This window comes from Ranitomeya imitator, chromosome 2, assembly GCF_032444005.1.
Source record: "Ranitomeya imitator isolate aRanImi1 chromosome 2, aRanImi1.pri, whole genome shotgun sequence".
NCBI lineage: Eukaryota > Metazoa > Chordata > Amphibia > Anura > Dendrobatidae > Ranitomeya > Ranitomeya imitator.
In genome coordinates this window covers 355,881,867-356,025,559 of record NC_091283.1, presented here as the reverse complement: position 1 = coordinate 356,025,559, position 143,693 = coordinate 355,881,867, and the positions used below count along the sequence as shown (strand labels likewise).

The window sequence follows — 143,693 nt, the reverse complement described above, 5'->3', positions numbered from 1 at the left end:
AGCTGCTGGCAACGGAGCAGGAAGCTGCAAAGGAGCGCTGGGAAGGTAAGTGTAATGTTTTTTTTTAAATGTTTTCAGATGGGTCCATGCATACCAGGACCCGGATGGGGGCCAATCATACCAGAATAGGGATGGGGCCATGCATACTAGTACAAAATGGGGGCCCTTCATACCAAGATAGTGATGGGGGCATGCATACCGGCATAAGGATGGGGCTATGCATACTAAGATGAGATGTGGGCCCTGCATACCAGGATAAGGATGAGGCCATGCATGTTAGTATAGGGATGAGGGCAATCATTCCTGCCAGGATGAGGAGGCCATGCACACCAGGATAAGGATGTGGGGGACCATTTCTACCAGGGTGGGGTTGAGGGACAATGTGTCTCAGGATGGGGATGAGGGGACCATATATACCAGGATAGGGGATATTAACTACAGAGTAGACCACATTTTTGCATTCATTTTTTTCCTAATTTCCTCCTCTAAAACCTTGGTGGGTCTTCTGGCCTGGTCCATCTTAAAGTCTGGGAAATATGATATTTTATACCGAAGAATAGTACTATTTCCATAGTTCTCTATACAAGGACATATAGATCATACAAGGTTCTTATATTTAGTAATTTTCTATTCTTACATGCTCTTTATATGAACAAGATCAGAGTCTCCTTTTATCAAGTAGAGAAGCTCCAGGGACAAATACCCCATCTCGTATTAACACACTGGAGGCCAGGCCTGAAGTATCCAGCCTCGGGGCCCGGATTCTATCATTTTTGGCTCTAGATTTTCTTGTAGAATAAATCACTTTCTCATACAGTCCTGTAGTAATGATTTTATCTGAATCCTTATAAATGTTATCAATTTATGGGCATGAAACAATAAATGTCCTACCACAGTTTTACCATGTGTGTCCAGTGTCAGTTCTTCTACATTTCCTGATAAAATATCTTGGTGTCTCCGACCAAACCAGCTGATTATGATTATACAATTGTAATAGAATGTAGAATGTAGTCTGTAAGGACTGGGTCCTATCCCCTCTGTACCAGTCTGTCACTGTAAGTTTGTTTACTGTAAATGATATCTATAACCCTGTACGTAACCCCTTTTCTCATGTACAGCACCATGGAATTAATGGTGCTATATAAATAAATAATGCTTTAATATAAATACTTTAATAAAATTATTTATAATTCCACAATATAAGATCAGCAGCTTCCGCTAAGCACTTTGGACCTTTGGCCCTATGTTGTTCGACCTTGTGGAGAAACAAAGGGGTCATATACACATGCTTCTCACAAAATAAGAAATATAATCAAAACGTTAATTTATTCAGTTCTTCAATACAACATGTGAAATTCATTATACAGAGTCATCACAAACAGAGTAATGTATTTCAAGTGTTAATTTCTGCTAATCTTGATGATTATGGCTTACATCCAATGAAAACCCAAAAGTCATTATCTCAGTAAATTAGAATAATTAACAAAAAACACCGGCAACGGCTTCCTAAGCTTTTAAAAATGTCCCTTAGTCTGTTTCAGTAGTCTCCACAATCATGGGTCCTAATACTCCACAAAGAACCACAGTCCGTAAATCCCATAAAATATACCTTTATTAAATATACAAAATTATAAAATTGAACAACGGATAAGATACATTGGGACAAATGGGGGCTAGTGAGAAAAACTGTACGGCAGTAAAATACAGGGCTACAGAGTACTCCCCACTATGTCAGCACAACATGTGACATAATATATACTCCAATGAGTGATGTAAACAAGTACACACAATAGAGCACTGATAGATAATACTGAGGCCAGGGACAGTATATTAACAATTTAGGTGCAAGTGCACATATGGCAAAGAGATTTCACTGCATGCCGGCCACATATCAGTATAGAATATAGAAAAGTGTATACCTGATGCTTGCTTATACCACATAATTATGTCACATAATATATACTCCAATGAGTGATGTAAACAAGTCCACACAGTAGAGCACTGATAGATAACACTAAGGCCAGGGACAGTATATTGACAATAAGGTGCAAGTGCACATATGGCAAAGAAATTAAACTGCATGCCGGCCACATATCAGCATAGAATATAGGAAGGTGTATACCTGATGCTTGCTGGCCGGTGAGGGACCTGAGCCGACCCCAACGCGCGTTTCGGAGCCCACACGCGGCTCCTTCCTCAGGGGGTGTGCCTGATAGATGCCGCAACGTCTATATAAGTGTACAGGTACCGGAACTCACCCTAATTGTGAGGCATCCCGCCCGCCCATGCCGCCAGCCGGCGCACCGCTGCCATCCGGAACCGGAAACACGCGGGCCCCACGTGATCCGGCACCACATGACACGGACGCCGGCATAAGCAAAGCACAAGAGGGCGCATGCGCAGGAGTGAGCGGCGGGCGCCATTTAAAGTATGGGCGAGAAAAAGGGCAAGTAACCTCTGCAGATAACCGCCTATTCACATAGTTCATCCGGTACCATAGACGAAAACGAAAGAGGGGGAGGGGACCAAACAAAGAGAGGCGGAGGGGAAGAAAAAGGAAAATAAAACAAAACCTATAAGGAAGGACTAATATAACACAAACATATGTGGTACAGCTGCCCCGTAAAACAACACCCACTATAAAGTCGGCACACAACAAAAATGCGTTATGCCCCCAGAGTAGATGCCAGCAAGTAGGGACAGCAGCAGCACAGCACCACATATACAAGTGAACATATACATACAGATAAATAATAAAAAAAAATAATAAAAAAATGAAAAAAACATAGACATAACGAGCCGACCAAAGCATAATACAATAACAATAAAACATATATCCATATTACAACAAAACAAAATATAGCCGACACATAAATGCATATATATAAGAACACAACACCCACCATATACATATCATCAAAATACAAATATACAAAAAGCCTAATACTTCCCTAAGAGGAAGATATACCCTCACACACATAACAAATGGAGTATCTACCAACGATAAATATATAAATATATATATATATATATATATATATATATATATATAATACATTGCAAGGCCCGAGCAGGAAACAAGACTTGACACGAATGCCAGGACCGTCAGTGCGATGTTCCTAAACTCCATGAAGATAGATAATCAACACATTGTAGCGTGCACCTACCTATAAAATAATAAAACAAAATTAAAACCATAATACATGCCAACAGATCATCTCAATTTTGTTTTATTATTTTATAGGTAGGTGCACGCTACAATTATTTATCGTTGGTAGATACTCCATTTGTTATGTGTGTGAGGGTATATCTTCCTCTTAGGGAAGTATTAGGCTTTTTGTATATTTGTATTTTGATGATATGTATATGGTGGGTGTTGTGTTCTTATATGCATTTATGTGTCGGCTATATTTTGTTTTGTTGTAATATGGATATGTTTTATTGTTATTGTATTATGCTTTGGTCGGCTCGTTATGTCTATGTTTTTTTCATTTTTTTCATTTTTTTATTATTTTTTTTATTATTTATCTGTATGTATATGTTCACTTGTATATGTGGTGCTGTGCTGCTGCTGTCCCTACTTGCTGGCATCTACTCTGGGGGCATAACGCATTTTTGTTGTGTGCCGACTTTATAGTGGGTGTTGTTTTACGGGGCAGCTGTACCACATATGTTTGTGTTATATTAGTCCTTCCTTATAGGTTTTGTTTTATTTTCCTTTTTCTTCCCCTCCTCCTCTCTTTGTTTGGTCCCCTCCCCCACTTTCGTTTTCGTCTATGGTACCGGATGAACTATGTGAATAGGCGGTTATCTGCAGAGGTTATTTGCCCTTTTTCTCGCCCATACCTTAAATGGCGCCCGCCGCTCACTCCTGCGCATGCGCCCTCTTGTGCTTTGCTTATGCCGGCGTCCGTGTCATGTGGTGCCGGATCACGTGGGGCCCGCGTGTTTCCGGTTCCGGATGGCAGCGGTGCGCCGGCTGGCGGCATGGGCGGGCGGGATGCCTCACAATTAGGGTGAGTTCCGGTACCTGTACACTGATATAGACGTTGCGGCATCTATCAGGCACACCCCCTGAGGAAGGAGCCGCGTGTGGACTCCGAAACGCGCGTTGGGGTCGGCTCAGGTCCCTCACCGGCCAGCAAGCATCAGGTATACACCTTCCTATATTCTATGCTGATATGTGGCCGGCATGCAGTTTAATTTCTTTGCCATATGTGCACTTGCACCTTATTGTCAATATACTGTCCCTGGCCTTAGTGTTATCTATCAGTGCTCTACTGTGTGGACTTGTTTACATCACTCATTGGAGTATATATTATGTGACATAATTATGTGGTATAAGCAAGCATCAGGTATACACTTTTCTATATTCTATACTGATATGTGGCCGGCATGCAGTGAAATCTCTTTGCCATATGTGCACTTGCACCTAAATTGTTAATATACTGTCCCTGGCCTCAGTATTATCTATCAGTGCTCTATTGTGTGTACTTGTTTACATCACTCATTGGAGTATATATTATGTGACATGTTGTGCTGACATGGTGGGGAGTACTCTGTAGCCCTGTATTTTACTGCCGTACAGTTTTTCTCACTAGCCCCCATTTGTCCCAATGTATCTTATCCGTTGTTCAATTTTATAATTTTGTATATTTAATAAAGGTATATTTTATGGGATTTACGGACTGTGGTTCTTTGTGGAGTATTAGGATTTCTGTTTACAGTTGTCCCTTTAGTTTAGTCCGAGTATACACACATGATATATTTCTTACAATATTGGTACTTGTTTACGTATAATCTGTGTGTATTATGTGTGTCACAACTTTATTATATCCACAATCATGGGGAAGACTACATAGTAACATAGTTATTAAGGTTGAAGGAAGACTTTAAGTCCAGCTAGTTCAACCCATAGCCTAACCTAACATTCCCTAACATGTTGATCCAGAGGAAGGCAAAAAAAACCCATGTGGCAAATAGTAAGCTCCACTTTGGGGAAAAAAATTCCTTCCCGACTCCACAAACGGCAATCAGACTAGTTCCCTGGATCAACGCCCTATCAAGGAATCAAGTACATATACCCTGTAACATTATACTTTTCAAGAAAGGTATCCAATCCCCTCTTAAATTTAAGTAATGAATCACTCATTACAACATCATACGGCAGAGAGTTCCTTAGTCTCACTGCTCTTACAGTAAAGAACCTGCATCTGTTGTTATGTTAAACCTTTCCTCCAGACGTAGAGGATGCCCCCTTGTCCCTGTCTCAGGTCTATGATTAAAAAGATCATCAAAAAGGTCTTTGTACTGTCCCCTCATATATATATATATATATATACATTAAAATAAGATCACCCCTTAGTCTTCGTTTTTCCAAACTAAATAGCCCCAAGTGTAATAACCTATCTTGGTATTGCAGACCCCCCAGTCCTCTAATAACCTTGGTCGCTCTTCTCTGCACCTGCTCTAGTTCAGCTATGTCTTTCTTATACACCGGAGACCAGAACTGTGCACAGTATTCTAAGTGTGGTCGGACTAGTGACTTGTATACAGGTAAAATTATGTTCTCATGTGCATCTATGCCTCTTTTAATGCATCCCATTATTTTATTTGCCTTTGTAGCAGCTGCCTGACACTGGCCACTGAACATGAGTTTGTCATCCACCCATACACCCAGGTCTTTTTCATTGACGTTTTATCCAGAGTTTTAGAATTAAGTGCATAGTTATATATCTTATTACTTCTACCCAAGTGCATGACCTTATATTTATCCCCATTAAAGCTCATTTGCCATTTATCAGCCCAAGCTTCTAGTTTACATAAATCATCCTGTAATATGAAATTGTCCTCCTCTGTATTGATTACCCTGCAGAGTTTAGTGTCATCTGCAAATATTGAAATTCTGCTCTGAATGCCCCCTACAAGGTCATTAATAAATATGTTAAAAAGAAGAGGGCCCAATACTGACCCCTGTGGTACCCCACTGCTAACCGCGACCCAGTCGAGTGTGCTCCATTAATAACCACCCTTTGTTTCCTATCCCTGAGCCAGCTCTTAACCAACTTACACATATTTTCCCCTATCCCCAATATTCTCATTTTATGTATCAACCTTTTGTGTGGTACCGTATCAAAAGCTTTTGAAAAGTCCATATACACTACATCCACTGGGTTCCCTTGGTCCAGTCCGGAACTTACCTCTTCATAGAAGCTGATCAGATTAGTCTGACATGAACAGTCCCTAGTAAACCCGTGCTGATACTGGGTCATGAGGTTATTCCTCTTCAGATACTCCAGCATAGCATCCCTTAGAATGCCCTCCAGGATTTTACACACGGTAGAGGTTAAGCTTACTGGCCTATAATTACAGAATTCAGTTTTTGTTCCCTTTTTGAATATTGGCACCACATTTGCTATAAGCCAGTCCTGTGGTACAGACCCTGTTATTATGGAGTCTTTAAAGATGAAAAATAATGGTCTATCAATGACTGTACCTAATTCCTGCAGTACTCGGGGGTGTATCCCATCCGGGCCCGGAGATTTGTCAATTTTAGTGATTTTTAGACGCCGACGTACTTCCTGCTGGGTTAAGCAGGTGACATTTAATGGGGAATTTTTATCACTAGTCATTTTGTCTGCCATGGGATTTTCTTGTGTAAATACTGATGAAAAAATGTCATTTAGCATATTGGCTTTTTCCTCATCCTCATCCACCATTTCACCCAGACTATTTTTAAGGGGGCCAACACTATCATTTTTTAGTTTCTTACTATTTACATAGATACTCTCTCTGGCTGTATTTATTTAATGCCTCATCACTACTCACTTCCTTTAATTCTCTAAATGCTTTCTTTTTGTCACTTATTGCGCCCCTTACAGATCTATTTAGCCATATTGGTTTCCTCCTATTTCGAATATGTTTATTCCCATACGGTATATACTGTGCACAGGTCCTATCCAGGATGCTAATACATGTCTCCCATTTTCTTTGTGTATTTTTATGCCTCAGGATATCGTCCCAGTTAATTGCACCAAGATCCTCTCTCATCTGTTGGAAATTTGCCCTCCTGAAGTTTAGTGTCCTTGTAACCCCTCTACTACACATCTTATTAAAGGATACATGAAAACTTATTATTTTGTGATCACTATTCCCCAAGTGACCTCCAACCCTTATATTTGATATGCATTCTGGCCTGTTAGTTAATATTAAGTCTAGCAGTGCCCTCCTTCTTGTTGGGTCCTGAACCAGGTGTGAAAGGTAATTGGCTCTCATAGGTGTCAAAAACTGATTACCTTTGCTGGAACTGCAGGTTTCTGTTCCCCAATCTATTTCAGGGTAGTTGAAGTCTCCCATAATAATGACTTCTTGAGTCGCAGCTTCATCTATTTGCTTTACTAGGATATTCTCGGTTGCATCCATTATTTTTGGAGATTTATAAAAAACCCCTATCAGTAATTTATTATTTTTTCCAGTTCTCCACCTGACAGCACCATTAGAGGACGTCCTTCTTACCCTCAGTGGGACAGGAACAACAAGCGGTTAAAAGGACCCTCCCCACTCCACCCACCAGTGTTTTCCTGTCCCACTGCGGATAGGAACGGCAAGCGTATCTTCCGACGGTGCTGTGCAGATGGTGGTGATCGGGGGGTCCAGCCTTTCCCTTCCCTGCCGCAAGACATCTGCGGCTGATACCTGCTATGGGGGGTCCCTCAGCCTCCCCAGTGTAGCGCCACTCCTGGGGTCGGGTCTGCTTCCTCCATATAGGGGGCTCTCAGTCCGGGTGCCTGTCTGTCGGGGAGTAAGTTCGGTGGTCGCTTCTATCATGCGACCAGTTCCAGCGTGCGGCCGCAGCTTCACCAAGAGACTGCTTCCAAGCGGCCACTTCCGGGTCTAGGGGCCGCGTTACTTACAGAAGCGACGGCCGCGTCACTTCCGGTTGCAGCCAGCGAGGGAGAATGGCGCTGGCAGCAGTGGCGGCCTCGGTGAGGCAGTTCAGCGCGGTCAACTGCAGCGGCAGTAAGGAGGGCAGGATCGACCAGGTAAATCCTATATAAACTTACTAAGGGGGTCTTTATGCCGCCGGCCATCCTGACAAAGGAGCACTCGGCTATACGGCAAGAATTATCCTCACTATGGAGGAGACAGCCAGACCTGAGGGGACTGACCAGCTTCAGGGGCACGTGAGTGGGCTATATTAAGCCATACCACAATGCTCACCCCTCCCCCTGCTTCCCTATCTACGAAGTATTCCATATGTATCTCTATCTATCCTAAGCAGAGCCTCCCATCCCCGCATCCGAAAGTAAAAAATCAGGGAAGAGTAAATGCCCATTATGTGCCACTAAGTTTCAGGAAAATTGGCGAAAGCCGCTATGCAAATCATGTTTCAGATTCCGTTTGCCTTATAATCCAGAGGACATTAAAGTGTGGGATGAAGTTCCCAAGATTGATGTTCCGTTGGCAAAAGTGGCGAAGAAGACCTCAATCCCATTTGAGGATTCCTCCGCCTTGAAGGATCCTATGGATCGCAAAGCAGATGGACTGCTCAGGAGAACTTGGGAGTCCTCCGCAGCAATAATACGGGCCAATATAGCTGCAACATCGGTAGCCCGGTCAATACATCTATGGATAGACGATTTGGAGGAACATCTCAAAGCTAAGACTTCCAGAGATGTTATTCTCAAATCCCTGCCGTTACTTAAGCTTGCAACAGGCTTTATGGCAGACGCTTCTGCTGAATCTGTACACTTCGCTGCCAGAAGCGAGTCCTTATCCAACGCGGCCAGAAGAGCCATCTGGCTAAAGACCTGGTTGAAGGATATCCAGTCAAAAAATAAACTGTGCAGAATCCCATTCTCAGGGAATAAAGTATTTGGGCCTATTCTGTATGACATTCTAGAAAAGGCCTCAGATAAAAAGAAGGGGTTCCCTGAGGAAAATGCAAAAAAGTACCAGCCCTTTCGTAGATCCCGACCTAGTCAGAAGACAGACTACAGGGGAAAAGGGAAGACTGGGAGGTGGTCTTATCCCAAGGGTGGAAATGATAGAGACTCCATCTTCCCAAGTGCAGGTACAGGAAAGCCAAATAAATTACATCAAGGTGGGTGGTCGGTTACAAAAATTTCTAGGGGGTTGGCAGAAAGTATCCCAAAATCCTTGGATTCTGCAGGTAATTGCTCAGGGTACAAACTAGAGTTCTCCAGCAGTCCCCCAGAAAGATTTGTTGTAACCCGACCCTGTCCGCTCTCAGACTCCTCTATGTGGACAAACATCCAGGAGTTGATAGAGTTAGATGCGATAATTCCAGTACCCATCTCAGAAAAAGGCAAGGGCCATTACTCCCATTTATTTTCAATAAAAAAACCGTCGGGGGACTCCCGAACGATCATAAATTTAAAACCCCTAAACAGATGGGTCCGGTACAAAAGATTCAGGATGGAACGCCTCTCATAGACAAGGACATGGTGATGTGCACCTTAGATTTAAGCAATGCATACTACCATGTCCCAATAAACGCTTCCTACCAAACATTTCTGAGATTTGTCCTAATGAACAAGGGAATATTGTATCACTTCCAGTTCAGATGTCTCCCCTTTGGGCTTGCTTCGGCGCCCAGGATATTCACCAAACTGATGTCAGAAGTTGTGGCCTATCTAAGAAACCAGAATGTGACCATAGTACCATATCTGGATGACTTTCTGATAATGGCGAGATCAGAGAAACTTCTCAGAATAGACTGCAGCTTCACACTTTCCATCCTACAGGATCTGGGGTGGATTGTGAATTGGAAGAAATCTTGCCTGGTCCCAGATTCCAGAATGAAATTTATGGGGGTCATATTAGACTCCAATGTCAGAACATCTTTCTTACCAGAAGACAGACAGGAGGCCTTGATTAGGTACATATATCAATTCAGGAGAAGTACCCCCTCCATAAGAGAGGCTATGAGGATTCTGGGCTTTATGACAGCATGCATACCCTGTGTGAAATGGAGCCAATTCCAATCACGGGGATTACAGAGAGAGATCTTGAGATCTTGGAACAGGAAAAAGAGTTCCCTAGACAAGAAGATTATTGTGTTTCCGTCAGTAAAGAGATCCCTAACCTGGTGGACCACACCGGAAAACTTAAAAGAGGGAGTTCCATGGATCCTCGATCCCTGTGTTACGGTTACCACAGACGCCAGTCAATTTGGATGGGGCGGTCATATAGAAAGGACATACTACCAGGGAGAATGGACTCCTCAGATTGCCGCAAGATCATCAAATTTCAGGGAGCTGTATGCGATCTGGAAGGTGTTATACCAGGCCCAGTCACAGGTCAGGGGCAGACACGTAAGGATACTGTCCGACCATGTCACAAAACAAGCCCAAGTTGAAAAATACGCTTCCAAAATTCTCCACCATGCTCACAACCCCAGTGGGGGAGCTTACTGAGGAGAAATATCTCTCACAAATACATATAGAATACATATAGAATACACATACATATAGAACACTCCCACAATTGATTTCATAAAGAAGAAAATGGAGTATATGTCCATAAAAACATTACAAGTTTATTGATTACAAAAATTACAACAATCAATATTTCTTAACAAATATAGTCCAACAACAAGTTATTGCAAGCAAAGAGAAGGTGAAGGTAGCACATATCGAAAACACAGCGTGGAAAAACATGATGCCATTATTGTCATTCTAAAGTGCATAGTGCAAAGAGTAAACAGGTATAGGACCAAAGTATATAGGGTCTGTATAGATTATAAAGGGTCCGTATGGTAAGGTCCCTGAGCCCTGCGCACAGGCTCCGATCAATAACTAAGTAGGCAGTCAGAAAAGAAACCCACCCCAAGTCCTTACCCATATACTGGCAACAGAGGAGATCCACACCCACCGACAATGTCACAGCAGTGGCATTTCTAAGACACCAAGGAGGTCCGAAGCATCCACCACTGCAACACCTAGCAGACCAGATTTTCAGATGGGCAGAGAAATCTGTCAAATCCATCTCGGCAGTTCACCTGGAAGGCGCCAAGAATCAAGTAGCAGACTTCTTGAGCAGAACGTCTGTACATCCCGGAGAATGGGAACTGAACCCAGAAGTATTCAGCAGTCTGTGCCAGAAATGGGGAACACTTCAGATGGATCTTTTCGCCACCAGGTCAAATACAAAGACCAGAGCATTTTTTTTCGCTCAATCCTTTAGACGGAGCCACTGCAGTAGACGCCTTGTCTCAGTATTGGGGGGGAAGGTCTCCTGTACGCATTCCCGCCTCTTCCTCTGATACCAAAGACACTCAGGAAGATACGAGACGAGAGAGCAACCGTAATCCTGGTGGTTCCTTTTTGGTCAAAAAGGAGCTGGTTCTCTCTACTATCCAGAATGTCAACAGAGAGACCAATCTTATTACCGAACAGGCAGGACCATCTACTACAGGGGCCGGTGTTCCACAAGGACCCAGACTCTCTTCACCTATCTGCTTGGATCCTGAACGGCAAACCTTAAGATCCAGAGGCCTGTCAGAAGATGTCATTACCACACTCCAGGCAAGCAGAAAGTCGGTGACCTCTGCGATTTACAACAAAATCTGGAAGCGGTATTGTTCCTTTCTGGGAGAGGTTTCTGTGGATACTTCAAAACCATACATTCCCAGAATCCTCGACTTCCTGCAACTCGAATTTGAGAAGGGCCTAGTACTTTAAAATTACAGATTGCAGCGCTTAGTGTCTTTTTTGATACGTCACTAGCCTCCCATCCTTGGATAGCAAGATTTCCCAGGGCCACGCAGAGAATGAGACCACTTGTGAGAAAATCAACGCCTCCTTGGGACCTAAACCTGGTCCTTTAATACCCTGTGTAAAACCCCGTACTTGTTATCAGAAGATATGAGCATAGCCAATCTCTCCTTTAAAACTGCCTTCCTGATTGCCATCACATCAGCTAAAAGGCTGGGGGAGATGCAGGCTCTTTCCACTCAGAACCCATATCTTCAGATCTTTGATGACAGGATAGTCTTAAGATTTAACCCAGCCTTCCTCCCCAAGGTAGTGTCCTCAACAAATATAAATCGGGAGATAATCCTTCCCTCATTCTGCCAACACCCTAGAAACACGAAGGAAGGGGTCTACCATAACCTTGACGTTAGGGAGACTGTTCTAAAATACCTGGGGGCGACGGAAAGTTGGAGACAGGACACTAACTTGTTCATACAGTACGGTGGCCCAAATAGAGGTTGTAAGGCAGCAAAATCAACCATTGCTAGGTGGATCAAAACCATGATAAACCTAGCGTATACAGACCAAGGGAAAGATCCCCCGGATACTCTTAGGGCCCATTCAACCCGAGCTATCTCTACATCATGGGCGGAGAAGGGGGGAGCCTCAGCTGAGCAAATCAGGGTGGCGACTTGGACCAGTCTTTCTACCTTTGCTAGACACTATAAATTAGATGTCGCATCAGATCAGTTAGCTTTTGGTAGAAAAGTATTACATGCAGTAGTCCCACCCTAGTTAAACATCCTTTGGTATTTCTCCAATGGTGCTGTCAGGTGGTGAACTGGAAAACTAATTAGTTCTTACCGGTAATTGTATTTCCAGGAATCCACCTGACAGCACTACTAGTTCCCTCCCACTGTAAGTTTATAATATTGACTAATGTGATGTAACATTGGTGTATGACTGTTAATAAACTCTCTTTTTGCATCCATCCAGATGTGGTACTTAGAAAATCACTGTTGGGTGGAGTGGGGAGGGTCCTTTTAACCGCTTGTTGTTCCTGTCCCACTGAGGGTAAGAAGGACGTCCTCCAATGGTGCTGTCAGGTGGATTCCTGGAAATACCATTACCGGTAAGAACTAATTACCGTTTACCCCCTCCCCTTATCTCCACCCACAGGGACTCTACATTTTCATTAGATTCACCTATATTATCACGCCGGATGGGTTTTAAGGACGATTTTACATATAGACACACCCCTCCCCCTCGCCTATCCATTCGGTCATTTCTGAACAGACTATAACCCTGCAAGTTAACAGCCCAGTGATGGCTCTCATCCAGCCACGTTTCAGATATCCTCACCATCTGATGACTTGACAGATGTCCAGAAGGCAGTCAATGACACACTCCACAAGGAGTAAGTCACAAAAGCTCATTGCTAAAGAAGCTGGCTGTTCACGGAGTGCTGTATCCAAGAATATTAATGGAAAGTTGAGTGGAAGGAAATAGTGTGGTAGAAAGCAACCGGGATAACCGCAGCCTTGAAAGGATTGTTAAGAAAAGGTCATTCAAAAATTTGGAGGAAATTTACAAGGAGTGGACAGCTACTGGAGTCATTACTTCAAGAGCCACCACACACAGACATATCCAGGACATGGGATACAAGTATCACATACCTTGTGTCAAGCCACTCATGACCAATAGATAAGGCCAGAAGCATCTTACCTGGGCCAAGGAGAAAAAGATCTGGACTGTTGCTCAGTGGTCCAAGGTGTTGTTTTCAGATGAAAGTAAATTTTGAATTTATTTTGGAAATCATGGTCCCAGAGTATGGAGGAAGAGTTGAGAGGCACACAATCCAAGCTGCTTGAGGTCTAGTGTGAAGTTTCCACAATCAGTGATGGTTTGGGGAGCCATGTCATCTGCTGGTGTAGGTCCACTGTGTTTTAGCAAAGCCAACGTCAACGCAGCAGTCTACCAGGAAATTTTAGAGCACTGTATGCTTCCCTCTGCCGACAAGCCTTTTGAAGATGGAAATTTCATTCTCCAGCAGGACTTGGCACGGCACCTGTCCACACTGCCAAAAGTACCAATACCTATTTTTATAAAGAGTATCACTGTGCTTGGTTAGCTGGCAAACTCACCTGACCTTAACCCTCATAGAGAATCTATGGGGTATTGTCAAAAGGAAGATGAGACACCAGACCCAACAATGCAGATGAGCTGAAGGATACTATCAAAGCAACCTGGGCTTCCATAACACCTCAGCAGTGCCACAGGCTGATCGCCTCCATGCCGCGCCGCATTGATGCAGTAATTGATGCAAAGTACTAAGTGCATTTACTGAACATACATTTCAGTAGGCCAACATTTCAGATTCTAAAATAATTTTTCAAGCTGATATTCTAATTTACTGAGATAATGACTTTTGGGTTTTCATTGGCTGTAAGCCATAATAATCAACATTAATATAAATAAACACTTGAAATAGATCACTCTGTAATTACTCTACATAATGAGTTTCACTTTTTGTAGTGAAGAACTGAAATTCATTAACTTTTTGATGATATTCTAATTTAGTGAGAACACCTGTATCTCGAAAATCTGATCCTCAGAAGATTTCCCCTTTAGTTGTGAAGGAAAATATTGAAGTCGCAAAATAAAGGATCTAGTAGGTCATGTAGTAGCAATACTAAGTTTAGTGATGCATATACAAATGGCCCTGGGACATAGCACCAACATCCTAGGTCAGTTTCCCAAGTGTGGAAATAAGTATCTGGGACAACCGGCAGATCTGCTATATGATGGGTTGTTATATTTGCCTCTTTCAGTGTATCTCAAATAAAATGGATGCACCGCACTCTCTCTCATTACCACAGATAGATTGTACAATGTAGTGTCTATGAAAACAGCTGCTGAATCAGTCAGAAAATACCATTAATGTATCAGGAGGCAGGAAACTGAAGAGCGTGGTCAGGGACAAGCAAACTCTTTACCATCATCCACAACAGAGAAGTAGCTGTGCCCACAATGGAAATCACAAATATGTAATGCTGATCCCATAGAACCTTATATAGCAGGCGACTAAGACTTTAAAGGAAACCTGTCATGTAAATTAATGCTATCAACCTGAAGAAATGGGGTTAGCATGCAGCACCCGCCCTGAGAGCCCCACTACCGTTGCTGCTGTACTTTATTTTCCTCGGTAGCTTTGCTCTTTCAGTCAAAGGGGAGACGCCGACGTCAATTCAATCTAGAGAGTGGTGGCTGTAACTGTGATACTTACAATGACTGACAGCTGACTCATTAGGGCCGGTTGTCAGGGGCGCAGTTGGATCACCATGACACAGAAGTTATTGGATAAGATGGATAACGAAGTCAAAAAATGGAGTTTGTTCTCTCACAACGGAAATATAATGGACTTGGTCTCCTGGCTTTGCTCAGATAATTTTACTAACATTCCCCTCTCAAAATTTGTCACCTAAGACTTCTCCTTCACACTTCTCAAACATAAATCTACAGTAGTGATGAGCAAGTGTACTCGCCACTACTCAATCGGGCTTTGGGTTGATTGGATAAGCTTGTTACTTGATCGAGTACCGCGAGTGCTGGAGCGCCATGCTTGAGTCACCGTCCCGCATGTTTTGCACCTGTTACCCAATAAACATGCAGGAATTTTCTGCCATACATGGCAACCAGTAGCCACGTTCGCTACTGGCATTACTGCGATTGGCTGCATGGCATCTTAGATAAGATGATAGCTGTGATATGTCATAAAATACAGCTGCCACCAACCCCTGGGGTTAGTAATGGAGAGTAGTTAGGAGCGAGTATACTTGTTTCTTGAGATTTCCCGAGTATTTCGATGTGCTCGGAGATTTAGTTTGTGTCGCCGTAGCTGCATGATTTGCGACTGCTAGCCAGCCTGAGTACATGTGAGGAATGCCTGTTTGTGAGGGAATCCCCACATGTATTCAGGCTGTGTAGCAACCGCAAACCATGCAGCTACGGCGACACAAACTAAATCTCCGAGCACATCCAAATACTCGGAGATCACCTGAGCATGCTGGGGAAATCTTGAGGAACAAGTATACTCGCTCATCACTAATGGAGAGGTGTCTATCAGACACCCCATTAATAACCCAATAACAAAAACACACACGCACAAAATTAATTTAAATAAAGACTCCATACACTCCCTCGCTCACCAATTTATTAAAAATAAATAAATTCCATGCAGGTCCAAAGTAATCCAACAAATCCAAAGTAGTCCAGAAATGGATACCTGAAAGACAGAAAAAGACAGAAATAAAGAAGACAGTTTCTCTTTCACCAATTTATTGCCCAAAACATTGCCATGCAGGTTCGATGTAGTCCATATTCCTTGATTCTGTCTCCTGCGTCTCTGAATAGCAGTAAAGTTCCTGATATTAACATAATACATTTATTTATTAAGTTAATCCATGTACAGCAAACCACACACACGGTACTATTTCTATATCTTGCAGATATCTATCAATATCTCTATCCATTTACCCCATATCAATCTAACCTCTATGTATTTACCCCATATCTATCTAACCTCTATGTATTTACCCCATATCTATCTACCCTCTATGTATTTACCCCATATCTATCTACCCTCTATGTATTTACTCCATATCTATCTACCCTCTATGTATTTACCCCATATCTACCCTCTATGTATTTACCCCATATCTATCTACCCTCTATGTATTTACCCCATATCTATAAACCCTCTATGTATTTACCCCATATCTATCTACCTTCTATATATTTACCCCATATCTATCTACCCTCTTTGTATTTACCCCATATCTATCTACCCTCTTTGTATTTACCCCATATCTATCTACCCTCTATGTATTTACCCCATATCTATCTAACCTCTATGTATTTACCCCATATCTACCCTCTATGTATTTACCCCATATCTATCTACCTTCTATATATTTACCCCATATCTATCCACCCTCTGTTTATTTATCCATAAGCAAGAAAAGAAAGTGGTTCCAGCTTCAATAAAATAATGAAAACTTTAATCCAACTTTTTAAAATGGAGAAAGAACTCCTGGGACAACAGCATAGCACATGCGAGGTAAGCTTACCTCGCATGTGCTATGGTGTTGTCCCAGGAGTTCTTTCTCCATTTTAAAAAGTTGGATTAAAGTTTTCATTATTTTATTGAAGCTGGAACCACTTTCTTTTCTTGTTTATGGATCCCCATTGCGTCTCGTCAGGACGAAGTTCCGGGCTTCTCATATGATCGGTGAGCTGGCTTCTTCTGTGTTTTTTGTTTATATCCTATATTGACTGCCGTGCACCCGATCTCAACTCCTTATTTGGGACTCACTGCACTTAACATTTATCGAGGTTTTGATCTACTTTTGTCACAACATACAATTTTTAACTGCATGATAACGGACCTGGCAAAAAAACGTATGCAAAAAGCTGCCAAGGTTTTTTCGGGCTCACCTGATGGGACTGATTTAACCCCTGATGTCTCTAATATGTGTACTCAGTTGCCAAAAATCATGACTCAAGAAACTAAGGTGTGGTGGGATCTCACCACCCTTCAGAATTATGTTTCTAAAGTTATGATTCCAAGAGGTCTACGGCTAAAGAAAAAAGCCACCACTGATTTTGGACAATTATTTTCTGATGAATGGAATAAAATTCTTAGCACTTGCTCATTAAACCTTATGCGCCTTATTATAAAATATGAAGAAACAAAGCTCTCGGACATACAAAAGGAAATTGAAAACACAAAGGAAGCCTTGAAATCTATGAATATTACCGTTGAAGATAGCGACTTTCACAAAAAAATCCAAGAGGATATAACAACATTGGAGGACGAAATTATACAAAGAAAAAAGCGCAAATTTCAACGACTTATATGATTACACGTCCAATAAAGTCTACAATTGGAATGAAGGGGAAAATTCACTCAGAACCCCAAGATCTATCTTGAGATATTCCAACTTTAAAAGACGGCACAACAAACGATATGTAAGTTTCAGCTCATGGGAAGGGGACTCTGTTGACAATGGTCTCAGTGCTTCTGATATTTCTCTTAATGAGTCCGCAAGCTGTAGCTCTGTCAAGCAACTTACTAAATCAAAAAATGCAAAAGGCGCGGCGGGAGGAAGCACAGAAAACAACTTTGGCATGCAGACCCGCCGCAAGAAAGGCATGATGAGATAAGTGCTAATGTGATTAATTTATCGTCAACATTTTTTTCACAGGATCAACTTCAGCTACTGACTTATGGACTTAATTTTGTACCTGATCAGAACTTTGATTTATTTTCAACCATATTAGACGTTAATAAATTTATCCGCAATCTAACATTGAAAAAACATTTTTGGTCAGATGACCATGCTGATTATTTGGAAAATGGAAATACAGTTGCAAATATGGTAGATAATGAGTTCCATGCATTAGATTTCCACGGACAGGTCTCTCTGATAACCTTACAAGAATTGCAGGGACGTGATATTGATAATAGCAAATGTATTGACCAATTGGATAAATTTAAGACAAAAACGTTTTTCTATCCCATCCAATCACGTGCGGATTGCATGAATAAGTTCCAGGAGGTGGTAGAACGCGAACTCAAAATTCTCAAGAACAACATTTCATCTAGCAATCTTAATACCAATATATCGAAAAAGCATAGACAGGCTATTAAAGACATCAAAGATATGAACGATATAGTTATTAAGAATAGTGACAAAGGGGGGGTGATTGTCATCATGAACTCTCTAGACTACAAAAATGAAATCACCGGGGGCGTGGCTATGTAGCCGGAGAAGAAGGACGCACTGAGTAAGAGCTCCATACATCCTGATTCAATCCTGCCACATATATCTCATCCCCGCAAACAGAACCGACAGGGGCTGAGACCCCACACTTAGAGGAACCTTGTGAGCCCTCCGGACGGCTGCCATAGTGATCTGAGGCGGCGGGAGCTGCAGGGACAGAGAGGCCGGGAGGATCCACGTGCAGTGGCGGCCATCTTCGGTGCGCGCGCTCCAGGACACAGGACGCGGCGCCGTCTCCTGCTGAAGCCGGGCTCTCTTCTCGTCGGGGCGAACGGAAGCAGGATCGCAGCGGTGAGAGCTGTGCTTGTGCACGGAGGTTGGGAGACCTGAGGGGGACAGCGGTGCCCACGGGAGTGGCGGACATTAGCATAGCACGCTCCCTAACAGCAAAGGGAGCAGTGCCTCATATACCTGCGGTGCTGCTTGGAAGGAGAACACGCAAATAAGGAACTGGGGGGGTGGTGCGGTGTGTGCCCTGAAATATTGGGCCCTGTGCCTCCCCTGTCATACAGCCGCTTCGTTTAGCAGCACCATAAAACTGGGAATTAACCCCCTTCCTGCTGACCTCCCTGTGTGCGGACTGAGAGCCCGTTCAGTTATATAGGGCCTGAGTAAACATCTGAACGACCACCCTGTGACCCTCATTATTACTGTCTGCCAGCCCTGTGACCCCCTTTGACGTACAGTCTAATATTATACAGGACCTGAAGCTAGAGCTTGGTTTATCTGCAATCACAATCAGGATTACTTTGTGGAGTTCCTCTGCTTGCCCACCATGCAACACCCTAGGGGAGCAGGGGCGGCTGATAAACTGAGGAAATTTGCCAGAGATGATTCCTCGGACAATGTGCGCACTCTCAGAAATAATCCTGCACTTACCCAGCGTAAGGGCCGTCCTTCTGATAGTAACGAGGAGGGAGAACAAGACGAACTGACTCTTAAACAAGCATCCGAGCAGTTAATGCAGGCTATCTCCCTCACTAGATCATCTCTTACGGAAAAAATAGAGAATGTGCATACTGAGGTGGGTCGTTTGCGACATGACATGCAAGCTATGAGAGGGCGTATTTCGGAGGTGGAAACAAGAGTGTCACATATAGAAGATACTATTACTCCCATGGAAGCTAAACTGACAAAAGCTGCTGGCTCCGTAAACGCATGGAAACAAAAGGCGGATGATTTGGAAAACAGACTGCGTCGCAATAATATTCGAATTATTGGTCTCCCGGAGCGATCGGAGGGTCAGCAGCCTGAGCAATTCCTGGAAGACTGGCTTAAGTCCACCCTGGGAGATGGATTCTCCTCAACATTCTCAGTGGAAAGAGCCCATAGGGTCCCAACGAGACCTCTGCCCCCTGGAACTCCACCTCGACCGTTTCTGGCACGCCTCCTTAATTGCAGAGATAGAGATGCTATTCTTCGCTTGGCAAGGCAGAAGGGCCCCATTAAACTCAACAATACCATCATATCGATTTTTCCGGATTTCTCCATGGAGCTCCAGAAACAGCGGGCACGATTTATGGAAGTCAAAAAGCTACTTCGAGACAAGAATATAATTTATTCCATGCTCTATCCAGCCCGGCTCCGCATTGTCCATGATGGATCCTCTTTATTTTTTACAGACCCAGCAGAAGTGGCCGAATGGTTGCGGTCTCACGGAGGGTCCAAAGCCCAAAAAAACTCCTAATTTGGGTTCTTTATCAAATGGCAATATAAATAGAGCTCTTTACATAGGTGCGAAAGAAGTCAACAATACCGGACACTGAATTCAGTGAGGGTATCCCCGTTTCTATTTGACTGTGGGAGTATGGAAGCATGCTCCTCTATTGTTCAAGTTATGTTGGGTTTGAGTTTATGCACTAGTTCTGACTATTTGATGTATATGGTTGCCGCCAATATTGATTTTTTTTTGCTCTGTGGGGTGTCTCTGGATCACGCCCGTATAATATTGTTGACATATATTATTTTTCTCTTTTTATATAAATATGGGATCTGAAATTATATATATGACCTGGAACATACGGGGTATTAAGACTCCTCGGAAGAAAGTTAAAGTATTTTCACAGATCAAAAAACACAATCCTCATGTCGTGGCATTGATGGAGACACACCTGACTAGGGATACGGTTCGATGTATACAAAAGCCATGGGTACAGTGGTCGCTCCATGCATTCCATACTAGCTACTCAAGAGGGGTCTCCTTATTGATACACAGGGGGGTTAGGTGGGAGGCGAGGGAGGCACGGCGGGATCCGGAGGGCCGCTTTGTTTTTGTACATGCAATTCTCAATTCATGTGAATATGTGATACTTTGTGTTTATAACCCTCCCCCTGCTAATATGTCGGTTCTCCGTATGGCATTGGGTTTCTCCTTAAAATATCCAGATGCCAATGTTATCTGCATGGGTGACTTCAACCTAGTAATGGACCATTCTAAGGACAGAGTGAGGTTGGATAACACAGTATCCGGGGAGTCTTTGCCTCAATCGCCCTCCCAGCTGGCGCTGTTTATGGATGGCAGCGGTTGGTTGGACTTGTGGAGAATGAGTCATCCGGAGGATAGAGGGTATACCTGCCACTCATCCACTAAACAATCTTTATCTCGTATAGATTATATATTTGGATCTAGTGGCGTGGCACTGCAGGTGGATAATATTGAACATGGTAACAGGGGGATCTCGGACCACAGTCCAGTAATTCTTAAACTTAAATATGGTCAATCCAATAACAATAGATCCTGGAAATTAAACCCTTTCTGGTTGAAATTGATAGATTCAAGTGACAGGACAGTCGAACAATTAAATAGTTTTATTTTAGCACATCCAGAACCCCAGAATCTTGGTTTATTTTGGGACACTCTGAAGGCATATTTAAGGGGATGCTTGTCCTCTACAATCTCTTACATTAAAAGGGTGACGGCGGGGGAGGATGACGAGATGGAGCAACGATTAAAGGATTCAGAGGCTACATATATAGCAAATCAGACCAGCAGTAACAGGGCTGAGTGGCTCACCTCCCAGAGATTGCATGCCCAACATATAGACGTTAAATCGAAACGTAAATTATTCTTTACCCGCCAGTCCTATTTTGAGCTGGGGAACCAGGCCAGTACGCTCTTGGCTTTCTTAGTGCGCCAACACAATACATCCAACACAATATTACAAATCCGTATGCCTGATGGCACATTAGTATCCTCTACTGATGAGGTACTTCAAGGTTTTCACGATTATTATAATTTGTTATATAAATCTGGTAGCGGTTTTGATACTAATGAATGTTTGGATTATTTATCGGATATAACGTTTCCCTCGTTGAGCCCATCCCAACAGGCCTTTATGGATGCGGAGTTTACTTTGGAGGAAGTGGAGCAGGCTATAGCGGACATGGCTACAGGGAAGGCCCCGGGTCCTGATGGGTTCCCCATTGAGCTATATAGGAAATACAGGGACAAGTTGGCACCACTTCTATTGAAGGTACTCGGGGGAATATGGAGGGGAGAGTCTGTCCCTGAAACGTTTTATGATGCCAATATTATAGTACGCAGGAAAGAGGGGAAGGATCCTCTCGATTGTGGATCGTACCGACCTATATCCCTGGTGAACGTAGATTACAAGATTTTTACTAAAATTCTGGCTACCAGACTGAATACGATTATATTAGATCTCATACACCCGGATCAAACAGGCTTTATGCCTGGGAAAAGTACTTCCATCAATATTAGACGGGTCCAATCGGTTATTCAATATAGCTCTTTGGAGCCAGATAATAAGTGGGCATTGGCATCGCTGGATGCAGCCAAAGCTTTTGACTCCCTCGAGTGGTCCTTTCTGTTTGCATGTTTGCGGAAGTATGGTTTTGGGGACAGATTTCTGAAAGGGATAGGAACATTATATACAAAACCTAGGGCGCGTATGATAGTGAATGGCTCAATATCCGAGCCTTTTTCTTTACATAGAGGGACTCGCCAGGGGTGCCCTCTCTCCCCTGCTCTATTTGCATTGGCAATAGAGGCTCTGGCAATACAGATGAGATCCTCCAGCGACATCAAGGGGATACGCATTGCAGATCGGGTAGATATTATTGGCCTCTATGCTGATGATATGGTGGTATTTATGGATCAAACAGAGGATACGCTACCAAAAGTAATAACAATTATAGACAAATTTAGCAAATTCTCTGGTCTTTATATAAATTGGGATAAGTCTGCCCTGATGCCTCTTTCTCATGTCCCAATGTTGCGTCTCGGGACTCTCTCGGCGTTACCCATTGTCTCTAATTTCAAATATCTAGGAATACATATGTCTCAACATAGTAGATTTGATTTACAATTTAACATTTACCCATTAATTGATCTGGTAAAATCTAAATTTAATACTTGGGATAAACTCCCTCTCTCTGTGGCTGGCCGCATTAATTTGATCAAAATGATACTGCTTCCCAAGTTAAACTACTACCTTCAACATAGTGCTGTCCCAATACCTAAATCCCTCTTTGCGACTCTAAATTCCCTAACCACGTCCTTTATATGGGGGAAAAGTAGGCCTAAACTTAGGTTATCTACTTTACAGAGACCGAGACGGGGGGGAGGAGCGGCTTTGCCAGACTTCTACTTATATTATCTAGCCGGGCAGGTTAAAATGATAAATAAGTGGATGCCCAATAATTCTAATCCTCTTCCTAATTCAGAGAGTCATCTGCTTTACTCTGCTAGGATCGATTGTCCACTGGGGTTTTTGGAGATGGAGAGGGTCGGTGTTCCCCGTTTGCTTCCTTTGCTTCGGTTGGCAAGATCAATATAGAGTCAAATAAAAAAAATAACCAAATTTGTTGATATAGTGGCTGAAATGCCACTGTGGAATAACAGTTATTTCCCGGGATTATTAGGCCACCCATCCACGGAATTTTGGATATCACACGGTGTTCTCTCAGTATGAAATGTACACAACCAGGGTTTTTTTACCTCCTTTGAACAATTACAAAATACTTATAACATCCCAAGATCCCAGTTTTTCCGCTATCTGCAGTTGAGATCAGCCTTTCAATCACACATGCGAAATGTGGGTACGGGTCGAGCCATTTCATCTCTTCCACTGATAGGTATTCTCAATTCACAAGGCCCTCAAGGACTTATCTCCTCTTTATACACTTATCTATTATCCATAGGAGAGGGGTCTACTATAGATTCTATTAAGAAAAGGTGGGAGGGGCTTCTTCCGGATACGCTGGGGGAAGAATGGGAAGACATTTTGGAATCTCCAACTAAGGTTTCCCCATCAATTAACAATAGGATGACTCAGCTGTACATAATATATCAATCCTATCTGACCCCGACTCGTCTTTTCAAGATGGGACGTCTCCATTCGTCAGATTGTCTGAGATGTCACTTAAGTGATGCGGATTTTATTCATATGATATGGAGATGTCCCATTATCTCTCATTATTGGAAAGAGGTGACAACATTGTTGACATCCTTGCTGTTGATCCCTGTCCCACTTGAGCCATTGACCTGCTTATTTGGGGTGTGGGATGCAGGAGTTTGGGACCACCACACTGGGATTTTTTTGCGAGAGACACTGTTCCTGGCGCGAAAAGTACTGGCGCTGAGATGGATGGGTGGTTCTTGCCCATCTCTTAGAGCTTGGGTGGATTTAGTGAACTCAATTATCCCGTATGAACGGACACTATATCAGAATAGAGGATGTCCAGATAAATTTGAGAAAATATGGGGTAAATGGAACTCCTCTCATCTTACTCTATAACCTATAATACTCTAATATATACATAGGAAGTGAGGCCTGTGGTTTTGGAGACATTACTTACAGGGTGAAATCTATACGGAACTTTCTTTTGGCGGCGTTCTCACCTTCATTGGCTAACTTGGTTATGGCACACTGGGAACACTTGTATTTATTTTCTACATCTAATGTTTTTTCTTCCTTCATCCACTGGTATGGCAGATACATCGACGATACGCTATTTATTTGGCAGGGCGATGTATCTGCCATATGGGATTTTTTGGATTACATTAATGACAATAATTTTAACTTAAAATTTACACATGTTCATGCTGCCTCAAAAATTTCCTTTCTTGATTTAGAATTAACAGGTATTCCTAACAAATTAATTTCAACAAGAACTTACATAAAACCAACAGCAGGAAATTCTATCCTACATGCCAGGAGTAGCCATCCGAAACACACCGTCAAATCTATCCCTGTGGGCGAATTCACTAGGTTAAAACGTAATTGTAACAACAATACTGAACTTCAAAATGACCTCATCAAATCCTTTAGGAAATTCCATCATCGGGGATATCCCAATTGGATGCTCAATAGAGCGCTACACCTGGTAAATAATAATACAAGACCGCAGAGTAACCCCATGTGTTCGGGGACAGATCCCTCAGAAAATTTATCAAAGCAAACGTCCAACAAACTAATAAGTAAAAATACTATCACAAATAGACCATTTGTTTGTTTGCAATTCAGTCCACAATTCAGTATAATCAAAACCATCATAAACAAAGCTATCCCCATTTTGTATGAAGATCCTATTCTTTCACAAATATTAAGTGAAGGTTGCAATATTGTAGCCAGAAGAGCGCCTACCCTAGGAAATAAACTGTCTCCAAATAATTTCTCGTCCCAAAAACGCAGTAGTACCTGGCTCAAGTGCATAGGGAGCTATAAATGCAATGTCACTAATTGCACTACATGCAAGCATCTGGTTACCACCAAATTATTTGGTACCGCTTGCAACAATAGTCTGTATAAAATTCAAAGTTTTATCAATTGTAACACACGATTTGTCGCATACAAGATTGATTGCATTGACTGCAATAAATCATACATTGGCTGTACTATTAGAAAACTACAAAATCGGATATCGGAACACCTGTATGATATTTCTTGTATTACCAACAATAGCCGCACTGTTTCATCAGCAGCCAAACATTTTATCGATTTCCACTCGCGCAGTACAGTGTCACTAAGGGTAACGGGAATTGAAAAAATAAAAAAACCTTCACGTGGAGGCGATATTCAGAGAATGTTGCTCACCAGGGAGGCTTTTTGGATCTTCAACCTGGGCACAAGGTTTCCAGATGGTCTGAATAAAAGGAACGAACTGATGTTCCACTATTGACAGCCTTTTCATGCAGAGTAAAAACACTTTTTGTACGTTTGAATTTTCATATTAGTTTTAGAAATATTGTATGTCTGTATTTTTCTATATGTTAATCTGTATATTTAATACTGATGTTTGTTATTTGTATAGTTTTGACAATTCCGTATCCAATTTTATTGTTAGCATTCAGGACCTTCGGGTCATGTGAGGATTTCTTACCATTGTATTGGTCTCTGATTCCTTTTACACCGGATGAATCAGTGAGTAGATCAGCTGTGACAAAGACCGCTGCGGCGGTCGAAACGCGTTAGCTTACCTCGCATGTGCTATGGTGTTGTCCCAGGAGTTCTTTCTCCATTTTAAAAAGTTGGATTAAAGTTTTCATGATTTTATTGAAGCTGGAACCACTTTCTTTTCTTGTTTATGGATCCCCATTGCGTCTCGTCAGGACGAAGTTCCGGGCTTCTCATATGATCGGTGAGCTGGCTTCTTCTGTGTTTTTTGTTTCTATCTATTTATCCCATAGCTATCTACCCTCTATTTACCCCATATCTGCCCTCTATTTACCCTATATCTATCTACCCCATATCTAGCTACCCTGTTTACCCCATGTCTATCTTATCTATTTACCCCATATATATCCTCTGTCTATTTACCCCATATCTATCTACCCTCTATCTATTTACCCGGTATCTATCTACCCTCCATTTACCCCATATCTACTCTCTATTTACCCAATATCTATCTACTCTTTATTTACCCCATATCTATCTGCCGCATATCTACCTTCTATTTACCACATATCCATCTACCTACTATTTACCCCATATCTATCTACCCTCTATCTACACCATATCTATCATTTCTCTATTTACTCCATATATAGCTACCCTCTAATTACCCCATATCTATCTACTCTACCTACTTACGCTATATATTTACCCCATGTCTATCTACCTTCTATCTACCCATTTACCCCATATCTATCTACCCTCTATTTATCCCATATCTATTTACCCCATATCTACCTACCCTCTGTCTATTTACCCCATATCTATCTAGCCTCTATTTATTTCATATCTACCTTCTATTTACCCCATATCTAGCTACCCTATATCTATTTACCCCATATCTATCTGCCGCATGTCTATCCACATTCAATTTATCCCATATCCATCTACCTTCTATTTACCCCATATCCATCTAACTTCTATTTACCCCATATCTAGCTACCCTCTATATATTTACCCCATATCTAGCTATCCTCTATTTACCCCATCTAGCTATTCTCTATCTATTTAGCCAATATCTAACTGTTAACCCCATATCTATCTACCCTCTATCTACCCATATAGCCCATATCTATCTACCCTCTATCTACCCATTTACGCCATATCTATCTACTCATTTACCCCATATCTATCTACCCTCTAGATATCCATTTACCCAATATCTATCTACCCTCTATCCATTTACCCCACATCTATCTACCCATTTACCCCACATCTATCTACCCTCTATCTATCCATTTACCCCATATCTATCTACCCATATACCCCATATCTATCTACCCATTTACCCCATATCTATCAACCCTCTATCTACCCATTTACTCCATAACTATTTACCAAATATTAACCCCATATCTATCTACCTACCCATTTACCCCATATCTACTCTCTATCTACCCATCTACCCCATATCTACCCTCTGTCTACCCATTTACCCCATATCTACCCCATATCTACCCTCTACCCTTTTACCCCATATCTATCTACCCTCTATCTACCCATTTACCCCATATCTATCTACCCTCTATCTACACATTTACCCCATATCTATCTACCCTCTATCTACCCATTTACCCCATATCTATCTACCCTCTATCTACCCATTTACCCCATATCTATCTACCCATTTACCCCATATCTATCAACCCTCTATCTACCCATTTACTCCATATCTATCTACCCATTTACCCCATAACTATTTACCACATACCTACCCATTTACCCCATATCTATCTACCCTCTACTTTTCAAAAAACGAGGCAGCAATCCTTCATTCCAATGTTAGACGTGCAGGATTTTAATCAACCCAATTGTCTGGGTGACGTTTCGGCTCTGAATGAGCCTTTCTCAACCAGTGGGTGTTTCAATAAGGTACATATTTATGGTAGTCCCAACAATAATTACAGCCAATCAAAATACATGTCATAAAGTGCATCTTGTACTTGTGCTAAATTCATAATTACCAATTCATCATGGCAACATAAGGTGCATCAGTATAAAGTGCTCTGTGCTCCTGTAATATTAATTACTTAAAAAATTACTGCCATGTAATCTAGATCACTCACTTGGATATCCCATTTTTTGATTCTCATCATTGTAATATTATATTTACACTTACATTCGCCATAGGGAAGCTCATGTACCGCATGGAGGACGCCATACGCTTTGAGCAGCGTTCACTACTCGCGACTGCGCATGTCACAGCGCGTCATACTTGCATAATGGATTACTGACCAATAAACCACCGTGTGGCAAATAGTACATTGCGCTTGCGCACAAATGCCTCAAAGCGCCATATTGGTTGTGGCTTTATGTATGGAAACGAACCTTTACTTTGTATTCAAAGTTTTTTCTATGTAATTAAACCACATTTATTACAAATTCTAGACACAATAACTGTTGCAATAATTATATAGTAAATTCAGCCAATGCACCACTTTATGGCATTTACTTCACTGCGCACGCGCATAGGCGCCATTTAGGTTACGATAGCAGTGCGACTTTCTTACGTGGCCTTACTTGCGGTTAACATACTTTATTTACTTAATGGGTGTTTTAATCCTACCCTGACAAATTGGACGACACCTTCCTCAGGCTGTCTCCAGTCGCCATATAGCGTCCAAATGCCCCAATTAACCCCTCCGGATCAACTGTTACAAATGAGACAGTATTGTGAAGCTGGGATATATTGGACGGATATCCTGGGGGCTCTGCACCCGAAGATAAGTAGACCTGTGCTGTTCCTTTTTTATATACCGTATATACTCGAGTATAAGCCGACCCCCCTAATTTTGCCACAAAAAAACTGGGAAAACTTAATGACTCGAGTATAAGCCTAGTGTGGGAAATGCAGCAGTTACCGGTAAATGTCAAAAGTAAAAATAGATACCAATAAAAGTAAAATTAATTGAGACATCAGTAGGTTAAGTGTTTTTGAATATCCATATTTAATCAGGAGCCCCATATAATGCTCCATACAGTTCATGATGGGCCCCATAGGATGCTCCATATTAAAATATGCCCCATATAATGCTGCATAAAGGTTAATAATGGCCCCATAAGATGCTCCATAGACACATTTGCCCAATATAATGCTGCACAAATGCTGATTATGGCCCCATAAGGTGCTCCATAAAGATATTTGCCCCATATAGTGCTGCACAAACGTTGATTATGACCCTATAAGATGCCCCATACAGACGCTTGCCCCATATAGTGCTGTACAAACGTTATGGCCCCATATAGTGCTGCACAAACGTTATGGCCCCATAGATGTTCTATACAAAAACTTGCCCCATATAGTGCTGTACAAACTTTATGGCCACATATAGTGCTGCACAAACGTTATGGCCCCGCCCCATAGATGCTCCATACAAACACTTGCCCCCTATAGTGCTGCACAAACGTTATAGCACCATAGATGCTCCATACAAACACTTGCCCCATATAATGCTGCACAAACGTTATGGCCCCATATAGTGCTGCACAAACGTTATGGCCCCATATAGTGCTGAACAAACGTTATGACCCCATATAGTGCTGCACAAACGTTATGGCCCAATAGATGCTCCATACAGACACTTGCCCCCATTTGCTGTTGCTGCGATAAAAAAAAAAATCACATACTCACCTCTCCGTCGCTCAGGCCCCCAGCACTTTCAATAGTCACCTGCTCCTTGTTCTGGCAACACTCCATCTTCAGCGTCTCCTGCACTGACGTTCAGGCAGAGGACACGCACTAACCACGTCACCGCGCCCTCTGACCTGAGCGTCACTGCTGAAGACAGAGCTGCGCCCGGATCGGGGAACAGGTGAATATCACGTAGCGCTCCACCTCCCCATTATACTCACCTGCTCCTGGCGCTGTGCAGTCCCTGCTTCTGGATCGCCCCCAGACACAGGGCCACAGGGTACCTTTCTGTCTCAGTTCTGAGGTTGTCACGGTGGCTGGACCCGGTCCATGACCCTGCTAAGGGGCGTCCAATAAAGGGTGATGGTGCGTAGTGCGAGGAATAACGAGGACACAGGGTTCAGTTTCTTTACCTTTTACTGAAGGTTTCAGGATCCTCAATCCAGGGCACTTTCAACAGGGCTGTCTGAGACCGGCCGGTCCGAAGGCACATCCAGAGTTCCCTTCGCAGGTGAAAATCAGTGTCTACCCACTAGCGCCTGTGTGTTGTAGTGCTTCCCTGCTGAGCATTCAGGATAGTCCTCACAACTTCTGTTCTCGTTGATTCTAGATCTTTCTCTTCTCCGTCCCCCAGGTATGTTATGGCTAGGACGCACCTTTATGACAGGTAGGCCTGGAGTTATTCTGGAACCCTAGTGTCGCCCCTCTCCCACGATTGCCTCTTATGTCCTTCTTAGGTGTTTTATGGTAGACAGCTAACCTGTAATTAACTGTCCTGCCGCTGTTTGAAGTAATGCGTGGAGACTGTTACTTCTTCGGTCCTCCGGCCACCGGCTATGCGCCTCAGTAAGATGTTGCCGTTCTCGGGGCACGACCCCTACTGGATCTCCTTTGTACTGATCTCGTTTCTCACTGTTCCACAATATCCTTCCTTTCTTATCTCTTTCTTAGGATACCGCTGCAAGGTAGTGCAGGCGCGGTTCCGTAACAATCTGTCCTTTCGCTAGGTACCTGCCAGATTTCTCAGTTCTGACAGGTCCTCCCTGGAGCTCTCCCAGGCTTTGTTCTCCTAACTTCCTGTCCGACCCCTAGTTTTACCAATGTGAGAAGTGGCCCAATAAATAAGCCTTTTGCTCCCCCTAGTGGCCGGAGTGTGAAGTGTAGTGTGTGCTTGGTGATACCTGGTCAAAAGAACTCCTTTAGTGCCATCAGACGTACCATCACTCCCCTTAGTGGCAGAGCGACGTTACTGCAACGACCAGATCTCTGGGGCGCTGCACTTCCCCGACGCCGCAGCTTCATCCTGTACTGATCAGTCACCGTTACCGCTCATTACAGTAATGAATATGTGGCTCCACCCCTTTGGGAGGTGGAACCGCATATTCATTACTGTAATGAACGGTACCATGTGACCACTCAGTACAGGAAGAAGCTGCCGGCGCCAGGGAAGCCAGGGACCTGCAGGGACCACGCCAGGACTAGGTGAGTATAATTAGACAGCTCCCCCTCCCCTTCCCCTGCCGACCCCTGGGTATGACTCGAGTATAAGCCGAGAAAATCGTCTGAAAATCTTCGCTTATACTCGAGTATATACGGTACTTATCTACCCTCTATATATCCATTTACCCCATATCTATCTACTCTCTATTTACCCCATATCTATATATTTTCACATCTAATAACATAGCAAAGAGGGACAAAAACACATACAAGTCTTCTACAGAAATGCTTCAGTTTCCCATTGAGTTCCATTATACTTGGTACTTGAGACAAGCACCAGAGTCCGACCTTCTTGATTAGAGTTCCGAGTGTTTTAGTGCTCGCTTATCACCAACTACGCATCATCAATACCCAATATCTATACCTGGTGAAGGTGCTTGTGTGTGGGGGAGTAACGTTATTGGGGCCGCTGACATCTGAAGTCGAGGCTCCTGATAGCCCCTCTAACAATCTTACTAAATGTGATGATGAAAACTCCCATAGGTGAAGCAGTTACTGCAGGGTAATAGTTGGCCCCTAAAAGACACTTTAGAAAATAACAGCTCACAGAAAAGACAGATCCACTGAGAGAATTTCCTGCTAAACTCATAATCCTTCTAACGTCCAAAAAACAGAAGAGGACATTGAAAAACCTAATGCCGCCTATAGTAGACATCCGGTGACTGGTGATAATTCCCTCATGTGTGGCGTCTATTTGTCTCCAAGCAGAGAATTCCCACGTTACATTCCACACATAAAACTGTGTAGAAAGGGGGCACGTGGGGGAATTGTGCCCGTTGTAAGGGGCAAATAATGCTGGAAATGGGACCGCGAGTCCGTGTAAGCAAGAGACCAGGAGAGACTTCTACCAAGATGTCCTAAATCTGTAAGAGAGAGTCTGTTTAAGTAAGAGACCAGGAGAGACTTCTACCGTGTTAGGCCGAGGTCAGACTACCGCATCATGTAGAATACGGACAAGTGCTATGTGAGAAAACATCGCATAGTACTTGGCCCACTGTTAATCTATGGGGCAGCTCCCATCACCATTTTTTGTTCTTGGGCGTATACAGCGTGCGAGTGAAATCGTAGCATGCTGCGATTGTACGCGTATATTGCCAAGTCTCGCCAATGCAAGTCTATGGGTGCGAGAAAAAGAAATCGGACACCACACAGACAATCAGTGTAGCTTGCAAGAAATATGCACACACTTTCCACATTTCAGCCCATTGAGCCATAAAATTCAATGGAGAAAACCATTGAGAAATGTAAAGCCATAGGCGTATGACTACGGATGTCATACTGATACATGGATGCGAGGAAATCGCATCATCACATTGCAAACGGATTACATACGGAGAACACTTGTGCGAATCTCGGCAGGGAGACTCAAACTGATTTTCCATATGGTAAGTGTGACCCCGGCCTAAGTAAGAGACCGGGAGAGACTTCTACCAAGATGCCCCAAATCTGTAAGAGAGAGAGATGGACCCTCCGGACTTTTGTAGCTGTTTGCGTTCTGACCCAAAGTCAGTGAGCCCGAATTAAGAGGTTACGCCCTTAAAATTTACAAGTGCTTGGAGAAAGGAATACACACAGGTTGGGAGCAAATTACTTTTCTGCTTCAAGCACACAAGAGGCAGTACTTTATACCATTGACAGCAATGTATCTCAATGTAAGTCATGTAGCCCCCCATCCCCCCCCCTTAGCCAGGGTCATGCTTTATTTACCATGTACCAGAACATGTTGTTGCTGACTATTGAAAACATTTCATATAAGAAGTATAAAATCCTTGAGTTGGAGACTACAACACTACTAAATTATAAGAACAAATTCTAGCAATAGAAGGAAAAACATTAACCCTTCTATATCAGGACTGAGCTCAGCACTGAGACATGGGGATGTAAGAGTAATACTGGGTGAGCTAAGGGGGAACAGTTATACTATAACTAGAGGGTGGCCCGATTCTAACGCATCGGGTATTCTAGAATATGCATGTCCACGTAGTATATTGCACAGCCCACATAGTATATTGCCCAGCCACGTAGTATATTGCCCAGCCACATAGTATATTGCCCAGCCACGTAGTATATTGCCCAGCCGCGTACTATATTGCCCAGTCACGTACTATATTGCCCAGCCACATAGTATATTGCCCAGTCACGTAGTATATTGCCCAGTCACGTACTATATTGCCCAGCCACATAGTATATTGCCCAGTCATGTAGTATATTGCCCAGCTATGCAGTATATTGCGCAGCCACGTACTATATTGCCCAGCTACGCAGTATATTGCCCAGTCGCGTAGTATATTGCGCAGCCACGTACTATATTGCCCAGTCACGTAGTATATTGCCCAGTCACGTACTATATTGCCCAGCCACATAGTATGTTGCCCAGCCACGTAGTATATTGCCCAGTCACGTACTATATTGCCCAGCCACATAGTATATTGCCCAGTCATGTAGTATATTGCCCAGCTACGCAGTATATTGCCCAGTCACGTAGTATATTGCCCAGCTACGCAGTATATTGCCCAGTCACGTAGTATATTGCCCAGCTACGCAGTATATTGCCCAGTCACGTAGTATATTGCCCAGCTACGCAGTATATTGCCCAGTCACGTAGTATATTGCGCAGCCACGTAGTATATTGCCCAGTCACGTAGTATATTGCCCAGTCACGTAGTATATTGCCCAGTCTTGTAGTATATTGCACAGCCACGTAGTATATTGCACAGCCTGCGTAGTATATTGCACAGCCTGCGTAGTATATTGCCCAGTCACGTAGTATATTGCCCAGTCTTGTAGTATATTGTACAGCCCGCGTAGTATATTGCCCAGCGCGCGTAGTATATTCTAGAATATGCATGTCCACGTAGTATATTGCACAGCCCACATAGTATATTGCCCAGCCACGTAGTATATTGCCCAGCCACATAGTATATTGCCCAGCCACGTAGTATATTGCCCAGCCGCGTACTATATTGCCCAGTCACGTACTATATTGCCCAGCCACATAGTATATTGCCCAGTCACGTAGTATATTGCCCAGTCACGTACTATATTGCCCAGCCACATAGTATATTGCCCAGTCATGTAGTATATTGCCCAGCTATGCAGTATATTGCGCAGCCACGTACTATATTGCCCAGCTACGCAGTATATTGCCCAGTCGCGTAGTATATTGCGCAGCCACGTACTATATTGCCCAGTCACGTAGTATATTGCCCAGTCACGTACTATATTGCCCAGCCACATAGTATATTGCCCAGCCACATAGTATATTGCCCAGCCACATAGTATGTTGCCCAGCCACGTAGTATATTGCCCAGTCACGTACTATATTGCCCAGCCACATAGTATATTGCCCAGTCATGTAGTATATTGCCCAGCTACGCAGTATATTGCCCAGTCACGTAGTATATTGCCCAGCTACGCAGTATATTGCCCAGTCACGTAGTATATTGCCCAGCTACGCAGTATATTGCCCAGTCACGTAGTATATTGCGCAGCCACGTAGTATATTGCCCAGTCACGTAGTATATTGCCCAGTCACGTAGTATATTGCCCAGTCTTGTAGTATATTGCACAGCCACGTAGTATATTGCACAGCCTGCGTAGTATATTGCACAGCCTGCGTAGTATATTGCCCAGTCTTGTAGTATATTGTACAGCCCGCGTAGTATATTGCCCAGCGCACGTAGTATATTCTAGAATATGCATGTCCACGTAGTATATTGCACAGCCCACATAGTATATTGCCCAGCCACGTAGTATATTGCCCAGCCACGTAGTATATTGCCCAGCCGCGTACTATATTGCCCAGTCACGTACTATATTGCCCAGCCACATAGTATATTGCCCAGTCACGTAGTATATTGCCCAGTCACGTACTATATTGCCCAGCCACATAGTATATTGCCCAGTCATGTAGTATATTGCCCAGCTATGCAGTATATTGCGCAGCCACGTACTATATTGCCCAGCTACGCAGTATATTGCCCAGTCGCGTAGTATATTGCGCAGCCACGTACTATATTGCCCAGTCACGTAGTATATTGCCCAGTCACGTACTATATTGCCCAGCCACATAGTATATTGCCCAGCCACATAGTATGTTGCCCAGCCACGTAGTATATTGCCCAGTCACGTACTATATTGCCCAGCCACATAGTATATTGCCCAGTCATGTAGTATATTGCCCAGCTACGCAGTATATTGCCCAGTCACGTAGTATATTGCCCAGCTACGCAGTATATTGCCCAGTCACGTAGTATATTGCCCAGCTACGCAGTATATTGCCCAGTCACGTAGTATATTGCCCAGCTACGCAGTATATTGCCCAGTCACGTAGTATATTGCGCAGCCACGTAGTATATTGCCCAGCTATGCAGTATATTGCGCAGCCACGTACTATATTGCCCAGCTACGCAGTATATTGCCCAGTCGCGTAGTATATTGCGCAGCCACATACTATATTGCCCAGTCACGTAGTATATTGCCCAGTCACGTACTATATTGCCCAGCCACATAGTATGTTGCCCAGCCACGTAGTATATTGCCCAGTCACGTACTATATTGCCCAGCCACATAGTATATTGCCCAGTCATGTAGTATATTGCCCAGCTACGCAGTATATTGCCCAGTCACGTAGTATATTGCCCAGCTACGCAGTATATTGCCCAGTCACGTAGTATATTGCCCAGCTACGCAGTATATTGCCCAGTCACGTAGTATATTGCCCAGCTACGCAGTATATTGCCCAGTCACGTAGTATATTGCGCAGCCACGTAGTATATTGCCCAGTCACGTAGTATATTGCCCAGTCACGTAGTATATTGCCCAGTCTTGTAGTATATTGCACAGCCACGTAGTATATTGCACAGCCTGCGTAGTATATTGCACAGCCTGCGTAGTATATTGCCCAGTCACGTAGTATATTGCCCAGTCTTGTAGTATATTGTACAGCCCGCGTAGTATATTGCCCAGCGTGCGTAGTATATTCTAGAATATGCATGTCCACGTAGTATATTGCACAGCCCACATAGTATATTGCCCAGCCACGTAGTATATTGCCCAGCCACGTAGTATATTGCCCAGCCGCGTACTATATTGCCCAGTCACGTACTATATTGCCCAGCCACATAGTATATTGCCCAGTCACGTAGTATATTGCCCAGTCACGTACTATATTGCCCAGCCACATAGTATATTGCCCAGTCATGTAGTATATTGCCCAGCTATGCAGTATATTGCGCAGCCACGTACTATATTGCCCAGCTACGCAGTATATTGCCCAGTCGCGTAGTATATTGTGCAGCCACGTACTATATTGGCCAGTCACGTAGTATATTGCCCAGTCACGTACTATATTGCCCAGCCACATAGTATATTGCCCAGCCACATAGTATGTTGCCCAGCCACGTAGTATTTTGCCCAGTCACGTACTATATTGCCCAGCCACATAGTATATTGCCCAGTCATGTAGTATATTGCCCAGCTACGCAGTATATTGCCCAGTCACGTAGTATATTGCCCAGCTACGCAGTATATTGCCCAGTCACGTAGTATATTGCCCAGCTACGCAGTATATTGCCCAGTCACGTAGTATATTGCCCAGCTACGCAGTATATTGCCCAGCTACGCAGTATATTGCCCAGTCACGTAGTATATTGCGCAGCCACGTAGTATATTGCCCAGTCACGTAGTATATTGCCCAGTCACGTAGTATATTACCCAGTGACGTAGTATATTGCCCAGTCACGTAGTATATTGCCCAGTCTTGTAGTATATTGCACAGCCACGTAGTATATTGCACAGCCTGCGTAGTATATTGCACAGCCTGCGTAGTATATTGCCCAGTCACGTAGTATATTGCCCAGTCTTGTAGTATATTGTACAGCCCGCGTAGTATATTGCCCAGCGCGCGTAGTATATTGCCCAGCGCACGTAGTATATTGCCCAGCGCGCGTAGTATATTGCACAGCCCACGTAGTATATAGCAATGTGGGCATCATATCCCTGTTAAAAGAAAGAATTAAAATAAAAAATAGTTATATACTCACCTTCCGTTGGCCCCTGGATCCAGGAAGCGTTTACCGACGCTCCTCACGCGCTCCGGTCTCAAGAGTGCATTGCGGTCTCACGAGATGATGTAGCATGCATGGACCGGTCACCGGAGCGTCGCGAGGAGCGGGAAAGGTGCCGGAAGGTGAGTATATGATTTTTAATTTTTTTTAACATTAGATCTTTTTACTATTGATGCTGCATGGGCAGCATCAATAGTAAAAATTAGTTGGTCACACAGGGTTAATAGCTGCGTTAACGGAGTGCGTTACACCGCAGCATAACGCGGTCCATTAGCGCTGCCATTAACCCTGTGTGAGCGCTGACTGGAGAGGAGTATGGAGCGGGCACTGACTGCAGGGAGTAAGGAGCGGCCATGTTGCTGCCGGACTGCGCCCGTCGCAGATTGGTCATGGAAATGGTCGTGGGTGTTTTGCCACGACCAATCAACGACTTGGATTTCCATGACAGGCAGAGGCCGCGACCAATGAATATCCGTGACAGAAAGACGGAAGTGACCCTTATACAATTATATAGTAGATGCACACACGGCTCCGCTCCGCACACACACGTGCGCTCTGCATTGTAAACCTCGTACACTGTGGCTCTGCTCCGTACACATACGGCTCTGCTCTGTAGTCCTTGTACACATACGGCTCCGCTCCGTATACCCCCGTACACACATGGCTCTGCTCGATGCACACACCTCCGGTCCGTACACACACGGCTACGCTCCATACACATCGTACACACGCAGCTCCGCTCCGTACACCTCGTACACACGCAGCTCCGCTCCGTACACCTCGTACACACACTGCTCCGCTCCGTACACCTCGTACACACTCGGCTACGCTCCATACACCTCATACACACTCGGCTACGCTCCATACACCTCGTACACGCAAGGCTCCGCTCTGTCCATCTCGTACACACACGGCTCCGCTCCGTACACCTCGTACACACACGGCTCCGCTCCGTACACCTCGTACACACGGCTCTGCTCCGTACACCCCGTACACACACGGCTCTGCTCCTTACACCTCGTACACACATGGCTCTGCTCTGTACACCTCATACACACGGCTCCGCTCCGTACACCTCGTACACACACGGCTCTGCTCCGTACACCTCGTACACACACGGCTCCGCTCCGTACACCTCGTACACACACGGCTCCGCTCCGTACACCTCGTACACACAGGGCTCCGCTCCGTACACCCCGTACACCCCGTACACAGACGGCTCTGCTACATCCACCCTGTAAACCCCTCCTGACCCCACACATAAACTTCCCCTCATCCAGCACCATGACAACCAGCACAGCAGAGTCCTGCATACACTGAGGCCCCTGATCATGTGACCCCTGACTCCTCCCCTCCTGTGACCTCATCACAGGTCCTGTGCGCACAGAACAGCCATATATGTGGTGTGCGGCTCTGCAGGTGGAGGTAGGTGCTGGAGATTCCCCATTACTGGGTGCAGGGGGCAGTAACCCCTTCAGTGCTGAGACTATTTTGGTGTCGTTATTTTGTCTCCTTGTAAGAATCAATAACGTTTTGTTCCTCTTCCTCTAATAGTTACGACCCAACTATGAAAGACGGGAAATAAGGAAACACGGATTACTCACATAGTACAATGACGCTTTCTTTCTCCACACACATAGTATAATGATGCCCTCGAACCACCATCCCCCCCCACACAGTATAATGTTCCCACAGTACCGCCATCCCCAAATACACAGTATAATGTTCCCACAGTACCACCATCCCCCCCACACACAGTATAATGTTCCCCCAGTACTGTCATCCCCCCACACAGTATAATGTTCCCCCAGTACTGTCATCCCCCCCCACACAGTATAATGTTCCCCCAGTACCTCCATCCCCCCACACAGTATAATGTTCCCACAGTACTGCCATCCCCCCCACACACAGTATAATGTTCCCACAGTACCGCCATCCCCCCACACAGTATAATGTTCCCACAGTACCGCCATCTCCCTCACACACAGTATAATGTTCCCACAGTACCGCCATCCCCAAATACACAGTATAATGTTCCCACAGTACTGCCATCCCCCACACAGTATAATGTTCCCCCAGTACCTCCATCCCCCCACACAGTATAATGTTCCCACAGTACTGCCATCCCCCCCACACACAGTATAATGTTCCCCCAGTACCTCCATCCCCCCACACAGTATAATGTTCCCACAGTACTGCCATCCCCCTCACACACAGTATAATGTTCCCACAGTACCGCCATCCCCAAATACACAGTATAATGTTCCCACAGTACTGCCATCCCCCACACAGTATAATGTTCCCCCAGTACCTCCATCCCCCCACACAGTATAATGTTCCCACAGTACTGCCATCCCCCCCACACACAGTATAATGTTCCCACAGTACCGCCATCCCCAAATACACAGTATAATGTTCCCACAGTACTGCCATCCCCCACACAGTATAATGTTCCCCCAGTACCTCCATCCCCCCACACAGTATAATGTTCCCACAGTACTGCCATCCCCCCCACACACAGTATAATGTTCCCACAGTACCGCCATCCCCCCACACAGTATAATGTTCCCACAGTACTGCCATCCCCCTCACACACAGTATAATGTTCCCACAGTACCGCCATCCCCAAATACACAGTATAATGTTCCCACAGTACTGCCATCCCCCACACAGTATAATGTTCCCCCAGTACCTCCATCCCCCCACACAGTATAATGTTCCCACAGTACTGCCATCCCCCCCACACACAGTATAATGTTCCCCCAGTACCTCCATCCCCCCACACAGTATAATGTTCCCACAGTACTGCCATCCCCCTCACACACAGTATAATGTTCCCACAGTACCGCCATCCCCAAATACACAGTATAATGTTCCCACAGTACTGCCATCCCCCACACAGTATAATGTTCCCCCAGTACCTCCATCCCCCCACACAGTATAATGTTCCCACAGTACTGCCATCCCCCCCACACACAGTATAATGTTCCCACAGTACCGCCATCCCCAAATACACAGTATAATGTTCCCACAGTACTGCCATCCCCCACACAGTATAATGTTCCCCCAGTACCTCCATCCCCCCACACAGTATAATGTTCCCACAGTACCGCCATCCCCAAATACACAGTATAATGTTCCCACAGTACTGCCATCCCCCACACAGTATAATGTTCCCCCAGTACCTCCATCCCCCCACACAGTATAATGTTCCCACAGTACTGCCATCCCCCACACAGTATAATGTTCCCACAGTACCGCCATCCCCCCCACACACAGTATAATGTTCCCCCAGTACCGCCATCCCCAAATACACAGTAGAATGCTCCCCCAGTACCGCCATCCCCCCACACAGTATAATGTTCCCACAGTACCGCCATCCCCCCCACACACAGTATAATGTTCCCCCAGTACCGCCATCCCCCCACACACAGTATAATGTTCCCCCAGTACCGCCATCCCCCCACACACAGTATAATGTTCCCCCAGTACCGCCATCCTCCCACACAGTATAATGTTCCCCCAGTACCACCATCCCCCCCACACACAGTATAGTGTTCCCCCAGTACCGCCATCCCCCACACACAGTATAATGTTCCCATAGTACTGCCATCCCCCCACACACAGTATAATGTTCCCACAGTACCACCATCCCCTCCTCACACAGTATAATGTTCTCACAGTACCACCATCTCACACACACACAGTATAATGTTCCCCCAGTACCGCCATCCCCCCACACACAGTATAATGTCCCCACAATACCACCATCCCCCACACACAGTATAATGTTCCCCCAGTACCGCCATCCCCCCACACACAGTATAATGTCCCCACAATACCACCATCCCCCCACACACAGTATAATGTTCCCCCAGTACCGCCATCCCACCACACACAGTATAATGTTCCCCCAGTACCGCCATCCCACCACACACAGTATAATGTTCCCCCAGTACCGCTATCCCCCCACACACAGTATAATGTTCCCCCAGTACCGCCATCCCCCCACACAGTATAATGTTCCCCCAGTACCGCCATCCCCCCACACACAGTATAATGTTCCCTCAGTTCCGCCATCCCCTACACACAGTATAATGTTCCCACAGTACCGGCTTCCCCCCACACACAGTATAATGTTCCCCCAGTACCGCCATCCCCCACACACAGTATAATGTTCCCATAGTACTGCCCTGCCCCCACACACACAGTATAATGTTCCCCCAGTACCGCCATCCCCCACACACAGTATAATGTTCCCATAGTACTGCCCTCCCCCCCCCCCACACACAGTATAATGTTCCCCCAGTACCGCCATCCCCCACACACAGTATAATGTTCCCATAGTACTGCCCTCCCCCCACAGACACACACAGTATAATGTTCCCACAGTACCGCCATCCCCCCCACACACAGTATAATGTTCCCACAGTACCGCCATCCCCCCCACACACAGTATAATGTTCCCCCAGTACCGCCATCCCCCACACACAGTATAATGTTCCCATAGTACTGCCCTCCCCCCACACACACACAGTATAATGTTCCCCCAGTACCGCCATCCCCCACACACAATATAATGTTCCCACAGTACCGCCATCCCCCCCACACACAGTATAATGTTCCCCCAATACCGCCATCCCCCACACACAGTATAATGTTCCCATAGTACTGCCCTCCCCCCACACACACACAGTATAATGTTCCCCCAGTACCGCCATCCCCCACACAATATAATGTTCCCACAGTACCGCCATCCCCCCCACACACAGTATAATGTTCCCCCAGTACCGCCATCGCCCACACACAGTATAATGTTCCCATAGTACTGCCCTCCCCACACACACACAGTATAATGTTCTCACAGTACCACCATCCCCCCCCTCACACAGTATAATGTTCCCCTGATAATGTTCCTTTGATAAAAGACTTTTGGAAGACGCCCCAGTGCAGCTCCTACACTGTCTCTAATCCAATTACAGAAACCACAGTCACCACATATATATGTGACACAGGTTCTATGGTCTAGGCAGATACCTTACTGTGTCATTTTTTTTAATAAAACTTGTGGACTAGGATTGGATTAGTTAAATTAGTTGGAATGATGTCCCTAACCTCAGGATCTGCTTGAAGAATACATCTATGTTTTTTTAATTATCCGATAGACCTGATTTGATTGCAAAATGTAGCTATAATCCTTACTATTCTTTTATTGTCCCCTCTTTTCCTGGTGTGTAGGAGTGATTGTCTATCGTGATAAAGAGCATCCTACATAGATCAGCCCATAGTATTTTTGGGCTACCATCTCTGGATGAATCTATTCCTTAAGTCCATTGTCTGCATCCTAAACTCATCAATTTGTGAACAATTTCTCCTAATTCAGTTGTATAGTCCCTTAAGTAAACCTTTTTTGAGAAAAGACAGGGCAATGACTTTCCTATTTGAGTAAATTGTTTGTGGCAGATTTCCTTACCTATCCCTTCTAATGGTGAGGCCCAGGAATGGCAACTCTGTGCTGCTCATTTCTGGCTTGAATTTTAGGCTAACGTTGTTGATATTCAGACACAAATCAGATAAAATTTAACTTTTAATACGTAATTCTAAAACAGACACCACATATAAAAACAATCACCATACAGCCGTGCTGGCTACTTGCACCCTGCACAGCAAATCCTGTTTCAAAGCCTACCTACCAGCGGAGGTTGGCACCCTAAACACAAAAAAACGAGAAATGGCACCCCCGCTCCTCGGCGGCTCTCCCCGAATCTCCTGGATAACCCTGTGCTGGTGAGACACATATTGATCCAATTATACACACAGGAAAAGGAGTAACGAGGATTGCCAGTTAGAGGACTAATAACAAAAAGTAGACAATGATGATGATGATGGCAATGTGCAATAGGGTGAATAGTGCCACAACAACAAAGTGATAAGTGCAATTACTACCTCGCTATGCTATTCCCTGCAGATGTAAAACCTGCCTGACAGCGGAGGTAGGCACCCTACTTATCAGCGGATATGGCGTCCCCGCTCCACGATGACTGTCCCCAAGAGTCCCTAATTATTGTCTAGTAGATCCAGATGATAAACTCATCGGGTAGCCATATATTCAATAACAGGCAGTCAGAAAAAAACACACTGTCAATATAGAACACATGAAAGTTCGATGACACATGGTGATAGTAAACTAGATAACTCTGATAACAGCAAGCAAAAAGAGGTACTTATGGTTTCAGATGCTCTCAGTGACCGCTACGCATTTCACAATATCGGATCAGGAGGTTCAGATGTAACGATGCTGCATGGTAGCCGTCCACCTTCCTTCAAAATATAGATATCCCCATTGCTCGAAAAAAGGGATTTGTACTTCTTCCACTCACTAGAGGTAAAGCATTATTGCCTCCCAAAATGGAGTCACATTGGAACACATGAGCAGCTCCTGCGCGCCGACCGCGCATGTCTGGAAGTTGCGCAGTGCTCCACACGAAGCCCCTCACTGGCACACACCGGAACTACATCATCAGCTGCAGACCAATGCGTTCTACTGTGGAACGCAAGACTATACTATCAGCATGTTGATTAGCCATGTAGAATATATTAACCCCTCACAACCATAATGGGACTTCACGAAACTTATACCGTATATACTTGAGTATAAGCCGAGATTTTCAGCCCAAAAAAATGGGCTGAAAGTGCCCCTCTCGGCATATACTCGAGTCATGGTCGGCGTGGGGGGTCAGCGGGTGAGGGGGAGCGACGACGGTCACATACTCACCTGCTCCTGGTGCGGTCCCTGCGTGTCCCATGGTCTCCGGCGCCGGCAGCTTCTTCCCCTGTTCAGCAGTCACGTGGTACCACTTATTAAAGTAATCCCATAGGGGTGGAGCCGCATATTCATTCCTGTAATGAGCGGTACCTGTGACCGCTGAACAGAGGAAGAAGCTGCCGGCGCCGGAGACCATCTGTCCGGGAGAAGCTGCCAGGGACTGCGCGAGAGCAGGTGAGTTTTTCATATTCACATTTCCTCGTTCCACCGCCGCCCCGTCTTCTGCGTCCTCTGCAGTGACTGTTCAGGTCAGAGGGCGCAATGACATATTAGTGTGCGCGCCGCCCTCTGCCTGAACAGTCAGTGCGGAGAGATGGGACGCTGAGGAGCAGCGGGCAGCAACGAGAGGTGAGTATGTCATTTTTTTTTTTATTGCAGCAGCAGCATTATATGTGGCACATTGTTATATGGAGCATCTTATGGGGCCATAATGAACTGTATGGAGCATTATATGTGGCACATTGTTATATGGAGCATGTTATGGGGCCATAATGAACTGTATGGAACATTATATGTGGCACATTGTTATATGGAGCATCTTATGGGGCCATAATGAACTGTATGGAGCATTATATGTGGCACATTGTTATATGGAGCATCTTATGGGGCCATAATGAACTGAATGGAGCATTATATGTGGCACATTGTTATATGGAGCATTTTATGGGGCCATAAAGAACTGCATGGAGCATTATATGGGGCATATTGTTATATGGAGCATCTTATGGGGCCATAATGAACTGTATGGAACATTATATGGGGCACATTGTTATACGGAGCATCTTATGAGGCGATAATGAACTGTATGGAGCATTATATGTGGCACATTTTTATATGGAGCATCTTATGGGGCCATAATGAACTGTATGGAGCATTATATGTGGCACAATGTTATATGGAGCATCTTATGGGGCCATAATGAACTGAATGGAGCATTATATGTGGCACAATGTGTCTATGGAGCATCTTATGGGGCCATAATCAGCATTTGTGCAGCATTATATGGGGCATAATAGTCTATGGAGCATCTTATGGGACCATAATCAACATTTGTGCAGCATTATATGGGGCATATTTTAATATGGAGCATCTTATGGGGTCCATCATAAATTTTATGGAGCATTATATGGGGCGTATTTTGTATGGAGCATCTTATGGGGCCATCATGAAATGTATGGAGCATTATATGGGGCTCCTGATTCAATATGGACATTCAAAAACACTTAACCTACTGATGTCTCAATTAATTTTACTTTTATTGGTATCTATTTTTATTTTTGACATTTACCGGTAGCTGCTGCATTTTCCACCCTAGGCTTATACTCGAGTCATTAAGTTTTCCCAGTTTTTTGTTGCAAAATTAGGGGTCTCAGCTTATACTTGGGTCGGCTTATACTTGAGTATATACGGTAAATAGAGCAAATTATCTGCTAGTATATCTCACGGAGCCAGAAAAGAGATATATGAAGGAAAGTAGATGTTTAAAATAAACCTTATAAAGATAATTGCTTAGGATTGATTTGATTGATTATCACAATGATTTGTGAACCCTTGTAATAATCATGGGGAATAAAACTGAGCATGGCAAGAAATTTTCTTTCATAAAAAGACTCTGAATCAAGCATAAAAGCTGGATTATAGTCAACCATGGCTACAAGAAGCACACGAATGAGAGACTCTCTTTGAGACCCGACGGTGCCAATGAATCCAAGCAATGGATCCATGAACATTCTTTTTGGAGTAACAGTCTGTCCTAGTTACCTCCTCGAGGGTTTTGATTTATAACATCAATGACACTGAATGAAATCTCAACAATGATGTTGCCTTGGTGTATCTCATTAATATGTCTGGCTATAGGTGTGTCATGTTTGTGCCTTGTGTCAGCAATGTGCTCGCCCACTCTTCTCCTAAATTCCCTTATTGTTTTACCGACATAGCCTTTGGGACAATTGCAGGTTGCGACATATACAAGTCCAGTGGTCTTACAATTAGAAAAGTCACGAAGATAAAATTTCTTGCTAGTAGATGAACTGACCACATATTTGCAAGGTTTCATAAACCTGCAATTGACACAGCTACCACGTTTGAAGAAACCACAGGTTTTCCAGTCCACTCAGGTACCCTCCAACCCCGATCTTTTGAACAGGCTATGTACCACGTTGTCTTTAAGGGATCGTCCCTTCCTGAAAGTGACCATTGTTCGTGGTCCAATACTGCCTGCCAAGTCAGGATCAGCTGTTAAAATGTCCCAATATTTATTGAGGATCCCCATAATTCTCTTATTTTGACAGTCAAAGGTACCAATGATCCTAGTGACATCTAAATTCTCAGTGGGGCGTCTCGTGTGGGTTTGTAATAAAGAACTCCTCTCTCAAGATAAGGCATGGTTAAATGCCATCTCGACAGTCCCCCTAGGATACCCTTTTTCAAAAAATCTCTTAATTTCCGCTGATTGTTGCAGAAAAACATCCATGTCAGAGCAGTTCCTCCTTAGCCCCAAGAATTGACCTCTAGGAATACCACGCTTTAAAGCTTCCGGACGTTGGCTATCCCACCTGGGCAAGCTGTTAGTGCTTGTGGGTTTACGATAGATCTGAGTTTTTAAAGAGTTTCCCTGTTTTTTTGGATCTGAACATCAAGGAATGGCAGGATAGTTTTATTCAATTCGAATGTAAATCTTATATTAATGGAGTTATTGTTCAACTCCTTTACAAACTTAAGCTGGTTTCAGTACCCTGCCAGATAAACACGTCATCAATAAATCTGTACCAGACCCCCACATGTTGATGTCACCATCTTGGTTCATTTGGAAAGACTATGGTTTCCTCCCATCAGCCCAGGAACAGGTTGGCATAGGATGGGACAAAGGGACTGCCCATCGCCGTGCCCCTGAGCTGGTGGAAGTAATTCCTGTCAAAGATAAAAACGTTTTTTGTAAGCGTGAATTGTAACTGGTCCAGTACAGATTGACTGTGGGCCCTAGATTTCAAAAAGTGTTCAACAGCTGTTATGCCCAAACTATGTGGTATATTACTGTACAAAGCCTCAACATCAATGGAGGCCAAGAAGGAACCCTCCATGACATGGATGCCTTTCAATTTGAGAAGGAGATCAGAGGTATCCCTAATATAGGAGGGAAGGGGAGCACAAACAGATGGAGTATCTCGACATCACAGTTTTGAATCAATTAATCAGACCCTGAGACTATAGGACGTCCCTTAATGGGACTGAGTCCCTTATGCACCTTTGTAAGGTGTAAAACGTGGCAGTTAAAAGTCGCAATGGATAAAGAAACTCAAACTAATTTTTAGAGATCAGACCCTTAGTTTTAGCTGGCTCAAGTAGATGTTTCAATTCAGTTTTAAAAGTTACAGAAGGATCAGATCGCAACACTTCATAGGTATCAGAATCTCTAAGTATAACACATCTTTAAATAATCAGATTCTTCCATTATTACCAGATTTCCCCCTTTATCAGAGGGTTTGGTTATCAATCAATTAACCTTCATTAATCTTGCTAATGTCTGTTGTTCACCTTGTGTTAAATTAGAGTCTGAAATAATCTATGGAATTTTGCGTAAATCCCTTTCCACTAGTCTGAGGAAGATATCAATAATGGTAATGTCACCCGGTGGTGGCATTTTGGTGCTCTTATTCCTCAGGGTGCCTACATGAACCTGAGAAATAAGAGCTCCAAAATGCCACCACCGGGTGACATTACCAGTATTGATATCTTCCTCAGACTAGTGGAAAGGGATTTACGCAAAATTCCATCGGGTATTTCAAACTCTAATTTAATACAAGGTGTACAAGAGGCATTAGCAATATTAATGAAGGTTAGTGGATTGATAATCAAACTTTTTGATAAAGGGAGAAATCTGGTAATAATGGAAGAATCTGATTATTTAAAGATATGTTATACTAAGAGATTCTGATACCTATGAAGTGTTGCGATCTGATCCTTCTGTAACTTTTAAAATTGAATTGAAACATCTACTTGAGCCAGCTAAAACTAAGGGTCTGATCTCTAAAAAAGAGTTTGAGTTCCTTTTTCCATTGCAACCTTTAACTGCCACGTTTTTCACCTTACCGAAGGTGCATAAGGGACTCAGTCCAATTAAGGGACGTCCTATAGTCTCAGGGTCTGATTCATTGATTCAAAACTGTGGTGTCTATATCGATGAGATACTCCGTCCCTTTGTGCTCGCCCTTCCCTCCTATATTAGGGATACCTCTGACCTCCTTCTCAAATTGGAAGGCATCCATGTCATGGAGGGTTCCTTCTTGGCCTCCATTGATGTTGAGGCCTTGTACAGTAATATACCACATAATTTGGGCCTAACATCTGTTGAACACTTTTTGAAATATAGGGCCGTTCAATGTAGAGCCCACAGTCAATCTGTACTGGACGTGTTACAATTCACGCTTACAAAAAACTTTTTAATCTGTGACAGGAAGTACTTCCACCAGCTCAGGGGCACGGCGATGGGCAGTCCCTTTGTCCCATCCTATGCCAACCTGTTCCTGGGCTGGTGGGAGGAAACCATAGTCTTTCCGGATGAACCAAGATGGTGGCATCAACATGTGGGGGTCTGGTACAGATTTATTGATGACGTGTTTATCTGGCAGGGTATTGAAACCAGCTTTCTTAAGTTTGTAAAGGAGTTGAACAATAACTCCATTACTATGAGATTTACATTCGAATTGAATAAAACTACTCTGCCATTCCTTGATGTTCAGATCCAAAAAACAGGCATGCACTTTAAAAACCCAGATCTATCGTAAACCCACAAGCACTAACAGCTTGCTCAGGTGGGATAGCCACCATCCGGAAGCTTTAAAGCGTGGCATTCCTAGAGGTAAGTTCTTGACGATAAGGAGGAACTGCTCTGACATGGATGTTTTTCTGCAACAATCAAAGGTAATAAAGAGGAGATTTTTTGAAAAAAGGGTATCCTAGGGGGACTGTCGAGATGGCATTTAACCATGCCTTATCTCGAGAGAGGAGTTCTTTATTACAAACCCACATGAGACGCCCCACTGAGAATTTAGAGGTCACTAGGATCATTGGTATCTTTGACTGTCAAAATAAGAGAGTGATGGGAATCCTCTATAAATATTGGGACATTTTAACAGCTGATCCTGACTTGGCAGGCAGTATTGGACCATGGCCAATGGTCACTTTCAGGAAAGGATGATCCCCTAAAGACAACGTGGTACATAGTCTATTCAAGAGATCGGGGTTGGAGGGTACCTGGCTGGACCGGAAAACCTGTGGTTTCTTCAAATGTGGTAGCTGTGTCAACTGCAGGTTTATGAAACCTTGCAAATATGTGGTCAGTAGAGTTGAGCGACTTTTACTTTTTTCGGATCGAGTCTGGTTTCGCGAAACCCGACTTTGTCAAGAGTCGGGTAGGGTGAAATCGGCCGATTATTGCAAAAAGTCGGGGGCCGACTGAAACACGAAACTAAATGCAAGTCAATGGGGAATCAAAGCCGGCAGTGAGCCCATTTTAATGCCCAAAACATCAATTCTTATTACTTAAGCTTGTCAATCTTAATTTACTTTATAATAATAGTTAGGCATTGAAAACTGGGAGTCATTTGGCTAAAGTTGCTGGGGGGGGGGGGGGGGTTAGGTAGGGCTGGCTCAAGATTTTCGTGGGCCCAGGAAACACGGAATACGTCACGGCGGTGGAGCAGGGAGAGGTATATATTTCAACTTTGCAAGTGCTGTGATCCAGAGCAAGCAGGGGGCCCACTCGTTGGCACTGGCACAGGACCCCTCATAGTACGGCAGTGTGTTTGATGGCGGGTGGCGCCTCCCACTGGCAGAGACACTTTTGCGTACTATGAGGGACCCTGTGCCAGTGACGTCGCCAACGAGTATGCCCCCCACCCCACCATGAAGGAACCTGCACTTTCATCTGCACCTTCCTCTTTGCCCCCATGTAAGGTGGTATAGTATGCGGGAAGGGGAACCTGACTTTCAGCAGGGTCAGATTCTGGCTGTGTAGAGTGCAAGGGGAATGTAGTGGTCTGGGTCAATGTACCAGTAGACTCATCTAGCAGTGGCTGGGCAATGGGCAGGATGAGGAGGAAACACAGATATAGGCCCAAATAATAAAGTAGGCTAAATGCAGTTCAAAATTGGTAACAGGACTAAACAGGCGGCATTGCTTTGTTCAGTGGAGGACAACTGTAATGAGTGGCAGACACAGTTAGTAGGTCCAAATAACAAAGTAGGCTAAATGCAGTTCAAAATTGGTAACAGGACTAAACAGGTGGCATAGCTAGGTACAGGGGTGGGCTTCTATGATGAGTAGCAGACAGTGGTAGTAGGCACAAAGTATTAACTGGTCTAAATGGAGGCCAGGGCCCCTGTATATTTTAACTATCATCTATCATTTCAACAAATTTGTATTGGCAGTGCCATTGAAGGACGTAACAGCACAGACTACACAGTGGTGGAGCAGGGAGAGGTAAGTATTGCAAGTGGTAGAGCACTGTTTGAGCTGGGGGGACACTCTCTCGTGGGCGGCGGTACTGGCACAGGGTTCCTCATATTACGACGGTGTGTCTCACGATGGTTGTGCACCACCACCATCAGAGACACTTCATTGTACTATGAGGGACCCTGTGCCAGTGCCGTCGCCCAAGAGTGGGCCCACCCACCTGTCCAGGCAAACGGCACTCGCACGGGTGCTTGCGCCAGGTGGTGACCACGGCCCTGTGGGGGGAGTCATTCCATTTAGGGAGGTATAAAAATGGCCTATGGTGGACATTCAGCAGCTGCAAATGGAGAAATTGGAGAAGTCAGTAAGAGGAGGCCAAAAGCAAGACATTTTTCAGGCAAGCTGCGTGTCAGCAGGGGAAGGTGGGGCAAATTAATTTGAAATCCATGATTGGTTCATTTTAATGAAGGTTAGATCATCAACATTCTGGGTTGCCAGACGTGTCCTTTTTTCAGTCAGTATTGAACCAGCAGCACTGAAGACTCTTTCTGATAGCACACTAGAAGCAGGGCAAGCAAGCTCCTGTAATGCAACACAATGTAAGTGGCAGAAAGTGGCTGGCTGACATACAACAAACTAACAGGACTGCAGTATATTCACTTTGTGAGAATTTGAATCTCACTTTTTTTGGGGAGACTGATATATGAAAAAATACAAGGGCTGTAGTACAATTTCAATCTCCCTACAATGATCTCAGGAAAAGTATGGCAGCAATAAAAAGGACTGCTGCACACAAAAGTGTGGACAAATAAACAAGATAACTCTGCAGAAAGCACTGTGCAAAAAGCAGTTGGTTTGCACAGCAGCGTGCAAACTGCAATGCAGCTATCAGGGAGCCTTATAAGGCAGCCTAATAAGCTACAGAGCTGATGCACAAAAATATAGCCTCCACTGTCCCTGCAAAAAAATGGTGGTGTTGGACAGTGGAAATCGCTACAGCACAAGCGGTTTGGGGGTTAATCTTCCCTCCCTAACTATATCCCTTCTTCTGGTGAAGCTGCAGCAACCTCTCCCTATGCTAAGATCGGCAGAAGTAAGATGGCGGCCGGCGTGCACCCCCCTTTATAGCCCTTGTGATGCCGCAGAAAGCAAGCCAATCACTGTCATGCCCTTCTCTAAGATGGTGGGGAACGAGACCTATGTCATCACGCTGCCCACACTCTGCGTCCTCCTTCACTGGCTGAAAAATGGCGCTGAAAGCGTAATACGAAACGCGACTTTTGTGCGCAGATCGCCGACCTCATGGCTGATCCCACACTAGGGTCGGGTTTCATGAAACCCGACTTTGCCGAAAGTCGGCGATTTTTGAATTTGTCCGATCCGTTTCGCTCAACCCTAGTGGTCAGTACATCTACTAGCAAGAAATTTGATCTTCGTGACTTTTCTAATTGTAAGACCACTGGATTTTCCTAGATGGTCGGTGCAAATGACAGTCAGTCTAATAAAAGTCATCACCCGTTAGATTATACATCGAATTTTATTGAAGAAACCTCCCAATGATAAGAGTATAATATAATCTCCAAAATAAATGAAAACTCAAAATGCACTGTTCCAAATTATTAGACACAGTAGAATTTCTATACATTTGATATGATTTAAAGAACTGAAAATGCTCGTTTGTGGAATTTGCAGCATTAGGCGGTCACATTCACTGAACAAAACAGCTATTTAACGCCAAAACCTCCTAACAGGCCAAGTTACATGTTAACATAGGACCCCTTCTTTTATATCACCTTCACAATTCTTGCATCCATTGAACTTGTGAGTTTTTGGAGAGTTTCTGCTTGTATTTCTTTGCATGAAGTCAGAATAGCCTCCCAGAGCCGCTGTTTTGATGTGAACTGCCTCCCACCCTCATAGATCTTTTGCTTGATGATACTCCAAAGGTTCTCTGTACGGTTGAGGTCAGGTGAAGATGGTGGCCACACCATGAGTTTATCTACTTGTATGCCCATAGCAGCCAATGACTGAGAGGTATTCTTTGCAGCATGAGATGGTGCATTGTCATGGATGAAGATGATTTTGCTCCTGAAGGCACGTTTCTGCTTTTTAGACCATGGAAGAAAGTTCTCAGTCAGAAACTCTACATACTTTGCCGAGGTCATTTTCACACCTTCAGGAACCTTAAAGGGCCCTACCAGCTGTTTCCCCATGATTCCGGCCCAAAATCATGACTCCCCCTCCTTGCTGACATTGCAGCCTTGTTGGGACATTGTGGCCTCCACCAACCATCCACTACTCCATCCATTTGGACCATCCAGGGTTGCTCGACACTCATCAGTAATCAAGACTGTTTGAAAATTAGTCGTCATGTATGTCTGGGCCCACTGCAACCATTTCGGCTTGTGAACACTGTTCAGGGGTGGCCGAATAGTAGGTTTATGAACCAAAGCAAGCCTTTGAAGGATCCTACACCTTGAGATTCGAGGGACTTCAGAGGCACCAGCAGCTTCAAATATCTGTTTGCTGGTTTGTAATGGCTTTTTAGCAACTGGTCTCTTAATCCGATGAACTTGCCTGGCAGAAACCTTCCTCATTCTGCCTTTATCAGCACAAACATGTCTGTGCTCAGATTCAGCCACAAATCTCTTAACAGTACGATGATCACGCTTAAGTTTTCGGGAAATATCTCATGTTTTCATCCTTTGACCAAGGCATTGCACTAGTTGATGCTTTTCAGCAGCAGAGAGATCCTTTTTCTTTCCCATGTAACTTAAAAACTGTGGCCTGCTTAATAATGTGGAACATCACTTTTAAGTAGTTTTCCTTTAATTAGAATCACCTGGAAAACTAATTATCACATGTGTTTAAGATTGATTTCAGTGATCCATTGAGCCCTGACACACAATAACATCCATGAGTTTATCTGAAAAACAAAAAAATTAAATCTTTATGAAACTTAAATCCAATTTGCATAATAATTTGGAACACAGTGTATATGTGGCAACCTGCAATTGTCCCAAAGACTGTCGGTAAAACAATAAGGGAATTTAGGAGAAGAGTGGGCGAGCACATTGCTGACATAAGGCACAAACGTGACACACCTATAGCCAGTGTGATGCAGTGACCCCTGTGACAGCTAGGGGGCGCTGTGAGTGCTCTTTGGGATGTGCATGGAGGCATATCTATTGTGATAATCGTGGTGAATCAGTGACTGGCTGTGTTGTGAATGGCCGATATGTGTCGCAGAGGGAGTCTGCGTAGTAAGTCTGATGCAATGTTGTTGTTCTGGGACCTGTAGTCCCTCAAGTGTGTATATGTATGGTGTAGCTGTAAGGGAGACTTACTAGGCTAGTTGTGTGAGATGGGTGGGACAAACTAGCCACACATCCACACTCCCATCCAGGGGAGTGGTTAAGAGTATATAATGTGACCAGGGTGTGGGTCACATGTTCCCGTGTGGTTCCAGTGGAAGGTTCTGGAGAGCCTGTGTGTTGGGAGGTCCAGGGAGTAGGACCGGATCCCTAAATAGCACACTGAACCACCTGTGTTGGGTTTCCTGGGAGTAGGAGTTCTGAAGAGCACATGGTGGGCTTTGGACTTGCGGGTGGCCTGGGGTGTTGGACGAGGTCCTGAATAGCACCTGGACAGGTCACATGTGGGGAAGCTACCGTCCTTCGGTGGGTCTGGACTGACTAAGATATGCCGCCCAGGCAAGTTGGTGATCCCTGTGAGGCAGCTTTCCCGGAGGAGTGGACTGACAAGGAGTCAGCAGGTGGAGCAGGAGCTCCCGTCAGGTACCTTTACAGACTGTTGGTGCTTGTGATGTTCCATGAACTGTGTGGTCTCCCATGGTGACTGAACGGAGTGAGGTTCGGCGTGTTTAGAGACCACGACCCAGTGTCATATGCGCTGTATGTGACTTGGGACATTGAAGTGTACGGCGTACAGACACCCATGGTAACTGGGCGAAGTGAGAGGTCCAGCATGTTTAGTGTCTGTGAGACAAAGCCGTAAACGTGAGTCAAAGCCGTAAATGAAGTGTTAAGACAAAGCTGCAAGTTAATATCACCAGTTGGTGCCTATTGTGTTTGATGGAATGTATAATATGAACTGTGCATAACCCGGTTTATGACACTTTAATAAACCACATGGACTGTTTTGTGTTCAAAAATCGTGCCTGACTACGTTAATCCCGTGCCAAGCGAGTGTCCCCCAATACACTTAGTGAGAGCAATCTTACACCAGACATATTAATGGGATACACCAAGGCAACATTGTTGAGATTTCATTTAGTGTCATTGATGTTATAAATCAAAACCCTCGAGGAGGTAACTATGACAGACTGTTACTTCAAAAAGAATGTGTATGGATCCATCGCTTGGATTCATTGGCACCGACTGGTCTCAATTAGAGTCTCTCATTTGCGTGCTTCCTGTAGCCATAGTTGGCTATAATCCAGCTTTTATACTTAATTCAGGGTCTTTTTATAAAAGAAAATTTCTTGCCATGCTCAGTTTTATTCCCCATGATTATTACAGGGGTTCACAAATCATTGTGATAATTAATTGTATCAATCCTAAGCAATTATCTTTATAAGGTCTATTTTAACTATCCACTTTCCTTCACGTATCGTTTTTCTGGCTCCTTGAGATATACTAGCAGATAATTTGCTCTATTTATAAGTATCGTGAAGTCTCATTATGGTTGTGAGGGGTTAATGCAGTATATTCTGCATGGCTAATCACCATGCTGATGGTATAGGCTTGCGTTTCACAGTAGAATTCATTGGTCTGCGGCCAATGATGTAGTTCCGGTGTGTGCCAGTTATGGACTTCGTGTGGAACACTGTGCAACCTCCGGACATGCGCGGTCGGCGAGCGGGAGCTACTCGTGTGTTCCAGCTTGACCGCACGCGGTGAGAACATATGAGGAGCTTCCGGCTCTGTGATGACCCATGCCACTTCTCCACCTATGAGTATCAGTGATCCTCAATGGTGCTATTTTCAATGAATCTAGGGGACAAACTCCACTGTTACTGGCAATTAAATAATGATGCTTAGACTACATTTTGGGAGGCAATAATGCTTTACCTCTAGTGAGTGGAGGAAGTACAAATCCCTTTTTTCGAGCAATGGGGATATCTATATTTAGAAGGAAGGTGGAACTGCTACCATGCAGCATCGTTACATTTGAGCCTCCTGATGATCCTATATGGTGAAACGCGTAGAGGTCACTGAGCGCATCTGAAACCATAAGTATCTTTTTTTGCTTGCTGTTATCAGAGTTATCTAGTTAACTATCACCATGTGTCATCGAACTTTCATCTGTTCTATATTGACAGTATGTGTTTTTCTGACTGCCTGTTATTGAATATATGGCTACCCGATGAGTTTATCATCTGGATCTACTAGACAATAATTAGGGACTCTTGGGGATAGTCGTCATGGAGCGGGGGCGCCATATCCGCTGATAAGTAGGGTGCCTACCTCCGCTGTCAGGCAGGTTTTACATCAGCAGGGAACAGCATAGCAAAGTACTAATTGCACTTATCACTTTGTTGTTGTGGCACTATTCACCCTATTGCACATTGCCATCATCATCATTGTCTACTTTTTATTATTGGTCCTCTAACTGGCAATCCTCTTGTTACTCCTTTTTCCTGTACGTATAATTGGATTAATATGTGACTCACCAGCACAGAGTTATCCAGGAGATTCAGGGAGAGCCGCCGAGGAGCGGGGGCGCCATTTCTCGTTTTTTGTGTTTAGGATGCCAACCTCCGCTGGTAGGTAGGCTTTGAAACAGCATTTGCTGTGCAGGGTGCAAGTAGCCAGCACGGTTGGCTGTTTGGTGATTGTTTTTATATGTGGTGTCAGTTTTAGACATGCGTATTAAAAGTTAAATTTTATCTGATTTATCACTTTGGTATAAGGTTATGTTGTTGAATTTTTTGACTTTTTGACCTTATTGGTACATCTTTGAACATTTGACTGATATGCAGACACACGACAAATGAATTGAACTCTTTAGTGCAGTGTTTCCCAAACTCCAGTCCTCACAGACCCCACAGGGCATGTTTTCAGAATTTCCATAGTGTTGCACAGGTGAGAGAATTCCTGAGGGCTTGATGAAACTTCCACCACTTGTGCAATACTAAGAAAATCCTGAGAACATGACCTGTGGGATCCGTGAGGACTGGAGTTTGGGAAACATATCCTAGTACATTATCTTGGAGTTCCATCAAGCTCCTCATGGAAGATTACCATTTCTTCCCACCAGCCTAGAAGTAGATTTGCATATGATGGGCACAGTGACCCTCCATTGCGGTCCCTCTGAGCTAGTTGAATATCTTCCCTTTAAATAGGAAATAGTTATTGGTAAGTATAAATCTAATTAATTTGAAAATAAATTGGTTATGTTCATTACATTGTATGGTTCTGGATTTAAGGACATAATTAGCCGCCATGATTCCTGCTTTATGGGATATACTGCTATATTGTGCCTATTCATCTCTGGAGGCTATATAGTATTGTTCTCTATGACCATACCATCCAATTTCCCCAAGAGATCGGCTGTATCCTTGGCATATGAAGGCATCAAAATAACAAAAGGGATGGAGTATCTTGCCTGTTTAGATCCCTGTGTACTGACAAATGGCAGTTACTCCTCCTGACCCTATTGGTTGTCTTCAAAGTGGAGCCAAACCGAAAGAAATGAACTGGAGTATAAGTTGGTATACATGCAATGTATAGGAGTAATAATAATAATAATAATTTTTATTTATATAGCGCCAACATATTCCGCAGCGCTTTACAAATTATAGAGGGGACTTGTACAGACAATAGACATTACAGCATAACAGAAATACAGTTCAAAACAGATACCAGGAGGAGTGAGGGCCCTGCTCGCAAGCTTACAAACTATGAGGAAAAGGGGAGACACGACAGGAGGATGGTAACAATTGCTTTAGTTATTCGGACCAGCTATAGTGTAAGGCTCAGGTGTTCATGTAAAGCTGCATGAACCAGTATGTAGCAGTACAGACACAGAGGGCTAATACTGCATAAAGTGTATCAGAACATGATGCGAGGAACCTTTTTTTTTTTTTTTTTTATTATAAATAGGCCACACAGGGATCGTTAGGTTAATGCATTGAGGCGGTAGGCCAGTCTGAACAAATGAGTTTTTAGGGTACGCTTAAAACTGTGGGGATTGGGGATTAATCGTATTAACCTAGGTAGTGCATTCCAAAGAATCGGCGCAGCACGTGTAAATTCTTGGAGACGGGAGTGGGAGGTTCTGATTATTGAGGATGCTAACCTGAGGTCATTAGCAGAGCGGAGGGCACGGGTAGGGTGGTAGACTGATACCAGGGAGGAGATGTAGGGTGGTGCTGAGCCATGGAGTGCTTTGTGGATGAGGGTAGTAGTTTTGTACTGGATTCTGGAGTGGATGGGTAGCCAGTGTAATGACTGGCACAGGGTAGAGGCATCGGTGTAACGGTTGGTGAGGAATATGATCCTGGCTGCAGCATTCAGGACAGATTGGAGCGGGGAGAGTTTTGCAAGAGGGAGGCCGATTAGTAGAGAGTTACAATAGTCCAGACGAGAATGAATAAGTGAAACAGTAAGAGTTTTTGCAGAGTCGAAAGTAAGAAAAGGGCGAATTCTAGAAATGTTTTTGAGATGCAGGTAAGAAGAGCGAGCCAGTGATCGGATGTAGGGGGTGAATGAAAGGTCAGAATCAAGGATGACCCCAAGGCAGCGGGCATGTTGCTTTGGAGTAATGGTGGAACCGCACACGGAGATGGCAATGTCAGGCAAAGGTAGGTTAGTAGAGGGAGAGAACACGAGGAGTTCAGTTTTTGACAGGTTTAGTTTCAGATAGAGGGAGGACATGATGTTAGAGACAGCGGTAAGACAATCACTGGTGTTTTCTAAAAAGGTCGGTGTGATATCAGGAGCAGAAGTGTATAATTGGGTGTCGTCAGCATAGAGATGGTACTGGAAACCAAATCTACTGATTGTTTGTCCAATAGGGGCAGTATACAACGAGAAGAGTAGGGGGCCTAGGACTGATCCTTGAGGAACCCCAACAGTAAGGGGAAGGTGAGAGGAGGAGGAACCAGCAAAACATACAGTGAAGGATCGGTCAGAGAGATAGGAGGAGAACCAGGAGAGAACGGTGTCCTTGAGGCCGATGGAGCGGAGCATAGTGAGGAGGAGCTGATGATCCACAGTGTCGAATGCTGCAGAGAGATCCAAGAGAATTAGCATGGAGTAGTGACCATTAGATTTAGCTGTTAGTAGGTCATTAGAGACTTTAGTGAGGGCAGTTTCAGTAGAGTGTAAAGAGCGGAAGCCAGATTGAAGAGGGTCGAGAAGAGAGTTATCTGAGAGATAGCGGGTAAGACGGGAGTGGACCAGGCGTTCGAGGAGTTTAGAGATGAAGGGAAGATTAGAGACAGGTCTATAATTAGCGGCACAGTTTTGATCGAGGGATGGTTTTTTAAGTAATGGATGTATGATGGCATGCTTAAATGAGGAGGGAAAAGTACCGGAAGTGAGGGAAAGGTTGAATATTTTTGTTAGGTGAGCGGTGACAGCCGGGGAAAGGGACTGGAGGAGATGTGATGGAATGGGGTCACTGGTGCAAGTGGTTGGGCGAGAAGATGCAAGGAGCCTGCTTACTTCTTCTTCTGTAACTGCTTCAAAGTCAGAGAGTGAACTAGATGCAGTGGGGGAGGGAGGACAGTGCATGTTATGAAGAGATTGGGAGATGATTTCCTGTCGAATGTGGTCAATTTTTTCTTTGAAGTAATTGGCCAGATCGTCAGCACGGAGATCCGTGGTTGGGGCCTGCTCTCTTGGGTTGAGTAGGGACTGGAACGTGTCAAAGAGACGTTTAGGGTTATTGGACAGGGAGGTGATGAGGGTGTTGAAGTAGGTTTGTTTGGAGAGGTGAAGGGCAGAATTGTATGTCTTTAGCATGAACTTATAATGGATGAAATCTTCGGGTAGATTAGATTTTCTCCACAGACGTTCTGCGCACCTGGAGCACCGCTGCAGGAAACGTGTTTGCAGCGTGTGCCACGGTTGTTGCCGTCTGTGCCGAGTTGTTTTATGTATAGGAGGAGCAGCTTCATCCAGAGCACTTTGCAGGGTTTCATTGTAATGCTTCAATGCAGAATCAGGACATGAGATGGAGGAGATAGGGGCCAATGAGGACTGCAAGTTCTTCATAAGTTTCTGGGTGTTAACGGCCTGTATGTTTCTATAAGTGTGGAAAGTGGGGGTGACCTGAGTGGGATGGCAGTTCTTGATAGAGAATGAAAGAAGGTTGTGGTCAGAGAGCGGGAGAGGGGAGTTTGTGAAATCATCCACTGAGCAAAGTCGGGAGAAGACCAAGTCAAGGGAGTTTCCATCTTCATGTGTTGGAGAGTTAGTATGCTGCGAGAGGCCAAAAGAGGAGGATAGAGATAAAAGGTGAGAAGCAGATGGGGAGAGGGGAGAGGCAATGGGGATGTTGAAATCACCCATGATAAGGGTGGGGGTGTCACAGGAGAGAAAGTGTGGAAGCCAGGTGGCAAAGTGATCCAGGAACTGATGAGAGGGGCCGGGAGGACGATACACCACCGCCACTCGCATGGAGAAGGGGACGTAGAGTCTGACCACATGGACCTCAAAGGAAGGGAAGACAAGTGAGGGTACTTGGGGGATAACTTGGAAAGTACATTTGGGTGAAAGGAGCAGGCCAACGCCTCCACCTGCTCTGTTGTCTGATCTTGGGGTATGAGAAAAGTGTAGTCCACCATATGAAAGAGCAGCAGCAGCAGTGGTGTCTGACTGCTGGATCCAGGTTTCAGTAAGAGCCAGGAGATTAAGAGAATTAGAAAGGAAAAAGTCATGAATGAAGGAGAGTTTATTACACACAGAGCGAGAATTCCAAAGGGCACAATTGAAAGAGACAGAAGGCATGCATGGAATATTAATAAGGTTAGAGGGGTTTCTGGGTGTAGCAATTGGGAGGTTTGACTGGCTATAACATGGGGGGCCGGGGTTTGGAGATATGTCTCCAGCGACTAGGAGAAGGAGGATCGAAAGAGTGAGCAGATGGTTAAGTGATTTGTGAGAGCGTCTCTTGTGTTGGATGGTGGGACTGAATGGATCTGTGCTGTTAAGCAATGTGAATAGAGCATGAGTGCTATACATAGGAGAGGCAAGGACAGAGGGGCCGATATGGATGGAGTGTAGAGAGTTAATGCGAGGGCGGTGAATGTGAGTGAATGCAGCAGCCAGAATATAGATTATACAAATAAATATGGTGAGTATTTGTGCTGTTTCAAGTGAATATGGATTAGATTTAGATTGTCTTACCTGTCTCCTGCCCTGTCTAACTGCCATGTTATAACTGCCGAGTACTTAGAAAAAAAAAGTACTTTGAATAAAAAAATACACGAATAACAGTGCACGAATGCATCCCCAAGCTAAATCTACATTTATAGAAGGCTAGCCCTTAGATCTTTCTTTTTTTTTTTTTTTTTTTTTTGGGTTAAAGCTCGTTAGCAATCAATCTAACTCAGTTGAGACAACAGGACACAATAAATGTAGTGATCAGATAAACTGATCACTACATTTATTGTTTTTGTATTTATGTTTACACTGGCCATTACACAAGCAAAACTTAAGAAACTAAATGAACATATACCCTACTATAAGTAAAAAACAAAAGTGCATATGAATGACATAGAGTACTTAGTAAGCACTGTTTTTAGTAAAATAAAAAGATAAAAAATAACTACCGGGGCCTAACTGTGGACACCCAGCAATGGGAGGCCGTATAAACGTAATGTCCTTCTCAAAGAAAGGGAGGCCTCACCCTTGTGTGCACTGAGTGCAAGAACCTAAAGCATAGATGAATTTTGCATTTTTATGTGATAAAAACTGTGTTTACGAAGTACCCTGTGTTATTTATATGCAATTTTGCCTTTTACTCATAGTAGGGTGTATGTTAATTTTATAGAAAAATAGAGAAAAGTCAGGTTACCAGACCTAGTGTTTATACCTCCTGTTTGCAGACCTATGCCACGCACTGATGAGGGTGGGACAACCACAGCAATATCCAAGTAGAAAAAAATCCAGCGAATGACAAAGGTAGCTAAAAATCAACTTTTATTCCTTGTGGGTAAAATTAACCAACATATGGCATCCAGCACTGTAGCACATTAGCAGGCAGAACCAGCGATCAGCGCATTTCGACTTGCGTCTTAATCATGATCTAACCTGGGAACAAATTGTTGCTGATTTTATATAACTTCTGGAATCTCTCATTAGCCTGTCTCTTAATAAATTAGCATACAGATTTGCATGTCATTCAGGGATCATTATGCGGACATATGTGGTGAGTATACAATATATACAAAAAAGACAATTAAAATCAACGACTCAACAGCATAATATATACAATGAATAAGAGTACATTTAATACTGTGTAATTAAATCATGCCTCGCATTAAGCCCGTTTGGGACAGGGGTGTCTAGCATCCAGTATGATTTTCTGTTTTGTAGTTTTTCTTTTATAATTTCCTCCCCTAAATGGTTTTTGTACTTTCTCTATTCCAGTAAATTTGAAATGTGTTATATTACCTTTATGTACAGTATGTTCGCAAAGTGAAGTGTCTCGATGCTGCTTATATTGCAACTGCCGTTGGGTTCTCTGCATCTGAAAGGACCTTTAATGGACAATATATGCATCCAATATATTGTAATTTGCACACCATGCATTTTATTAGATACACTACATAGGGGGTATTACAATTTATGAAGTTACGTATAGGATAGTTTGAAGAGTTGTGGGTGGAATGAAAGTTGTTGGCTTTTTGTGAATGTTCACATGCTTTGCAGCGGTTTGCTCCGCATTTAAAAAAAAAAACTTTAATGTGAAGCCAAGTTTCTTGATTTGAGGACTTTCTGGGATCACTGGTGAACAGGCTGGGAGACCAAATAGAACCCAATGTTCCATATTCGATCTTGGGTTTTGTTGTTGTCGTCTGAGTGGGTCTAACCCTTTGTGAACTTTATGGAGAGCATAAAAAGTGGGAATGGTGACAATTAGGTGCCATAAATTCAAATTCATTATTTGAGATTTGTTTTGTATCCGGACCCTCAACCAAAATGCTAGTAAGATTGTCCCTAAATTTAGACTTTGGGGGAAAAACTAAAAGGGAATTGAATGAATGAAGAAGCATCAGTGAACACTGTCGGAGATATCGGACATAAAAGGGATACTCCTTTGGTAGACAAATTAGAGAGTATCATCAGAGTGACAACAAAGCTATCTCCTTTTGTATTTTAGAGGTTGTCAGATAAAATGTGAGAAATGGAGATTGGAATAAACTAATCCTCCAAAAAGAATGTCAATGCGTTTGGACTCTCTGGCCACCACGGGGCTGAATGAACACATGACCTTGGTTGTGTTATTTAGGATCTGTATATGGGGATTTCTCCTGTAAGTCTGTTACACTACTTCTGGCTCCATAGAGTAGAGCTACGTTTTGCATTGCTGGACACCTCTTACCATGGTGTCTACCACAGGTGATATCTACTGTTCTGTGACCCCAGTTTTTATTCTGCACACTCGTTCCTCCAATATTGCACTGACTGATATATGTAACTACATTATACTAATCTGCCTATTTTGGGCTTTTGCAGAGCGATTGTAACTATGTATATTGATTCTGATTATATCTATTTTAGCTCCTAATAAGATACTAAATATCTGCAGTATCTTATATGAATCTCTTGCATTATATGTTTCCCCGATAGGTGTTACTATCGGACCTGCTGTGACATTTGTTGGTTCCCGCTGTGGCTTATTATTTGTAAACTGCAGCAATATCTCATCATTTGCTGCACCGTGCGAGCGCTTCCTCCGGGCAACTGACTGTTGCTGTGACAGCGGCGGCGTCCGCTCGCCATCGATGGACTCGTACTGCACATACACCAGTACGGGGCACTGTTTTAGGCATCCTGACATTATCTGAGGCCCAGGACACATTGGTGAATAGCAATCTTGACCTCTTGTGTCTGGAATACCTGCCCATGTGCCCTGGAAGGTCCTGTTGCCGGCGTACATGAGCTATACACCATTTGGGAACACTTTTTTTCTCTCTGTATAAGCCCTCTAGCATTGTAGCATGACCATTTCTTATTAATAGATGTCAGGAAAATAAAACACAATGTAGTAAACATAGTAACACAATAATGATTCCACACTACTACTCTGCCACCACTGCTTGAGTCCTCCACCAGTGTCTGTATATCCGTGTCATTTCCAACAAACTTGAGTTACCTATGGCCAATTAGTTGCCAGAGGAATGGCCATCATAGCTGGTGATTGAGCATGGAGCATGGAGGAGATGACTTGATCAACAATTCAGCTGTAGTTCCACTTTATACAAGAAAAGAGAATAAATCATCTACAAATTATATCTCCTTATCTCCAGCAATTGTATTATTACATGGGATTCTTTATGATGTTACATTGGTCTCATCTTCTTCTCATTCAGGTCCATACTATATCGGATCCTCCCAGTGGAGATTTTCTATATTTAGACACTTTTTCTGATTTACCCATCAAGGTTGAATATGGGCAAGAACAAAATGGCGGAGAGGATATTACAACTCATGCTAGAGATTCTTTTCCGGCTTACTGGAGAGGTGAGAGATTCTCATGACGTCACATTACATAGTTCCTATCTATGGGAATAACAGATGGACAGAACTGGAGAGGTGAGGACTCTGGAAATGTCTGTAGTGAGATTTATTCATGTGTCTCTACATAACCAGGATTATACAGTAGTGAAGAAGACCTCTAGCGAGTGCTGTGAGACTCCTGTGTCTGAGGTATGGGGAAGACCCCTGAGCCCAATCACAAGGCCTCCACCTCACCCTCTGATACATGAGGGCATCAGTGACCAGAAGATCGTAGAACTTGCCTACAAGATGATTGAGCTGCTGACTGGAGAGGTGACACTGCTGGGAATGCTGGGACATTATACAGTAACGCTATGAAGGAATTGGGGGGATGACAGTATCATTGTATATGTCAGGTTCCTGTAAGGTTTCAGGATATCACCGTCTATTTCTCCATGGAGGAGTGGGAATATATAGAAGGACACAAAGATCTGTACAAGGACGTCATGACGGACGTTCCCCAGCCCCTCACATCACCAGGTAATAGAAAAGACTAAATTCACATGACCTATAATTATCTATATGTAAAGATTTAATTCAGTTCCCGTATGTGTTTTCTCCAGATCTATCCAGTAAGAGGACAACATCAGAGAGATGTCCCCGTCCTCTTCTTCCACAGGACTGTAAACAAGAAAATCCCAATGATCATCAGGTAGATGGAGAGAAGGTGTCACAAGATCTCCCCTATGATGTGTAGACGGCTGTGAAGGTCTTGTGCTCAGCCTTGTTTTCTCCACAAGTATTATATGTTTTATACTTGTGTAATGAGAACGGTGGAGATGGCAGGATTAGAGCTGATCATAGATGTGACTTCTTCATCTGTCTGTGACTTTTACAATATTTGTTTCAGGGTGAAGATCTGACCCATATTAATACCACAGAGACATATGTGAGGGGTGATGAGCGATGTAAAGAGGAGATTCCTACATATGACTACCCAGGTGAGCAGTAACCACTAAATGCAGAGTCACAGATTGTTCTTAGTCATCAATTTTCACTGCTTTTTCGGTGGTGTAGTCTGGACATATCACAATCATGTGATCACCATTTTGCCATTAGACTCCTAAATGTTCCTCCACCTGAAACTTTTCAAAGGTTACAACTTGGAGGATCCATCTACTCCCTGAAATTAGAAAATGCTGTCTCTTATCTGCCCTGATCTGTAGACTCCAAAGCCAAATGTAGAATGTGCTGACGAGAAAATCATTAAAAAAAAAAGTATTATAATGGGCCTCAGAGAGAAAGCGGAGGGTATTGATGATGTTACCTTCCTAGAATCCTGATATCTTATTGGATGAATCTACCTTCTCTCCCTTCTGTGCTGCTGAATGTGCTCATATGGTCACTATATGACCAGGTCCAGTCTTTCTGGCCAAACTTTGATTTTATGATCAACAGCATGTGCAGTGAGGGCCAAGTGTGAATTTCTGTACAATAACAGCAGCGATTCCCTTCATCCTCAATTTTTAATTTCTTTTTAAACTTACTAACTTAAAACAGGATTGCAATAAACCAGGGCTGTAGAGTCTGTGTCCATTTTGGAGTCGGTATAAAGTGGACTGACTCCTAAATATACAATACATTGGGTACAGTAGTACAATGCACGATGTGCTGTAAATGTTTTCACAAGAATTTGGGAAAGTTATGAAATGTCCATTAAATGTCTGTTCTGTTCCTGATCTAAGGATTTCGGCTTTTAGTTAAGATGAATCTGTGCTGCACTTTATGTACATGCTCAGTAGTGAGCCTACTAGTTACTAATCATGCAGGGTGCCCAATCTTTTGCATAGGCCCATTTTCCTTTTTGTAATTTTTAGAATGTAACAGATGAAAATATATATATTTTTGCCTAAAATGCAAAAGAAATGTGTCCTCTGTAACTTTAGGGCTTTTATAGATCATTTCATCTTCAACTTGCTTAACTGTTCACAATAATTTTGACGAAGGGTGCCGAAAGTTTTACATGCCATTGTATGTATATTTCTATTGTTTTTAGTATTTTCTGTTAATTGGTTTTATACTGCATATAATTTTGTGTATGTATTTCACGCTCATTATGCTGACATGCTTATGTCAACTACATACTAAGGCCAGGATCACACTACAGCGAGATATGGCCGAGTCTTAAAAACAAGCTCTGGCACCGGCACTCCGGAGCGGAGCGTGCAGCTCCATGTATTGCTGTGCAGCTGCACGCTCCGCTCTGGAGTGCCGGTGCCAGAGCTTGGTTTTAACCTGTGAGACTCGGCCGTATCTCGCTGTGTGTGATCCCGGCCTAATAGTTACTGCCCAAAATTCTCTGATTTAACCACTTCCCGCAGCCAGATTTTTGGTATTCCTAACCACGCCCCATTTTTCTAATCTGACGTGTTACTTTATGTGGTGATAACTTTGGTTGCTTCTTCGGATTCCAGGGATTCTGAAATATTTTTTGTTCTGTGACACATTGTACTTTATGTTTCTAGTAATTTTAGGGTGATATATTTTGCATTTATTTTTGAAAATGCTTGAATGTTGCCAAATATAAATGAATAATAAAATAAATTGAAATAATAAAATAAAAAATAAGCTATTTTTTGAGTAAGGCCGGGTTCACATAGCGTTAATGGCGTCCGTTAGACGCGGCATAACGCGGTATAATGCAGTCCCTTAACGCTGCCATTAATTCCTATGTCGGATGCATCGCTAGCGCACGCCCACAATGGGCGTGCTCTAGCGATGTGCCGTCATTGAGTGACGGACCCTGAGACGCGGGCTGCAGTGTTTCCGGGTCCGTCACTGCTAGCGCAGATAGAGCTAACAGATGTTCTATCTGCGCTAGCGTGATGGAGAATGTCGGCACTTGCGTCAGCAGCCTGTTCACGTATGTGTTGAACGGGCTGCTGTTTAACGCAATGTGAACCCGGCCTAACAAATCACTTTTGAAAATACTTAGAAGGACCTAGATTTTAGATAGAACCAGGAGGGCAGAGACAATACAAAATCAAAAAACCCAAGAGAAGTCAGAAAAAAGGCCGGGGTTACAGTGGGATCAAATACACAAACCGGGAGCTGAGCACATAGGACTGAACCAGAGGAGAACAAGGCTGTATCCATCAGCTTCGGGCAATATACTTTGAGCTGTAGTAGGGTGTGGTGCTTTCCAATTACCTGAAGCGGGGAGCTGCCAGACTGGGTTACTGTATACTATTGGTCCTGGCCACCCTACTATAAGTGGCTGGACAAAGCCTGAGCCACCCAGAGCTTCTGGTTCCATTGTCTCCTCCATCACCAGCGACGCCCGCAAAATAAATAATGGCTGTGACTGGTGATCTGCAGGAGCAGATCCCATAGGAAATATGACACACCATTTGCAGAATCACTGTTACAAAATGGCAGAAAAACATTGCAGTAGACAACCTCATAAAGTGACTCCATTTTGTAATTTATAACTATCAGTAAATTAATCTATAGGAGTAGTGACTTTTTTTTACACCTGAGTGGGGGCTTGTGTTTTGTAGGATGAGTAAAAAATGTTATTGGTATCATTTCCGCCTACATAACAATTTTTGGTGGCTTTTTATTCCAGTATTTGGGACTCTGAATCAACAAACTGTTAAAAACCACGCTCCTTTTATTCATGCAATGAGGACTTCTATTAGACTACAAACTGTTATTATTTTATTGAATAATTCAATTTGACTACATAACGTCCTACTTGTATGGACATTTTGAGTAGATATGTAAAAAAAATATAAATTTCAAGGATATTTTATTCAAAAATAATAATTAGTTTTATTTTTGGCAGATGACTGTACCAGGAGATCAGAGGGACAGCTGACATCTTCAATTTTTCTATCAGATGACCTTGAAATCACACAGGATATAATTGCAGTGAATGTCATTACTCCAGATATACCATCATCCTTTCACAGCAAAGATCTATCATTTGATCCTTTGAAAGAGGTCCAAACTTCTATTTCGTTACAAACTGCTAAGAAAAATGAAAGAAACATAGAAACACCAATTGCTGTTATGGCAAAGAAGCCAATTGCATATTCAGAATTTGAAAATAGTTTCCCCCAAAAAACATCTTTTGTTATACATCAACAAATGCAAACCGAGAAGAGATTTACTTGTTCCAAGTGTGGGAGATGTTTTAAACGGAAATCAGATCTTGTTAGGCATCAGATAATTCATACTGGGGAGAAGCCATACTCATGTTCAGAATGCAGAAAATGTTTTGGACTTAAATCACATCTTGTTCTACACCAGAGAATTCACAAAGTGGAAAAGCCTTTTTTATGTTCAGAATGTGGAAAATGTTTTGTACAGAAATCACATCTTGTTAGACACCAGAAAACGCACACAGGGGAGAAGCCACATTCATGTTCAGAATGTGGAAAATGTTTTGCTCAGAAAACAGATCTTCTAATTCACCAGAGAATTCACACAGGGGAGAAGCCATATTCATGTTCAGAATGTGGAAAATGTTTTGTACAGAAATCATCGCTTGTTAGTCACCAGAGAACTCACACAGGGGAGAAGCCTTTTTCATGTTCAGAATGTGGGAGATGTTGGGCATACAAATCAAGTCTTAGAATTCACACAAGGGAGAAGCAATGTTCATTTTAAGAATGTGAGAAATGTTTTGAATAGTGATAGGCAAACCCCTGGATGTTTGGGTCAGGCAGGTCTGAACAAACATTTAACAAAAGTTTAGTTCGGGTACCAGAACAGTACCCGAACCCAGACCACATTCAGATGAATATGGGGAGCCCAAACATCTGTTGTTTGCCACCCTGTCATCTGCATGACATCGCGGCAAACACTGCCTCTGATTGGTGGTAAGATTATTATTGCCGGTCAGAGAGCAGCGGTTCTCACACTATCAGATGACAGCATGAGCCAGCAGCTGTGACCAGAAGTAAAAAGTTTACCTCAGGTCGCAGAGGTGTCGGCTGATGAGAGAGTACTACTCCCATCAGCCTGCTGCCGCTAATGACAGCAAGAGCAGGTGCGACTGATGGGAGTATTCATCAGCCGGTGCATGCACTATAAATAGAAAAAAAATGACGTGAGGTCTTTCAATTTTTGATAACCACCGTGGCATAACTGACAGCTGAGGGATGCAAACCTCAGCTGTCAGCTTTATCATAGCTGGTTATGAAGAATAGAGGGGTCTCTACAACTTAGACGTCTGAATACATCTAAATGTTCTCAATAAACAGTGGGTATGGAAATAATTTTTCACTCTTTGTTTCAATGCAGCCATTTGTTATATTAAGAACAATCATTTTTTACTCATTAATGTACACTTTGAACCCCATCTTGACTGCAAAAAAACAGAAATGTAATAATTTTTGCAAATTTATTAAAAAAGAAAAACTGAAATATCACATGGTAATAAGTATTCAGACCCTTTGCTCAGTATTGAGTAGAAGCACCCTTTTGAGCTAGTACAGTCATGAATGTTCTTGGGAATGATGCAGCAAGTTTTTTACACCTGGATTTGGGGATCCTCCACCATTCTTCCTTGCAGGTCCATCAGGCTGGATGGTGAACGTTGGTGGACAGCCATTTTCAGGCCTCTTCAGAGAAGCTCTATTGGGTTTAGGTAAGGGCTCTGGCTGGGCCAGTCAAGAATGGTCACAGAGTTGTTCTGAAGCCACTCCTTTGTTATTTTTAGCTGTGTGCTTAGGGTCATTGTCTTGTTGGAAGTTGAACCTTCCGCCAAGTCTGAGGGCCAGATCACTCTGGAAGAGGTTTTCATCCAGGATATCTCTGTACTTGGCTGCATTCATGTTTCCTTCAATGACAACCAGACGGCCTGTCCCTGCAGCTGAAAAACACCCCCATAGCATGATGCTGCCACCACCATGTTTCACTGTTGGGATTGTATTGGGCAGGTGATGAGCAGTGCCTGGTTTTCTCCACACATACATAGTTACATAGTTATTAAGGTTGAAGGAAGACTATAAGTCCATCTAGTTCAACCCATAGCCTAACCTAACATGCCCTAACATGTTGATCCAGAGGAAGGCAAAAAAAAACCCATGTGGCAAGAGTAAGCTCCACATTGGGGAAAAAAATTCCTTCCCGACTCCACATACGGCAATCAGACTAGTTCCCTGGATCAACGCCCTATCAAGGAATCTAGTGTATGTACCCTGTAACATTATACTTTTCCAGAAAGGTATCCAGTCCCCTCTTAAATTTAAGTAATGAATCACTCATTACAACATCATACGGCAGAGAGTTCCATAGTCTCACTGCTCTTACAGTAAAGAATCCGCGTCTGTTATTATGCTTAAACCTTTTTTCCTCCAAACGCAGAGGATGCCCCCTTGTCCCGCCGGTTTCAGGTCTATGATTAAAAAGATCATCAGAAAGGTCTTTGTACTGTCCCCTCATATATTTATACATTAACATAAGATCACCCCTTAGTCTTCGTTTTTCCAAACTAAATAGCCCCAAGTGTAATAACCTATCTTGGTATTGCAGACCCCCCAGTCCTCTAATAACCTTGGTTGCTCTTCTCTGCACCCGCTCTAGTTCAGCTATGTCTTTCTTATACACCGGAGACCAGAACTGTGCACAGTATTCTAAGTGTGGTCGAACTAGTGACTTGTCTAGAGGTAAAATTATGTTCTCCTCATGAGCATCTATGCCTCTTTTAATGCATCCCATTATTTTATTTGCCTTTGTAGCAGCTGCCTGACACTGGCCACTGAATATGAGTTTGTCATCCACCCATACACCCAGGTCTTTTTCATTGATGGTTTTGCCCAGAGTTATAGAATTAAGCACATAGTTATACATCTTATTACTTCTACCCAAGTGCATGACCTTACATTTATCCCCATTAAAGCTCATTTGCCATTTATCAGCCCAAGCTTCTAGTTTACATAAATCATCCTGTAATATTAAATTGTCCTCCTCTGTATTGATTACCCTGCAGAGTTTAGCGTCATCTGCAAATATTGAAATTCTACTCCGAATGCCCCCTACAAGGTCATTAATTAATATGTTAAAAAGAAGAGGGCCCAATACTGACCCCTGTTGTACCCCACTGCTAACCGCTACCCAGTCCGAGTGTGCTCCATTAATAAACACCCTTTGTTTCCTATCCCTGAGCCAGCTCTCAACCCACTTGCACATATTTTCCCCTATCCCCATTATTCTCATTTTATATATCAACCTTTTGTGTGGCACCGTATCAAAAGCTTTTGAAAAGTCCATATACACTACATCCACTGGGTTCCCTTGGTCCAATCCGGAACTTACCTCTTCATAGAAACTGATCAAATTAGTCTGACATGAACGGTCCCTAGTAAACCCGTGCTGATACTGGGTCATAAGGTTATTCCTCTTCAGATACTCCAGTATAGCATCCCTCAGAATGCCCTCCAGGATTTTACCCACAGTAGAGGTTAAGCTTACTGGCCTATAATTTCTGAGTTCAGTTTTTGTCCCCACCACTTAGAATTATCACCAAAAACGTCTATCTTCGTCTCATCAGACTAGAGAATCTTATTTCTAATAGTCTGGGAGTCCTTCATGTGTTTTTTTTTTTTTAGCAAACTCTATACGGGCTTTCATATGTCTTGCACTGAGGAGAGGCTTCTGTCTGCCATAAAGGCCCGACTGGTGGAGGGCTGCAGTGATAGTTGACTTTGTGGAACTTTCTCCCATCTCCCTAATGCATCTCTGGAGCTCAGCCAAAGTGATCTTGGGGGTTCTTCTTTACCTCTCTCACCAAGGCTCTTCTCCCAAGATTGCTCAGTTTGGCTGGATGGCCATTTCTAGGAAGACTTCTGGTGGTCCAACACTTCTTCCATTTAAGGATTATGGAGGCCACTGTGCTCTTAGGAACCATGAGTACTGCAGAAATTCTGTTGTAACCTTAGGCCAGGTTCACATCGCGTTAGCAGCAGCCCGTCCAGCACATACGCTAACGGGCTGCTGTAACGCAAGTGCCGGCGTTTACATCGCGCTAGCGCAGATAGAGCATCTGCTAGCTCTATCTGCGCTAGCTGTGACGGACCCAGAAACGCTGCAGCCCGCGTCTCCGGGTGATGACGGCACATGACCCCCATTGTGGGTGTGCGCTAGCGATGCGTCCGACATTGCAGTCAATGGCAGCCGTAACGGACTACGTTACATCAGTTTAATTAAACACAACTGGACTCCAATGTAGGAGAAGAACCATCTCAAGGAGAATCACAAGGAAATGGACAGCATGTGACTTAAATATGAGTTTGTGAGCAAAGGGTCTGAATACTTATGACCATGTGATATTTCAGTTTTTCTTTTTTATTAAATTTGCAAAAATTTCTACATTTCTGTTTTTTTTTCAGTAAAGATGGGGTGCAAAGTGTATATTAATGTGACAAAATGAACGTTTTTGAATCTACCAAATGGCTGCAATGAAACAGAGTGAAAAATTTAAAGGGGTCTGAATACTATCTGTACCCACTGTATGTGCGAGAAACAATAAATATCCTACCACAGTTTTACCCTGTGTGTCCAGTGTCAGTTCTTCTATGTTCCCTAATAAAATACCATGGTGTCTTCGACCAAACCTGCTGATTAAGAGTATACAAATGTAATAACTTTACTTCTAAAATGTATTTATAATCCCTCAGCATGTGTATAAGATAAGAAGCTTCTGCTAAGCACAATGAATCTTTGACCTCTGTACATATTTTGACATTGTGGAGAAATATAGGGGTCATATATCTCCAGAGTCTAATCCTCAGAAGGTTTCCCCTTTAGATGGAAAACTAAATGTTCAAGTCACAAAATAAGGGATCTAGTAGTACATGTAGTAGCAATACTAGGGTTAGTGATACAGATAAACCCGGGACATAGCACCAACCTCCTAAGTCAGTTTCCTTAAGTTTGGAAATGTGGAACTGAGACATCCAGCAAATATAGTGGGGAAAATAAGTATTTGATACACTGCCGATTTTGCAAGTTGTCAAGACTAAAAAGAATAGAGAGGTCTGTAATTTTTATTGTGCGTACACTTCAACTATGAAAGAGTCTAAAACTAGATACCAAAAAATCATATTGTATGATTTTTAAATAATTAAATTGCATTGTATTGCATGAAAGAAGTATCACAGGGTTACCACGACAGCGTGGAGCCAGAAGACCACAGCGTCTGATTGCTCCTAATTTTTCGCTGAGGAGAAGCACTTCTCCGTTATATTAAACTTATTTATTTCTTTTGGCAGAACAGGGGTTAACCGGCCATGTTGGAAATTCCTGTGCTCAGCTATTCTCGGGTAGCCACTCCTTTTCACTTTATAATCTTGGCTCTGTTACTAATCCTTGTCAGAGCTAGCTTTATTGCTGCATGGCTAACAGAGTGAAAAGAGTTGTGTCAGGAAATCTGAAAAATGTCTTGTTGTCCCAATTGCAGTTCCGGAACTTTCCACTGCATGTGCTGTTACAAAAGCAAAGCCCTATAGCAGGCACATGCCTGTGGGTGATGACAGCCCCCCTTCGCCTGAGGAAAAAACAGCTTTTCTCCTTCTCACTCTGCTTGTGTGTGTAATCCTATACCCCTTACCTCCTCCTCCAGGAATTTATATGGCTTTGTGCTGCGAAAGCCAGGGTCCTTAAACTCCTCATTCCCCCCTCCCGCCTAATACCAGCCAAAACTAGTACAGAAACTGCATTGGACTCTTTTAAAGATATGGATAATGGCACCAATCAGGGCTAGAGATATAAGGATTATATATTCCGGATGTCTAATGAGAGATCTATAGCTCACTGAATTCGATAGGAGATAAACCCAACGATTGCAAGGAGCGGGTTTCTCCGTAAGCGGATCATGTAACTACACCGTGTTTATACTTAAAAGAACCCCCCTGACGTGGTGAATGTCCTGATCATGGTGTCGTTCATACACGAGGTTCATACAGCAAGTTATGTATCAAAATGGTTTGTCATAACTCTAAGAAAGGGGAGGATTCAGCCTCTGAGTGAGGTCACCACAGGGGGAGTGCCTTGGTTTTGGGCTGGGAGATAACTGAGTGGAACATCAGTCGTGCGTGTCTTTTGTCTGGGGTTTAGCTGCTATACAGATGTGTGATGAATCTTGATGTATCCCTTGAGCACATGGTCAGCTATGAGATGAAATGATCTGAGCGAAATGTAAGTGTTTTTCAACTTTAATCCCATTTTATTTGTAATTGTACTGTACATACGATACTTGTCTTCTTTATAATATCTTTTTATACTTCTGTAAACACTGGCTACTTTTTTTTGGAGTAAAATATATAAAATTACCAACTTTGTCTCTCCTTGCTCTATAACGTACTGTCACGTCCTCTGAAGTGAATTACGCTACTAATTTGGGTGGGCTCCGGACCTGTTACTAATTAAGAAATCGGAGCTGGTGGCAGCGGACTTGTCCTGTGCGTTTGGGAGTCTGTGTAGCGACTGGCGGCTTTGATAATTACTGTTCCCGCCTGAGTGGGAGTAGTTATATCACCCTCTCTGCAGTGTGCCCATTAGCCAGTACAAAGTAAGGCAGCCTTTCTGGTGACTAATTATCCTAGGTGCAGTACGCTGTTCCAAACCGGAACTGGGAAGTGGCATATAGATAACTCCCTTTCAGAAAGAACCAGGGGCAACCAAACAACCCCGGTTCATGACAAATTGGTGTGAGTGGTGGGGATGATAAAGGTATCCTCCCCATGAACCGTGACATATTGGTGGCAGAGCGGTGGGATAATAGAGCATTAGTGATCTGGTTTGAGCAATCAATCCTTTCACTAAAACTTTCACAGTTCTGGAGAGGACTCTGCGCAAATAAGTTTTGGAGAACAAGCTCAGTGTTTACTAGTCCTGAGACGATACCGTGTGTACTTGCGATTACCCCCTCCCTTTCTCTTTGTGTTTCTATCCTACCTTTTATTTGGCAACCATGGCTATGCTGGGAGAAACCTTTTATAAGAAGCGGACCAAGGATGCTCTCACGGTCTTGTGCATATTGCAGCAGATTGACTCTGCAGGCAAAAACAAAGACCAACTGGTCGCGGATCTGGTGCAATGGGAAACCCCTCAAAACCGCTCTCAGAGCCCAGTGGATGCAGAAGCCGGCCAAAGCAAAAGTGGTGCTGCAGCAGAGGTCCAACCACTGAACGCTGGCCCTACTTGCAACCAGGGCGGATTTGACCCCCACCTGCTGGCGACCTAGGAACAACTCCTCGCCGACGACCGTGATGGACGTCTGCAGCTGATCCAGCAATACCACGAGACAGCCGAGTGGGAGGCAGAGAGAGCCGAGCGGCAAGCTGAGCGGGAGTACCAGCTGGAGTTAGCCTGACTCCAGGTGCCGAGGTTGTCCCAGTCCAGCGGTGAGCCCAACAGCGCTCAGACCCCGGCCAGAGCACTTTCCTGTGATGGAAAAGGAAATCCTGCCGACTGAACCGGCTGCCGGATAACCAGTGAGCCTGATACCTGTCCTCAGGGCTAAAAGGCAAAGCTCTGGAGGCATTTGCTTCTCTCCCGCCAGGCCAAGATGAAGACTATGAGGCCATCAAGCAGGCCCTGATAACCAAGTACCAGCTTACACCTGAGGTCTACTGTAGAAAGTTCCAGAACCTCCAACGTGGCCCCCACGACAGCTAGAGCGATGTGGCGCATGGATTCGGGACCCACTTTGACCAGTGGACCCAAGGGTTGTCAGTGACCACCTTTGCACAGCTGCGGGACCTGATGATCAAAGACAAGTTCTTACATCTTTGCTCAGCTGAGGTGCAACAGTTCATGATGGACAGAGAGCGCAAAGATGTGACCAAAGCAGCGCAGATTGCCGATGCCTATGAGGCCAACCGTAAATCGGACGTGTGGAAGCCCGTCACTGCCAGCTGGAGAGGGGGTAAGCCGGCAACCAATACCAGTACCCCTGCCAGCCAACTCATCAGAGGCCCTGTCCCCGCTGCCAGCAGCATCAGACCTACCACCGACCGTCGCCAGTGTTTTTCCTGCAAAAGGACTGGTCATATCAGCGCTCACTGTCCGGAGAAGCAGAGGAACCCCCCAGCCAAGTCCCCAGAGCCTAATGCAGCAGTTCTTTTGGTGGGTGGGGCGGTTGGGAGGGTGTATGACAACATGCAGCATGTCACCGTGGGAGGCCATGTCGCTACAGGCCTCAAGGACACTGGGGCTGAACGAACCCTCATCCGACTTGAACTGGCAGCCCCGGAAAAGATTATTCCGGGGAAAACCCTGACTGTCACCGGAATTGGGTCATCCGCTGTCCCCTGCCAATTGCCTGGGTGAATATAGATTGGGGTGCCGGGAGCGGGGTGAAGGAAGTGGGGCTGGCCGATAACTTGCCCACTGATGTTTTATTGGGGACTGATTTGGGTAGGATGGTTGCATATTATGTCCCTGACTCCCCGACCCCGGCCCCCACCGATCAAATGCTGATGATATCGATGGGAATTTGCATGTGTTACCTGACAATGCTTTACCGATTAATGATGTACCTGGTAATCATTTTTCTGAAAATGCCAAGGGTGCTGATGATGAAAATATGCATGTTCTACCTGCTAACCATTTAGTTCCTAAGAATGATGTGCTCACAGGTGCAGGAGTGCTCAGCCACGTCACTCTGCGTGTGTGGGATGGCTGAGAAACCCCTAACAGGAGCAAGCAATGGTGCTAAGGGAAATGGGGAGATGCATGGGAACCGTGAGGAAAGTGATGCCGTGCAACTGACCAGTGCCACAGAGGAAGGTAACTGCCACAAAAGTAGCACTGCTCCTGGGATGTTGGGGGTGGATGGAGAGGTAGTACCCATAGCAACGCCGGCTGATGGGTCTGTGGAAATCCCCGGGGAGACAGCCTACATAGCTGCTGTCACCCGCTGTCAGAGTTCCCGGAACGCAGATAACGTTCTGCGTTCTGGACCCTCCTCAGTCAGAGGCGTGACTGAACCAGAGATGGACCCAGTGCAGGTCCCAGAGGGTTCCCGTGGGGAAGGGACCCTGATGTCGCTTCTCGCTGCCCCTAGCCAGGAGTTCCAGGCTGCTCTGCACTCAGATGCGAGTCTGGAGAATTTAAGGCACCTCGCCGAGACGCCCACCTCCGTGACTGATAAGGAGAGGGTGTGACAACCAATCCCATATACAAATTCTACAGGATAAAGAAGAGTTCCCAACGATAGCAATTAAAAATCAAATTTTTTATTATGTCATAAAACCAATATAATACAAATCAATCCTAAAAAGCAAAATGTCGTCTAGGGGACACTAGAGATCCCAATAGAATAACATCCTCCAAATGGGTCATAAAATAATTTCTATATATAACAACCATTAATTTATCAATATAAAGTCATAGTGCAGCGCCACAATATGCGCCTATTACTTGCAATCCTAATATCCATACATGCTAAGTTATATGTTATCCATCATCATAAATGAAGACCCCATTGGAGAAAATCCATACAATTACACCACCTGATTTATATACCACTGAATTGTGGCAAAAAAAATTGTAAATAAATGACCTTATGTGCGGTAACATAAAGGTACACAGGGGATATATCCTAATGAATGATTATACTATCTCCATAGCAGACTATGCTAATAAATCATCTAAGTGTTCCAAGCAGTAATAGTGTACGAAACAGTATTAAGAAAAATAATTACCAGTGGATCGTGGTAGTGCTCGTAGCGTCCCCTCACCCCGACGTGCGTTTCGCTGCCAGCTTCTTCCGGGGGTGTTCTGGGAATGAGGGAGGTTGTACCGGGAGACAGTACCCGGAAAATCCCAAAAGGAGTGGTTGAGGGAAGTTGTTGCGGATTGCCCATGAGATCCCGCTCGCTGGACACTTGGGGATCAGCAAAACTAAGGCTCCACTGTCTCAACACTTCTATTGGCCCAATGTGGGGACAGATGTGACAAACTACTGCCACACCTGTATCACCTGTCAAAGAGTGGGGAGGGTGGGGCCTTCACTTAAGGCTCCCCTGATCCCTTTGCCAGTGATAGAGGAGCCATTCCTGAGGATCACGGTGGACATTGTGGTAGACTACGCTACCCGGTACCCAGAGGCAGTGGCTCTGTCCTTAACTATGGCGGATAAGGTGGCGGATGTCCTGTTGGCCATCATTTCATGGGTAGGATTTCCCAGGGAGATGCTTACCGATCAAGGGACCCAATTCATGTCTCGACTAATGGAAGCTCTCTGTAAGAGAATGCAGGTAAAGCATCTGGTATCGAGTGCATATCACCCACAGACCAATGGCTTGTGTGAGCGCTTCAATGGTACCCTCAATCAGATGCTACGCATGCTGGCTGAGATCCAAAGATGCTCCCACACCTGCTTTTCGCTTACTGAGAGGTTCCACAGTCCTCAATGTGGTTCCCCCCTTTCAAGCTCCTGTACAGCAGGCGAGTCCGGGGACTCCTTGGGTTGGTAAGGGAATCCTGGGTAGAGGAGCCGAACTCCTCTGAAGTGTCCATAGTAGAGTATGTCATTTGCTTCCGTGACAAAATGCAGACCTTAATGCAGTTGGTGCATGACAACATGACCCAGGCTCAGACTGATCAGAAGCACTGCTATGACCAGAACGCCAGGGAGCGGACCTACCAGGTGGGTCAAAAGGTGTCCGTGCTGGTCCCCGTACCAAAGGATAAGCTTCAGGCAGCCTGAGAAGGCCTGTACGTCGTCCACCAACAGCTCAACCCAGTCACCTACTTGGTCATGCTTGACCACGCTCGGGGTAGGCGAAAGGCCTTTCATGTCAATATGATGAAGGCTGATCACGAATGTGAAGCCTACATCCTACCGGTCTGCAGCCTGACCAAAGATGGGAGGAAGAACCCCTCCTGGACATGCTGGCTCAAGCAAAGGCTGGTGAGTCCATCGAGGATGTGGAGGTAAGCGCCTTGTTAACCGAACCTCAGCGATTGCAGTTGCGGACCAAGCTGGAACCCTTCCGGGCTGTGGTCTCCAACCAACAAAAGAACCACTCAAAGCAAATAGTATCAGGATCCTAGAGAACAACCAAAAAACCAAAACGCAACAAGGATCCTTAAAATATAACTTTTAATATTTAAAGCTAAAAAAGTTTGTTCCAATATATGCAACAAAGGTATTACAAGTTATAACCCATGAAAGTCAGATACAAACTACCTTACCCTGTCTGGTAGCCTATTCTCAATCACTACCTGACAGCGGAGGTTGGCACCCTAAGTTTCTGCGGTAGGCGCCCCTGCTCCTCGACGACTGTCCCTAATAGCCCTAAATAGACCCTATATTCCCTAAAAAAGACGTGTCAAATCTATCCACCCCAGAAAAAATGAAAGAAATATAAAAAATCAAAACACTACAAATGAAAGTAGAAAAAAATCAAAAAAAAATAAACATAGCAGAAAAACAGAAAAAAAATGTTTTTCTTGATCCGTCGAATCAGAGAGTCCCTTAAATAGGGATATTTGGAAATGTCACTGCCAAAGGGGTAGAAATAACACCCATGTCTCTTTAATCCAGAAAGATATCAGCGGGCCACTCCATCCCATATATATACTTCAGGGTGATCATGTGCTTCTGTACATTCAATGATGTTTCCCAAAAAGGGACATATCCAGTATAAATACCCCCCAAAGAATGAAAGAAATATAAAAAATAAAAAAAACTACAAAAATAAAAAATGAAAAAAATAAACACAGCAAAAAAACACAAAATTGTTGTCTGCCAGAGGAAAAAAGTCCCTTAAAGGGAAATAGTCCAAAATCACATCCCAATAAGTACAAATACCAATGTCTCGTTTATCCATAAAATATCAGCGAGCCACTCCATCCCGTATATTTTTACTTGCAAGAAAAAAATAATAATAAGTATAATCCAGAAAATAAATCCAAAATCAGTCCAATGACTCCCAAATAAATGGATTTCACAAGAGGACAGTGGCCCACCTCATACCAGAGACATCCCAGCAAAAAGAAAAAACAGAGGACCATCAAAGCCGGTTGAAAAAGTTGTCCCAAAGACACCCCATAGTTCAATACTGTATCCAACGCTTCTACTCATCTGCGTCCCAGAAGCGTTGTGGGTGGTGATGCGATCATCCAGCTCCGTTAAGACTTCTGCCGGGATGTCCTCCCTATTCTGCCCGACGCGTTTCCCCCCCCGTGAAAATCCTGGGGGTTCATCAGGGGACATGGATCAATGCCACAGAGATATCAAGATGCATGAGCACTGTACATACCGTTGCCGTCTTATATCCTCATCTGAATGCTCCACGTGGAGAGCGGCCAGGCCCCCTAGCCGCGCACCCGGAAGTACGTAGGTGGAGCGCACCAGCTTTGCAGATTCCCAAAAATGACGTTCTAAACACAGCGGTGTATATTGAAAACACATACCGCGCATGCGTGCCCATCCGACGCCCGCCACACGAAAAATCCAGGGCGGCGCGCACACTACATGAATCGCATTTTGGTACTACGCATGCGTACATACTCTCAGCACAGCGCTCATAGAGGTGCGAAACCAGAACGCCTAAGCGCTCCAAACTAGCGATATAAATACTCAAAATAGCGGTGCACTTATCAAAAGACATACCACACCTGCGTCCAAATCCGACGCTCGCCCAGTCCAAATCCAAGGGCGATGCGCACACGAGTAGCACTATATATACTGCGCATGCGTCAGTTAACGCACCTACAAGAAACGCTGAAAAGGAAGGCAACATACATTAACAACGTTTTTAAAACTGGCGAAATATGTAATACACCAATGAATTTTCAGGTACCCAACAAAACGGCATGTACAGAATACTCCAAAAAATTTAATAAACTGAACAAACAAAAAAAAGAACAAACTAATACAAAATATAAACAAGAATAAATATTCCCATTTATTCTAAGGGTACAGATCTACCCAAGCAGGTTAGATACAAATCAAAACCCCTTGATGGTTTTAGATGAAGCTAACGAAGGACATCTGTTCGTTGAGGCCCAAGGGACTCACCGATCTCAGCAGATAGATCCATCTCGTTTCCCGCTGTAATATTCTTCTGCCCCAATCACCCAGTCTCACTGAGGGGGAGATTACTTCAATAACCCTAAAGACCAGGGAAGCGGGATCACCCCCGTGTATTTCATTTATGTGTCGAGCCACCGGGGTATCCCTCTTGTGTCTAATATCCCCCATGTGTTCTCCCACGCGTACACGGAGTTCCCGCTTGGTCTTACCCACATAGTCTTTTGGGCAGGAGCAAGTGCACACATACACCACTCCCATGGTCCTGCAATTTGCAAAATGTCTCATCTGAAAAGATCTACCTGTAGCAGAACTAATAAAAGTCTTAGATGGTAGTACATGCTTACAGGATGAGCAGTGTCCACATCTGAACGTCCCAAGGGACCTATTTTCCAACCAGGTACCAGGTTTCTTTGGAGGTGTGTAATGACTGTGAACAACCATATCCTTTATTGATTTGCCCCTCCTATACGTAACCGAGGGATATGGGGATATGTGCTCGCCAATGTCCGGATCCGATTTTAAAATCTGCCAGTACCTTCTCAGGATTTGGCAAACCTTTGTCGACTGGTCGTCGTAGGTGCCAATAAAGCGTGTAACAGAAACACCGTCCTCTTTTCTTTTTGGAATCAGCAAAGAGGACCGGTTAGCTTTGTATGCAGCATGATATGCAGAGTCAATAACATCCCTCGGGTATCCCCTATCTTCAAACCGTTGTTTTAGGTCCACAGACTTTCTTTCAAAATCGCCCAACCTGGAACAATTTCTCCGCAGTCTACAAAATTGTCCCTTGGGGATACCCCTTTTTAGAGGACATGGATGGTAGCTTTCCCACCTCAGCAAACCATTTGTGGCCGTAGGCTTCCGATAAATAGTAGTGCTGAGGAAGCCATCACTTTGTCTCGAGATGAGGACGTCCAAGAAAGTGATATTGTCCTCTCCAATCTCGTATGTAAATTTAAGGCCCTCAATATTGCTAATGAGGTACCGCATAAATTCAACAAAGGACTCTGTCCCACCTTTCCAGAACACCAGAATGTCATCTATATATCTGCCCCAGAAAATAATCCTGGGGCACCAGACATCGTCCTCATCCCGAAAAACAAAAATGTCCTCCCACCAGCCCAGGAGCAAATTAGCATATGTGGGGGCACAAGGGCTCCCCATTGCTGTGCCCCTGAGCTGGTGGTAGAATTTCCCATTAAAAAGAAAAAAATTATGCTGCAAAACAAAACCCAATAGCTCAATCAAGAACTCATTGTGTGGTCTCAAATGAACCCCCCTACTGCTCAAAAAGAACTTGACAGCCCTCAGGCCATCCTGGTGTCTAATGCTGCTATACAGCGCTTCGACATCAATTGAGGCAATGATCGTATCTGACTCAATTGTAATGCCCTCTAATTTAGTCAGGAGGTCCCCCATATCCCTGATGTACGAGGGTAGAGCCAACACAAAAGGACGAAGCAGTTTGTCCAAGTAAATGCTACAGTTCTGTGCAAGAGCACCCACACCCGACACAATAGGGCGTCCCCTAAGAGGGGAAATCCCCTTATGCACCTTCGGTAATGCATAAAATGTCGCTGTAGTTGGAGACTTAGGCAAAAGGAAATCAAACTCACTTTTGGAAATCAGCCTATGTTGTAATGCTGATGTTAAAATACCTGAGAGTTCCTGTAGAAATTCCTTAGTTGGATCACGTCTAAGAACCTCATAGGAATTAACATCCGAAACTATAGCAGAGCACATATCCACAACAGTCCATCACAACGATATTGCCGCCCTTGTCCGAGGGCTTAATCACAATAGAGTGATTGTTCTTCAGACCTTCAAGAGCCCTCCTCTCCACAAGAGACAAATTAGGGTAGGCAGAATCAAGGGAAGGATCAATCTTATTCAACTCCTCGGTTACCAATTTTTGAAAAATTTCAATGCTACCATAGTCACCTGGAGGCGGCATCCTTTTACTAATTGGCTTCAATTCCGAAAAAGGGCCTTCACCCAGCTGTCTGGACCCCTCCTCGGCCAAGCCCTCCAAAATCTCCAAATCAGCGAGGTCATCATATGAAATGCCCAACTGTTGGCATTTCAAAGCATCGTTTCTCTGAAAAAAAGGTCTCCACTTCAGTTTCCTGGTAAACAAATTCAGATCCTTAATCCAATTGAAAGGGTCAAATCTCGTAGTCGGAACAAAACTAAGACCTAGTGACAAAACCCTATTTTCCATAGGTGACAAGGTATACGAGGAGAGGTTCATGATGTGGTATTTATCCACAGTGGTCTCTATTTTGGTTAACTTAGAGGAGTCCGGTTTCTCAAATAATAGGGGAGAGTCCCTCGATCCTCTAAAAAAGAGGATGAGGAAGAAGCAGAGGGATAACCCCGTTCTATACTGCGGGTCTGCCATCTCCGACCCCTTTTCCCTCGTCCCCTATTTCTAGGCTGTTGTCTCGGTAAAAAAACTCTTGGAGCCGAATCCACGTCAGAGGATTCAATGTCTGAGGATGATATTTCAGTATTAGTTGTCGGTGTTACTTGCAACGCAGGATAAGCCCGTTTTTCTTTAAACTCAGCACTGTCTTTTAGAAAACGTTTATGTTTTCTATCCTTGATCTCAAGGTGGAACCTATCCACTGAACTCTTTAAGGATTCCTCTCTAGTCCCAAAATCAGGGTCAGTTTTAAACTTAAGAGTTTTTTCAATCAATTCCTTCAATAACGTAGCCGTTTTTTCAAAGGTCTTCTTCTCCTCATCAACTAGGATTTGCATGAACCTTAAAGATGACGAGATAGATTCCTCCTCCCACCTTTTTAATAGTGTGGGGGATGCACACCTGGGCGCTGGTACCAGATGTATCCTCAACCCAAAAGGTATAATCTTGTTTTTTATATAGTTTTCAAGAGATTGTACCTCCCACCAGGATCTTATATTGTTTTTATACGCATTAAGTAGGTCTGAAAACAAATTTTTCAAAGTAGGGGTAGCCATCGTACCCCCTGAGCCTTCAACATCCGAGAAAGCCTCCCTTGCATCATCAAACCATCTATTCGTATCTAGGGGTCCTGACAGGAAACCCGCCATACCAACCAAAAAATACCAACAAAAGAACCACTCAAAGCAAATAGTATCAGGATCCTAGAGAACAACCAAAAAAACAAAACGCAACAAGGATCCTTAAAATATAACTTTTAATATTTAAAGCTAAAAAAGTTTGTTCCAATATATGCAACAAAGGTATTACAAGTTATAACCCATGAAAGTCAGATACAAACTACCTTACCCTGTCTGGTAGCCTATTCTCAATCACTACCTGACAGCGGAGGTTGGCACCCTAAGTTTCTGCGGTAGGCGCCCCCGCTCCTCGACGACTGGCCCTAATAGCCCTAAATAGACCCTATATTCCCTAAAAAAGACGTGTCAAATCTATCCACCCCAGAAAAAATGAAAGAAATATAAAAAATCAAAACACTACACAAATGAAAGTAGAAAAAAATAAAAAAAAAATAAACATAGCAGAAAAACAGAAAAAAAAATTTTTTCTTGATCCGTCGAATCAGAGAGTCCCTTAAATAGGGATATTTGGAAATGTCACTGCCAAAGGGGTAGAAATAACACCCATGTCTCTTTAATCCAGAAAGATATCAGCGGGCCACACCATCACATATATATACTTCAGGGTGATCATGTGCTTCTGTACATTCAATGATGTTTCCCAAAAAGGGACATATCCAGTATAAATACCCCCCAAAGAATGAAAGAAATATAAAAAATAAAAAAAACTACAAAAATAAAAATAAAAAATGAAAAAAATAAACACAGCAAAAAAACACAAAATTGTTGTCTGCCAGAGGAAAAAAGTCCCTTAAAGGGAAATAGTCCAAAATCACATCCCAATAAGTACAAATACCAATGTCTCGTTTATCCATAAAATATCAGCGAGCCACTCCATCCCGTATATTTTTACTTGCAAGAAAAAAATAATAATAAGTATAATCCAGAAAGTAAATCCAAAATCAGTCCAATGACTCCCAAATAAATGGATTTCACAAGAGGACAGTGGCCCACCTCATACCAGAGACATCCCAGCAAAAAGAAAAAACAGAGGACCATCAAAGCCGGTTGAAAAAGTTGTCCCAAAGACACCCCATAGTTCAATACTGTATCCAACGCTTCTACTCATCTGCGTCCCAGAGGCGTTGTGGGTGGTGATGCGATCATCCAGCTCCGTTAAGACTTCTGCCGGGATGTCCTCCCTATTCTGCCCGACGCGTTTCCCCCCCGTGAAAATCCTGGGGGTTCATCAGGGGACATGGATCAATGCCACAGAGATATCAAGATGCATGAGCACTGTACATACCGTTGCCGTCTTATATCCTCATCTGAATGCTCCACGTGGAGAGCGGCCAGGCCCCCTAGCCGCGCACCCGGAAGTACGTAGGTGGAGCGCACCAGCTTTGCAGATTCCCAAAAATGACGTTCTAAACACAGCGGTGTATATTGAAAACACATACCGCGCATGCGTGCCCATCCGACGCCCGCCACACGAAAAATCCAGGGCGGCGCGCACACTACATGAATCGCATTTTGGTACTACGCATGCGTACATACTCTCAGCACAGCGCTCATAGAGGTGCGAAACCAGAACGCCTAAGCGTTTCTGTTTTTCTGCTATGTTTATTTTTTTTTATTTTTTTCTACTTTCATTTGTGTAGTGTTTTGATTTTTTATATTTCTTTCATTTTTTCTGGGGTGGATAGATTTGACACGTCTTTTTTAGGGAATATAGGGTCTATTTAGGGCTATTAGGGCCAGTCGTCGAGGAGCGGGGGCGCCTACCGCAGAAACTTAGGGTGCCAACCTCCGCTGTCAGGTAGTGATTGAGAATAGGCTACCAGACAGGGTAAGGTAGTTTGTATCTGACTTTCATGGGTTATAACTTGTAATACCTTTGTTGCATATATTGGAACAAACTTTTTTAGCTTTAAATATTAAAAGTTATATTTTAAGGATCCTTGTTGCGTTGTGGTCTCCAACCAACCTGGAAGGACTGAGTTAGCGGTCCACGAGCTAGACACTGGGAATCATGCCCCACTACGGCGAACCCCCTATCAGATCTCCGACGAGGTGCAGCAGGTTATGCTCCAGGAGATCAATGAGATATTACAGCAGGGGGTGATTCAACGGTCAAAGAGCGCGTGGGCCTCACCTGTAGTTCTCGTGCCAAAGAAGGATCGGACCACCTGGTTCTGCGTGGACTACAGGGGGCTCACAGACATCACAGCCTCTGACGTGCACCCAAACTGGACAAAATATCTGTCCATAATGGACCTGAGTCGAGGATACTGGCAGATTCCCCTGAGCCCCAAGGTGCAGAAGTCTGCCTTTATCACACCCTTTGGACTGTACGGGTCCACGGTCATGTCCTTCGGCATGAAGCATGCCCCTGCCACTTTCCAGCGGATGGTCAACCACCTGCTTCATGGACTGGAGAAGTACGTGATGGCGTACTTGGATGACATTGCCATCTTCAGTTCCTCCTGGGACGAACACCTGCAGCATCTTCAGGAGATGCTCAGGTGAATTCACCAAGCCGGTCTGACCATCAAGCCAGGAAAGTGCCCAATGGGCATGAGAGATCCACTACTTGGGGCACTGGGAACTCCATAAGGCCAAAGCCTGGGAAAGTGGACGTGATCGCGTCCTGGCCCACCCTCAGGACCAAGAAGCAGGTGATGTCCTTCCTGGGCACTGCAGGGTGCTATAGGCGCTTCGTACAGAACTATAGTAGCCTGGCAAAACCCTTGACGGACCTCACCAGGAAGAAGCTACCCCAAATAGTCGACTGGACTGACAGCTGTGAGGGGGCCTTCCAGGCTTTGAAAACAGCCCTGTGCAACACTCCCTCCTGTGTTAAAAGCAGTTGACAGCAGCTGTCCGTTCCTGGTGCAGACCGATGCCAGCAAGTTTGGCCTCGGCGCTGTGCTTGGCAGACCCAGGGAACCCCCGTTCACGAGGTTCATACAACGAGTTATGTATCAAAATGGTTTGTCATAACTCTAAGAAAGGGGAGGATTCAGCCTCTGAGTGAGGTCAATAAATGGGGAGATAACTGAGTGGGACATCAGTCGTGCGTGTCCTTTGTCCGGGGGTCTAGCTGCTATATAGAAGTGTGATGCATCTTGATGTGTCCCCGAAGCACATGGTCAGCCATGAGATGAAGTGATCTGAATGAAATGTAAGTGTTTTTTCAATTTTAATCCCATTTTATTTGTAATTCTACTGTACATACAATAATTGTCTTTATAATATCTTTTTATACTTCTGTAAACACTGGCTACCTTTTTTTGGAGTAAAATATATAAAATTATTAGCTTTGTCTCTCCTTGCTCTATAATGTACTGTCACATCCTCTGAAGTGAATTACGCTACTAATTTGGGTTGGCTTCGGACCCGTTAATAATTAAGAAATCGGAGCTGGTGGCAGCGGAATTTGTCCTGTGCGTTTGGGAGGCTTTGTAGTGATGGCGTTGATAATTATTGTTCCCGCCTGAGTTGGGAGTAGTTATATCGCCCTCGCTGCGGTGTGCCCATTAGCAGTACAAACTAAGGCAGCCTTTCTGGCGACTAATTATCCTAGGTGCAGTACCCTGTCTGACCTGAGGGTAAGGGGGGCGCCAGAGAGCTGTAAGTTCCAAACCAGAACTGGGAAGTGGGATATAGATAAATCCCCCTCAGAAAGAACCAGGGGCAACCAAACAACCCCGGTTCATGACAAATTGGTGTGAGTGGTGGGGATGATAAAGGTATCCTCCCCGTGAACCGTGACAAGTTGGTATGAGAAGTAGAGGAGTTTTTAGTGACTGGTTTGTACACGTGGTAATTCCTTATCCTTCTTTATTTTTGGTTTTGAGTGAAGATTTTGTATGTCTGGAGTTTTCTGTTAACCCTTGTCTGTGTTTCCCTGTTCGTCGCATTGATGTACTGCGGTGCACAGTAGCGCCCCCTCTTCCCTGGGTGGGGGAAGAGAACAGATGGAGGGCTAACTTAAGAGATAAGACAAGGGTGGAGGCCCAGGCATCTTCGCCATCTGAAGTATCCCAGGAAGAAGGGCGAGCTAGGGTGCCCCCTAGTGTTAGGGACAGGAAAGGATCCCCTGGTCAGCCAACAGCTGTGTCATGATATTAGCTCTGACCGCTACTATTTTCTTTGATCCATGATGGTTCCAATCTCTGCTCTGACAGGGGAAATGCAGCAGCTCAAGCTGTAGGTGGCGGGTATACTCACGTTGATTTTGCAGCACCCTGATATTTCTGGTGTGGGACTCCCATCTCTCCAGAAAACCACAGTGGACCCCAAGATCCAGAGATCAAGAGGCATGTAAACTGTACTTCAAGTTGCGTCTGGTTTCCTCAGTACAGAGGAGCAACGTGTGGGGATAGTTATCTCGCTCCTTCAGGGGGAACCCCAAGCATGGGCGTTTTCTCTCCCGTTTGACTCACAGTGGCTTCATACGGTAAAGGGATTTTTTCAGACACTGGACCTTGTATATGATGACTCTGATCGCATCTCCTTAGCTGAGTCCACACTGTGCCAACTTTAGAAAGGAGGCCACCCAGCGGAGGAATTTTGCTCCGAAATCCAGAGGTGGGCCACGGATACCAAGTGAAATGACCCCGCACTCTGTAGTCTGTTCTGTGAGGGGCTTGCATTAAGGGTAAAAGATGTCTTAGCTCTGTATGAGACCCCTGACTCCCTTGAGGCAGCCATGTCTGGCAATCCGAGGTGATCGCCGTCTTCACCAGAGACATAGGGAGTCACTTCTGGGTGTTGGAGGTCCGGGATCGAAGGAGGTCAGCACTGAGCCTACTGAGGAACCCATGCAGGTGGGTGCAGCATCAGAGTCTTGTAAATTATCTGTTGCACGAAGTAAGGGGAGTGTGTGTTTCTTTTGTGGTAAAAAGGGCCACTTTGTGGGCACGTGTCCTTCCTGACCACGTATTAAACAAACCGCCGGAAAACTAGAGGACCCTGGTTTCGGAGAGGTTAGCAACCCGGATGTACATGTCCCCTCTGTGGGTAGGACACAGTTCTATCAACCAGCCATAACACACGTAGGTGGAATTAAGGTGGACGTGTCTGCATTTCTGGACAGTGGGGTGGGGTTTAATTTGATCTATACCAACTTCATCCAGGTCCAAGGTCTCATCCTGCATACTCTGTCCAGACCCATACCCATAATTGCCATAGACTCTGCCCCCTTAAGACAGGGGCACTTTACTCAAGTTGTCCGAGACTTGTGGCTTGAGGTGGGTGCCATGCACACTGAGGTGTTGGACTGTTATGTGATTAGGGGTCTGCCTTCACCTTTGGTACTGGAACTTCCTTGGCTCACTCTGCACAATCCTTTAGTAGATTGGCAGACTCAGGAAGTAGCTAAATGGAGTGTGTACTGTCGAGGGCACGGCTTGGATACCAGGTTGGCTGGGATGGATACCCAGTCAGTGCCTAGTTACCTGTCGGATTTTGGAGATGTGTTGTCTGAGCAGGGAAGCCTAGAGCTTCCTCCCCATTGTCCTTATGATTGCCCCATTAATCTCTCCTAGGGTCAAGCTGCCCAAGAGCAGACTCTATAATATCTCTGGTAAAGAAAAGCGAGCAGCATCCAATCCAGGTGAAAAAAATATATAGCTTCTTTATTCTGCCATCAAAGTCATACAACGTTTTGACCAAACATGGTCTTTGTCAGGTATACAATGTAGTACAAATGGCTACCTTATATAGTGTGGAGCTAGATAAGCACCAGTCACCATCAAGGAATCGCCTTTATTAAATATACACAAATAGCATAAAAACATGTATAAAACATGTCTCATAGTATCTCAATAAACATACAAATGATACACAAAGTTTACATGCTTTTTAACAATCTTAGCCGTCGGTGTAGTATAGCAAGACACACCCCTTATATACAGATGCCAATCACCTAAAGGCTATCCGGTAGTCATAGTAACCCCCTACCAATCAACATAATCACCCATGTAAACAACCCTATAAGCCAATCATTAATCCTTATTGCATCTGTGCTTATATTTAAACCAACCTATCATCTGTCTCCCACAAGTGTGTATCTCACTTACTTCACCCGTCAGCTCACGAGTGTCAGCGCGCTCACACGCTGAGGTCACATCCGGTGGGCAGCCACGTGTCATCACATGACCGCAGCCCACCGCGCACGCACACATGGCGCATATCAGATGAGTCCAGGCCTACCAACCAGAGCGCAGAGAGCGCGTGCGTCCATGTTCAGTCCAGGGGGGACCAAGCAAAGACTCACTTGACCACCCCCACAAAACCACCCATAGCATGCCCACACCTCCCGCATCCCTGTGGAAGCTCCAGGTAGCTAACCAGGCCATCTTCATGGCAACCGGGAAGCTATGGGACAATAGTCCTATCTAAGGGGATCTAGGTCGACACTTGCATAGTAGCAGATAATCACATATTATATTAGGATTTGGCAGACAAGGAGGAAAACGAGGGCTTGGGTAACAAAGACACAAAATCACAATAGATGGAGTTAATTCAAAGGAGTTCAGCCCAACAGCCTCCAATCGTCCCTGGTTGTGAAATCCTAAAGGGACACAAAAATATACATATATTAGAACACACATTTATTTAAAAAAAAAGATTAAAAACAAACAAGTAAAAAAATGCCAACAGATCATGACACGGACAGAGAACTAAGGAGTCAGGGTATAATCTGTAAATTATAGTCGACATTGAGACCTTTAGGATGTAACGTTTCTAGAACCGAAATCCATCTCATTTCCTTCTGTTTCAAGATTTTTACCCTATCTCCACCTCTTCTCTGTATAGGGACTCCATCAATGACTCTAAATCTTAACTAATTCACAGAGTGTCTGCACTCACTAAAATGTTTGGGAATAGGTAGCTCAATCAGTTTGGTTCTGATGGTACTCTTATGTTTGCTAATACGTGCTCTAACTTCCATTGTGGTTTCACCCACATACATTAACCCACAAGGGCATACTATCAAATAGATAACAAAATTAGAAGAGCAGGTATAGCGTTCCTTAATTACACATTTTTTTACCAGTCCGTGGGTGGTTGAAAGTATCTCCCTTTTAGCATATTACCACAACAGGCACAGCCTAGACATGGAACATTTCCCATCCGAGGTGGACACAATGTCCATTGAGTGGCACTCTTACCAGTGCCAACATCTGATTTCCCGAGTTTGTCCCTTAAAGTACGTCCCCGCCTATATGAAAAAATCGTTCGATAGGCAAAGTCAGGGATTTGTGGCATACCTTTACCCAACAGTCCCCAATGTTTATTCAAAATTTTTCCAATACTATTACTCACGTTTCTGTTTCATCTTATTCTGTTTAGGGCTCAATTCGTCTACTGTTAAACTAATGGCCCTATTTTTGTGATCTAGAATGTCCCTCTTGGGATAACCCCTTTGAATAAATCTGTCACAAATCTCATCAAGTCTTGAATCACATTTATCTTCATCAGATACTATTCTACGTACCCGAACCATCTGGCTCCAGGGAAGAGAATCAATCATCTTTTTAGGGTGATGGCTGCTGTAATACAAAAGACTATTTCTGTCAGTTACTTTAGTAAACAAATCTGTTTGCAACACATCCTTATGTTTATACACCATCGTATCAAGAAATTGTACGTTCTCAGCAGAATGTTATTGTAAATTTTAACTCAGGGAACACATCATTAAGTTCAGCCTGAAATCTAAGGTAGTCATCAATAGTACCCTCCCATATACATAAAATGTCGTCGATGTAGCGCCACCAGGCCCAGACATGGCGCCAGAAGATGGATCTATACACATGTTGATCCTCGAATACCGCCATATAGATGTTAGCATATGTGGGGGCCACGTTGGACCCCATGCGGTAATCCATACCTGCAGGTAGTAATCATCCCCAAAGAGAAGAAAATTTCTCCTGAGGATGAACTCCAGCAGTGTGAGGACCAACTGTGCACTATCTGGAGCCATGTCCGAGCCTGATAGCGCAAGACCGACGGCATGTAGACCCTTATCATGTTCAATCGAGGTATAAAGAGAAACCACATCGAAGGATACCAGGATGGTAGTGGCACATACATGAATATTCTCAATCTTATCCAAAAAGTTATTAGTATCCCGGATGTAGGACCTGGCCGAGGTTGCAAAATGCCGTAAGACCTTATCAAGAAAAATTGCTACCCCATTGCACATAGAGCCACTCCCTGAAACAATAGGATGTCCAGGTGGGTTAAACAAATTTTGTGGATCTTGGGAAGGGTATATAAAATAGGCATAACAGGAGCTTTGATCAATAGAAATTCAGACAGATGATGATGAATAGTCCACTGTTGAGGGAATCCTCGATCAGGAGCTGCAGATCCCTATGGAATCGGGTAATGGGATCACCAGTAAATTTAGTGTACACGTCAATGTCAGCTAGCTGTTCAAAAATGTCAGCCTTATATTTATCAGTATCCGTTACTACCACCACCCCGCCTTTATCGGCTGGCTTGATCGTGATGTTGGTGTTATTGGATAATCGCTGTAAGGCTTGTCTCTCTTCAATAGAGAGGTTATTTCTACCAGAATATCGATATTTCTCTTTTAGAAATTTTACATCCATCTCTACAAGTTCAATATATGATTCCACAAAGTGATTTTTAATGGGAGGCTGAAAAGAACTCTTATTAAATAAACCTGTCTCCTTAATGGTAAAACCATTCCCCTTAGTGACCGCCAATACACCTTTTAACTGACTTGAGATATAAGAGACTTATATCCCCATACAGGTGACAATCCAGCAGCTGTCATCTGTAAACTATAGCTGACAACTTGCTGCATCAGCCATGATCAGTGTTTGCACCATCCAAATCTATTTAACCCCTTAGATGCTGCTGTCAATAGTGACTACATCATTATAAACGGTTAACAGACTGTGGGGGCTTCCTCTTTATCCCAATTGGTGCACTCAGATCATGATTTTGTGGTCCTGATGTTTGTCATGGAAATTCATGACCAAATAGTGGCCTTAGAGTCTGTCGGCTGTAGTAACCTGTTCAGAAGTTAGTGACATTTAGGTGATAAAAATACACATTTTCATTTTTCTTATGCCACTTTGCATTAATTCCTGAAAATCACCCGAAGGGTTAACAAACGACCTGACTGCAGTTTTCAATATGTCAGGGGGTGCTGTTTTCAAAATGGTATCACTTGTGGGGATTTCCCTATATATAGGACCCCCAAATTCACTTCAAACATGGATAGGTCCCTAAAAATATACATTTTGTAAATTCCCTTGAAAAAAATTTAAATTGTTGCTACATTTTTAATCCTCCTAAAATGCTAACAAAATAAAATAACATTTTGCAAATGGTGCTGTTGTAAAGCAGACATGTGGGAAATGTTATTTATTAATGTTTTGCTGTGGTATGGCCATCTGGACTAAAGGGATAATCATTCAAAGTTTGAAAATTGCTAATTTTTTAACATTTTTTTCAAATTTCTGATATTTTTTATAAATAAACATAAAGCATATCAACCTAAATTTACCATTATCATAAAGTATAATGTGTCACGAAAAAACAATCTCAAAATCACTGGGCTTTGTTGAAGCATTCCAGAGTTATTACCACATAAAATGACACTGGTCAGATTTCAAAAATTTGGCTCCGTCACTAAGGGGTTAACCTTTCCACAAGCTTATCATCACCACTCTGTTTATCAGAGAAGTACGATGTTATTCGCAATCTTCTATAAAAAGAATACAGATCCCATTCTATTCCAAACCAATCAGAATTTGTCGGACAAAAAGAAAGCCCTTTAGCCAATACATCATGTTCAACCTTAGACAGTTCTAATGATTATATATTTACCACCAATTCATTACAACTCATACACCCTTCCGCCTCTTGTCCATATTCCGAGTCCTCATGGAAGATTTGTAGACATTCTTTTGTTCTCGATTCATTCCTCTTCCTCCTGTGTTTCCTGCCACCTCTACGAGTCCTCCTTTGGTACCTGGTTTGTCCGATTTCTTCTTTCCTAAAAAAACTGAAAGAAGTAGACGCTCCCAGGCTAGAATCATCAGTCGAATCAGATTCCGCTATTTAAAACCGAACCTCTGGGAATCCTTATTCTGTGGTCTCCTCTTTTTCCTTGATTGTGGAAATCTGGCCCTTCTATTGTTAGAAGATAATTGTGCACCAGGGTGCCAGGAAAAATTGCGGCCTGATTTATAATCCTCCGCGTCACGGAACCACTTATTCCTCTTAGTCCTCTCGATATCTCCACGGAATTTCAAAAGATTTTCCTCCAATTGGGTTTTGCAGGACTCAAGTTCCTGTGTTGTCATCAGGCTAGCCAGTTGCTGTCCCAGATCCTCAATATTCTTAACCGTCCCCATTTCAATACGAAAAAATTCTTAGTTAAGAAGCATCAAATCAAAAGAAAATTTATTAGTGATGGATTCAAATTTGTTGCAAAACTGTATATTATCTGACAGTAATGTAGGATGCAAATGTGGACATAGGCTACATGGTATCCTACGTGCTTTATAGTATTCCGTGAGTGTTGTCACATGTAGCTCATAGGAAATATATCTTCTTTTTTCACTCTCATGTTTTTTCCTGAGCATGTCTGCAGTGGGTTTCTTTAAAAATGCATTATCAGTAAGATTGCCAGATAAAATCCGTATGGCATCATCATTCGTGTAAGAAAAAGTAGTGGCAGTATCTAGTATAATATCTCTGGTCCAGAGAGACAGGCCATGAAGGACTACATCACGGAAAGCCTGGCTAAGGGTCATATCAGACCATCCTCATCCCCCATTGCCGTGGGTTTTTTTTCTAAAGAAAAAAGAGGGGGGGTTATGCGCTTGCCTGGATTTCCGGGAACTCAATGCGATCACTGTCGTGATCCGTATCATCAATGACCTTTTTAATCAAATTGTAGAGGCAAAATGATTCTTTAATATGGACCTCAGGGGGGATTGAGTGGAAGACTGTGTTCAATACACCTGAGGGACATTAGGAGAATCTGGTGATGCCTTTTGGGTTGACAAACGTGCCTGCTGTCTTTCAGCACTTTATAAATTACATCTTTAGTCACTTGGCAGGCTGATTCATTGTTATCTATCTGGATGTATACTAATTTATTCACCTGACCGTGAGTCACACCAGGTACATGTCAGGCAGGTCTTACATATATTCCGTGATAATAAATTATATGTCAAAACCGAGAAGTGTATGTTCTCGGTCAGGAGATCCCTTTCCTAGGAAATGTGTTGTCTTCCACAGGTTTGCGCATGGATCCGGCGAAAGTCCGGGCGGTATTGGATTGGGATTGTACAGAGGATTTGAAGGTGTTAGAAAGATTTTTAGGTTTCGCCATCTACTACCATAAGTTCATAAAAAAAAAAACTTTTCGGCAGTAGCCAAACCTCTTTCAGATATGACCAGGAAGGGGACGGACTTCTCCAAGCGGTCCAATCCTGCCAGGGAAGCATTTGACACTTTGAAATGGTGTTTTGCATCTGCGCCAATTCTTATTCAGCCTGACGTCTCAGCCTTTTATCATGGAGGTCGATACATCTGAGGTGGGTGTGGGGGCTGTATTATCACAAGGTGCATTTCCTGGTAAATGGCAATCAAGTGTTTGTTTCTCGAAAAACCTGTCACCGGCTGAGAGAAATTATGACACTGGTAACAGGGAATTCTTAGCAATCAAATGGGCTTTTGAGGAATGGTGTCATTTTCTGGAGGGAGCAGTTTAACCAGCGATGGTAATCACGGATCATAAGAATATGGTATACTTGTTTTCGGCGAAACATCTAACACCTCGACAGGCAAGATGGGCATTGTTCTTTACCAGGTTTAACTTTTTTGTCACTTATAGGCCAGGGAATAAAAAATATTAAGGTGGATTCCTTATCCCATTGCTTTTCTGGGGGAGTAAATAAGTGTGAACTGGTACCTATTCTTCAAAATGGGGTGGTTATAGCGTCTATATGTTCCAATCTGGAAAGAGAAGTTGTTGACACTCAGGGGGACGCCTCTGCTGCCTCTCCACTTGGTAATCTGTTCATTCTGGTTAATCTCCATCTTAGAGACCTCAGTGAAAGTCATGATTCAGTGTTGACTGGACATCCTGGTAATTAAGCCACCGTGGATCTGCTTATTCGGCATTTTTGGTGGCCAGCTTCTCATAAGGATGTCTGGGAGTATGTAACCGCCTGCACTGTCTGCGTGCATTCTAAGGCTATGTTCACACTTTGCGGATTTTGCTACGGATCCGCAGCGGATTAGACCGCTGCGAATCCGCAGCAGTTTCCCATGAGTTTACAGTACAATGTAAACCTATGGGAAACAAAAAACGCTGTGCACATGCTGCGGAAGAAACCGCGCGGAAACGCAGCCGATTACATTCCGCAGCATGTCACTTCTTTTCTGCGGATTTTCACCTGCTCCAATAGGAAACTGCAGATGAAAATCTGCAGAAGAAACCGCAGTAAAAACCGCAATAAATCCGCAGTAAAAACCGCGATGGGTTTTCACTGCGGATTTTGGGATTCTGCTGCGGAAAAATCCGCAGTGGAATCCGCAAAGTGTGAACATAGCCTTAGACCTCTCATATTCATCTGTCGGGGCTTTTCAATCATTGGAGATCCCCAGCAGACCTGGGACTCACTTGTCAGTTGACTTTCTCACTCTTGTCAGCGGGGAATACTTGTAATCCTGGTGGTGGTGGATAGATTCAGTAAAATGTGTCATTTTATCTCTTTACCAGCATTACCAAACGCCAAATCCTTGTCGCATGTTTTTGTCAGGGAAATAATTGGGCTACATGGGATCCCGACTGATATTGTTCCTGATTGGGGGGGGGGGGATGCAGTTTGTCTCCAAGTTTTGGATGGCATTTTGCACCCATTTGGGGATCCATTTGTCATTTTCTTTCGCTTTTTACCTGCAGTCCAATGGGCAGACTGAACGGGTTAACCAAAATCTAGAGACGTATCTCAGATATTTTGTCTCTGAAAATCAGGAGGACTGGGTTAGCTATTTACCGTTGGCCGATGTTGCGGTAAATAATGGTCAGGAATCAACTGGTAAGTCCCATTTTTCAGGGCATGTGGGTTCCATCCTCAGTTTAGTTCTTTTATTGGTAATCACCATTCTGGATTCCTGGAGGAAGAACTATTTTCATCTTCCATTTCTACCATATGGCAGGGGGTTACAAATAATTTGAGGAAGATGGGATCCAAATATGAGCGTATGGCTGATCGGAGACGTTTGGTGGGTTCGGACCTGTGTGTTGGTGACTTGGTGTGGTTGTCCTCTAGGAACATTAAGCTGAAGGTTCTGTCTTGTAAACTGGGTCCCAGGTTTATCTGTCCTTGTAAGATGATAGCCATCGTCAAACCCGTGGAGTTCCGCCTTGCTTTACCATCTACATTTAGGATCCATAATGTATTACCTCGTTTTCTCTTCAAGAAGTTTGTTGCATCTTCAGTACCATTGCCTCTACACCATCTCCTGTCATTGTCGATGGTAATCTGGAGTTTCAGATTGTGAAGATCTTGAACTCTCGTCCATGGATCGCTTCAGTATCTGGTACATTGGAGGTGGTATGGTCCTGAGGAGAGGATAAGGGTACCAGCATCTGATGTTCATGTGGCCAGACTGGTCCAGGCTTTTCACGTGGCATGGCATAATAAGCCTGGTCCTGAGGTTTCCGATGGTCCCTCGTAGAAGAGGGCGTACTGCCACGGGGTTAGCGCAACAGCATAGAGCCAGAAGACCACATCGTCTGATTGCTTCTACTCTGGCGCTGAGGAAAACCACTTCTCCGTCATATTAAATGTGTTTCTTTCTTTTGGCAGAACAGGGGTTAATCGGCCATGTTGGAAATCCCTGTGCTCGATTAGCCACTCCTTTTCCCTTTATAATCTGGGCTCTGTTACTAATCCTCGTCAGAGCTAGACTTATTGCTGCATGGCTAACTGAGGAAAAGGAGTTGGTATGAGAAGGAGAGTTGTAGGAGTAATTAGCGACTGTTGTTTGGTTTGTATGCGTGGTCTTCCTTATCCTTCACTATTTTGTTTTTTTCCCCTTCCTGCACACCCCGGTGGATTCCTCTGTTATATGTGAGTGAACATTTTGTATTTCTGTTAACCCTTGTCTGTGTTACTCTGTTCATTGGGTTGATGTAGTGCGGTGCACAGTTACACCCCCTCTTCCCTGGGTGGGGGAAGAGAACAGACAGAGGGCTAAACTTAGGAGAAAAGGCAAGGGTGGAGGCCCCGGCATCTTTGCCATCTGAAATATCCCGGGAAGCAGGGCAAGCTAGGGTTCCCCCTAATGTTAGGGATGGGACAGGAGCCCTTGGTCCAGGGTCACCCGACAGCTGTGTTGTGAGACTACCAACCAGCAAGAATTCTGGCTCTCCCAGACCTGTTAGATTTTCCTTAAGAAGCCCTCCTACGCTGTACTCGCTACCTATATTTATTGCACCTGTTTGAACTCGTTACCTGTACAAAAGACACCTGTCCACACACTCAATCACACTCCAAACTCTCCACCATGGCCAAGAGCAAAGAGCTGTCTTAGGAGACTAGGGACAAAATTGTAGACCTGTACAAGGATGGGATGGGCTAAAGAATAGTTAAGAAGCTTGATGAAAAGGCAAGATGAAGGTAAATCTTACTTGGTCTGAGTCTCCATGCAAGATCTCGCCTTGTGAGGTAAGGATGATTTTGAGAAAGATCAGGAATCAGCCCAGAACTACATGGGGGATCTGGTCAATGACCTGAAGAGAGCTGGGACCACAGTCTCAGACATTACCATTAGTATGACACTATGCCATCATGGGTTAAAATCCTGCAGGGCACCCAAGATCACATTGCTCACGCCACCACATGTCCAGGCCATTTGAAGTTTGCCAATGAACATCTGGATGATCCAGAAGAGGCATGGGAGAAGATTATGTGGTCAGATGAGACCAAAGTAAAACCGTTTCTTTGGTATCAACTCCACTCATCGTTTTTGGAGTTAGAAGAAGGATGAGTACAACCCCAAGAACACCATCTCAACTATGAAGCATGGTGGGGAAACATCTTACTTTGGGGGTGCTTTTCTGCAAAGGGGACAGGACGACTGCACCGTATTGAATAGAGAATGCATGGGGTCATGTATCACGAAATGTTGACCAACAAACTCCTCTCAGTAAAAGTATTGAAGATGAATTGTAGCTGGGTCTTCCACCATGACAATGACCCGAATCACACTGCCAGGGCAACAAAGAAGTGGCTGCATAACAAGCATTTCAAGGTCTTGGAGTGGCCTAGCCAGTCTCCTGACCTGAACCCAATAGAAAATCTTTGAACGCAATGTTGCCCATCAAAAGCCCCAGAACATAAAAGATGTGGAGATGATCTGTATGGAGGAAGTGGATCAAAAACCCTGCTGCAGTGTGACAAAATGAGGATTGGGTGAAAAATACAGAAATGGTGACGTTTTTCTATTATACTTTTCCTCTGATTGTTCCACTCTTGGTTTTGGCTTACAAATACTGATGTAAAATGCTGACTAAATAATGAACGTGTGATTGTGGCCTTATTCGATCACCATGACACAGAAGTTATAGGACAAGATAATACAGACACAAAATGGGTCTGTTCTCTCACAACGGAAATATTATGGACCTGATCTTCTCTGGGCTCTGCTCAGATAATATTACTAAGGCTGGCGTCACACCAGCTTATGGCATCCGATGCAAGATGCTAATGACCCTCTACTCCTGCTCTGCGGTGAGCGGGAGCCGAGTGTCATCCTCTCGCACAGCTGCGGTGGAGGCGGAGAAATTAATTTCTCCATCTTCTCTGCTGCCGGCGTATATCACCCCGCACTTGGTTGATATCTGAGTGCTGTGCATTGTCACTTGCACCCATAGACTGATATGGGTGCGAGTGAGCCACGTCTCGCCGCCAATCGCAGCATGCTGTGATTGTTCTCGCATGCCGGTTCCGCATGAGAATATAATCGCAGATCTGAGCTGTCCCATAGAGTATCACTGGGCGAAGTGCGATGCCATGTTTTATCGCATAGCATTCGGCCATGTTATATGATGGTGTGACTCCGGACCCCCTTACTCATGGCTCATACATAAATCTACATGTCCTCAATACCGAATAACTATACCTGCTGATGGTGCATGTGTGTGGGAGCGTAACAGGTACGGACTGGGGCTTAAATTCAGTCCTGGCATTTGAAGTCACACAGGATCATGTTGTCCCCGTCCCCAAGCACCAGACGGGATATATTACTAATATTATCCCGGATGGAGGAAACCAAGATTTACTACAAGACCAATATTTCTAATGATACCCGTGCCCTGGTGGGGTGACAGTCAGCAACTTTGTGCTCCATCACAACTCTTAACAGTATGGGCATCTGAGAAGACAGATTCTATTAACAACATAGCAGACAAGGCAGCCCATGACTAGACAGGCCCTTCTGGCATTTGCCAGAATTGCCAGATGGCCAGTCCGGCCCTGGAGCGTAACATTGTTGGGCCGCTCAGATCTGAAGCGGAGGCTCCTGACAGCCCCTATAACAATCTTACTAAATGCGATGATGAAAACTTCCAGAGGTGAAGCAGTTACTGTAGGATAATAGTTGGCCCCTAAAAGACACTTCAGAAACAAATCACAAAAACGACACATCCACTGAGGGAATTTCCTGCTAAATTTAAAATCCTAACGTCCTAAATAAATAGGAGGACATTGAAAAATCTAACGCCACCCACAGTATAATAGTAACGCCACAGTATAATCGACTTCTGGTGATGATTCATTTCTGTGTGGGGTGTATTTGTCTCTAAGCAAAGAAATCATGCGTTACATTCCACACATAAAACAGTGTAGAAAAGGGGTGCGGGGTAATTGTGCTCATAGTGAGGGACAAATAATGCTGGAATTGGGACCCAGAGTCCGTGTAAGGCCGGGGTCACACTTGCGAGTTTGATTCGAGTCTCTCACATCAATAACCGGCACTACCGTTGGCACTCGGACCGGAGCATGCGGCTGCATAGAAATACATGCAGCCGCACGCTGCTGTCCAAGTGCCGGGTATTGATGCACGAGTTTCTTGCATCACACTCGCAAGTGTGACCATGGCCTAATAATAATAATAATCTTTATATAGCGGCAACATATTCCGCAGTGCTTTACAGTTAAACAGTTTCAAACACAACAGTCATAAGTAACAACGTTAACAATACAATAATTAAAGCAAAATAAGACGACCCTGCTCATGAGAGCTTACAATCTACAATGAGGTGGGGGAGATACAAAGTACAGGTGTGTATTTACAATGATGTTTTTACAATGATGGTCCAGCCATCTTCAGGGGGTGGGGGATAGATGGAGATAGTGAATGGGCCATACACACAAACATAAAATGACTTTGATTACTGAATGTGATAGGCCGCTCTGAACAAATGTGTTTTGAGCGAGCGCCTAAAACTATGCAAATTGTGGATGGTCCTAATATCTTGGGGTAGAGCATTCCAGAGGATTGGTACAGCACGGGAGAAGTCTTGGAGTCGGGAGTGGGAGGTACGGATTAGTGCAGAGGTTAGTCGAAAGTCAGTTGCAGAGCGCAGAGGTCGGTTAGGCCGATAGACAGAAATGAGGGAGGAGATGTATGGGGGTGCCGCACTGTGGAGAGCTTTGTGGGTGAGAACAAGTACTTTGAATTGTATCCTGTAATGAATGGGCAGCCAGTGTAACGACTGGCAAAGAGCGGACGCGTCCGAGTAACGATTAGCCAGATGGACGACCCTGGCTGCTGCATTAAGGATGGACTGGACAGGGGTCGAGTGAGGGGGAGGCCAATTAATAGAGCGTTACAGTAGTCCAGGCGGGAGTGGATCAGGGCGACAGTGAAGGTTTTTGTTGTTTCCATGGTGAGAAAAGGGCGGATTCTTTACGTGTAAGTGGCACGAGCGGGCAAGAGATTGTATATGGGAGGTGAAGTAGAGATCGGAGTCAAACATAACACCCAGACAGCGTGCCTGCTGCCGGGGTGTTATGGTGCCACCCATGGAGAGGGAAATGTCAGATTTAGGGAGGTTAGTAGACGGCGGGAGCAGAAGAAGTTCAGTTTTGGAGAGGTTGAGTTTCACATAGAGAGCAGACATGATGTTGGAGACTGCAGACAGACAGTCAGTGACGTTCTGTAGTACAGCGGGGGTAAGGTCAGGGGATGATGTGTATAGTTGTGTGTCATCAGCATAAAGATGGTACTGAAAGCCAAATCTGCTGATGGTCTGTCCAATTGGGGCCGTGTAGAGAGAAGGACTGAGCCCTGAGGTACCCTAACTGTGAGAGGAAGAGGAAATGAAGTGGAGCCAGAGAACAGAAACACTGAAAGAGCGGTCAGAAAGATAGGAGGAGAACCAGGAGAGAGCAGTGTCCTTAATGCCTAGAGACTAATGCCTAAGTAAGAGACCAGGAGAGACTTCTACTAAGATGCTCCAAATCTGTAAGTGAGAGCGTCGGATCCCCGGGACTGAGAATCCATGTAAGGCCGGAGTCACAGTAAGCTTATAGAAAATTGGCCTGAGTCTCTCTGCTGAGAATCGCACGAGTGTTCTCTGTATGGTCATCCATGTGCAATTGCGTTTGCAATGTGATTTTCTCCCACACATGTATCCATATGACATTCGAATGAAATGAGTATAGCTTTACATTTCTCACTGATTTTCCCCATTGAATTAAATTGCAAGCTAGACGGATGGTCCGTGTGGCGTCCGGGTTTTTCTTGCACCCATAGGCTTGCATTGGTGAGTCTCAGACGATATATGCATACAATCGCAGCATACTGCGATCATACACGCACGTCAAATAAACGTGAGAAAGAATACGGTGATGTCAGTTGCCCCATAGATTAACACTGGGCCGAGTGCTATGCGATGTTTTCTCACATGGCACTTGGCCGTATTCTATGGTATTGTGACTCCGGCCTAATTTAGAGACTGTAAGAGAGAGTGCCAGACCCCCAAGACTGAGAGTCCGTGTAAGGCTGGAGTCACACACAATGTATAAAAAATTGTTCTGCTCTTCACAGACAAGAATCGCACAAATGTTTCATGAACAGTGATACGTATGTCATCCGTGTGCAATGCGAGGATGCGATTTCCTCACATCAAAGTATCTGTGTGACATCCGTATGGCTCCATGGCCTCAAATGTTCGTGAAAATATATATACAGTCTATATTATATATATATATATATATATACAGGGCTGCCACTAGAAATTTCAGGGCCCCATACTGGCCAAATTTCCGGGGCCCCCTTGAGACTCCGCCCAGGCTCCACCCCAGCCCTGCCTCCACGCTCCACCCCTCAAACTGTCCACGGTCCAACCACTCTTTCTTGGAAAAACTCCACTTCTCACCTATCACACATTAAGGCCGGCTTCACACTTGCGAGTTTTACGGACGTAAGAGCGCAGAAACTACGTCCGTAAAACTCGCAAAAAATACGGCACAATTATTCTCTATGCCCCTGCTCCTATCTGCCGTATTTTACTGATCAGTATTATACGGCTTTCTACGGCCGTACAAAATCGCAGCATGCTGCGTTTGTCACCGTACTGCGCAAGAAATACGCCAATGAAAGTCTATGGAAGCGTGAAAAATACGGATTACACACGGACAAGCAGTGTGACTTGCGAGAAATACGCAGCGCTGTTAGAGAGAAAAGCCGGCAATTCAGTGCGGTGTACAGTAAAATCACACTGACAGCTTCCAGTCCAATAGGTAGAATAAATGTGTACACATAGAATAGGTATATATATATATATATGTCAGTGAGACACATATATGTATATATATTAATATTTATTCCACTGCTATACAGCTGGAAAGCCGGTAATTGAATTACCGGCTTTTTCTTTCTCCTTCCTAAACCCGACATGATTTGAGACATGGTTTACATACAGTAAACCATGTCTTCTCTCCATTTTTTTTGCAGATTCCACACTACTAATGTTAGTAGTGTGTATATGCAAAATTTGGCCGTTCTATCTACTAAATTAAAGGGTTAAATGGCGGAAAAAATTGGCGTGTGCTCCCGTACAATTTTCTCCGCCAGAGTAGTAAAGCCAGTGACTGAGGGCAGATATTAATAGCCTGGAGAGGGTCCACGGTTATTGGCCCCCCCGGCTAAAAACACCTGCCCCCAGCCACCCCAGAAAAGGCACATCTGGAAGATACACCTATTCTGGCACTTGGCCACTCTCTTCCCATTCCCGTGTAGCGGTGGGATATGGGGTAATGAAGGGTTAATGCCACCTTGCTATTGTAAGGTGACATTAAGCCTAATTAATAATGGAGAGGCGTCAATTATGACACCTATCCATTATTAATCCAATTGAATGAAAGGGTTAAAAAAAAACCACACACACATTATTAAAAATTATTTTAATGAAATAAAAACAAAGGTTGTTGTAAAATTTTATTTAACGCCCAATCCAATCACTGAAGACCCTCGTTCTGTAAAAGAAAAAACATAATAAACCAACAATATACTTACCTTCCGCAGATCTGTAAAGTCCAACGATGTAAATCCTTCTGAAGGGGTTAAAACATTTTGCAGCAAGGAGTTCCGCTAATGCAGGCTGCTCCTTGCTGCAAAACCCCGGGGAATGAAGCTAAATATAGGTCAATGATCTATATTTAGCTTCATTTGCGGTGAGGCGCCCTCTGCTGGCTGTTCATAGATCGTGGGAACTTACCTAGAAAGCCTGGGAGCTTTCTAGGAAAGTTCCCACGATCTAGGAACAGCCAGCAGAGGGCGCCTCACCGCAAATGAAGCTAAATATAGGTCATTGACCTACTTTACCTTCATTTTCCGGGGTTTTTGCAGCCATGAGCATCATTGCATTAGCAAAGCTCGTGGCTGCAAAATATTTTAACCCCTTCAGATGGATTTACATCGTTGGACGTTACAGATCTGCGGAGGGTAAGGATATTGTTGGTTTATTATGTTTTTTTACTTACAGAACGAGGGTCTTCAGTGACTGGATTGGGCGTAGAATAAAATACTCCAACAACCATTGTTTTTATTTCATTTAAATAATTTTAAATAATGTGTTTGTGTTTTATTTAACCCTTTACTACAATTGGATTAATAATGGATAGGTGTCATAATTGACGCCTCTCCATTATTAATTAGGCTTAATGTCACCTTACAATAGCAAGGTGGCATTAACCCTTCATTACCCCATATCCCACCGCTACACGGGAATGGGAAGAGAGTGGCCAAGTGCCAGAATAGGCGCATCTTCCAGATGTGCCTTTTCTGGGGTGGCTGGGGGCAGGTGTTTTTAGCCAGGGGGGGCCAATAACCATGGACCCTCTCCAGGCTATTAATATCTGCCCTCAGTCACTGGCTTTACTACTCTGGCGGAGAAAATTGTGCGGGAGCCCACGCCAATTTTTTACGCCATTTAACCCTTTAATTTAGTAGATAGAACGGCCAAATTTTGCATAGACACACTACTGACATTAGTAGTGTGGAATCTGCAAAAAAAAGGAGAGAAGACATGGTTTACTGTATGTAAACCATGTCTCAAATCATGTCGGGTTTTAGGAAGGAGAAAGAAAAAGCCGGTAATTGAATTACCGGCTTTCAAGCTGTATAGCGCTGGAAAAAATATTAATATATATATACATATATGTGTCTACTGATATATATATATATATATATATATATATAATACATATATATATATATATATATATATATATATATACAGCATATATATATATATATATATATATACAGTATATATATATATATTTTTTTTTCTTTTTGTGACACATGGATCACTTCTATAGCGGTATGTTGGTTTTGCAAGCCTGCGAGAAAACCACGCAGTACGGATGCCATACGGATTACATACGGAGGATGCCATGCGCAAAAAACGCTGACACACCCTGCCTACGGAGGAGCTACGGACCACTATTTTCGGGACTTTTCAGCGTATTACGGCCGTAATATACGGACCGTATTGTTTTACGCTGTGTGTGACGCCGGCCTAACAGTTCCAAACCAAGAAAAGAAAAAAGTAAGCGGCACAGCTAAACGTTCCAGAGATTAATAACTCGATGTGGAGAGTTTCCCAACAATAGGTAGTCCGGTCAGATGAAAGGCGGTGCTTGCATGAAACAAAGTGTCCATATAAATAAAAAAGTAGAAAGAACGCAATAGCACTCACCAATCAGTGGCAATTCAAACGTCCTTTATTGCAACATATAGCAAAACATCTTCGCGGTTCAAGGGAGGGAGTGAGAGAGGGAGTGCGACAGGCAAGACGACGACGGCCGTTTCGCGCTAATACCGAGCGCTTCCACCCGCTATTCCCCAGCTTCTCCTCTCTGTCAATCCCTTCACTGGCTCCCCATTGCCCAGAGACTCCAGTACAAAACCCTAACCATGACATACAAAGCCATCCACAACCTGTCTCCTCCATACATCTGTGACCTCATCTCCCGGTACTTTCCTGCACGCAACCTCCGATCCTCACAAGATCTCCTTCTCTATTCCCCTCTTATCTCCTCTTCCCACAATCGCATACAAGATTTCTCTCGCGCATCACCCCTACTCTGGAACTCTCTACCACAACATATCAGACTCTCACCTACCATTGAAACCTTCAAAAAGAGCCTGAAGACCCACCTTTTCCAACAAGCCTACAACCTGCAGTAACCACCACTTGACCAAACCGCTGCATGACCAGCTCTACCCTCGCCTACTGTATTCTCACCCATCCCTTGTAGATTGTGAGCCTTCGCGGGCAGGGTCCTCTCTCCTCCTGTACCAGTTATGATTTGTATTGTTTAAGATTATTGTACTTGTTTTTATTATGTATACCCCTCCTCACATGTAAAGTGCCATGGAATAAATGGCGCTATAACAATAAATAATAATAATTCAGTGCAGTGATATCTAGGATGTTGGATTTTAGCATTCCCTTTATTTTTTGTAGCAGTGTATATATATATATATATATATATATATATATATATATATATATATATATATATATCTATCAGTGAGACACACACACATATATATCTTTATATTTTATTCAGAGCTATATAGCAGAATAGCCGATAATTCAATCGTCGGGTTCTGTAAAATCATTGCAGAACCCGACAGGATATGAGACATGGTTTACATACAGTAAACCACCGCATATCCATTAGATTTTCATAAGGGTATTAGTGTGTGTGTGTGTGTGTGTAAGAACTGCCGTGGGCTCCCGCGCAATTTTCTCTGCCAGAGAGGGAAAGCCAGTGACTGAGGGCAGATATTAATAGCCCATATTAATAGCCCAGAGAGGGACAATGGTTATAGGACCCCCCCCTGGCTAAAAACACCTGCCCGCAGCCACCCCAGAAAAGGCACATCTGGAAGATGTGCCTATTCCAGCACTTAGACTCCCTCTTCCCATTGCCCTGTAGAGGTGGCATGTCGTACACACTCGGCTCCGCTTCGTACACCTCGTACTCGTGTGGCTCCGCTCAACTCGTACACGCGGCTCCACTCCATACAACTCGTACACACGCTGCTCTGCTCCGTACACCTCGTACACAGACGACTCTGCTCCGTACACCTCGTACACACGCTGCTCTGCTCCGTACACCTCGTACACACACGTCTCTGCTCCGTACACCTCGTACACACGCTGCTCTGCTCCGTACACCTCATACACAGACGACTCTGCTCTGTACACCTCGTACACACACGGCTCTGCTCCGTACACCTCGTACACACGGCTCTGCTACATCCACACTGTAAACCCCTCCTGACCCCACACATAAACTTCCCCTCATCCAGCACCATGACAACCAGCACAGCAGAGTCCTGCATACACTGAGGCCCCTGATCATGTGACCCCTGACTCCTCCCCTCCTGTGACCTCATCACAGGTCCTGTGCACAGAACAGCCATATATGTGGTGTGCGGCTCTGCAGGTGGAGGTAGGTGCTGGAGATTCCCCATTACTGGGCGCAGGGCCGGCTCCAGGTTTTCGTGGGCCCCGGGCGAAAGAGTTTTAGTGGGCCCCTTTAACACATACCACAATTCATGATGCACAGATACAGCAGAGAAATATAGGGATAGTACAATGCGAAATATTTCATGTCTTACTTTACATATATTGCTCCATACAGTATATGATGGGCCCCATATATTGCTCGAAACAGAATGGGCCCCATGTAATGTTCCATATAGTATAAGATGGGCCCTATATAATGCTCCAGTATACGATGGGCCCCATATAATGCTCTATATATAATGGGCTACATACAATGCTCCATTTATAATGGTCCCCATATGATGCTCCATATATAATGAGCCCCATATAATGCTCCTTACAGTAAAATGAGGAGGTTATGTTGCGGCTTCCCACACAAACACAAAGTAATGCAACCATGACAATTTCGCCAAACTCAGCCCCAACTCTGGCTGTTGCCAGCACAAGTAACAAGTGTGCAGTTCGCAGGGGTGGCAAGGGTTGCCTAGCCTGGGCCATATTTTGAGACCACAAAGGATGACCCAACACATGTTATCTGACAAATATTAAAAAAAGCTTGGTAGAGGTCCCATCATCACCATCTGCTGCTTCTTTCTTCCCTGTCACTATTCCAAGTCTTCTCACACAGGTCTATGACCGCAGAAACTACAATTGTTTACCCACCATACTTGGGGTGAGTGAGAGCCGCTCACCTGTTACGAAAGTAGACATGACTGCTGCTTTTGTGTCACCAAGCACAAGACACCTTCTCCATCCACCATAACATCTCCGCCTGTACCTCACTCACAGTCCAGCAGTTTGTCCAGTTCTCTATACTCCGTTGTCTCTCAGCTCAGCAGCCAGCCCTCAGTCCCGAAGTTGTCACATAAAAGAATGTTTTCTAATACACATGGCAAAGCCAAGAGCTTTAACTCCACCATCTCCAATGTGTGGCCATAGAAAAGCAGCCTTTCCGTTTGGTGGATACAGATGGTTTCTGAAAGTTGATGGCCGTCGCAGTCCCCCAGTACCAGTTGCTCAGTTGCCATAACTTCTCTAAGAAAGCTGTTCGTGCGCTACAGCAGCATGTCGCAAAGAACATCACCCATTCCTTGACTAAATCGATGTCTGCCAGGGCGCACTTCACCACAGACACTTGGATGATTAAGCATGGCCCAGGGAGTTACATCTTGCTGACTGGACCCTGCTTGACTCTGGTGGCTGTGGGGGCAGGTGGGGATGAGGCTGCTCCAAAAGTGTTGGAATCCCCCAAGGCTTGCAGGACAAACCTCTGTATTTCACACTTCCTCGACTGCTTCTGCCTTCTCAACCTCCTCTAGGGCCTCCATCTGCGCCCTCAACCTCTGCCAAAAATGCAGAGTGAATCCTCACCACCTCAGTATGACGCAGCTAGGGCACACAGCAAATAGGCAGTGTTAAAATTGATATGCCTTGGAGATCACAGTCATACAGTTGAAGAGTTGTGGACAGCTCTGCAGGGCGAGTTTAAGCAATGGCTGTCTCCGCTGAACCTGGATCCAGGGAAGGCTGTGTCTGATAATGGTGCAAACCTGGTGGTGGCCCTAAACCAAGGCAAGCTCACACCCGTGCCTTGCATGGCTCACGTACTCAACCTGGTAGTACAGCATTTTATCCAAAACTGTCCTGGCCTGGGTGAGCTGCTGCAGAAAACACTGAAGCTATGTGCTCACTTCCTCCGTTCGCACCCCTCAGGTCATTGGCTTGCATCAATACAGAGTTCTTTTTCCATGCCAGTTAACAGGTTGATATGTGATGTGCCGATATGGTGGAATTCCACTTTTCACATGTTGCAGCGACTGGGCAGCGGCAATGAGCCCTGACGCAGAATGTCGTGTCGTATATCCTGGGCCAACGCAGTGTGGACGTGGCGCATATCACGTTTATGGAGTGGTCACAGATTAAGGATCTCTGCACCCCTCTGCACAGTTTCTAAATGGCTACTAAGTTGGTTAGTGATCATGATTAGTGATGAGCGAATATACTCGTTACTCGAGATTTCTCGAGCATGCTCAAATAAAATTATTATTATTGTACTCGGGGGTCCTCCGAGTATTTTTTAGTGCTCTAAGATTTAGTTTTTCTTGCCGCAGCTGAATGATTTACATCTGTTAGCCAGCATAAGTACATGTGGGAATTCCCTAGCAACCAGGCAACCCCCACATGTACTTATGCTGGCTAACAGATGTAAATCATTCAGCTGCGGCAAGAAAAACTAAATCTCCGAGCACTAAAAAATATGAGGACCCCCGATACTCGGAGGACCCACGAGCATGCTCGAGAAATCTCGAGTAGCGAGTATATTTGCTCATCACTAATCACGATGCCATCATCAGCATTGCTGTTCTAGTCATCTACATGCTACAGTAGACTTTGAAAAGCCTGCGGGAGGATGTAGCGGTCCCAGAGAAAGAGCAGGAAGTAGAGGAGGATGCGGAAGGTATAACATTGTCTCAAAGTTCCAGACTGTCATCACACAGGCGGGTGCCAAGGGAAAGTGGATTACTGTAATCGAGGGAGGCTGGTGATACCAGACAAACTGTTAGTGAAGGTGCAAGTGCCATGGAACAAATGGGGGAGGAAGAGGTGATGGGCGAGCAACTGACAGGAGAAGAAGAGGATAATCCTCCCCTCTCTGTTGATCATGGTAGGGAGAGGACAGAGGAAACAAGCATCAGTGTTACCCAGCCACCAACACAGCATGGGCTTAGACCTCATAGAAGAACCCAACATATGAGTGCTTTCTTGCTGCACTATCTGCAACATGATCCCCGTATAGTTATGATTCGAAATAGTGCTTACTACTGGGTTGCCACTCTGTTAAAGGGACTCTGTCACCTGAATTTGGAGGGAACAATCTTCAGCCATAGGGGCGGGGTTTTCGGGTGTTTGATTCACCCTTTCCTTACATGCTGGCTGCAATATTAGATTGAAGTTCATTCTCTGTGTTCCATAGTACATGACTGCACAAGGCAATCTTCTATGGAGGACAGAGAATGAACTTCAATGCAATATTGCAGCCAGCATGCAGCCAGCGGGTAAGGAAAGGGTGAATCAAACACCCGAAAACCCCGCCTCTATGGCTGAAGATTGTTCCCTCCAAATTCAGGTGACAGAGTCCCTTTAAACTCACATTATAAGAGTAAATTTTGCCAGATGCTTCCCTCCCTTTAAAGGGACCCGCGAATGCTGGAGTATTGAAAAACGCTTTTACACAACCTTAAAAGAAGTTTCCCCAAGACAGCAGTGAGGCACAAAGTGTGCATCACAGCTCTAGACTTCCAACCTCCAGCATGTCAATTCATGAATTCCAAAACATTAGCAGTAGTGTAAGTGGCAGAAGCAATTTCTCTGAGTTCTTTGACACATTTTTTAGACCAGCTCATGCACCAGCACAACATATGATAACACTGATATGTGGTGAGCGCATGGAGAGGATTGAACAGGAGTATCTAGAACTTAATATCAATACCATCAGGGAGGGTTTGGACCCTTTTACATTTTGGTCTTGAAAAATGGATGAGTGGCCTGAGCTCGCCTGTCATGCTTTGTAGGTTTTATCATGCCCGGCAGGGAGCGCCTCTCAGAACGTGTCTTCAGTGTGCTGCTGGTGGTGTCCCAATGGATAAGCGCAGCCGACTGTCCCCTGAAAGTGTAGACCACCTAACTTTCATCAAGATGAACAAGTCATGGATCTCTAAGTACTTTTGCACCCCAATCGCAGGCAGTACAGACTATGCGATGTTGTAGTTTTTAGTGTACTGCAATGATCTTGCGTAATTGCAGTCTGTGATATATTTAGTAAAGCTTCTGTGCCTACTTTTGCTGCTGCTGCTGCATATGTTAACACTAATATGTGGAAATGTGAACACTCCTGGTTGGGTCTCCATCTGCTGAGTTGGCTGTAGTGGAAGAGGTGTCGGTCCCTATTATACTATTTCTGCTCTGGTGAAATTGATGCCACTTTGGTGGTGTCTGCCACCAATTTGTTTTAAATGGGGAGACTCCTGATTGCGTCTCTCCATCTGCTGGGTTGGCTGTAGTGTAAGAGATGCCTCTTCCCATTACACTATTTCTACTCTGGAGAAGTTGCTGCCACTTCAGTGATGTCAGGCCCTAATTTTTTTTAAATTTCAAGACTCCTGATTGGGTCTCCAATCCATCTGCTGGATTGGCTGTTGTGGAAAAGGTGTCGGTCGCCATTATACTAGTTCTACTCTATTGCAATTGATTCCACTTTATTGGTGTCTGCCACTAATTTTTGGAAATGCGGAGACTCCTGATTGGGTTTCCATCTGCTGGGTTGGCTGTAGTGGAAGAGGTTTCTGTCCCTATTATACTATTTCTACTCTGGTGAAATTAATGCCAGTTTAGTGGTGTCTGGCACCAATTTTTGGAAATATGGAGACTCCTGATAGGGTCTCTCCATCTGCTGGGTTGGCTGTAGTGGAAGAGATGTCGCTCCCCATTATAGTATTTCTTTTTTCGTTAAATTGATGCCACTTCAGTGGTGTCTGCCCCTAATTATTTTTTATAATTCTTTATTTGTTTGACACATAAATTTACATACAATCAAACTAGATCAACAACAACAACAAATTGTATAGGTACAAAAAATATGGAGGTACAAAATACAAAGAAGCAAGGTTAATTTAAAGAGACTTAGATGTGGCAAGAGAGGAGTAATATTTCACACACTTTTTATGAGGGGGGTATGAAACCAATCAGGGTTAATAAGAAATGGAGGAAGAGGGCTGAACTTTTAGTTACCTAAAGGTATCTGACTAGAGAATGGAGGGGGAGGCTTGGAAGAGATCGATGGTGTATCTCCTGTAGACCCTGCTCCAAATCTCTTAACCCATGGTGACCAAGTTTTCATGAAAAGTGGGTGTGAATGCAATTCCCAACTAGATAATTCCTCCAGTCGATAGAGCATTTGAGTCTTAAGGTACCTTCACACTCAGCGACGCTGCAGCGATACCGACAACGATGTCGATCGCTGCAGCATCGCTGTTTGGTCGCTGGAGAGCTGTCACACAGACAGCTCTCCAGCGACCAACGATCCCGAAGTCCCCTGGTAACCAGGGTAAACATCGGGTTACTAAGCGCAGGGCCGCACTTAGTAACCCGATGTTTACCCTGGTTACCAGCGTAAACGTAAAAAAAAAAAACACTACATACTTACCTTCTGCTGTCTGTCCCCGGCGCTGTGCTTTCCTGCACTGACTCTGAGCACAGCGGCCGGAAACAGAGCGGTGACGTCACCGCTGTGCTTTCCGGCTGGCCGGCGCTCACAGCCAGAGCAGAGAAGCACAGCGCAAATGAACAACCCTAAAAGGTAATGGTTTCTTGTTTTAAAGTGTCTGGATAGACAGGACAACAGGACTTCATCAGGTTTCAGTTCACGTGTCACAAGACCAAGGTCTCTTAAAGTCTTGTTAACATCTGTCCAAAAAGTTTATAATAATAGGGCAGGACCAAAACATATGAGATAAATTACCTTTGTGAGTGCCACATCTCCAACACAAATTGGACTCTGAGAAACCTACGTGATGGAGGAATTCAGGGGTCCTATATCAGCGGGATAATACCTTGTACGAGTTTTCTTGCATCAGCGTACACCTAGAGAAACCATGCGAGTTGGAAAGTATATGTTTTATTTCAATGAAAATATTACTGATTCCGCGCTAAAGGGATGCAGAGAAGATTAGAAAATAGGCTACTTTGTTGATACAAGCACAATCCCCATCAGACCCATGTACTGGGCACTATAGTCCAGGGATATGGTGAGGCTGTGGGGAATAAATAGGTGTGCGTACTATGTAGCCTTGTACATGGGTCTGATAGGGATTGTGCTTGTATCAACAAAGTAGCCTGCATCCCTTTAGCGCGGAATCAATTATATTTACATTTATTGGTCCTTTTGTTTTGACAGTGGTGGCACCTACCTGTCCTGTTTCCTGCCGCTTAGGGAGTGATTTGCCCTTTGCAAGTTAGCGCGTGTGTTCATTATACTCTAGTTTATATGTTTTATTTCAAGTTTTGTAGATATAGCCATGACCGAGTTCTTGCTGTCGGAAGTTTAACTTGTTTTAGAATGTGGATGACATGGATTTGTTGTAGAAAGTTAATAGGGTATTTTATGGAGTCTGATGGCCAGGAGTTTGTCATGGGAACTTTATTATTTAAGAACTGGGATATGGTATAGTTAGGCATATTGGACCATAGGTCATCTATATCTAGGTAATTGGGGTCTAGAAAGTATGGAATTAAGTAGATAGGAGCTAAAGCTGAGGGAGTATTTGGAAAAGGAAGGGCTTTATTTAACATCCTTTTAATCTTCAGGGTATTGGAGGTGATTCCATCTAGCTCAAAATCAGTTGGGGGAGTATAGTCTGTCCAGATGTATTTCTACGGTTGCTTTCCAAATAGAAGTTGTTTCTGGTCTGGTTTATTGTTGTGTTTTAAAGAGTCTGCTAATCTTAAACTGCCCAGGTGGATTGCTTTATAGTAAGAATGAATATCTGGTAGCCCCAGACCTCCTAAAGATTTAGGTTGAGTTAGAAACTTGTACTGTAATCTTGCTTTTTATATTTCCAAATAAAGAGGGAAATTATTTGTTTAATCGTTGAAAAAAAAAATTGTTCAGGAGACTGATAGGTAACATGTTCATTGTGTACAATATTTTTGGGAGTATGTAAGATTTTACAACGTTTTATCCTTCCCATCCATGACAAATAGTGTATGTCATGGAATTTTTAAAGGGTTTTGATGGTATTGATAAGGGGGACTACACAATTATTGTGTTATAGGGAATTATGGTCATTGGTGATTTTTAACTCCTAGATATTTAATGTATTTTGAGGGCCATTTAAAAGGTGTATTATTCTGAAGTGTTATAATATCGTTTTTTGGGGCTAAGATATTTAGGGCTTCTGATTTATCCAAGTTGGTTTTAAAGTTTGACAGTTCCCCAAATTGTTCAAAGAGTTGCGTTAGTTTAGGGAAGGATTCTCTGGGGTTTGTGAGTAAAAGCAAGAGATTGTCTGCAAAGGCTACAGCTTTTTGTTCTAAACGCTCAACATGGAGTCCCTGAATGTCAGTGTCCTGCCTAATTTTCTGTATAGGGGTTTCCATGACTATTATAAAGAGTGAAAGTGAGATAGGGCACCCTTAGTGGGTTCCAGTTTTGATCTTGAAACTCTGATAGAAAGAACCATTAACTCTAACTCTTGCTGTGGGTTGGGAGTAGAATGTTAGAATGAAGTGCCAGCTAATCCTAGCAAACGCCTTTTCGGCGTCTGCCCCTAATTATTTTAAATTTGAAGACTCCTGGTTGGGTCTCTATCTGCTGGGTTGTCTGCAGTGGAAGAGGGATTTACTCCCCATTATACTAGTTATACTTTATTGAAATTGATGCAACTTTGGTGATGTGTGCCACGAATTTTTGTAAATGTGTGGACTACTGGTTGAGTCACCTTTTATTTGTGTTGGCTTCTGAAACCATCAAGCCTCCACTCTCTTTAGTCAACTACCCGTGTTACTATCCTTAACTTTTTCTGACAATAGTAGTCTACAAAACTGATGCTTGTGCCACCTGAGCGTGGCTGAGCATCAAAGCAGGTTGAGCTGTTGCATGTAGTATCAGGGTTCCCAGCATGGCAGACCTACACTGATGCCTCACCCACCTCGTCTTAATTTGAAGTTCAATTCAAAGCTGTAAATGCTGGCCCAAACCCTGATACCTCATACATGGCTGATTGCTGCTGTATCATTCTAAAATTTGTACTGTGTGTCAATTGAGGCCACTTTACTGGTGTTTAATTTGATGTGTTTTGGGAGCTTTTGAGCCCGTTAGAAGGCGTTGTGTATGCTATTTTTTGTCTCCCATTGATTTCAATGGCGTTTTGCTGTGTTCAACGAATGATTTGGCGAATATTGTAAATTTGGCAAGCGCTATCCAAACCCAATATTGAAATATTCGCTTATCTCTGCTTGTGATACCTATGGCCAATTAGTTGCTGAAGCAGTGGCCATCATAGCTAGTGATTGGGATCATAGAGGAGATGACTTGGTTAGTAATTCAACTTATGTTCCACTCTGTGCAAGATTAGAGAATACAACATTTACAAATTATATCTCATCATTTATTTCCTCTTATTATCTCCAGTAATTGTATTTTTACACTGGATTCTTTATGATGTTACATTGGTCTCATCTTCTTCACATTCAGGTTTCTACGATACCAGATTCTCTCAGTAGAGATTTTCTATATTTAGCCAATTTTTCTGGTTTACCCATCAAGGTTGGATATGGACAAGAACAAAATGGCTGATAAGCTATTACAACTCACCCTAGAGATCCTATTCCGTCTTACTGGAGAGGTGAGAGATTCTGATTACATTACATCATTCTTATCTATGGGAATAGCCATTGGACAGAACTGGAGAGGTGAGGACTCTGGAAGTGTCTGTAGTGAGATTTACTAATGTTTCTCTTCATAACCAGGATTACACAGTAGTGAAAAATACATCTAGTGACCTCTGTCAGGCCCCTGTGTGTGAGAGATGTCCAATCACAGAGCCTCCACCTCACCCCCTGATACATGAGGACATCAAAGAACAGAAGATTCTAGAACTCACTTACAAGATGATTGAGCTGCTGACTGGAGAGGTGGGAATGCTGGGACATTATACCGTAACGCTATGAAGGGAGTAAGGTGTTAACTACATCATTGTATGTTTCAGGTTCCTATAAGGTGTCGGGATGTTTCCATCTATTTCTCCATGGAGGAGTGGGAGTATTTAGAAGGACACAAAGATCTGTACAAGGACGTCATGATTGAGGTTTCCCAGCCCCTCACATCACCAGGTAATAGGCAGGACTAAATACACATGGCCTATAATATCTATATGTAAAGAATGAATTCAGTCGCTGCATATGTTTCCTTCAGTTCTATCCAGTAAGAAGACAACACCAGAGAGATGTCCCCATCCTCTTCTTCCACAGAACTGTAAACAAGAAGATCTCGATGTTCCTCAGGATCATCAGGTAGATGGAGAGAAGGTGTCATGAGATCTCTCCTATAATGTGCAGATGGCTGTGAAGGTCTTGTGCTCAGCCATGTTTTTATCCACCAGTATTATATGTTCTATACTTGTGTAATGACAACGATGGAGATGGCAGGATTAGAGCTGATCATAGAAGTGACTTCTCCATCTGTCTGTGACTTTTACAATATTTGTTTCAGGGTGAAGATCTGACCCATATTAATAGTACAGAGACAGACATGAGGGCTGATGAGGGGTGGAAAGAGGAGATTCCTACAGATAACCAGCAAGGTGAGTAATAACAAATAAATACATACTCACATATTCTTTTCAGTCATCAGCTTTCACTGCTTTATCAGTGGTGTAGTCCGGACATATCACAATCATGTGATTACCATTCTGCCATTAGACCCCTGTATTTTACTCCACCCTTTACTTTTCAAATTACTTTGGGTAATGAAAGCCCTTACAATTTAGAGGTTCCACCTACCTCATGGAATTAGAAGACACTGACCGTTGCCTGCCCAGATCTGTAAACTACAAAGCCAAATAACAGCGTATGTAAAATGTGCTGACAAGTTAGAAAATCACTTGAAGAAAAATTATTATGAATTGCCTGATATGTTTTTGGATAAATCTACCTTCTCTCCTTTCTGTGCTGCTGAATGTGCTCATATGGTCACTACAGACCAGATCCAGTCTTTCTGGACAAACTTTGCTTTTATGATTTACAACATTAAATGTTCAGTGAGGGCCAAGTGTGAATTTCTTTACAATAACAGCAGAGTTTCCCTTCATCCTGAATTTTTTTATTTCTTTTAAAACCTACTAACGTCAAAGAGAATTTTCACTGGAAACATACTGGAGAGGAGACATGTTTCACTGCAGTTATTAGTTTGTCATTTGAGCCTGAAAGTTGGCTCTAGCATGTTATGTGTTGGGAGGGGATAATCGTCCATCACAGGGCCAAGTTTATTGTGAACAGCTAAAGAATGGGGCAGGACGGATGTTCACCTTCCACTATCTGGTGTGGTCCAGCAAGCAAAAGTTTAACCTCTGACTGAGTCCAGAGTTCTCTGTGCTCTGAATGCGATCTAACCTCCAAAACTGTGCTCTTGTTAAACAAAGCTGAACCCTGCGGACCCCACACTTATGTGGAAGGTAATGAGTGCTTTTTTTTTAGACGAATAAGACTGAGTCTATTGATGTCTATTTTTCTTTTGGACTCGTTTTTGAAACATGTTTTTAATAAACCAGTTGAAGATTTAAATGAAAAAGTACTCCTCTGAGTACCTCATTAAGCAGCTGAGTGAGCTGATCTACCACAGTTGAAGCTAGAAGTGCAGGCAAGATCCCCAGGAGGTAAGTGTGATGGCTGTGGACAAACTACATGTCCTGGGTGAAGGCGGCCATAAGTATAGAAGAGTGGTAGGACAAAATGGAGGAGCTGATCAAGCACCCGGTCCAAGTTCAGCAACTGCAACAGAGGCAGCAACACGCTGTGCAAATGTAACACCTTGCAGATGCATTTCGTGGTAGGGTGACCGCCCTATCCCAAGTTGAGATGATAAAGCACATGTCCAAAAGGCAGTAAGACGTGCCATGCAAAAGTTGACCCCAGGAGACTATGTAGAAGTTGTCCCATGTCCACAAACTGATGGACCTAAGCCTAGTGAGGCACGGTTCATAAAATGCCTATCCGTCTTGCAGTGAAGACTGTCAACCCAGGAAAAGACCACAGACAAATCCTGTGATGGTAAATGGTGTACTGGTGTCTGATTTCATGGACACTGGAAGTTTGGTGACCCTAGTAATGGCCACACTCCCCCACCAGTTTATCATTGCAAGGATTGTGAGCATCCGCTGTATTCGCGGCAATGCTAAGGAATGCCATGTCGCCACTATAGAAACAAACTGTGGCACTGAGTCTCATGAGGTGATACATCTGGTTATAATAGGGCAGGACTTTACCTTATTCTGGGACTTATGAAGAAAAGGGTGGGGTGCCAAGTTACTTAGATAAAAACAGGTTTGTCCTTAAAAACTACCCATTGCAGTCAGAGGCAGGTGAGCTCCCCCTGTGTGCTCGATGGCGATGAGGACAACGACCCATGAGACCAATATCCAAGAGTTGGGGGGATTCTGGGGAGAACTTTGGTACTGCTGAACTGAAGGGGCGTTTTGATAACAGTGTTAAACGAGGTTGCTTAAGAGCCGGGGACCGACACTATGTTTTCATACTTTGCAGTAGATGGGGATTTGCTAAATCGGGTGACTAAGCGGGGAGGGGGGAAGGTTTTGGAACAACTGGTGGTACCAGAACCTAAAGTTAGGATATTAAAAATGGCCCATTCTCACCCATAGTAACAAAATTTATAGATAAAATTAATTGATTATTAAATCTGGAACATAGCATATATTTGAAAAGGAAGGCCATCTCCAAATTTTAAAAATATGGACTCCATTTATTGACGTCTCCGCCCTAGCACCCAGAGAACTGCAAAGATTTATAAACAAAACCAAGGATAAAGCAATATGTGCACATACCCCAAACAAACAAGCAAAAAAGGAAGTGCATCAAACAATTAACATAGGGTACCCAGCAAACACTGTTTTTTATTAAAAAAAAAAGCATAAAGCTGACCCACCGTGGCAAGGTCTACCCAATTGGGACAGTAACTACACGCTCTAATGTTAAAACCTACCTAGTGTGAATTGTGGCAGAGAGTCACAGGGTCTCAACTGGACACCCAGCTTTGGTGGAACTATATATGAACAGCCACTTCAGTGAAAAGGGGGCCACACCCTATTTGTACTGAATACAAAAATACTGAAGAAAAACAGAAAACAGAGTGGAGTATGACTTGAAAACATGTATGATGCAAGAACATGCCCACACCGGCCACGGAAACAAACAAAACCAAAGAAAAAACAATATGTGCACATACCCCAATGAAAACAAACAAGCAAAAAAGCAAGTGCATCAAACAATTAACATAGGGTACCCAGCAAACACTGTTTTTGATTAAAAAACAAAAAAGCATAATTCAACCTGCACAAGCCATGGGGAGATAGATAGCCGGTGAAAGTTATGTGCCTTGGGGCCATTACAAGAGCCAATGTTGAGGTGATATCACTGATCTAGAAATAACATTGCCAAAAACCTGTCCAGCAAAACCGAGACTTGTTTTCAGAGTTGCTGGGATGTACACAGACCATGGAGCATGAAGTTCTGATGGAACCGCACGTCCGCGTAAACCTTAATCTATAACGAATCCCTGAAGCCCACCGTAATGTGATTTTGAAGGAGGTGAGGAGAATGTTGAGCTTGGGTGTCATTGAAAAGTCAAGGAGCGGCTAGTCCAGCCCCATTCTCCTTGTGCCGAAGCCAGATATAGAATTGTGGTTTTGTAATTGATTATCGTAAGGTGAATGAGGTGTCCAAGTTCGATGCATATCCAATGCCCCAGATCAATGAGCTCATTGAGAGGCTAGCATCAGTAAGGTGCATCACCAGTCTTGACCTAATGAAAAGGTATGTGCATATTCCCATGTCCCAAAAGACTGAAGTGAAGATGGCCTGCTGTACAACTAATGGTTGCTTCCACTACACCAGGAGGTCTATTGGGCGGCAATGAGTCCCATCCACCTTCCATAGGGCCATGGACCATGTCCTAGCTTTTCACAAGAAATACTGTGCAGCTTACCTAGACTATATTGTGATCTTCAGCAAGGATTGGAAAAATCATCTGCAGATGGTCCAGGCGGTACAGAATGCACTGAGGAAAGCGAAATGTACCATAAATTTGAAGAAGTGCACCATTGGGAAGGAGGATGCCAAATACTTCGGTGGGGCGAAATCAAGTCACAGGAGAACAAACTGGAGGTGATCCAAAATTGACTACCAAAACTATCCAAGAAACTGGTTAGGGGGTTTCTAGGAATTGTGGAATACTATCAGCGGTTATCCCGAATTTTGTAAGTAGAAAAAAAGCTTTGACAAAGAACAGGTGCATCCTTTTTGAAATGCGTCGCTTTCTGCATTTCTGCTTTGCATCAGAATGATACTTTTTCATCTATGATGGAACAAAGTTTAAAGACATTTTACTAGGACCTGAAAATATCTTGTTTCTATTCTTTATCCCAAATTTTGCCATGATAACTGCACTCTTGACCGACCTTCGTAGGGACACAAAGTCAATGATGGCCAAGTGGACTTCCGAAACACAGACGGCTTTCCAGAAGTTGAAGTTAGCCCTGTGTAAGCAACCAGTATTGGTCTCGCCAGACTTCATGAAGGAGTTCTTGGTCCAGACGTATGCTTCAGATGTTGGGTTTGGAGACTTGTTGTCACAAGAAATAAATGGGAAGGAACATCCAATCCTACACTGTAGGAAACTCCTCTCTTGTGAGAACAATTATGTCATTGTGGAAAAAGAATGCTTGGCCATCAAATTGACACTTTGAAGTACTTCCTGCTGGGCCAAAAGTTCAGGTTAATGTTAGACCATGCGCTTTTGAGATGTTTGAGGGAAAAGAACGGAAAGAATGCCCTGGTGACTAGGTGGTTTCGGACATTAGCTTCAGCTTTCATCTGGAGCATAGGCAAGGGAAACTACATGCTAACGTAGATTCCCTGTCGAGGCTTCCCTAGAGACTTAAAGTGTCAACCCCCCACCCCAACTTTGGGCAGGGGGGATATGTAAGAGGGTCACTGGGGAGACAATATTTTATTAAGGTTTTTAGGCTTCAATGATATGAACCCGGAAGTGTGCTTGAGCATGTTATGTGCTGAGAGGGGTAAATCGTCCATGACAAGGCCAGGTTTGTTGTAAACAGCTAAAGAATTGGGTACAATGGCTGTACTGAGTGAGCCGATTTACCACAGCATTTAGCGTCCACATGTTTGGCATTTCTGTAGCAATGAGAGCCTGCTTAATTTACAGGGTGCATGCCTCCAGAAGCACAAACTCGGCACTACATAGGGGCACTACAACATACTGGGCACTGCAATGTACGGTCACTACAATAGCAGATTTTACATAGCAAAACCATTCCAGCAAAATCTGAATTCCAATATGACACTCCTTCCTTTCTAAGCTTTTAAATGTGCCTCAAAAGTACTTTTTGACCACATATTGGGTATTGGCATACTAAAGAGAAAATATGTAACAAATATTACCATTTATTTTCTCCTGTTGTCTCTTTTGAAAATTGAAAACTTGGGGCCAAAGCAACATTTTACTGGAAAAATAGCAATTTTCCAATGCCTATTGTTATATAATTCTGTGATTCGCTTGAGGGTTAAAAATGCTCACTACACCACTAGATCAATTCCTCAAGAAGTGTAGTTTTCAAAGAGAGGTCACTTCTGTGTGTTTCTGCTGTTTTGCCATGTCAGGGGCTCTTCAAATATGACATGGTATCTGCAATATATTCCAGCCAAAATTGTGCACCTGAATTCAATTGGCACTCTTTGCTTTTCGAGTTCTGTTGTGCTCTCAAACAGTAGTTTTTCATCACATATGAGCTATCGGTGTACTCAGGAGGAATTGGACCCTAAAACCTGTTGTGCACTTTATCCTGTTAACCTTGTTAAAAGGATTGATTTGGGGCTAAAGCAACATTTTTGTGGGATAATTTTAGTTTTTCATTTTCAACGTTATAAAATTCTGTGAAGCACCTGCGTTCAAGGTGCTCAACACACCTTTAGATAAATTCATTGGGGAGTGTAGTTTCCAATATGGGGTCACGTGTTGAGGGTTTCCACTATATAGGCACATCAGGGGCCCTGAAAATGCAATATGGGGTTAGTAGTCCCAGCCAGTTGGCACTCATTCTCTTCCGAGCGCTGCTGTTGGAGATGAGAATCTCTCCTCACTCAGGTAGGATCGGTCTAGATATCTAAGCTTATACAGGTGCTTCTCCCAAAATTAGAATATCATCAAAAAGGTAATTTTTAGTGTTTATTGTCACATTTTTTGACTGCAATAGTTAGTGCCCAAAATACTCTTAACTGCTTCCTGCAGCCGGTTTCGTGTTCCTAACCAGGCCCCATTTTTCAAATCCGAAACTTTATGCGGTGATAACTTTGGATGCTTCTTCCGATTCCAGTGATTCTGAAATATTTTTTTTGTGTGACACATTGTACTTTGTTTCTGGTAATTTTAGGTTAATATATTTTGCCTTTGAGTTTCAAAATTGCCAAATAATTTGTAATTTTCACAGTTTTAATTTGTATGCTCCTTAATCAGATAGTGATACCAGACAAAATAATTATTAAATAACAATTACCGTATTTCTACTTTAGGTCGGCAGCATTTTTCCAACATCCCGTTTTATTTTTTTCAACATGCTTTTATTTTTTGGGGGATGATAGAAGGATTACAAGTTTAGTAACAAGTTTTGATATGTTCAATTAAATTTACAAAAGCTATTATCCCCTTACTGACGTCGGACGGAATAGTACGTCCGACGTCAGTACCCCCACTTTGAGGTGGGCTCTGGCGGTGAGCCCACCTCAATGCCGCGACATATCAGCTGTTTTCAGTTAAACTCTGTCAGCGGCATTTAACAAGCGCTTCTGGCCATCGGGCCGGAAATACGCGCACTACTGACCCCCGTCAGCAGTGCGTCGGCATGACAACCAGAAGTCTCCTGAAGACCTCTATGGTTGTTGATGCCAGATTGCTGTGAGCGCCACCCTGTGGATGGTGCTCGTGGCAATGCTGTAATTCTACTACATAGGAGCGATCTGAGCATTGCTCCTATGTAGCAGAGGTGATCGAGTTGTGGCAGCTTCTAGCCTCCCATGAAAGCTATTGAAGCATGCCAAAAGTTAAAAAAAGTGTTTAAAAATATGAAAAAAATTAAAAAAAGCATAAAGGTTCAAATCACTCCCCTTTCACCCCATTCAAAATAAAACAGTAAAAAAAAACAAACCTACACACAGAAAAGGTTAAGTGGTTCCTCCTAATGGGAAGGACATAGAGCCTATACCTCTGAGCCCATCAGTGTTCCAAGCTAGAGAGTCTTTTGTTCAGGGTGTCTCCCAATGTGTATCCTGTTTAATGAATCATCAGGGCAGTTGCGGGTGACAGCTGTGGTTCCTCTTGCCACTTTTTAATAATACACTTACCACCTACTTGTGGTTATACAGGTCCTGTATGCTGCCATATAACGAGAGACTAACCTCTCACATTTAAAATTACATTGAGGGACCTAAATTTTAAACAGAACCGAACGGGCATAGAAAACATAAAATTAGAAGACACAAGAGAAGTAAATGGGCCTGGATCACAACAGGTTCAAATACACAGAACTGAACCAGAGGAGAACAATATGTATTTTGCAGCTTCTAACAATATGCTTTAAACTTTAGAAAAGTGTGGTGCTTTCCAATTAAAGGGAACCTGTCACCCCGAAATTCACGGGTGAGTTAAGCCCACCGGCATCAGGGGCTTATCTACAGCATTCTGTAATGCTGTAGATAAGCCCCCGATGTTACCTGAAAGAGGAGAAAAAGACGTTATATTATATTCACCCAGGGGCGGTCCCGCTGCTGGTCAGGTCAGATGGGCGTCTCCGGTCCGCTGCGGCGCCTCCCATCTTCATTACAAGACGTCCTTTTCTGATCTTCAGCCACGGCTCCGGCGCAGGAGTACTTTGCTCTGCCCTGTTGAGGGCAGACAAAGTACTGCAGTGCGCAGGCGCCGGGCCTCTGACCTTTCCGGCGCACTGCAGTACTATCCTCTGCCCTCAACAGGGCAGAGCAAAGTACGCCTGCGCCGGAGCCATGGCTGAAGATCAGAAGAGGACATCTTGTAATGAAGATGGGAGGCACCGCAGCGGACCAGAGACGCCCATCCGACCTGACCAGCAGCGGGACCGCCCCTGGGTGAGTATAATATAACGTCTTTTTCTCCTCTTTCAGGTAACATCGGGGGCTTATCTACAGCATTACAGAATGCTGTAGATAAGCCCCTGATGCCGGTGGGCTTACCTCACCCGCGATTTTCGGGGTGACAGGTTCCCTTTAACTGAAGCAGGGAGCTGATTATTCCATGCCAGACTGGGTGGTAGTACTGGTCCCAGCTACCCTATTTTAGTGGCTTAACAGAGCCTGTGATGCCAAGATTTACTGGTTACAATGTCTCATCCATCACAAATGCCGCTTGCAGAATTAATGATGGCGGCGACTGGTGACAGAAGCAGACATCGCAGGAGTAGACGCCAAGGAAAAATGACACACCATTTGCAGATGCCCCAATGCTACAGAATAGCAGAAAACTAGAGCAGAAGAAAACCCCATAAAGTGACCTTATTTTGTTTATTATTACCATCAGTGAATTCGTCTATAGGAGTCGTAACTATTTTGAGACCTTAGTGGGGGGCTTGTTTTTTACGAGAAGAATAGAAGTTTTTATTTGTATAATTTTCACCTACATAATATTTTTGATTTTTTTTCCAATATTGTGGAGGCAGAATGAACAAACAGTTAAACACGACACTCTAATGGTTCATGCTATGACGTCTACTATTAGACTGTGAACTATCATTGTCTTAGTGAATAATTCAATTTTGCTACATAACTTCCCATTTTATGGACAGTTTGAGTAGAAATGTTCAAAAATATAACTTTCAAGAATATTCTATTCAAGAATAATAATTGGTTTTATTTCTTGGCAGTTGACTCTACCAGGGGATCAGAAGGACAACTATCAGCTTCAATTTTGAAATCTAATGACCTTCAGATCACACAGGATACAACTGAAGACAATACCATTACTTCAGATATACCATTATCCTTTCACAGCAAAAATCTAACTTCTGATCCTTCGAAACAGGTCTTATCTTCTGATTCATTACAGGCTACTAAGAAAAATAAAAGTCAGAAAAGAAGCATTAAAAAGCAAACTGCTCTTAAAGAAAAGAAGCCAATCACACATTTAGAATATGGACATAGTTGTCCCCTTGAAATATCTTTTGTTAAACATCAAAACATTCACATAGAGGAGAAGAGTTTCTCTTGTTCCAAATGTAAGAAATATTTTAACCAGAAATCAGATTTAGTTAAGCATGAGAAAATTCATACTGGTGGGGAGAAGCCATATGCATGTTCAGAATGTGGGAAATGTTTTGTACGGAAATCACATCTTGTAATACATCAGAGAATTCACACAGGAGAGAAGCCATATTCATGTTCAGAATGTGGAAAATGTTTTGTAGAGAAATCAAATCTTGTTATACATCAGAGAACTCACACAGGAGAGAGGCCTTTTTTATGTTCAGAATGTGGAAAATGTTTTGTAGAGAAATCACATCTTGTTAAACATCAGCGAATTCACACAGGGGAGAAGTCTTTTTCCTGTTCAGAATGTGGAAAATATTTTGGACAGAGATCATATCTTCTTATACATCAAAGAACTCACACAGGGGAGAAGCCTTTTTTATGTTCAGAATGTGGTAAATGTTTTGGAGAGAAATCATGCCTTGATAGACACCAGAGAACTCACACAGGGAAGAAGCCATATTCATGTTCAGAATGTGGAATATGTTTTATACGGAAATCAGCGCTTGTCATGCACCAGAGAACTCACACAGGGGAGAAGCCTTTTTCATGTTCAGAATGTGGAATATGTTTTGTATATAAATCATCGCTTGTCAGTCACCAGAAAACTCACACAGGGGAGAAGCCTTTTTCATGTTCAGAATGTGGGAAATGTTTTGTAGAGAAATCACGCCTTGATAGACACCAGAAAACTCACACAAGGGAGAAACCTTTTTCATGTTCAGAATGTGGAATATGTTTTGCATATAAATCATTGCTTGTTAATCACCAGAGAATTCACACAGGAGAGAAGCCTTTTTCATGTTCAGAATGTGGAAAATGTTTTGCGTGGAAATCACAGTTTGTTAGACACCAGAGAACTCACACAGTGGCAAGTCATATTCATGTTCAGAATATGGGAAATGTTGAGTAAATAAATCAAGTCCTGTTAAGCACCAGAGAACTCATACTGGGGAGAATCATGTTCATATTAAGAATGGGGAAATATTTTGAACAATAATGCTATTTTCTTAAACATCTAAAATCCCACAAGGGGAGAAGCCATTATCATACCTGGAATGCGAAAAATGAATTACTAGAAAACATTTTATTAAACATCAAAAATAACGCACACGGGGAGAAACTATATATTTTAATGACAAATTTTTACTAAAACCATTTATAAAAAAACTAGGCAGAAAGTAGCGAAAATAGGGTATTTTCGGATATACTATTGGAGTTATTTTTCAGTCTGTACTAACCTAATTTATGACATAAAATGTGTTTTTAATTTATTGTACAGCTGCTGTCGATCCTCCGGTTGCAAAACCAACAAGCATGAAGATAGGAATAATTTGTGGATATCTCCCGCGCTGCTGTGTTTTGAATTATCACATTTCCTGAAGAATAAGTGATTGACACTTTGAAATGAGTTCAATAAAAACTACGTTTGAATAAATCCCTCAGAATTGATGTCTTCCATATACAGCAGTGTGGGAGATAACCACAAATTATTTCTATCTTCTCACAAAAACCATACAACAGACAGTCGTGTAATTAAACAAGAAAGGGAAATTATTTTAGAGCTCACTGTATTTTTTTGACTATTAGACGCAATTTTAACATGTAAAATTACTCCCAATAAGTGAGTGCCTCTTATAGTCTGCCAGCAGCTTCCTGTAGCAGAGAAGAATGCTTGACACACTGTTCTTCCAGATCACTGAGAGAACTGCTCTCTCCTGCCCCACACCGATCTATGTGATTGGACCAAAGCAGTGGAGGAAAATACCGGGACCTGCACAGAGGATGCTCGTTCTGGGGGAGCAGCTGAAGAACCTTCTAGCTCTAGGATCTTTAACCTGACCTGGAAGTAAATTCAAAATGGGCAAATGTATACACAGTGTATGTGTATGTAAATGTGTATATGTAGAAGACCTACAGCGTGGGCTAGCACAGTGTGTTAGTGGTTATCTTTGCAGTGATAGGGAAATCAGGGACCACCTTAATGTATTCTCATAATTTATACATATGTCTCAGAATATGTCCAGACATGCCTGACTTTGCTAAGTCATCTTGTTGACTACTAGAACTGCTGAGAGAGGTTAAAACCGAATGAGACTTAGGACATTAGCCCCTATGTGTCTTAAACCCAAGTTACCCCTTAGGTAAAGATCACCTGATGAATTAAGAATGATCTCATATGTAATAAACAGTTGATTTGCGCACAAACATGATGTATACGCCTACTCAAAAGTGTATATAACTGAATGTCCTTCCTTGAATAAACCCGGCACAGCAGCTGATACAGATACCACATCTGATCTCTGTCCGTCATTCTCCGGAGCAACTCACACATTTGGCAGCCATCCAATATCCCTGAGGGTCTGACTTGAAGACCGCCCTAACAGCAGCGTTGGCGTTCTGGGTTCAACTCCCACCAAGAAGAACATTTGCAAAGAGTTTGTATGTTCTCCCCCTGTTTGCATGGGTTTTCTCTAGGTTCGGCAGTTTCCTCCCACACCCCTTAGACATACTGATATGCAATTTAGATTATGAGCCCCATTGGGGACAGTGATGATAATGTCTGTGGCTCAGTGGATAGCACCGCAGCCTTGCAACGCTGGAGTCCTGGGTTCAAGCCCCACCCTGGACAACATCTGCAAAGAGTTTGTATGTTTTCTCCATGTTTGCGTGGGTTTCCTCCGGGTTCTCTGGTTTCCTCCCACATTCCAAAGACATACTGATAGGGAATTTAGATTGTGAGCCCCATTGGGGACAGCGATGATAATTTGTGCAAACTGTAAAGCGCTGCGGAATATGTTAGCGCTATATAAAAATAAAAATTATTATTATTATTTATTATATAAATGTGCAGTGTCTAAGAATATGAGAAGGCTGCACTGGCTGATTTTTTCTGTACTATCTGTTGGGTCAACTCAAGGCACTCCATATCTGGATGCCGGATTCTTAGTTACCAAACTCAGAGAATCATCTGTCTCGAGCAGTTGGAACCAACTGTTTGCTGGGGTTCATGGAACAAAATAAATTTATTGCCCCCAAATTGTTACCATTACTTAAACTAGCATCCTCAGCGTGGACACAGGCTAAGAAACGAGTTGGTTTTAGCCATGTCATAGCTGAAATGTTAATATGAGGGAATCCTTATTTGTTGACATTGATGAAACATCTGTAATGTCTGCTTGTTGAAAGACATTTATGAGTCAAATGTATTAATATTATTTGAGCATGTGCAGCTTAAATTCCAAGGTTCCAATTCTTAAGGAATCTTCAGCTCAAGGCGGCACTTCAGTCCCTTCTGCCAAATCTCTTACTCCTCTCAAGCTATTCTGAAAGGAACATTCTCCTACCTCGGAATGTCTACGGTGTCATACCCCTGATACAGATTTTGTATATATAATATAGACTTGCCCAATAGTTTCATTTTGTCATGAGGTGACTAGTCTATTATCCTTTGTAATATCTATTCGAAGCTCATGTGATCCATTGATCTGTCTGTTTCGGGTAGTAGAAGAGGAAATATGGGTCACTATATTAAGATTTTCTTGCGTGAGACTTTGTTTCTGGCAAAGAAGCTACTAGCAATGCATCGGATGGGTAATTCGCAGCCAACACTGCAATCCTGGATCACACTGGTTAATTCAATATGAAATATGAAAAAAAAATAGTCTATCAAAATAGAGGATGTACATTAAAGTTTTCCAGAATTTGAGACTTTTGGAACTATTCATTTCTCACAGTCTCTACCCGGGAATGAAGGTACAAGTGGTGGGAAATTTCTACATTTGGTATGTGCAAATTGCCTCTTCTGAGAAAAAGAGGACTTAAACTCTATAGCGCCACCTGTTGGAAGTAGCGATCCTACAAGTCACAATCAACCCTTTAAATGAGTCGTGCAATATGACTTAGGATAAAAGCCAAATCAATATCTCAATTCGCAGACACGGTGTTTCGGGCTGTTGGCCCTCGTCAGTGCGAAGCATGAGAACTGATTTGGCTAGGTGAGAGGATCTGGACTGGGCTCTAAGGGGTATCGTTTCTCCTTATGGAGAGTGACATACCATCTCTGGCTTGTCAAGGTAAGGAGGCTTATTCGCCGTGCAATGCTCCTCTGGGAAATATAATATGCAAATTGCCTCTTCTGAGAAAAAGAGGACATAAACTCTATAGCGCCACCTGTTGGAAGTAGCGATCCTACAAGTCACAATCAACCCTTTAAACGAGTCGTGCAATATGACTTAGGATAAAAGCCAAATTAGTATCTCAATTCGCAGACACGGTGTTTCGGGCTGTTGGCCCTCGTCAGTGCGAAGCATGAGAACTGATTTGGCTAGGTGAGAGGCTCTGGACTGGGGTCTCAGGAGTATCGTTTATCCTTATGGAAAGTGACATACCATCTCTGGCTTGTCAAAGTAAGGAGGCTTATTCGCCGTGCAATGCTCCTCTGGTATGTGGATATGATAAGGTACTACTTTTTATGGAGACAGTGAAAATTTGTGTATGGCTACGTGATATGTGATATCAATATGGAGGTACTGTTGGCAGCAAAGTTGAAATTGATGCTATTGATGTAGTTTTAAAGTTTGTTAAAACGAAGTTTTGTTACTATCATATTCTATTAGTTTATTACTCATTTATTCAGAATAAATGGCGCTCGTATAACAAAAGGCATCTTGCTTTTTCTTCTTTATTGATATTATATGCCTTACTTGATAACAAATGTTACAAGATATCTAATAATATGCAGTAATCTGGATGGTTTATAATGATTTGTATTTGTTGCAAAACTGTTTAATGAACCCCTTAAGGACCAAGCCACTTTGTAGGTTAATGATCAGACCTTAATTTTGAAATCTGACCACAGTCACTTTGAGGTCATAACTCTAGAATGCTTCAATGGATCCCACTGATTCTGAGACTGTTTTTTTCCTGATATATTGTACTTTATGATAGCGGTAAAAGCTCTTCAAAATTACTTGTGTTTATTTGTGAAAAAAAATGTAAATTTGACAAATGTTGAAAATTTCGCAATTTTTTAAACTTTTAATTTTTATGCCCCTAAATGATAGCATTATGTCACACAAAATAGTTAATATATAACATTTCCCACATGTCTCCTTTAGATCAGCACAATTTGTGAAGCAAATTTTTTTTATGAAGTTTAAAAGTTGATCAGCGATTTCTCATTTTTCCAACAAAATTTTCAAAACCATTTTTTTTAGGACCACCTCTTATTTGAAATGACTTTGGGGCCTATATGGTAGAAAATATCCAAAGGTGACAACATTCTAAAAACTGCACCCCTCATGGTGTTCAAAACCCCAATCAAGAAGTTTATTAACCCTTTAGGTGCTTCACAAGAACTGAAGCACTGTGGAAGAAAAAAATTAACATTTAACTTTTTTCACAAATGAACATTTAACTTTTTTCACAAATGAACATTTAACTTTTTTTCACAAAAATGTTAATTCGGCACAATTTTTTAAATTTTCATAAGGGTATCAGGTGAAAATGAACTGCAATATTAGTTGTGCAATTTCTCCTGAGTATGCCGACACCCCATGTATGGATGAAGACCACTCTTTAGGCACACAGCAAGAATTGGAAGGGAAGGAGCACCATTTGAGGTTTTAAGCGTAAAATTGGCTGGAATCGAGAGCGGACGCCAAGTCGCATTTGGAGAGCCCATGATGTGCCTAAACAGTGGAAAACCCCCACAAGTGACACCATTTTGGAAACTAGACCCCTCAAGGAACTTATCTAGATGTGTGGTGAGCACTTTCAACCCCCAAGTGTTTCACTAAAGTTTATGATGCCCGGGCATGAAAACAAAAGATCATATTTTTTCCACAAACATGATCTTTTAGTTCTTACTTTTTTATTTTCCCAAGGGTAACATTAGAAATTGGACCAAAAAAGTTGTTGTCCAATTTGTTCTGAGTACGCTGATACCCCCCACAAGTCACCCCATTTTGGAACTTAGACCCCCTAAGGAACTTATCTAGGTGTGTGGTGAGAATTTTGAACACCCAAGTGTTTCACTAAAGATTATAATGCCCGACTGTGAAAAAAAACAAAAAACATTTTTTCCCCAAAAATATTTTTTAGCCCCCAATTTTTTATTTTCCCAAGGGTAACAGGAGAAATTGGACCCCAAAAGTTGTTGTCCTATTTGTCCTGAGTATGCCGATACTCCATATGTGGGAGGAAACTACTGTTTGGGCATACGTCGGGGCTCAGAAGTGAAGTAGTGACTTTTTGGAATGCAGACTTTGATGGAATGGTCTGCGGGTGTCATATTCCGTTTGCCGAGTCCCTGATGTGCCTAAACAGCAGAAACCCCCCACAAGTGACCTCATTTTGGAAACTAGACCCCAGGGAACTTATCTAGATGTGCCTAAACAGTGGCAATGCCCAACAAGTGCCCCCTTTTTGGAAACTAGACCCCCAAGAAACTTATCTAAGTGTGACTAAACAGTATCAGGTGTATGTAATGAGCTTGTGTTGTCCAGCACGTGTGCTGTGTACATGTATGATGTGTGTGCCTGTGTGACTATATCAGGTGTATGTAATGAGCTTGTGTTGTCCAGCATGTGTGCTGTGTACATGTATGATGTGTGTGCCTGTGCGACTATATCAGGTGTATGTAATGAGCTTGTGTTGTCCAGCATGTGTGCTGTGTACATGTATGATGTGTGACTATATCAGGTGTATGTAATGAGCTTGTGTTGTCCAGCATGTGTGCTGTGTACATGTATGATGTGTGTGCCTGTGCGACTATATCAGGTGTATGTAATGAGCTGGTGTTGTCCAGCATGTGTGCTGTGTACATGTATGATGTGTGACTATATCAGGTGTATGTAATGAGCTTGTGTTGTCCAGCATGTGTGCTGTGTACATGTATGATGTGTGTGCCTGTGTGACTATATCAGGTGTATGTAATGAGCTTGTGTTGTCCAGCACGTGTGCTGTGTACATGTATGATGTGTGACTATATCAGGTGTATGTAATGAGCTTGTGTTGTCCAGCATGTGTGCTGTGTACATGTATGATGTGTGTGCCTGTGCGACTATATCAGGTGTATGTAATGAGCTGGTGTTGTCCAGCATGTGTGCTGTGTACATGTATGATGTGTGACTATATCAGGTGTATGTAATGAGCTTGTGTTGTCCAGCATGTGTGCTGTGTACATGTATGATGTGTGTGCCTGTGTGACTATATCAGGTGTATGTAATGAGCTTGTGTTGTCCAGCACGTGTGCTGTGTACATGTATGATGTGTGTGCCTGTGCGACTATATCAGGTGTATGTAATGAGCTTGTGTTGTCCAGCATGTGTGCTGTGTACATGTATGATGTGTGTGCTTGTGTGACTATATCAGGTGTATGTAATGAGCTTGTGTTGTCCAGCATGTGTGCTGTGTACATGTATGATGTGTGTGCCTGTGCGACTATATCAGGTGTATGTAATGAGCTTGTGCTGTCCAGCATGTGTGCTGTGTACATGTATGATGTGTGTGCCTGTGCGACTATATCAGGTGTATGTAATGAGCTTGTGTTGTCCAGCACGTGTGCTGTGTACATGTATGATGTGTGTGCCTGTGCGACTATATCAGGTGTATGTAATGAGCTTGTGTTGTCCAGCATGTGTGCTGTGTACATGTATGATGTGTGTGCTTGTGTGACTATATCAGGTGTATGTAATGAGCTTGTGTTGTCCAGCATGTGTGCTGTGTACATGTATGATGTGTGTGCCTGTGCGACTATATCAGGTGTATGTAATGAGCTTGTGCTGTCCAGCATGTGTGCTGTGTACATGTATGATGTGTGTGCCTGTGCGACTATATCAGGTGTATGTAATGAGCTTGTGTTGTCCAGCATGTGTGCTGTGTACATGTATGATGTGTGTGCCTGTGCGACTATATCAGGTGTATGTAATGAGCTTGTGTTGTCCAGCATGAGTGCTGTGTACATGTATGATTTGTGTGCCTGTGCGACTATATCAGGTGTATGTAATGAGCTTGTGTTGTCCAGCATGTGTGCTGTGTACATGTATGATGTGTGTGCCTGTGCGACTATATCAGGTGTATGTAATGAGCTTGTGTTGTCCAGCATGTGTGCTGTGTACATGTATGATGTGTGTGCCTGTGCGACTATATCAGGTGTATGTAATGAGCTTGTGTTGTCCAGCATGAGTGCTGTGTACATGTATGATGTGTGTGCCTGTGCGACTATATCAGGTGTATGTAATGAGCTTGTGTTGTCCAGCATGAGTGCTGTGTACATGTATGATTTGTGTGCCTGTGCGACTATATCAGGTGTATGTAATGAGCTTGTGTTGTCCAGCATGTGTGCTGTGTACATGTATGATGTGTGTGCCTGTGCGACTATATCAGGTGTATGTAATGAGCTTGTGTTGTCCAGCATGTGTGCTGTGTACATGTATGATGTGTGTGCCTGTGCGACTATATCAGGTGTATGTAATGAGCTTGTGTTGTCCAGCATGTATGATGTGTCATAGAAACCAAAGGAAAGGGGTGAACTTTTTTGTTGATATAGAGCAAATATTACGCAACAGGGGTGCAATACCTAGTCTGTAATAATAGATTGCTAACAAAGAGAAAAGACTAGCCTAGTAGGGGTATGCACAACTACATAATTGTAAAATATCCAAAAACCTTTATTATCACCTCAGAGAATACATATGAAAGCAATTAAAAACATACAATGAAAAACACCCCCCCCCCCCACTCATTAATAATAGATATACTATAGCAACTCTGTGTCCTTATTGTTTTTTTTTTTTATTAGTTTTTTTGTGAAAGGGGGGGGGGGGGGACGGGATCGGCATCTCTGGATGTGCTCGTAGTTGGTTCATTTTCTACAGCTGCAGAAGCAGATGTCCCAGCTGTAGTTGTGCCTGCTGCCTCTTCAATGTCGGCGTCTTCGGGCTCAGGGGGAAGAATGTTCCCTTCAGTGCTGTGTAACTAAAATTAAAAAAAGTCTTAATTATGAAGGCTATATATATATATATATATATCTCTTTAAATACTAATTTATCATTAGTTTTAAAAAAAACTTCTGTAATGTGCTGCTTGTTAATATAAACAGCATCTCTTCGTAGAAAGGGCACTTATGTTTAGGGGGTGATGAGCCACTCTTGGCATATTTGGCACAGGATTTATTGAACCTATCCCTTACAGACCACCACCGTTGTCGAACGTCACGACCTAAAATACAAAAATACAACCCACTATGATCATTCTCAGGCCATTTAAAAAAAATATTTTTAAATAACATTAAAAAATAATTACCAATTTGCAACTGCAGTGTACTTGTGTATGATTCCTAGTCTGGATAGAGATCTCTGAAGATTTTAGTCCAACAATAATCACGATGGCATTTATCGTTATAGGACTTACATGCCGGGTCCCATATAGCTGGCATGTCCTTTACCTACAATGTGTACCATAATGTCTTTACATACCATATTCCAATTTATAATGTTTGCACACACAAATATATTTGAAAATAAATTAACCCCTCTCTGACATCTGACGTACTATACCGTCCATGTGACTTGGGCCTGTCTGACCGTGGATAGTATAGAACGTCATCCTGATCGGCGGCGCACACGGAGGGTGTGCGGTCGATCGCCACCAGGTGGCAGCTGATTCTCACCGCTGACACCCGGCACTAGGTGCCAGGAGCGGTCTTGCGCAGTGCATGATCAAGAAGTCTCTCCGTGTCAGTGCACTAAGTGCAGCGCTGACAGTTTCTATAGCATGCAGATGCTGCTTCCTCTGCATGCCATAGAAGCGATCAGCCTGCAAAAAATGATTGTCCCATAGTGGGACAAAGTAAAAAAGTCAGAAAATAGTAAATCATTTTTTTAAAGTAATTGTAAAAATATACAATAAACAATAACAATAAAAGTACATATTTGGTATCGCCACATCCGTAGCGACCCGACCTATAAAACGGTCCCACTAGTTAACCCCTTTAATGAACACCATAAAAAAAGGCAAAAAAACAATGCTTTATCATCATACCACCAAACAAAAAGTGGAATAACATGCGATCAAAAAGACGGATATAAATAACCATGGTACCACTGAAAACGTTAACTTGTCCCGCAAAAAACAAGCCACCATACAGCGTCATCAGCAAAAAAATAAAAAAGTTATAGCTCTCAGAATAAAGCGATGCAAAAATAATACATTTTTTTATATAAAATAGTTTTTATTGTATAAAAGCGCCAAAACATAAAAAAAAAAAATGAGGTATTGCAGTAATCGTACTGACCCGGAGAATAAAACTGCTTAATCAATTTTACCACATGCGGAACGGTATATTCCCCTCCCCCCCCAAAAGAAATTCATGAATTTCTGGTGTTTGTTCATTCTGCCTCCCTAAAATCGTGATAGAAAGCGATAAATAAATGTCATGTGCCTGAAAATGTTACCAATAAAAACGTCAACTCGTCCCGCAAAAAAACAAGACCTCACATGACTCTGTGGGCCAAAATTTGGAAAAATTATAGCTCTCAAAATGTGGTGCTGCAAAACTTTTTTGCAATAAAAACCGTCTTTTAGTGTGTAACAGCTGCCAATCATAAAAATTCGCTATAAGACCTCTTTCTGATATTTCCGGTACCAGAGATGTCAGTGTCGGTGTGTGTAAGGGTATGTGCACACGTATCTGTGAGGGCTGCGGATTTTTCCGCAGCAGATTTGATAAATCCGCAGTGCAAAACTGCTGCGGTTTTTCCTGCGGATTTATCGCGGTTTCTATTGCGGATTCTGTTGCGGGTTTACATCTCTGCAGTTTTCTATTGGAGCAGGTGTAAACCCGCAGCAGAATCTGCACAAAGAATTGACATGCTGCGGAATGTAAACCGCAGCGTTTCCGCGCGTTTTTTTCCGCAGCATGTGCACTGCGGATTTCGTTTCCCATAGGTTTACATTATACTGTAAACGCATGGGAAACCTCTGTGGATCCGCAGCAAAATCTGCAGCATGTGCACATACCCTTATACTTGCGGCACACGTGTGGCATGTGTGTGCCGCATCAGTACCACAAGGACGGGGAGCAGTGCTTACAGTAACACTTCTTCCCTGGCGCCGTGTGCTGAACATGGCTCTCATCATTCTCCCCTGCTCTGCCAGCGATTGGCGCGAGCAGGGGAGAATGATGAGAGTCACATTTAAGCAGCAGCACGGGGCAGCTAATGGGACTATTATTTGGTTACTATTATTCTGTGATGCCAGAACTAAGACTCCAGGCAGCCTGTACAAAAATCGACTGGTGGTGGCGGTGACTAGTGCTGGGGTTATCATGGAGTTCGTAGTGACTGCATCGGGGGTATATACATATATTCCCATGCTTTGGAATCAGAGGTGTATATACTATACACTTACTCTAAAATTCCCGTTAAGGCTACGTTCACATTAGCGTTGCGCGCCGCTGCGTCGGCGACGCAACGCACGACGCACGCAAAAACGCTGCGTTTTGCGACGCGTGCGTCGTTTTTGGACGAAAATTGGACGCAAGAAAAATGCAACTTGTTGCATTTTCTTTCGTCCGACGCTAGCGTCAAAAACGACGCACGTGTCGGAAAACGCAATGCGAAAAACGCATGCGTCCCCCATGTTAAACATAGGGGCGCATGACGCGTGCATCGCCGCTGCGTTTCCCGACACAGCGTCGGGAAACGCTAATGTGAACGTAGCCTAACAGCCCAATTAGTGGAAACAGCCTGCGACCTCCTCCGTTAATTGTCGGTCAATCGTGTAATTGTCTGGATGATAGGAGGCAGCAGAAGGTTGTTCGAAGATCACAACGGATGGTTCTGCGTGACCTTTCCAGGCTGAGATCCTTGACAAAATGGTAGCAAGCGGTGGGATATTACAGAAGATTAGTGACCCGATTTGAGCAATTATTCCTGTCACTGAAAGCTTTTACAGTTCTTGTGAGAATTCTGTGCAGAGCTTTGAGGAATCATACTGTGTTCTAATTTTTTTTTCATCTTGGACAATATTTTACATGTAGCAGTTACACCCCCCCCCCCCTTCTCTTGCTTTTCTGTCCTTTTATTTGGCAATGATGGCTGCAGTTGGAGAGCCCTGCTATGACCAGCAGTCCAAAGACACTTTTATTGCCCTCTGTACGCCGAGACAAATTGATTCCATGTGCAAAACCAGGCACCAAATGATTGCTGAACTGTTGAAATGGAACGCAGAGTCAGTCCATCACCCAAGCCCTGATGATGGGGTTGCAAGGCAAGCCACAGGTGATGCTGCTGCAGAGGTCCCACTTGTGAATGCCAGCCATGGCCGCAACCAGGGGAGTGTGGACCCCCACCTGCAGATAGCGTTTCAGCAATTCAACGCAGACAATTGTGGGAGACCTGATTCTGAACCTGATTCAGCAGTATCAAGAGGCTGAGAGAGCTGAGCATCAAACAGAGTGTCAGGACCAGCTGAAGTTAGCCCAAATCCAGATGCAGAGATCTTCTTCATCAAGCAGTGAGTCCCGAGTTGCTAACAGCTTTAAACCCGGTACTGAGCATTTTCCTGTAATGGTAAAGGACAGGGACTTGGACATATTTCTGTGGGGATTGAAATGGCCTGCAGGCAGTACCAGCTGCTTGAGAACCAGAGGACCTGATATTTAACCCCAGGGCTTTGTGGAAAAGCTCTGGAGGTGTTTGCTTCTCTCCCTCAAGACCAATATAGAGACTACAAGACCATCAAACAGGCCTCGATAAAAAAGTACTAGCTGACTCCTGAACTGTACTGCAAAAAGTTCTGAGCCCTCCAGTGTGGACCACACAACAGCTACAGTGATGCGGTGGATGGGCTCAGAGCCAACTTTGAACTGTGGGTCTATGGACTGTCAGTCACCACCTTGGGCTCAAGGACACCGATGTTGAGCGAACCATAATCCACCCTGAGTTTGTGTTACCGGAAGAACTATTTTCTGGGAAGACACTGGCTGTCAACCGATTTGGGGTGTTCGCTGTCCCTTACCGATGGCCTGGGTTTTCTTGGATTGGGATGCAGCGAGGGGGATAAGGGGAGCGGGGGTGTACAAGAATCTCCCCAAAAATGTGTTTTTGGGAACTGATCTGGGACTGAACCCTGACAACCCTCTTAGATCTGATATGTCGTGCATTTCAAAAACTGATAATGTGAATGTGGTGCCTAATAAAAGTGTGTGTTGTGGCAAAGAAGAGCTTGGCCATGTCACGCTGCAGGGTGACATTGCTGAGCAATCGCTAAAAGGAGCCAGCATAAGTGATAAGGGCAATGGGAGCAGGCATGGAGACCATGAAGTAGGTGGTCCCGTGCAGCTGACCAGTGTGTCGACAGACTGTGACATTGACGGTGGTAGCTGGACTCCTAAGGTAAAAAGGAGGGCAGGGAAAGTCTTATTCCCAGCCTGTCCACGGGGTTGGGAAGGTATGTCCCACAACCAGGCCGGGTGAGCCTTATATACTTATACATGGTTATTAGATCGCCCCTCAGTCGTCTTTTTTCTAGACTAAATAATCCTAATTTCGCTAATCTATCTAGGTATTGTAGTTGTCCCATCCCCTTTATTAATTTTGTTGCCCTCCTTTGTACTCTCTCTAGTTCCATTATATCCTTCCTGAGCACCGGTGCCCAAAACTGGACACAGTACTCCATGTGCCGTCTAACTAGGGATTTGTACAGAGGCAGTATAATGCTCTCATCATGTGTATCCAGACCTCTTTTAATGCACCCCATGATCCTGTTTGCCTTGGCAGCTGCTGCCTGGCACTGGCTGCTCCAGGTAAGTTTATCATTAACTAGGATCCCCAAGTCCTTCTCCCTGTCAGATTTACCCAGTGGTTTCCCGTTCAGTGTGTAATGGTGATATTGATTCCTTCTTCCCATGTGTATAACCTTACATTTATCATTGTTAAACCTCATCTGCCACCTTTCAGCCCAAGTTTCCAGCCTATCCAGATCCATCTGTAGCAGAATACTATCTTCTCTTGTATTAACTGCTTTACATAGTTTTGTATCATCTGCAAATATCGATATTTTACTGTGTAAACCTTCTACCAGATCATTAATGAATATGTTGAAGAGAACAGGTCCCAATACCGACCCCTGCGGTACCCCACTGGTCACAGCGACCCAGTTAGAGACTATACCATTTATAACCACCCTCTGCTTTCTATCACTAAGCCAGTTACTAACCCATTTACACACATTTTCCCCCAGGCCAAGCATTCTCATTTTGTGTACCAACCTCTTGTGCAGCACGGTATCAAAAGCTTTGGAAAAATCGAGATATACCACGTCCAATGACTCACCGTTGTCCAGCCTATAGCTTACCTCTTCATAAAAACTGATTAGATTGGTTTGACAGGAGCGATTTCTCATAAACCCATGCTGATATGGAGTTAAACAGTTATTCTCATTGAGATAATCCAGAATAACATCCCTCAGAAACCCTTCAAATATTTTACCAACAATAGAGGTTAGACTTACTGGCCTATAATTTCCAGGTTCACTTTTAGAGCCCTTTTTGAATATTGGCACCACATTTGCTATGCGCCAGTCCTGCGGAACAGACCCCGTCGCTATAGAGTCCATAAAAATAAGAAATAATGGTTTATCTATTACATTACTTAGTTCTCTTAGTACTCGTGGGTGTATGCCATCCGGACCCGGAGATTTATCTATTTTAATCTTATTTAGCCGATTTCGCACCTCTTCTTGGGTTAGATTGGTGACCCTTAATATAGGGTTTTCATTGTTTCTTGGGATTTCACCTAGCATTTCATTTTCCACCGTGAATACCGTGGAGAAGAAGGTGTTTAATATGTTAGCTTTTTCCTCGTCATCTACAACCATTCTTTCCTATTTTTTAAGGGGCCTACATTTTCAGTTTTTATTCTTTTACTATTGATATAGTTGAAGAACAGTTTGGGATTAGTTTTACTCTCCTTAGCAATGTGCTTCTCTGTTTCCTTTTTGGCAGCTTTAATTAGTTTTTTAGATAAAGTATTTTTCTCCCTATAGTTTTTTTAGAGCTTCAATGGTGCCATCCTGCTTTAGTAGTGCAAATGCTTTCTTTTTACTGTTAATTGCCTGTCTTACTTCTTTGTTTAGCCACATTGGGTTTTTCCTATTTCTAGTCCTTTTATTCCCACAAGGTATAAACCGCTTACACTGCCTATTTAGGATGTTCTTAAACATTTCCCATTTATTATCTGTATTCTTATTTCTGAGGATATTGTCCCAGTCTACCAGATTAAGGGCATCTCTAAGCTGGTCAAACTTTGCCTTCCTAAAGTACAATACAGTAAATACACAACCTCACTCCCTCTTGCTGGCTTTCCTAACCCTAGGGAATCTTCCTCACCTCTAGCAGTATATCTGGATTGCAATACTTTCTGCCCCATGTAGTCCCGAGTCCATCTTTCCCTGTAGCTTCACAAACTGAATGTGCCCCTGATGTCCATCTCGAGGTTGCCGCAGGTCATATAGACAGAGTCACATGAAAGGGTATTTGTGGCAATCCACTGCCCCGAGTATCAGGCCCACGTTGTCCCGAGCAGCCTCTGTAGAGCTTCATCACTCACTGCTCTGCTCACACAGACTGACTGTCACTTCCTGCACTTGTCACTAACACTCAGTTCCCCCTCCCAAACTGGGTCAGCCATTAGTTAACCCTGTCCTAGCTACTTGCAACCCCAGTGTGTATCATACCTTTATCACATACATGAATATCACATGTAATTAACCCTTGAATGTCAGGGAGCAAACCATCAGCTCCCACCACCGTTACAAGATCGCTGGACCCCCGGAACCGAGTCCGTGCAATAGACCGGTGAGAAACTTGTACCAAGATGCCTCAAATCTGAAGAGAGAGCACCGGACCCAGGAGAAATTTCCATGCAGCGTCTGCGCTCCAGATATAAGTGTACAGGAGCCGCACAGTTCACACTGTATTCACTGAGGCTCCGCTCCGTACACCTCGTACACACGGCTCCGCTCCGTACACCTCGTACACACACGGCTCCGCTCCATACACCTCGTACACACGCGGCTCTTCTACATCCACACTGTAAACCCCTCCTGACCCCACACATAAACTTCCCCTCATCCAGCACCATGACAACCAGCACAGCAGAGTCCTGCATACACTGAGGCCCCTGATCATGTGACCCCTGACTCCTCCCCTCCTGTGACCTCATCACAGGTCCTGTGCTCACAGAACAGCCATGTTTGTGGGGACGGACTAAACTGCATATTGGGATGATGGGCTGCAATACTAGACTCCACCACTAGATGGCAGCACATTTTACAAATGCAGCCCAGGAAATGACTTCTTGTAATATAGCAAGAAGGGAATATGGGTATAACTATTGTTCTGTATGGGGATTATGGGTGAAATATCACAAATACACATGCCCAGGAACATACTTCATCTACTTCTGATAGGAATATGGGTATATCTATTGATCTGTATGGGGATTATGGGTGAAATATCACAAATACACATGCTCAGGAACATATTTCATCTACTTCTGATAGGAATATGGGTATATCTATTGTTCTGTATGGGGATTATGGGTGAAATATCACAAATACACATGCCCAGGAACATTGTTATGGCTGGCAATCAGGCAACACAGCGTGCAGTAATCAGCGCACATACAGAGATCTGGCAATAACCAAAAACAATAGGACGAGCTCTGAGACGTGGAATCTCTGTAGACTGCAGTACCTGATCTATCCTCACACAACTATAAGCAGCAGTGGATTGCGCCTATCACTACCTATGCAACTCGGCACCGCCTGAGGAGCTGACTAGCCTGAAGATAGAAATACAAGCCTGACTTACCTCAGAGAAATACCCCAAAGGAATAGGCAGCCCCCCACATATAATGACTGTTAGCAAGATGAAAAGACAAACGTAGGAATGAAATAGATTCAGCAAAGTGAGGCCCGATATTCTAGACAGAGCGAGGATAGCAAAGAGAACTATGCAGTCTACAAAAAACCCTAAAACGAAAACCACGCAAAGGGGCAAAAAGACCCACCGTGCCGAACTAACAGCACGGCGGAGCACCCCTTTGCTTCTCAGAGCTTCCAGCAAAAGTTAATAGCAAGCTGGACAGAAAAAAACAGAAAACAAACTAGAAGCACTT

The 143,693-nt window shown here is 43.6% G+C and overlaps 1 protein-coding gene across 2 annotated transcripts; it reads left to right on the top strand.

Annotated features, from left to right (window-relative positions):
* The first annotated feature begins 38,552 nt into the window (after window positions 1-38,552).
* LOC138663791 (oocyte zinc finger protein XlCOF22-like) lies at window positions 38,553-128,797 on the top strand. Of its 2 annotated transcripts, XM_069750129.1 has the most exons (8): window positions 38,553-38,601; window positions 64,027-64,177; window positions 64,307-64,486; window positions 64,570-64,693; window positions 64,777-64,865; window positions 65,064-65,154; window positions 68,001-68,786; window positions 126,501-128,797. In XM_069750129.1, exons 2-8 carry the CDS (start codon window positions 64,106-64,108, stop codon window positions 127,415-127,417), a joined length of 2,259 nt encoding a protein of 752 aa, XP_069606230.1. In that variant the 5' UTR covers window positions 38,553-38,601; window positions 64,027-64,105; the 3' UTR covers window positions 127,418-128,797. The 2 variants fall into 2 exon arrangements, with proteins under 2 accessions (XP_069606230.1, XP_069606229.1); XM_069750128.1 differs by lacking the exons at window positions 38,553-38,601; window positions 64,027-64,177; window positions 64,307-64,486; ... (2 more) ...; window positions 65,064-65,154; window positions 68,001-68,786 and adding exons at window positions 108,271-108,310; window positions 116,618-116,768; window positions 116,893-117,057; ... (1 more) ...; window positions 117,338-117,435; window positions 117,635-117,725 and having other exon boundaries at window positions 126,123-128,797.
* Window positions 128,798-143,693: the final 14,896 nt, after the last annotated feature.

What these genes read in the sequence shown, in the direction of transcription:
- LOC138663791 (XM_069750129.1), top strand. Translation starts at nt 64,106, where the DNA reads ATGGGCAAGAACAAAATGGCGGAGAGGATATTACAACTCATGCTAGAG. An exon ending in TTGAGCTGCTGACTGGAGAG is followed by an intron (nt 64,487 to 64,569) that starts GTGACACTGCTG and finishes TGTATATGTCAG; the next exon opens with GTTCCTGTAAGGTTTCAGGA. An exon ending in TCCTACATATGACTACCCAG is followed by an intron (nt 65,155 to 68,000) that starts GTGAGCAGTAAC and finishes TATTTTTGGCAG; the next exon opens with ATGACTGTACCAGGAGATCA.